The sequence below is a fragment of the Rutidosis leptorrhynchoides genome, chromosome 7, assembly GCF_046630445.1.
Source record: "Rutidosis leptorrhynchoides isolate AG116_Rl617_1_P2 chromosome 7, CSIRO_AGI_Rlap_v1, whole genome shotgun sequence".
NCBI classification, from domain to species: Eukaryota; Viridiplantae; Streptophyta; class Magnoliopsida; order Asterales; family Asteraceae; genus Rutidosis; species Rutidosis leptorrhynchoides.
In genome coordinates, this window is record NC_092339.1 from 351398363 (window position 1) to 351542541 (window position 144179).

Sequence of the window (144179 nt, forward strand, 5' to 3'; positions counted from 1 at the left end):
TCTTGACAAATAAAACAGGAGCTCCCCACGGTGATGTGCTTGGTCGAATGAAACTACGCTCTAAAAGTTCTTGTAATTGGCTTTGCAGCTCTTTCATCTCGCTAGGTGCGAGTCTGTAAGGAGCACGAGCTATTGGTGCAGCTCCTGGTACAAGATCTATTTGAAATTCAACGGATCGATGTGGGGGTAATCCTGGTAATTCTTTCGGAAATACATCGGGAAATTCTTTTGCAATGGGAACATCATTGATGCTCTTTTCTTCAGTTTGTACTTTCTCGACGTGTGCTAGAACAGCGTAGCAACCTTTTCTTATTAGTTTTTGTGCCTTCAAATTACTAATAAGATGTAGCTTCGTGTTGCCCTTTTCTCCGTACACCATTAAGGGTTTTCCTTTTTCTCGTATAATGCGAATTGCATTTTTGTAACAAACGATCTCTGCTTTCACTTCTTTCAACCAGTCCATACCAATTATCACATCAAAACTCCCTAACTCTACTGGTATCAAATCAATCTTAAATGTTTCGCTAACCAGTTTAATTTCTCGATTCCGACATATATTATCTGCTGAAATTAATTTACCATTTGCTAATTCGAGTAAAAATTTACTATCCAAAGGCGTCAATGGACAACTTAATTTAGCACAAAAATCTCTACTCATATAGCTTCTATCCGCACCCGAATCAAATAAAACGTAAGCAGATTTATTGTCAATAAGAAACGTACCCGTAACAAGCTCCGAGTCTTCCTGTGCCTCTGCCGCATTAATATTGAAAACTCTTCCGCGGCCTTGTCCATTCGTGTTCTCCTGGTTCGGGCAATTTCTAATAATGTGGCCCGGTTTTCCACATTTATAACAAACTACATTGGCATAACTTGCTCCGACACTACTTGCTCCGCCATTACTCGTTCCGACACCATTTGTTCCTTTCGTTCTATTAACCCCTGGTCCGAAGACCTCACACTTCGCCGCGCTATGACCATTTCTTTTACACTTGTTGCAAAATTTGGTGCAGAACCCCGAGTGATACTTTTCACACCTTTGGCATAGCTGCTTCTGATTGTTATTGTTGTTGCGGTTATTATTGTTGTTGGGATGATTGTTGTAGTTGTTGTTGTTGTTGTTGTTGTTGTTGTTGTTGTTGTTGTTGTTGTTGTTGTTGTTGTTGTTGTTGTTGTAGTTGGGCCTTTTGTTGTAGTTGCGATTGATGTTGCAATTGTTGGGATAATTGTTGCGATTATTGTTGTAATTGTTGTTGTTGTTGTATTGGTGATTCTTATCACCGTTTTCCTCCCACTTTCTTTTGACTTGCTTCACATTGGCCTCTTCAGCAGTCTGTTCTTTAATTATTTCTTCAATCTGGTTCACTAGTTTGTGAGCCATTCTACATGCCTGTTGTATGGAGGCGGGCTCGTGTGAACTTATATCTTCTTGGATTCTTTCCGGTAATCCTTTCACAAACGCGTCGATCTTCTCTTCCTCATCTTCGAATGCTCCCGGACACAATAGGCACAATTCTGTGAATCGTCTTTCGTACGTGGTAATATCAAATCATTGGGTTCGTAACCCTCTAAGTTCTGTCTTAAGCTTATTGACCTCGGTTCTGGGACGGTACTTCTCGTTCATCAAGTGCTTGAATGCTGACCACGGTAGTGCGTACGCATCGTCTTGTCCCACTTGCTCTAGATAGGTATTCCACCATGTTAATGCAGAACCTGTGAAGGTATGCGTAGCGTACTTTACTTTGTCCTCTTCAGTACACTTACTTATGGCAAACACCGATTCGACCTTCTCGGTCCACCGTTTCAATCCGATCGGTCCTTCGGTTCCATCAAATTCCAAAGGTTTGCAGGAAGTGAATTCTTTGTAGGTGCATCCTACACGATTTCCTGTACTGCTAGATCCAAGGTTATTGTTGGTATGTAGCGCAGCCTGTACTGCGGCTATGTTTGAAGCTAGAAAAGTACGGAATTCCTCTTCATTCATATTCACGGTGTGTCGAGTAGTCGGTGCCATTTCCTTCAAAATAGTCAAATGGAACAAGTTAATCATACTGAATATTAAGAGTAGTTAATAGTATTTCGTAGCATAATATGAACTCATTTATAAAAGCTTTTTCTTCATATTAGCGTTTTATAAGTTTAAATTCGGGTAGTACCTACCCGTTAAGTTCATACATAGTAGCTAATATACAATTCAACTACTACAATTCTATATGAAAAACTGATTATAATAATATTTCGCGTTCAAACTTTTATACAATATTTTACAAACTTACAATACCGCTTATTTTACATAAAGCATGAAATATAGCACACAATAACTTTGATACAAGATAGTTGTGAAGATAATTCTAGCTAGTACACAAGTCGTTCAGCAAAGGCAATAAAGACACGTAATTCATACGTCCAGAAACAAGTCATGCATTCTGGTTTTACTAGGACTACTTCCCATCCTTGGTCTTGTGGAACATAACCGTTATGGCCGTTGATAAGACAGCGTGTTGTAACGTCGTCAAAGGGACGAGGGTTACGTAATGTCCAACAGTCCCGTAACAATCTAAAAACCTCATTTCTTACCCCAATTACCGACTCCGTCACTTGTGGGAACGTTTAGTTTAATAGTTGTAGCCCGATGTTCTTGTTCTCACTTTGGTGAGAAGCGAACATTACTAATCCGTAAGCATAACATGCTTCTTTATGTTGCATGTTAGCCGCTTTTTCTAAATCACGAAGTCCAATATTCGGATATATTGAGTCAAAATAATTTCTTAACCCATTGCGTAAAATAGCATTTGGGTTCCCCGCAATATATGCGTCAAAGTAAACACATCGTAACTTATGGATTTCCCAATGTGATATCCCCCATCTTTCGAACGAAAGCCTTTTATAAACCACGGCATTCTTGGAACGTTCTTCGAATGTCTTACAAACTGATCTCGCCTTAAATAGTTGTTTCGAAGAATTCTGACCGACTCTAGACAAGATTTCATCAATCATGTCTCCGGGTAGGTCTCTTAAAATATTGGGTTGTCTATCCATTTTGTGTTTTTAAACTGTAAAATAGACAAGAGTTAGATTCATAAAAAAAAATACTTATTAATACAAGCAATTTTTACATATATCATAAAGCATAAGCATACTATATTACATATATTACATCACATGAATACAACTATCTTATTCCGACTCGCTTGTTTCTTCTTCTTCGGTTTTGGTTCGTTTTGCCAAGTTTCTAGGGATATATGATGTTCCCCTAATACGAGCCGTTATTTTTCACATTGGTTTAGAAAAACCTGGTGGTTTAGAGGTTCCCGGGTCATTGTTTCAACTTAAGGACTTCGGGGGTTGACGATACATATAAAGTTCATCGGGGTTGGAATTAGATTTCTCTATTTTTATGCCCTTTCCCTTATTATTTTCTTTTGCCTTTTTAAATTCAGTTGGGGTAATTTCTATAACATCATCTGAATTCTCGTCGGAATCCGATTCATCGGAGAATTGATAATCCTCCCAATATTTTTCTTCCTTGGCGGAAACACCATTGAACATAATTAGCCTTGGTCGGTTGGTTGAGGATTTTCTTTTACTTAACCGTTTTATTATTTCCCCCACTGGTTCTATTTCTTCATCCGGTTCCGATTCTTCTTCCGGTTCCGATTCTTCTTCTGGTTCCGACTCTTCTTCCGGTTCCTCTTCGGGAACTTGTGAATCAGTCCACGAATCATTCCAATTTACATTTGACTCTTCATTATTATTAGGTGAGTCAATTGGACTTGTTCTAGAGGTAGACATCTATCACATAATATCAAACGCGTTAAGAGATTAATATATCACATAATATTCACATGTTAAAAATATATAGTTTCCAACAAAATTTGTTAAGCAATCATTTTTTCAAGTAAACACGGTCGAAGTCCAGACTCACTAATGCATCCTAACAAATTCGATAAGACACACTAATGCAAAATTCTGGTTCTCTAAGACCAACGCTCGAATACCAACTGAAATGTCCCGTTCTTATTGATTAAAAACGTTCCATATTAATTGATTTCGTTGCGAGGTTTTGACCTCTATATGAGACGTTTTTCAAAGACTGCATTCATTTTAAAACAAATCATAACCTTTATTTCATCAATAAAGGTTTAAAAAGCTTTACGTAGATTATCAAATAATGATAATCTAAAATATCCTATTTACACACGACCATTACATAATGGTTTACAATACAAATATGTTACAACAAAATAAGTTTCTTGAATGCAGTTTTTACACAATATCATACAAGCATGGACTCCAAATCTCGTCCTTATTTAAGTATGCGACAGCGGAAGCTCTTAATAATCACCTGAGAATAAACATGCTTAAAACGTCAACAAAAATGTTGGTGAGTTATAGGTTTAACCTATATATATCAAATCATAATAATAGACCACAAGATTTCATATTTCAATACACATCCCATACATAGAGATAAAAATCATTCATATGGTGAACACCTGGTAACCGACATTAACAAGATGCATATATAAGAATATCCCCATCATTCCGGGATCCTCCATCGGACATGATATAAATTTCGAAGTACTAAAGCATCCGGTACTTTGGATGGGGCTTGTTGGGCCCGATAGATCTATCTTTAGGATTCGCGTCAATTAGGGTGTCTGTTCCCTAATTCTTAGATTACCAGACTTAATAAAAAGGGGCATATTCAATTTCGATAATTCAACCATAGAATGTAGTTTCACGTACTTGTGTCTATTTTGTAAATCATTTATAAAACCTGCATGTATTCTCATCCCAAAAATATTAGATTTTAAAAGTGGGACTATAACTCACTTTCACAGATTTTTACTTCGTCGAGAAGTAAGACTTGGCCACTGTTGATTCACGAACCTATAACAATATATACATGTATATTAAAGTATGTTCAAAATATATTTACAACACTTTTAATATATTTTGATGTTTTAAGTTTATTAAGTCAGCTGTCCTCGTTAGTAACCTACAACTAGTTGTCCACAGTTAGATGTACAGAAATAAATCGATAAATATTATCTTGAATCAATCCACGACCCAGTGTATACGTATCTCAGTATTGATCACAACTTAAACTATATATATTTTGGAATCAACCTCAACCCTGTATAGCTAACTCCAACATTCACATATAGAGTGTCTATGGTTGTTCCGAAATATATATAGATGTGTCGACATGATAGGTCGAAACATTGTATACGTGTCTATGGTATCTCAAGATTATATAATATAAAATACAAGTTGATTAAGTTATGGTTGGAATAGATTTGTTACCAATTTTCACGTAGCTAAAATGAGAAAAATTATCCAATCTTGTTTTACCCATAACTTCTTCATTTTAAATCCATTTTGAGTGAATCAAATTGCTATGGTTTCATATTGAACTATATTTTATGAATCTAAACAGAAAAATTATAGGTTTATCGTCGGAAAAATAAGTTACAAGTCATTTTTGTAAAGGTAGTCATTTCAGTCGAAAGAACGACGTCTAGATGACCATTTTAGAAAACATACTTCAACTTTGAGTTTAACCATAATTTTTGGATATAGTTTCATGTTCATAATAAAAATCATTTTCTCAGAATAACAACTTTTAAATCAAAGTTTACCATAGTTTTTAATTAACTAGCCCAAAACAGCCCGCGGTGTTACTACGACGGCGTAAATCCGGTTTTACGGTGTTTTCCGTGTTTCCAGGTTTTAAATCATTAAGTTAGCATATCATATAGATATAGAACATGTGTTTAGTTGATTTTAAAAGTCAAGTTAGAAGGATTAACTTTTGTTTGCGAACAAGTTTAGAATTAACTAAACTATGTTCTAGTGATTACAAGTTTAAACCTTCGAATAAGATAGCTTTATATATATGAATCGAATGATGTTATGAACATCATTACTACCTTAAGTTCCTTGGATAAACCTACTGGAAAAGAGAAAAATGGATCTAGCTTCAACGGATCCTTGGATGTCTCGAAGTTCTTGAAGCAGAATCATGACACGAAAACAAGTTCAAGTAAGATCATCACTTGAAATAAGATTGTTATAGTTATAGAAATTGAACCAAAGTTTGAATATGATTATTACCTTATATTAGAATGATAACCTACTGTAAGAAACAAAGATTTCTTGAGGTTGGATGATCACCTTACAAGATTGGAAGTGAGCTAGCAAACTTGAAAGTATTCTTGATTTTATGTAACTAGAACTTGTAGAATATATGAAGAGCACTTAGAACTTGAAGATAGAACTTGAGAGAGATCAATTAGATGAAGAAAATTGAAGAATGAAAGTGTTTGTAGGTGTTTTTGGTCGTTGGTGTATGGATTAGATATAAAGGATATGTAATTTTGTTTTCATGTAAATAAGTCATGAATGATTACTCATATTTTTGTAATTTTATGAGATATTTCATGCTAGTTGCCAAATGATGGTTCCCACATGTGTTAGGTGACTCACATTGGCTGCTAAGAGCTGATCATTGGAGTGTATATACCAATAGTACATACATCTAAAAGCTGTGTATTATACGAGTACGAATACGGGTGCATACGAGTAGAATTGTTGATGAAACTGAACGAGGATGTAATTGTAAGCATTTTTGTTAAGTAGAAGTATTTTGATAAGTGTATTGAAGTCTTTCAAAAGTGTATAAATACATATTAAAACACTACATGTATATACATTTTAACTGAGTCGTTAAGTCATCGTTAGTCGTTACATGTAAGTGTTGTTTTGAAACCTTTAGGTTAACGATCTTGTTAAATGTTGTTAACCCAATGTTTATAATATCAAATGAGATTTTAAATTATTATATTATCATGATATTATCATGTATGAATATCTCTTAATATGATATATATACATTAAATGTCTTTACAACGATAATCGTTACATATATGTCTCGTTTAAAAATTATTAAGTTAGTAGTCTTGTTTTTACATATGTAGTTCATTGTTAATATACTTAATGATATGTTTACTTATCATAGTATCATGTTAACTATATATATATATCCATATATATGTCATCATATAGTTTTTACAAGTTTTAACGTTCGTGAATCACCGGTCAACTTGGGTGGTCAATTGTCTATATGAAACATATTTCAATTAATCAAGTCTTAACAAGTTTGATTGCTTAACATGTTGGAAACATTTAATCATGTAAATATCAATCTCAATTAATATATATAAACATCGAAAAGTTCGGGTCACTACATTTCGCAAACTGCATAAAGATAAAATCATTCTCTCGATACATAACATTCACTTTTCATTGCTTCCATAGCTTGGCTAGGTAACCGACCTTAACATATAATGCGCATAATAATATCCCCAAAACAGAACATCTCGTCTGTATATTAATCATATAAACCTCGAAGTACTAAACACCACGCCCACTAGCTCTTCCATCTAGTAAACATTCTGGGTGGGGGTGTCAAACCCGGTAGCTACCTTTAGGATTCGCGTGAATTAGGGCCATACCCGATTCTAATTCTTAGGTTACCAAGCATAATAATCAGGGGAAAAATATTCATATCAATTGTGGCAATTATCACATTCACATAATTCAATGGTGGCAATTATCACGTCCACATAATTCATTCGAGGAATGTTTTGCTTGTGTCTATCTCGTCAAACATTTATAAAGGCATTTCATGTATTCGCAGTCCAAAATGTATTTCAAAAGCATTTAATAAAGCAGTTGTAAAAGTAGTGCATGTATTCTCAGTCCCAAAAAATGTAAAGAGTAAAAAGGGAATCAAATGAACTCACCCTACGATATTTTATAGTAAAAATATGCATACGACTGTACTGAACAATGCAAGGTTGGCCTCGGATTCACGAACCTATATCATTTATATATATATATATATATATATATATATATATATATATATATATATATATATATATATATATATATATATATATATATATATATATATATATATATATATATATATATATATATATATATTAACACACATAATTGTAATCGAACAAATTTATATATCTGGATTTATTAGTTATATCATTTTTATATTAATAACTTATATATTTCATTATTCAGTTAAATATATTCATTTTATATATAAAAATATTAATATAGTTAAGTTATATATATTAAATATGTTTTTATATGAAGATTATTTGTTTGTGAAATTACATAATTATGATAATACTAATATTAGTAATAATTAGGATACTATATAAAAATAATGATAAAATTGATAATAATAATGTTAATAAAAATAATAATATTAATAATGTTAATATTACTAAGTTGTATTATAATAACTATGATAATAATAATTTTTGTTAATTCCTTTAAATCATAATCTAATTGAAATTTTTAATCCTAATGGTACTAAATTTTAACCTTAGTGATAATACTAACAATAATACCAATAATGATAATGATAGTTTCAATAATAATGATAATGATAGTAATAATAATAATTCTAATAATAATAATAATAATTATAATGATAAGCAAAATGTTAATACTTATTATAATATTAATAATGATATAAATAATAATTCTAATAATAGTAATAATTTTAATTATAATGTTAATTTTAATGTTAATGATAACAACAACAAAAATAATAATAATAATAGTATTAATAATAAAAATAGAATAACTACCTCAAAGGCTTTCTAAAAAGAAAATATTTGTCCCAGCCCAGGCTCAAACCTGAGACCTCTCGATAACCCGAACCATTCCTAAACCACTCCTCCATTCCTGCTTTCCGATTAAACTCGTACCCGTTTATATTTAACCCAAATATCAATCCGTTTTCTTCATCTTCTACAAAAAAACACCCATAACTATTTATCATCATTAAAATACATCTTCATCATAGAATTATGATCATAACCGAAAGCATCATCATAATTCTTATCATCATTCTTTCATTATCATAATCATCTTAGCATCAGAATATCCTAATCATTTTCATTTTATTCTTGTGTAATATTACTATCATCATCCTACATCGTTCATCGTAACCCTTAACATGATCATGATTAACACTCGTTTCATTACTATCTTATTATCGAACGTATCATTTACTTCATGATCATAATCATAATCAGTTCATAATTACATTTATCACTATCATTGTTTATCCATATCGTGTAACTTTCCTATTTTCTTTCCACAATCCATCGATCACCTCTATTATGTTCATCCAATCATGCATGTCTATCACCATCAATGTTTTTAAATGGAATTTGTAGAGTGGCAAACCACTTTCCAAAAGTAACAAACAAATGGCAATTAAATTTGTAAAAAAAAAAAAAAAGATGACTTGTAAAGTCATAATAATAAACACATATGTGCTCCCTCCACTAACTAATGTCTACAATCTAATTTTTTTTAATAATTGAGATGATTTGATTCGAAAGGTAATTTAAGGCAGCGACCATTTTATAGATATATCAGCTGTATCAACGGAAAAAAAATGTTCGCACAGTAGGATAAAAAAAATGGTACGCAGCCGGCGGTTAAACCGTTTGGGAGAGAGATGGAAGTGATAAACAAAAAAAAAGATCGAAGTTGTTGGGTGGCCTGTGGTTTGCTACGGTTCAGGAAAAAAAAAATATATATATATATATATATATATATATATATATATATATATATATATATATATATATATATATATATATATATATATATATATATATATATATATATATATATATCATCGTTATAAGAGAGAGGAGAAGAAGAAACAAGAGTGGGTTTTGAGATTGATAATATGGTTGCGAGGGTGTTCGTGATAGAAAACAGGAACAAGTTTCATTTGTGGTTCGAACCACACACAAAGGTGGTGGTTTGTGGTTTCTTGTTCGATGGTAAATGAAAAATGGTGACGGTTTGTGTTGTGAAGAAGAAGCAGAAATTAAAAGACTCAACAATATGGTTCGATCATGTAGGATGTGGTGGCCTTCATGTTTAGAAAACAAGAATCTTGAAGTGGTTCGGTTTTTAGGTTTGTGTTTGGGTGTTTGATCAGAAAAAGAAAACGAAGGAAAAGAAAAAAAATACTTCATATAATAAGGTAATTAGGGTTGATGGGTGTCGGTATGGTGATGATGGCTAAGGTGAGTTCAAGAAAGAAAATAGAAGAGTGGGATAGATATATAGTGAGAAGTAGAGATAGAGGATGGTGGCGATGGATAATGGTGATGAAGGTTGGTGTTCCGAATCCCTCTGCTATCTATAAGTATCTTATATATATAATATATAATTATATATATATATATATATATATATATATATATATATATATATATATATATATATATATATATATATAAATAATATTCTAATGAAATGGTAAAATGAATGATTGATATAGAAATAGAAATTGATTTCAATTTGATTTCAAGTTGTATTGTAGCTTGATTGGCTCGACAAATATTATTCTGTCAGAAGAAAAATAATAAAAGTGAAATCGACCCCTAACATATTTTGTAATTGTCTGAATTAATGGAATCGATTAGCAGGCGCTTTGAGAGTTCAGATAGTGATGTTCAACGGCATTTGATTCCTTTTTTTGATTATTTTGGCTTTTCATTCTTGGATTGCAGTGGTTAACTTATTATATCAAGTGAATATACAATGGATTCAGTTAGCAAAGATTGATTGATGCTGTCTGATTCAATTCAATCAAGAACAGGAAGGAGAGCAGGAAGGAGAATAGAAAGATGAAACTGATAGCTAACGAATTTTGGATTATGTATGAGAATTGAAGTTGACAGATATACTAATTAGTTTAAACAAATTACACAGAAGGATAATGACTTGAAACAGAATAAGTAATTATCTGTATATAATCGTATTTTTATATATTTATTTGTATATGAAATTTTATATAAATATATAATTGCATATGTATTTATATTCATTTGATTTTCTATATCCGTTAATATATTTGTATATATTTATATCTGTGTCTATAAAGTATATAATCAATATTTATAATAATTCTAATCAATAATAATTGTATTTATAATACTTATTATTAATTATAGAAATAGAATTACTAATAACAATATTAAATATCGAAATACTTATAATGATAATAAAAGTAAATATAATAAAAATATAATGATATTAGTAATAACAATAATGATAATTTCAATGATAATATTAGTAAAAACATTAATAATAATACCAGTTTTATAATATAGATATTAGTAAATGATGATGATAATAATAATAATAATATAATATTAATAATAATAATAATCTAATAATTCATACATATTTGGTTTCATATTTATATCATACTATTATTAATACTGACATTAATATTAACATTTTTATTTTAATACTAAAAGTAATTATAACAACTATATTTTAACTTATACTTAATATTATACATTATTACTTATGTTAAATTTACCAATTATATAATATATTCATTTTATTAGTAATTCAATTATTTTATTCATTACTTTAAATTTTCAATTCAATTTGAATGATTTATTTGTATTATATTTATTTAATTCAATTTATGCCCCTATAATTATATATATATATATATATATATATATATATATATATATATATATATATATATATATATATATATATATGGACATTTAATTACAACAACTGTTCGTGAATCGTAGAAAATAGTCACAAGGTTAAATGAATGAAATGAAACAGTTCAAAATTTTTGAGACTCAACCTAACAGATTTTTCTTATCGTGTCGAAAAAATATTAAATGGTATCGAGAGTATTGTTTAAAATTAGTCGAAATTTTCTGGGTCACTACAGGAAGCTCTTAATAATCACCTGAGAATAAACATGCTTAAAACGTCAACAAAAATGTTGGTGAGTTATAGGTTTAACCTATATATTATCAAATCATAATAATAGACCACAAGATTTCATATTTCAATATACATCCCATACATAGAGATAAAAATCATTCATATGCATATAAGAATATCCCCTATCATTCCGGGAAATCCTTCGAACATGATAAAAACGAATTCGAAGTACTAAAGCATCCGGTACTTTGGATGGGGTTCGTTAGGCCCAATAGATCTATCTTTAGGATTCGTGTCAATTAGTAGATCGGTTTACTAATTCTTAGGTTACCAAGCAAAAGGGGCATATTCGGCTTCGATCATTCACCCATATAATGTAGTTTCAATTACTTCTGTCTATTTCGTAAAACATTTATAAAACTGCATGTATTCTCATCCCAAAATATTATATTTTAAAAGTGGGACTATAACTCACTTTCACAGATTTTTACTTCTTCGGGAAGTAAGACTTGGCCACTGGTCGATTCATGAACCTATAACAAATATGTACATATATATCAAAGTATGTTCAAAATATATTTACAACACTTTTAATACATTTTGATGTTTTAAGTTTATTAAGTCAGCTGTCCTCGTTAGTAACCTACAACTAGTTGTCCATAGTTAGATGTACAGAAATAAATTGATATATATTATCTTGAATCAATCCACGACCCAGTGTATACACATCTCAGGCTAGATCACAACTCAAAGTATATATATTTGGAATCAACCTCAACCCTGTATAGCTAACTCCAACATTACTGCATATAGAGTGTCTATGGTTGTTCCAAATAATATATATAGATGGGTCGATATGTGTCATAACCCGTCCTTAACCATAAGAACGTGTTAGATAACGTATGATTTCATTGCGAGGTATTGACCTCTATATGCGACATTTTTAAAAGAGAAACTGCATATATTATACATTACAAACCATAACCATTATTTTTGTTACAAGCTTTAGACAATAAAAAGATGATTATCGTTTAGCGATAATCTTCGACTTACAAACTTTACATATAATGATAACAACACGATTTCGAGCATATTTTACAACACAAATCCTTGGGTATGCAGTTTTATTTTTGACACAAATATGCGTACGCAAGATCCTGCTCAAATTCAACATAATGCAGCGGAAGCTTTAGTTTTCGGAATGTCCTCTTCTTTGACACGTAGTTGATGATAGCCCGATCTTAGGTCGATTTTCGAATAAACACATGATCCCTGGAGTTGATCAAATAAGTCGTCAATTCTCGGTAGTGGATACCGATTTTTGATAGTTAACTTATTTAATTCACGATAATCTATACACATCCTAAAAGATCCATCTTTCTTTTTAACAAATAGAATCGGAGCTCCCCACGGTGAAGTACTTGGTCGTATGAATCCATGATCCAGTAATTCTTTTAACTGACTCTGAAGTTCTTTTAACTCGGACGGTGCAAGTCTATATGGAGCACGAGCCACTGGTGCGGCTCCTGGTACTAAATCTATTTGAAATTCTACAGATCTAAATGGAGGTAATCCCGGCAACTCTTCCGGAAAAACTTCAGGAAAATCTCTTGCCACAGGCACGTCGTTGATGCACTTCTCTTTTTCTTTCTTTTCGACTTTATTAACATGTGCTAAGATAGCATAGCACCCTTTCTTCAAGCACTTTTGAGCTTTCAAATAACTAATGAGTTTTAGCTTTGAGTTACCCTTCTCTCCATAAATCATCACCGGCATTCTATCCTTACAAGGAATGCGAATTGCCTTCTTGGCACACACAACTTCAGCTCCTACTTTGGACATCCAGTCCATGCCGACTATTACATCAAAACTTCCTAATTCTACGGGTATTAAGTCAATTTTAAATGTTTCTCCGGCTAAATTTATTTTACAATCACGGCAAATTTTATCGGCTTTAATTAGTTTACCATTAGCTAACTCAATCATGTACTTAGCATCTAGAGGTAATGATGAACAATTCAATTTAGCATAAAAGCCTCTACTCACGTAACTTCTATCGGCACCAGTATCAAATATAATAGATGCGGATAAGTTATTAATGGTAAACGTACCCGTAACAAGCTCCGGGTCTTTACACGCCTCTCTAGCATTAATAACAAATGCTCTTCCACGTGCAGATCCATTATTCTTCTCTGGATTCGGACATTGGCTCTTATAGTGACCTTGTTTTCCACACCCATAACAAGTAATGGTAGCCAAAGCAGTTCTATTTGCATTGGTGGCAGGAGTCTTGGTACCATTTGTATTTGTAACGAGAGCCCTACAATCTTCAGCAAGATGACCCTTTCGATTACATTTGTTGCATACCACATTACAGTAGCCAGAGTGATGTTTGTGGCATCGGTTGCATAAAGGATTTTGTCCTTTGTAACCAAAGCTTGAACCACCACCTGCACCTTGTATGGTTTCTTGTTTCTTAAAAGATTGTTGTTGGTTACCTCGATCATAATTTCCATTCCACTTTCTTTTGTTACCTGATACCTTCACATCAGTATTGGATGCTTTCTTATCCATGATGACCTGATCCATTAGCTCGTTTGCCATGGTTATAGCTTCATGAATTGTCTTAGGTTTCGATGCTGTAACGTTTGCCTTGACCTTTTTGGGCAAACCATCTTTGTACATTTCAATCTTCCGTTCTTCGGTTGGAACCAATTCAGGACATAGCAAAACTAATTCCATGAATCGCTGATTGTAGTTGGTGATTTCAGTACCAATAACCTTCAGACTTCGTAACTCATCTTCCAACTTCCTAACCTCGTTCCTTGGACAATATTCATTGATTAACATTGTTTTGAATTCTTCCCACGGAGTATCATAAGCTACATCTCCTCCTACAGCCTTCACATAATTTTTCCACCACGTGAGTGCACTATCTTGTAAAGTGCACGATGCATACTTGGTCATGTCCTTTTCAACACAACCACTGATTTTAAACACAGTCTCCATCTTTTCTATCCACCGGGTTAAATCGATTGGTCCTTCTGTTCCACTGAATGATGAGGGCTTGTAAGCTTGAAAAGTTTTGTAAGTGCACCCTACACGAGGATTTGGGTTAACTGCAGCACCTCTTGCAGCCTCGACCCATAACATTCTATCGTTCACTCGCTGATTGATGAGTTCCTGGATTTCTTGTTCCGTCATTCGATTCAATCGCGCCATTTCCTAATGAAAGAAAATAATTATTCACATGGATTATTATAGATGTAGTGTGTATTTATAGTACATTATAGCTTGTTAATAATATGAACCAGGTATTATTATAAAAGCCTTTTCTTCTTATTAGCGTTTTATAATTATATCTAGGGTAGTACCTACCCGTTAATGTCCATACTTAATAGCTTAGTACAGAATCAATTACTACCATCTAAATAATACTTAACCATGGAAAATTATTGCATTTCACACTTCACTATTTTACATATGCTTATCTTATATCGAACATTAAGCAAACCACACTAATAATATTATACAAAACATTATATGATCCCATGGTTTAATACGGCAGCGCATCGTTTGGTCTATTTTCTAGGACGTTTAGGTTCAAGGAATGGCCTAACGCTTATCCTAGCTGTCTGCCTATATTTTGGCTGTGGGGCTGAAGAACTGGATGCCGGGACAGCACGAATAGGAATAGCGGGAATAGGGGTGGTAGTGTCTAGTGGAGTTGGTGCCACATCATCCTTACTAAACTCGGGATTTGAATTTTCTAATTCATTAGCCTTTCGTTTCTTTCCTAGTTCGAACTCGTCTTTTGTAATTTCCTGTATTTCTTCCTCGGGTTCACTTTCCTCCTCGGGTTCACTTTCCTCCTCGGGTTCACTTTCCTCCTCGGGTTCACTTTCCTCCTCGGGTTCACTTTCCGGGTTCTCTATAGTCGGTTCATCCGGAATTTGTGAGTCTTCCCCAAAGATATTATTTTCGTCATCGGATAGGTTAATGACTGGAACACCATCTGAAGATTCTGGTTCGGAGTCGCTGAATGTGATAACAAGTTTTGAGCCCGACATCTATCATACAATAACTAACCCATTAGTACTACATAATATTTACATATAAATTTTAACCAACAATGATAAGCAATGGTTTTTAAATCAGACCCGGTCAAAGTCCAGACTTACTAATGTATCCTAACAACTTATCGGTTAGACACACTAATGCAAACCTGGTTCGCTAAGACCACCGCTCTGATACCACATGTCATAACCCGTCCTTAACCATAAGAACGTGTTAGATAACGTATGATTTCATTGCGAGGTATTGACCTCTATATGCGACATTTTTAAAAGAGAAACTGCATATATTATACATTACAAACCATAACCATTATTTTTGTTACAAGCTTTAGACAATAAAAAGATGATTATCGTTTAGCGATAATCTTCGACTTACAAACTTTACATATAATGATAACAACACGATTTCGAGCATATTTTACAACACAAATCCTTGGGTATGCAGTTTTATTTTTGACACAAATATGCGTACGCAAGATCCTGCTCAAATTCAACATAATGCAGCGGAAGCTTTAGTAATCACCTGAGAATAGACATGTTTTAAAAGGTCAACATAAAGTTGGTGAGATATAGGTTTAGTGCCGGCAGCAATATATATATATATATATAGACCACAAGATTTTGTATATAAACAGTTTAATAAAAATATTCTAAGTGGTTGAGCACTTGGTAACCATACTTAACATTTAATCACGTCGCATATTCCCTTTAATATGAAATCTTACTACACCGTACCAAGTGTAGTCACAAAACGAAGTACTGTGCAACCGTTGAATACTGGTCGTCCAGTCCGGTTGGGGTTGTCAGGCCCGATAGATCTATCAACAGGATTCGCGTTTACAATACCGCTGTAAATATTAGTTACCAAGCTACAGGGAAGTATGCCAGTGGTACAACTCAACGTAGAATATATTTTTCAGTTACTTGTGTCCATAACGTAAAACATAAAATACATGTATTCTCATCTCGAAATATTTAGAGTTTAAAAGTGGGACTATATACTCACTTTCGTCTTGAAGATATATATATAATTTGACTTGGTCTCCGGTTGATATCACGAACCTATCCATATATAATATATCAATACCTTTTCTTTTTAAACAAACGTCACATATATATACTTGTTATACTTTTAATACTTTGAATAATTCCTTAGTCCGTAGTTAGCAGTTCGTTGTTAGTAATTCAATTTTAATGGTTCATTTTTAGATGTTTAATATACCCGCAATGAAATAAATAAAACCCCATCGTATATGTATTGGTCGAGATTAATCTTGACCCATGGTACCGGTGTTGTCAAATGACGTGTTGCGTACATAAAGTACCGGTGTTGTCAAATGACGTGTTGCGTACAATCATGGGATCTTATGATTAATCTTCTCGTGTTATTTACGGGTGATCCTGAACCATATAAAATTGAATTATAAGTACATATATATAAAATATCATGTTAACTTAAAAAGATGTGATTTATTTAATTTTTTCCCAATTATTTTCGTGGCTAAACTAGTCTTGGATATCCGATTTTGTTTCGGTCATAGTTTCTTCGTTACAACTCCGTTTTCGTTGATTCAACTTGCCATCTCCTTGGATCGAGTCCCTCTTTAAGACTATGAACTGTAAATACCTTAGTTTGTATTCAAAATCACACGGCATAGGTCAAACTTTAGTGAAACTTATGAAGTTAATCATTTTCCATCATGTAAACAACCTCAAATGATTATTTTTCTAAAAATACTTATACTTTGAGTTAAATCATGAAATTTTTATGTGTTATCATATTCATAGTAAAAATTATTTTTCCAGAAAATAAACCTCCAATTCAAAGTTTAAGATGGTTTTTAATTATCCAACCCAAAACAGCCCCCGGTTGCACTCCGACGTCGTAAATTCAGTTTTTAAGGTGTTCTTTGAAAAACCAAGTTATACCTTGTTAAGTTAGCATATAATTAAGATATGTTACAGGTCTTGAAGTATTTTAAAAGTTAAGTTAGAAGGATCTATTTAGTTTGCGAACAAGTTTGAAATCATTCAAACTATGTTCTAGTTTATAAACTCTTATATATATAGCTTTAAATATATGAATTGAAAAAGAGTTGAAGTAGAGTTTTTACCTCAAGTTTAAAATGTAAAGTTGCTGGAAAGAAGTAGTAAAATAAAAGTTGAGAGAGTTCTTGCAAGTGTGTGTGAAAATTGAAAGTAAAATTTGGAAAATGAATGTGTAAAAATGAGTTAGAAATGGTGCTTATTTATAGGCTTGAAAATTTGGTTTTTAGTGAAAATATCTAAGATAAGTTAAAATTTATTATGTCATGAATGACATATTATTCCAATAATTGAAGATTTCTATTGGTATATACCAATAGTAAATACTTCTAGAAGCTGTGTATAGTACCCTAGATATACGTATAGGATTATTGAGGAAACGGAACGAGAATTCAAATATAACTATCTTTTGTAAATATACTTATATTGTTTTATGTATAAAAGCCCTTTAAAAATGATTAAATACATTACTTATACGATATATGTATAAACATTATAAATCATCAGTATTTATGTCAAATAACGTTACGTAGGTTATTGTTTTGAAAACTTAAGTTAGTAGTTTCAAAATATACTTATGACTTTTTGTTATTAATACAAAATGAGATATTAAAACATCCTTAGATCATGTTAAATATGTATGTATAATTATCATATATTGTATAGTTCGTGATATCATCGGTCAAACTAGACGGTCAAACGTTGTGTAAAACTCTTTTCAAAAACATAAGTCTCAACAATTTGGATTGCTTATCATGTTGGTAAGGTTTAATTTATGTAAATATTAATCTCATAAGTATAGAACGATCGGAAAAGTGCGGGTCGTTACAGTATGATATGTCAAAACATTTGCATACGTGTCTATGGTATCCCAAGATTACATAATATATTAGAATACATGTATAATACAATATAAGTTAGCTAGGATATAATTAATATAGATTTGTTACAATATTTTCCGTAGCTACAACAATAAAAAAAATATCCAATCTTGTTTTACCCATAACTTCTTCGTTTTAAATCCGTTTTGAGTGAATCAAATTGCTATGGTTTCATATTAAACTCTATTTTATGAATATAAACAGAAAAAGTATAGGTTTATAGTCGGAAATATAAGTTACAAGTCGTTTTTGTAAGAGGTAGTCATTTAAGTCGAAAGAACCACGTCTTGATGACTATTTTGAAAAACATACTTCCACTATGAGTTTAATCATGATTTTTGTATATAGTTTCATGTTCATAAGAAAAATAATTTTCCCAGAAGAACAACTTTTAAATCAAAGTTTATCATAATTTTTAATTAACTAACCCAAAACAGCCCGCGTTGTTACTACGACGGCGTATGTAATGTTTTACGGTGTTTTTCGTGTTTTCAGGTTTTAAATCATTAAGTTAGCATATCATATAGATATAGAACATGTGTTTAGTTGATTTTAAAATTCAAGTTAGAAGGATTAACTTTTGTTTGCGAACAAGTTTAGAAATTAACTAAACTATGTTCTAGTGATTTCAAGTTTAAACCTTCAAATAAGGTAGTTTTATATATATGAATCGAATGATGTTATGAACATCATTACTACCTAAGATTTTGTGGATAAACCTACTAGAAATGAGAAAAATAGATCTAGCTTCAAAGGATCCTTGGATGGCTTGAAAGTTCTTGAAGCAGAATCATGACACGAAAACAAGTTCAAGTAAGATTTCCACTCGAAATAAGATTGTTATAGTTATAGAAATTGAATCAAAGTTTGAATATGAGTATTACCTTGTATTAGAAAGATATATTACTATAAATAAGAAAGATTTCTTGAGGTTGGATGATCACTTTACAAGATTGAAAGTAAGCTAGCAAACTTGGAAGTATTCTTGATTTTATGAAACTAGAACTTATAGAATTTATGAAGAACACTTAGAACTTGAAGATAGAACATGAGAGAGATCAATTAGATGAAGAAAATTGAAGAATGAAAGTGTTTGTAGATGTTTTTGGTCGTTGGTATATGGATTAGATATAAAGGATGTGTAATTGTGTTTACATGTAAATAAGTCATGAATGATTACTAATATTTTTGCAATTTTATGAGATATTTCATGCTAGTTGCCAAATGATGGTTCCTACATGTGTTAGGTGACTCACATGCCCTACTAAGAGCTGATAATTGGAGTGTATATACCAATAGTACATACATCTAAAAGCTGTGTATTGTACGAGTACGAATACGGGTTCATATGAGTAGAATTGTTGATGAAACTGAATGAGGATGTAATTGTAAGCATTTTTGTTAAGTAGAAGTATTTTAATAAGTGTCTTGAAGTCTTTCAAAAGTGTATGAATACATATTAAAACACTACTTGTATATACATTTTAACTGACTCGTTAAGTCATCGTTAATCGTTACATGTAAATGTTGATTTGAAACCTTTAAGTTAACGATCTTGTTAAATGTTGTTAATCCAATGTTTATTATATCTAATGAGATGTTAAATTATAATATTATCATGATATTAAGATATATTAATATATCTTAATATGATATATATACATTTAAATGTCGTTACAACGATAATCGTTACATATATGTCTCGTTTCGAAATCCTTAAGTTAGTAGCCTTGTTTTTACATATGTAGTTCATTGTTAATATACATAATGACATGTTTACTTATCATTTATCATGATTAAACATAGTGTAACAATATCTTAATATGATTCAAATATAATTAGTAAGACATTGTTATAACGATAATCGTTATATATATCGTTTCGAGTTTCTTAATTCAATAAACTCAATTTTATGTATATAACTCATTGTTAAAATACCTAATGAGATACTTAATTATCATAATATCATGTTAATTATATATATAATCATATATATGTCATCATATAGTTTTTACAAGTTTTAACGTTCGTGAATCACCGGTCAACTTGGGTGGTCAATTGTCTATATTAAACCTATTTCAATTAATCAAGTCTTAACAAGTTTGATTGCTTAACATGTTGAAAACACTTAATCATGTAAATATCAATTTCATTTAATATATATAAACATGGAAAAGTTCGGGTCACTACAGTACCTACCCGTTAAATAAATTTCGTCCCGAAATTTTAAGCAGTTGGAGGTGTTGACGTATCTTCTGGAAATAAGTGCGGGTATTTCTTCTTCATCTGATCTTCTCATTCCCAGGTGAACTCGGGTCCTCTATGAGCATTCCATCAAACCTTAACAATTGGTATCTTGTTTTGTTTAAGCCTTTTAACCTCACGATCCATTATTTCGACGGGTTCTTCGATGAATTGAAGTTTTTCGTTGATTTGGATTTCGTCTAACGGACTAGTGAGATCTTCTTTAGCAAAATATTTCTTCAAATTCGAGACGTGGAAAGTGTTATGTACAGCCGCGAGTTGTTGAGGTAATTCAAGTTGGTAAGCTACTGGTCCGACACGATCAATAATCTTTAATGGTCCAATATACCTTGGATTTAATTTCCCTCATTTACCAAATCGAACAACGCCTTTCCAAGGCGCAACCTTACGCATGACCATCTCTCAAATTTCAAATTCTATATCTTTTCTTTTAATGTCAGCGTAGCTCTTTTGTTGACTTTGGGCTATTTTCAACCGTTGTTGAATTTGGATGATCTTCTCGGTAGTTTCTTGTATTATCTCTGGACCCGTAATCTATCTATCCCCCACTTCACTCCAACAAATCGGAGACCTGCACTTTCTACCATAAAGTGCTTCAAACGGCGCCATCTCAATGCTTGAATGGTAGCTGTTGTTGTAGGAAAATTCTGCTAACGGTAGATGTCGATCCCAACTGTTTTCAAAATCAATAACACATGCTCGTAGCATGTCTTCAAGCGTTTGTATCGTCCTTTCACTCTGCCCATCAGTTTGTGGATGATAGGCAGTACTCATGTCTAGACGAGTTCCTAATGCTTGCTATAATGTCTGCCAGAATCTTGAAATAAATCTGCCATCCCTATCAGAGATAATAGAGATTGGTATTCCATGTCTGGAGATGACTTCCTTTAAATACAGTCGTGCTAACTTCTCCATCTTGTCATCTTCTCTTATTGGTAGGAAGTGTGCTGATTTGGTGAGACGATAAACTATTACCTAAATAGTATCTAAACCACTTGTAGTCCTTGGCAATTTAGTGATGAAATCCATAGTAATGTTTTCCCATTTCCATTCAGGGATTTCGGGTTGTTAAAGTAGACCTGATGGTTTATGATGCTCCGCTTTGACCTTAGAATACGTCAAACATTCTCCTACGTATTTAGCAACATCGGCTTTCATACCTGGCCACCAAAAATGTTTCTTGAGATCCTTGTACATCTTCCCCGTTCCAGGATGTATTGAGTATCTGGTTTTATGAGCTTCTCTAAATACTATTTCTCTCATATCTCCAAATTTTAGTACCCAAATTCTTTCAGCCCTATACCGGGTTCCGTCTTCCCGAATATTAAGATGCTTCTCCGATCCTTTGGGTATTTGTAACGACCCGCACTTTTCCGATCGTTCTATACTTATGAGATTAATATTTACATAAATTAAACCTTACCAACATGATAAGCAATCCAAATTGTTGAGACTTATGTTTTTGAAAAGAGTTTTACACAACGTTTGACCGTCTAGTTTGACCGATGATATCACGAACTATACAATATATGATAATTATACATACATATTTAACATGATCTAAGGATGTTTTAATATCTCATTTTGTATTAATAACAAAAAAGTCATAAGTATATTTTGAAACTACTAACTTAAGTTTTCAAAACAATAACCTACGTAACGTTATTTGACATAAATACTGATGATTTATAATGTTTATACATATATCGTATAAGTAATGTATTTAATCATTTTTAAAGGGCTTTTATACATAAAACAATATAAGTATATTTACAAAAGATAGTTATATTTGAATTCTCGTTCCGTTTCCTCAATAATCCTATACGTATATCTAGGGTACTATACACAGCTTCTAGAAGTATTTACTATTGGTATATACCAATAGAAATCTTCAATTATTGGAATAATATGTCATTCATGACATAATAAATTTTAACTTATCTTATATATTTTCACTAAAAACCAAATTTTCAAGCCTATAAATAAGCACCATTTCTAACTCATTTTTACACATTCATTTTCCAAATTTTACTTCCAATTTTCACACACACTTGCAAGAACTCTCTCAACTTTTATTTTACTACTTATTTCCAGCAACTTTACATTTTAAACTTGAGGTAAAAACTCTACTTCAACTCTTTTTCAATTCATATATTTAAAGCTATATATATAAGAGTTTATAAACTAGAACATAGTTTGAATGATTTCAAACTTGTTCGCAAACTAAATAGATCCTTCTAACTTAATTTTTAAAATACTTCAAGACCTGTAACATATCTTAATTATATGCTAACTTAACAAGGTATAACTTGGTTTTTCAAAGAACACCTTAAAAACTGAATTTACGACGTCGGAGTGCAACCGGGGGCTGTTTTGGGTTGGATAATTAAAAACCATCTTAAACTTTGAATTGGAGGTTTATTTTCTGGAAAAATGATTTTTACTATGAATATGATAACACATAAAAATTTCATGATTTAACTCAAAGTATAAGTATTTTTAGAAAAATAATCATTTGAGGTTGTTTACATGATGGAAAATGATTAACTTCATAAGTTTCACTAAAGTTTGACCTATGCCGTGTGATTTTGAATACAAACTAAGGTATTTACAGTTCATAGTCTTAAAGAGGGACTCGATCCAAGGAGATGGCAAGTTGAATCAACGAAAACGGAGTTGTAACGAAGAAATTATGACCGAAACAAAATCGGATATCCAAGACTAGTTTAGCCACGAAAATAATTGGAAAAAAATTAAATAAATCACATCTTTTTAAGTTAACATGATATTTTATATATATGTACTTATAATTCAATTTTATATGGTTCAGGATCACCCGTAAACAACACGAGAAGATTAATCATAAGATCCCATGATTGTACGCAACACGTCATTTGACAACACCGGTACTTTATGTACGCAACACGTCATTTGACAACACCGGTACCATGGGTCAAGATTAATCTCGACCAATACATATACGTTGGGGTTTTATTTATTTCGTTGGGGGTTTTATTTATTTCATTGCGGGTATATTAAACATCTAAAAAATGAACCATTAAAATTGAATTACTAACAACGAACTGCTAACTACGGACTAAGGAATTATTCAAAGTATTAAAAGTATAACAAGTATATATATGTGACGTTTGTTTAAAAAGAAAAGGTATTGATATATTATATATGGATAGGTTCGTGATATCAACCGGAGACCAAGTCAAATTATATATATATCTTCAAGACGAAAGTGAGTATATAGTCCCACTTTTAAACTCTAAATATTTCGGGATGAGAATACATGTATTTTATGTTTTACGTTATGGACACAAGTAACTGAAAAATATATTCTACGTTGAGTTGTACCACTGGCATACTTCCCTGTAGCTTGGTAACTGTTATTTACAGCGGTATTGTAAACGCGAATCCTGTTGATAAATCTATCGGGCCTGACAACCCCAACCGGACTGGACGACCAGTATTCAACGGTTGCACAGTACTTCGTTTCGTGACTACACTTGGTACGGTGTAGTAAGATTTCATAATAAAGGGAATATGCGACGTGATTAAATGTTAAGTATGGTTACCAAGTACTCAACCACTTAGAATATTTTTATTAAACTGTTTATATACGAAATCTTGTGGTCTATATATATATATATTGTTGCCGGCATTAAACCTATATCTCACCAACTTTATGTTGACCTTTTAAAACATGTCTATTCTCAGGTGATTACTAAAGCTTCCGCTGCATTATGTTGAATTTGAGCAGGATCTTGCGTACGCATATTTGTGTCAAAAATAAAACTGCATACCCAAGGATTTGTGTTGTAAAATATGCTCGAAATCGTGTTGTTATCATTATATGTAAAGTTTGTAAGTCGAAGATTATCGCTAAACGATAATCATCTTTTTATTGTCTAAAGCTTGTAACAAAAATAATGGTTATGGTTTGTAATGTATAATATATGCAGTTTCTCTTTTAAAAATGTCGCATATAGAGGTCAATACCTCGCAATGAAATCATACGTTATCTAACACGTTCTTATGGTTAAGGACGGGTTATGACATGTGGTATCAGAGCGGTGGTCTTAGCGAACCAGGTTTGCATTAGTGTGTCTAACCGATAAGTCGTTAGGATACATTAGTAAGTCTGGACTTTGACCGGGTCTGATTTAAAAACCATTGCTTATCATTGTTGGTTAAAATTTATATGTAAATATTATGTAGTACTAATGGGTTAGTTGTTGTATGATAGATGTCGGGCTCAAAACTTGTTATCACATTCAGCGACTCCGAACCAGAATCTTCAGATGGTGTTCCAGTCATTAACCTATCCGATGACGAAAATAATATCTTTGGGGAAGACTCACAAATTCCGGATGAACCGACTATAGAGAACCCGGAAAGTGAACCCGAGGAGGAAAGTGAACCCGAGGAGGAAAGTGAACCCGAGGAGGAAAGTGAACCCGAGGAGGAAAGCGAACCCGAGGAAGAAATACAGGAAATTACAAAAGATGAGTTCGAACTAGGAAAGAAACGAAAGGCTAATGAATTAGAAAATTCAAATCCCGAGTTTAGTAAGGATGATGTGGCACCAACTCCACTAGACACTACCACCCCTATTCCCGCTATTCCTATTTGTGTTGTCCCGGCATCCAGTTCTTCAGCTCCACAGCCAAAATATAGGCAGACAGCTAGGATAAGCGTTAGGCCATTCCTTGAACCTAAACGTCCTAGAAAATAGACCAAACGATGCGCTGCCGTATTAAACCATGGGATCATATAATGTTTTGTATAATATTATTAGTGTGGTTTGCTTAATGTTCGATATAAGATAAGCATATGTAAAATAGTGAAGTGTGAAATGCAATAATTTTCCATGGTTAAGTATTATTTAGATGGTAGTAATTGATTCTGTACTAAGCTATTAAGTATGGACATTAACGGGTAGGTACTACCCTAGATATAATTATAAAACGCTAATAAGAAGAAAAGGCTTTTATAATAATACCTGGTTCATATTATTAATAAGCTATAATGTACTGTAAATATACACTACATCTATAATATTCCATGTGAATAATTATTTTCTTTTCATTCTTATAGAAGAATATGGCGCGATTGAACCGAATGACGGAACAAGAAATCCAGGAACTCATCAATCAACGAGTGAACGACAGAATGTTATGGGTCGAGGCTGCAAGAGGTGCTGCAGTTAACCCAAATCCTCGTGTGGGGTGCACTTACAAAACTTTTCAAGCTTGCAAGCCCTCATCATTCAGTGGAACAGAAGGACCAATCGGTTTAACCCGGTGGATAGAAAAGATGGAGACTGTGTTTAAAATCAGTGGTTGTGTTGAAAAGGACATGACCAAGTATGCATCGTGCACTTTACAAGATAGTGCACTCACGTGGTGGAAAAATTATGTGAAGGCTGTAGGAGGAGATGTAGCTTATGATACTCCGTGGGAAGAATTCAAAACAATGTTAATCAACGAATATTGTCCAAGGAACGAGGTTAGGAAGTTGGAAGATGAGTTACGAAGTCTGAAGGTTATTGGTACTGAAATCACCAACTACAATCAGCGATTCATGGAATTAGTTTTGCTATGTCCTGAATTGGTTCCAACCGAAGAACGGAAGATTGAAATGTACAAAGATGGTTTGCCCAAAAAGGTCAAGGCAAACGTTACAGCATCGAAACCTAAGACAATTCATGAAGCTATAACCATGGCAAACGAGCTAATGGATCAGGTCATCATGGATAAGAAAGCATCCAATACTGATGTGAAGGTATCAGGTAACAAAAGAAAGTGGAATGGAAATTATGATCGAGGTAACCAACAACAATCTTTTAAGAAACAAGAAACCATACAAGGTGCAGGTAGTGGTTCAAGCTTTGGTTACAAAGGACAAAATCCTTTATGCAACCGATGCCACAAACATCACTCTGGCTACTGTAATGTGGTATGCAACAAATGTAATCGAAAGGGTCATCTTGCTGAAGATTGTAGGGCTCTCGTTACAAATACAAATGGTACCAAGACTCCTGCCACCAATGCAAATAGAACTGCTTTGGCTACCATTACTTGTTATGGGTGTGGAAAACAAGGTCACTATAAGAGCCAGTGTCCGAATCCAGAGAAGAATAATGGATCTGCACGTGGAAGAGCATTTGTTATTAATGCTAGAGAGGCGTGTGAAGACCCGGAGCTTGTTACGGGTACGTTTACCATTAATAACTTATCCGCATCTATTATATTTGATACTGGTGCCGATAGAAGTTACGTGAGTAGAGGCTTTTACGCTAAATTGAATTGTTCATCATTACCTCTAGATGCTAAGTACATGATTGAGTTAGCTAATGGTAAACTAATTAAAGCCGATAAAATTTGCCGTGATTGTAAAATAAATTTAGCCGGAGAAATATTTAAGATTGATTTGATACCCGTAGAATTAGGAAGTTTTGATGTAATAGTCGGCATGGACTGGATGTCCAAAATAGGAGCTGAAGTTGTGTGCGCCAAGAAGGCAATTCGCATTCCTCGTAAGGATAAAATGCCAGTAATGATTTATGGAGAGAAGGGTAAATCAAAGCTAAAACTCATTAGTTATTTGAAAGCTCAAAAGTGCTTGAAGAAAGGGTGCTATGCTATCTTAGCACATGTTAATAAAGTCGAAAAGAAAGAAAAAGAGAAGTGCATCAATGACGTGCCTGTGGCAAGAGATTTTCCTGAAGTATTTCCGGAAGAGTTGCCGGGATTACCTCCATTTAGATCTGTAGAATTTCAAATAGATCTTGTACCAGGAGCTGCACCGGTTGCCCGTGCTCCATATAGACTTGCACCGTCCGAGTTAAAAGAACTTCAGAGTCAGTTAAAAGAATTACTGGATCGTGGATTCATACGACCAAGTACTTCACCGTGGGGAGCTCCAATTTTATTCGTCAAGAAGAAAGACGGATCTTTCCGAATGTGTATAGATTATCGTGAATTAAATAAGTTAACTATCAAGAATCGGTATCCACTACCGAGAATTGACGACTTATTTGATCAACTCCAAGGATCATGTGTGTACTCGAAAATTGACCTAAGATCGGGCTATCATCAATTACGTGTCAAAGAAGAAGATATACCGAAAACTGCTTTTCGGACACGCTACGGTCATTACGAATTTTTGGTCATGCCGTTTGGATTGACGAATGCGCCAGCTGTATTCATGGACCTCATGAATCGAGTTTGTAGTCCATATTTAGATAAGTTTGTTATCGTTTTCATTGATGATATTCTTATCTATTCCAAGAGTGAGCAAGAGCATGAGCAGCATTTAAGGTTGATATTAGAGTTGTTGAGAAAAGAACAGCTATATGCTAAATTTTCTAAATGTGCTTTCTGGTTAAAAGAAGTGCAATTTCTTGGCCACGTTGTTAGTAGCAAAGGAATTCAGGTTGATCCAGCAAAAATTGAAGCCATTGAAAAATGGGAGACTCCTAAGACACCAATGCAGATACGCCAATTTTTGGGTTTAGCCGGTTATTATAGAAGGTTTATTCAAGATTTTTCCCGAATAGCTAAGCCGTTGACAGCGTTAACGCAAAAAGGGAATAAATATGAATGGACTTCTGAGCAGGAGAGTGCATTTCAATTACTGAAGAAGAAGTTAACTACGGCGCCTATTTTATCGTTACCTGAAGGGAACGATGATTTTGAAATATATTGTGACGCTTCGCGACAAGGTTTTGGTTGTGTTCTTATGCAACGAAAGAAAGTTATTGCATACGCATCTCGACAATTGAAGATTCACGAGCGGAATTATACGACACATGATCTAGAACTGGGAGCAGTCGTGTTTGCGTTAAAGATATGGAGACACTACTTATATGGGGTTAAATGCACTGTGTTTACTGATCATAAAAGCCTTCAACATATTTTCGATCAAAAACAGCTGAACATGAGGCAACGTAGGTGGGTCGAGCTGATAAACGACTATGATTGTGAAATTCGTTATCATCCCGGGAAGGCGAACGTGGTGGCCGATGCTCTAAGCAGAAAGGAACGAGAACCAATTCGAGTACGAGCGATGAACATAAAAATTCGCATGAATCTCAACTCACAAATCAAAGAAGTTCAACGAGAAGCACTTACTAAAGAAAATATAGGAAATGAAATAATGAAGAAGTATGAGAAGCAACTCATTATACGGGAAGATGGAATTCGATATTTTGCAAACCGTATTTGGGTACCGAAGTTGGGTGGATTAAGGAAGTTGATATTGAACGAGGCACATAAGACAAGATACTCGATACATCCTGGAGTTGGAAAGATGTATCAAGATCTTAAGACACATTATTGGTGGCCTAACTTAAAGACAGATGTTGCAACATATGTTGGGGAGTGTTTAACTTGTTCCAAGGTCAAGGCAGAACACCAGAAACCATCAGGGTTACTTCAACAACCAGAAATCCCAGAATGGAAATGGGATGGTATTACCATGGATTTCATCACGAAGTTACCAAAGACTGCCTGGGGATACGACACCATTTGGGTGATTGTTGATCGTCTTACCAAATCTGCCCATTTCTTGCCTATAAAGGAAACGGATAGAATGGAGAAACTATTACGATTGTATATAAAGGAAATTGTTTCAAGGCATGGAATACCTATTTCCATTATATCCGATCGTGATAGTAGATTTACCTCAAAGTTCTGGCAATCACTACAGGAGGCACTAGGAACTCGTTTAGATATGAGTACCGCATATCATCCGCAAACCGACGGGCAGAGTGAAAGAACGATTCAGACTCTTGAAGACATGCTCAGGGCATGTGTGATCGATTTTGGAAACGGATGGGATAAGTATCTACCGTTAGCAGAATTTTCGTATAATAATAGTTATCATGCAAGCATTAAAGCTGCACCATTCAAAGCATTGTATGGAAGGAAGTGTAGATCTCCTATCTGTTGGAATGAAGTAGGAGATCGACAATTAACTGGTCCCGAGATCATACACGAAACGACTGAGAAGATAGTACAAATCAAGGAGAGATTGAAAACAGCCCGAAGTCGCCAAAAGAGCTACGCCGATGTCCGAAGGAAACCATTAGAGTTTCAGATTGGGGACATGGTTATGCTAAAGGTGTCACCTTGGAAAGGTGTAATACGTTTCGGTAAAAGAGGTAAACTGAACCCAAGATATGTAGGCCCGTTCAAGATCATCGAACGCATTGGACCGGTAGCTTATCGACTCGAGTTACCGCAACAACTCGCCGGAGTACACAATACCTTTCACGTATCAAACCTTACGAAGTGTCTTGCAAAGGAAGACCTCACCATTCCTCTTGAAGAAATCCATGTCGATGAGAAACTACAATTCATCGAAGAACCAATCGAAATCATGGATCGTGAAGTTAAACAGCTCAAGCAGAGCAACATACCAATCGTTAAGGTTCGTTGGAATGCTCGAAGAGGTCCTGAGTTTACTTGGGAACGAGAGGATCAGATGAAACAAAAGTATCCACACTTGTTTCTCGATGACGCAAAATAGGTACAATTTTAAAATTTCGGGACGAAATTTATTTAACGGGTAGGTACTGTAACGACCCGCACTTTTCCGATCGTTCTATACTTATGAGATTAATATTTACATAAATTAAACCTTACCAACATGATAAGCAATCCAAATTGTTGAGACTTATGTTTTTGAAAAGAGTTTTACACAACGTTTGACCGTCTAGTTTGACCGATGATATCACGAACTATACAATATATGATAATTATACATACATATTTAACATGATCTAAGGATGTTTTAATATCTCATTTTGTATTAATAACAAAAAAGTCATAAGTATATTTTGAAACTACTAACTTAAGTTTTCAAAACAATAACCTACGTAACGTTATTTGACATAAATACTGATGATTTATAATGTTTATACATATATCGTATAAGTAATGTATTTAATCATTTTTAAAGGGCTTTTATACATAAAACAATATAAGTATATTTACAAAAGATAGTTATATTTGAATTCTCGTTCCGTTTCCTCAATAATCCTATACGTATATCTAGGGTACTATACACAGCTTCTAGAAGTATTTACTATTGGTATATACCAATAGAAATCTTCAATTATTGGAATAATATGTCATTCATGACATAATAAATTTTAACTTATCTTATATATTTTCACTAAAAACCAAATTTTCAAGCCTATAAATAAGCACCATTTCTAACTCATTTTTACACATTCATTTTCCAAATTTTACTTCCAATTTTCACACACACTTGCAAGAACTCTCTCAACTTTTATTTTACTACTTATTTCCAGCAACTTTACATTTTAAACTTGAGGTAAAAACTCTACTTCAACTCTTTTTCAATTCATATATTTAAAGCTATATATATAAGAGTTTATAAACTAGAACATAGTTTGAATGATTTCAAACTTGTTCGCAAACTAAATAGATCCTTCTAACTTAATTTTTAAAATACTTCAAGACCTGTAACATATCTTAATTATATGCTAACTTAACAAGGTATAACTTGGTTTTTCAAAGAACACCTTAAAAACTGAATTTACGACGTCGGAGTGCAACCGGGGGCTGTTTTGGGTTGGATAATTAAAAACCATCTTAAACTTTGAATTGGAGGTTTATTTTCTGGAAAAATGATTTTTACTATGAATATGATAACACATAAAAATTTCATGATTTAACTCAAAGTATAAGTATTTTTAGAAAAATAATCATTTGAGGTTGTTTACATGATGGAAAATGATTAACTTCATAAGTTTCACTAAAGTTTGACCTATGCCGTGTGATTTTGAATACAAACTAAGGTATTTACAGTTCATAGTCTTAAAGAGGGACTCGATCCAAGGAGATGGCAAGTTGAATCAACGAAAACGGAGTTGTAACGAAGAAATTATGACCGAAACAAAATCGGATATCCAAGACTAGTTTAGCCACGAAAATAATTGGAAAAAAATTAAATAAATCACATCTTTTTAAGTTAACATGATATTTTATATATATGTACTTATAATTCAATTTTATATGGTTCAGGATCACCCGTAAACAACACGAGAAGATTAATCATAAGATCCCATGATTGTACGCAACACGTCATTTGACAACACCGGTACTTTATGTACGCAACACGTCATTTGACAACACCGGTACCATGGGTCAAGATTAATCTCGACCAATACATATACGTTGGGGTTTTATTTATTTCGTTGGGGGTTTTATTTATTTCATTGCGGGTATATTAAACATCTAAAAAATGAACCATTAAAATTGAATTACTAACAACGAACTGCTAACTACGGACTAAGGAATTATTCAAAGTATTAAAAGTATAACAAGTATATATATGTGACGTTTGTTTAAAAAGAAAAGGTATTGATATATTATATATGGATAGGTTCGTGATATCAACCGGAGACCAAGTCAAATTATATATATATCTTCAAGACGAAAGTGAGTATATAGTCCCACTTTTAAACTCTAAATATTTCGGGATGAGAATACATGTATTTTATGTTTTACGTTATGGACACAAGTAACTGAAAAATATATTCTACGTTGAGTTGTACCACTGGCATACTTCCCTGTAGCTTGGTAACTGTTATTTACAGCGGTATTGTAAACGCGAATCCTGTTGATAAATCTATCGGGCCTGACAACCCCAACCGGACTGGACGACCAGTATTCAACGGTTGCACAGTACTTCGTTTCGTGACTACACTTGGTACGGTGTAGTAAGATTTCATAATAAAGGGAATATGCGACGTGATTAAATGTTAAGTATGGTTACCAAGTGCTCAACCACTTAGAATATTTTTATTAAACTGTTTATATACGAAATCTTGTGGTCTATATATATATATATTGTTGCCGGCATTAAACCTATATCTCACCAACTTTATGTTGACCTTTTAAAACATGTCTATTCTCAGGTGATTACTAAAGCTTCCGCTGCATTATGTTGAATTTGAGCAGGATCTTGCGTACGCATATTTGTGTCAAAAATAAAACTGCATACCCAAGGATTTGTGTTGTAAAATATGCTCGAAATCGTGTTGTTATCATTATATGTAAAGTTTGTAAGTCGAAGATTATCGCTAAACGATAATCATCTTTTTATTGTCTAAAGCTTGTAACAAAAATAATGGTTATGGTTTGTAATGTATAATATATGCAGTTTCTCTTTTAAAAATGTCGCATATAGAGGTCAATACCTCGCAATGAAATCATACGTTATCTAACACGTTCTTATGGTTAAGGACGGGTTATGACAGTATTTCATCCTTTAAGTTTCCCTCTTTTAAAACTCCTTGTTGCGCCTCCTTTATTTGAGTAGTAAGGTTAGTGTGAATCATTATATTCATAGATTTTACACGAATTGGTTCTCTGTCCTTTCTGCTCAAGGCATCGGCTACCACATTTGCCTTCCCTGGGTGGTAACGAATCTCAAAGTCGTAATCATTTAACAATTCAATCCACCTACGCTGCCTCATGTTCAGTTGTTTCTGATTAAATATATGTTGAAGACTTTTGTGATCGGTATATATAATACTTTTGACCCCATATAAGTAGTGCCTCCAAGTCTTTAATGCAAAAACAACCGTGCCTAATTCCAAATTATGCTTCGTATAATTCTGCTCGTGAATCTTCAATTGTCTAGACGCATAAGCAATTACTTTCGTTTATTGCATTAATACACAACCGAGACCTTGCTTTAAGGCATCACAATATATCACAAAATCATCATTCCCTTCAGGTAATGACAATATAGGTGCCGTAGTTAACTTTTTCTTTAACAATTGAAACGCTTTATCTTGTTCATCTTTCCATTCAAATTTCTTCCCTTTATGCGTTAATACAGTCAAGGGTTTTGCTATTCTAGAAAAGTCTTGGATGAACCTTCTGTAGTAACCAGCTAGTCCTAAAAATTAGCGTATGTGTTTTGGAGTTTTTGGGGTTTCCCACTTTTCAACGGTTTTAATCTTTGCTGGATCCACCTGAATACCTTCTTTGTTCACTATATGACCGAGGAATTGAACTTCTTCCAACCAAAATGCACACTTTGAAAGCTTAGCGTACATTTTTTCTTTTCTCAGCAACTCTAGCACTTTTCTCAAATGTTCTTCATGATCTTGATCATTCTTCGAGTAAATAAGTATGTCATCGATGAAAACAATGACAAACTTGTCAAGATATGGCCCACACACTCGGTTCATGAGGTCCATGAACACAGCTGGTGCGTTAGTCAATCCAAACGGCATAACCATAAACTCGTAATGACCGTAACGCGTCCTAAAAGCAGTCTTCGAAATTTCATCCTCTTTCACCCGCATTTGGTGATATCCAGAACGTAAATTGATCTTTAAATAAACTGACGAGCCTTGTAGTTGATCAAATAAGTCATCGATTCTCGGTAATGGGTAACGGTTCTTGATGGTAAGTTTGTTCAACTCTCGGTAGTCGATACACAACCTGAATGTACCATCTTTCTTCTTAACAAACAGAACAGGAGCTCCCATGGTGATGTACTTGGTCGAATGAAACCACGCTCTAAAAGTTCCTGTAACTGACTTTGTAATTCTTTCATTTCGCTGGGTGTGAGTCTGTATGGAGCACGAGCTATTGGTGCAGCTCCTGGTACAAGGTCTATTTGAAATTTAACGGATCGATGTGGGGGTAATGTGACGACCCGGAAATTTTCGACAAAATTTAAACTTTATCTTTATATTATTTTGACACGATTAGCAATGTTTGTTAAGTTAAATCTAATGGATTTTAAACTATGTTTATACATTCATTTAAACCTCGACCAAATTCTAATGATTCACGAACCATTAAATGAACATATATGAATATGTATGCATATGTGCATATGTTATAAATTGAAAATGTCAACAAAGTATTTAAATGTATAATGCTTTATATGAACGTATTTGTTTTAATATGATTATCGATGAAATTAAAAAATATATATTAAATGATTGAATTATCAGAAACATTGAATTATGATTACAAGTCTCTGTTGAGAGGTCCACTATGATTTGAGAAAATCTATTCCTCTTAACGATATTCGGAATAATTTGTAAAGCTATTTATAAATAAAAATAAAAAGTGTCATTTACGAAAGTTAGACAAAAGCTAGTGGAGAATTGGTTTCCATAATATTCTATTAATCTATTTTCAAACGTACAAAAACGTTTTCAGTTTAAAAAGAACTTTATTATTAAAACGTATATAACTTTTATAGATATCTAGAATCACTTTTGACAACTTATTACTTAACCAGTATAATAAATATAACGATATTTATATTTTATTTCATTAAATATATATAACGATTTAAATTAATATTATATATATTTATACGCGTATTATACATACATAGTTTTTATACTTTTACTATACTTTAACTTTACCATTACTTTACTTTTACTTTACTTTAACTTTAATAATTCACTTTAATAATTCATGCTTTAATAATTCACTTTAATAATTCATACTTTAATAATTCACTTTAATAATTCATACTTTAATAATTCACTTTAATAATTCAAAAATCTATTATAAATAGAATTCAATAGGTTTCATTATTTCATAGAAACTTAAAAATATATTTCTCTAAACTCTCTCAATCGATATATATATATATTTGCTCTGTATTATTTCAAGATATTATTAGTATACATAAAATATTACGACGGAGTGATGTCCGAGTGATTTCAAAATTGTTTTTTGAATGAGTCTAAGCTAAGAAAATTATGGGTTATAGCTATGGAGGTGATGGGTGTGGTTCATGGGTATGCTCGTGAGGTCAATCTAGTGTTTATCATCTCCGTTGCGTCTACGTACTTTCCTGCAATATTGAATCTCAATATTGATACGTGAGCACTCATAACTTAACTTTTATATATCAATAGTGTATCCCTGACTAGTGCTCGATTATATAGGATTATGCATGCTTGTACATTCGATATTGTCCTTAGATAGGTTTGTTGAATCCTGAATTAGATACATATGCTACTGAGATAGGGTATATGATATGCATGTCATTAGAAAGCTAGCGAAAAATTAAGAACTTTTCATTTAGATATCGAATGGTTTCGATGAACGAATTAGAAGTTATAGTCAACTGAATTTTAGTATTATTGTTAAAATGATTATTATTACTATCGTCGTTATTATTTTAATAGAAATATCATTGTTATTATAAAATATCATTATTACTATTATGTTAGTATTATCATTTTATCATAATAATATTTTTAGTAAATATAAATATTGTTATTTTTTTATAGAATAATAATAATTATTATTACAAAATAATACAACTTTTACTTATTATTATTATGATCAATATTATTTTATCAAATAAATAGGGGATACAAAGATATTTTTCACCACGCGTAATATAATTACATTAATAATACTTACCACTATAGTTTTACGATATTAAGTGAACTTTATAAATTTTACTACTTAAGATATATAAAAGTATATTTTATCATATATAAACTTTAATATAAATTTTTATTAATAAATGACTTTTATTATTATAAAATCTAATAAATATATTTAAATATATAAAACGACTATAGTTAAGTTATATAATAAACACGTATAAATTTTAGAAGTCATTTTGGGTCAAGTTGACTTTTGTTGACTTTTGCATATTAGTCTCGAGCATTAGGATTGTGGTACACTATGACTTGACCAAAAATTGTTAGACAAATATTGACCAACATATAAATATATATAATTAATATAGGTTCGTGAATCCGAGGCCAACCTTGCACTTGTTAAATGACGTTATATGTATTTTTACTACGAAATACAGTATGGTGAGTTTCATTTGCTCCCTTATATATATATTTTTAGGACTGAGAATATATGCGCTGTTTTTATAAATGTTTTACGAAATAGGCACAAGTACTAAAACTAATTCTACGTGGGTCTAAACCAGAAATATACCCTTAGCTTGGTAACATTAAACTACTTGTCTATGTACGGTAGGCGAAAATCCTAAAGATAGATCTATTGGGCCTGACAAACCCCATCCTGACTAAGGGATGCTTTAGTACTTCGAGGTTATTTTAAACACACCTGATCTGGTGTACTTCAGAGGGTAAAACATGAACGTTAAGGCTTGTTACCGGGTGCCTACAACTTATAGAATACTTTTATACACTTGCGAGTGTACGGATATTTATGGAAACCGAAATCTTGTGGTCTATTACTAATAAAGAAATGATTGATTATGATAAACTAATGAACTCACCAACCTTTTGGTTGACACTTTAAAGCATGTTTATTCTCAGGTATTAAAGAAATCTTCCGCTGTGCATTAGCTTATTTTAAGGATATTACTTGGAGTCATTCATGACATACTTTGAAAGACGTTGCATTCGAGTCGTTGAGTTCAGCAAGATTAATATTAAGTCAATAATAGTTGGATGTAATATGAAATGGTATGCATGCCATCAATTTTTAATGTAAAGAAAGTTTGTCTTTTAAAAACGAATGCAATGTTTGTAAAACGTATCATATAGAGGTCAAATACCTCGCAATGTAATCAACTATTGTGAATCGTTTATAATATATATGAACGGGTCCTTTCAGTTGTTATCAGAGCGGTGGTCTTAGCGACCAGGTCTGCATTAGTGTGTCTAACTGATAGTCGTTAGGATGCATTAGTGAGTCTGGACTTCGACCGTGTCTGCATGTCAAAAGTTTTGCTTATCATTTTTGTCGGAAATTGCTTGCTTATCATTCTTAGTCTAGACACGTCTTACTGCATTGACTGCATGAATAGTGTATAGACAAAATTCATATCTTAGCGTATCTGCTAATCTATATCTTAGCGTATCTGTTACTGTAAACTTTGCATGACATATCCCGTAAATTCCTCCGTAATCTACGAAATATTTTGCGCTATGATATTCTATGTAATTAGAATACCACCCGATAGCCGAAAAATCATTTCATATCGAAAAATCCTTTATTCAATCGAACGAAATGGAATTCATCATTAGTTCAAGTCCCTCGAATTCCGATATGGAATCCCACTTAAGCTCCGAAAGCAGTGTGACCGGAATGGATCAACCAATTAGCCATCATCTATTTTAGATGAATTGGGGATAGGTTCGTAGCCTCCTCAATAATTGGAGACAAGAAGAAGGTGATCCCTTCCATCCACCACATTGCCCTCTTGGCTATGAACCTGAAGCACTTACCGGCGAACCGGTCCGAAACACCATTTTCTCTCTCATTTCCAGAGTATCTCGTCACGATTATATACTACATCAAATTCTAGATTTTATTTATCCGCTCGTCCGAACCGACAATCACCCCGGTGTAATAGAAGAAGTCAATGAGCTTCGCGCTCGAGTAGTGGCTTTAGAGAATATGGTGCAAGGGTTACAAACACCAATAGCAGCACCAGCAGCATAACCAGTACCACCATCAGCAACACCAACTGTACCATCACCACCACCAACAGTAACATCCGCATCCCACACTTCAACATCACAACCTATATCCCACGAGTACCAATGACATACACTCTATTGATACCAAGGAATACCAACAACAAAAAACGATGAAGTATTGATTCATAACTTCATTGGAGAAACATTTTGCGACGATTATGTAGTCTCTAAAGTCTTAGAGATTATCTATTCTAGCCCTAACCATAAATTAGATGAGTGAACCCAAATGATAGAAGGAAGAGTAGAAACCCTGTCAAGAATGATGTGTGGTTTACAAGCTAGACTTGATTTACCAACATCATCAACAGTACCATGAACATCACCAGTATAGTCAGTGCCATCAGCGTTGTCAGAATCAGCAGCACCTATAACATCACAAACTCCGTCAGTTCAAGAATCACCGTGGACATCATTATAAATCAACAACAAGTATGTCATATCAATGAGTTATGAAGTATTAACTCATTTCCACCGAAGGATTTATATGTATATCTTATATATATAAATTTTTAGACCATAATAAATATTATGTGTGAATCTTAACTACTCGGTTAATTCATGTTACTAATATGCAATAATGTACATCCTTCGTCCACAACTTAACCATCATTAACTACAATCTCTGCCCCAATTCAATAAATCCCAATTCATAATAAATCAAATGAATTATTCAAATATAAGTTTGATTTTTCACTTTCATCGTCGATGTACTCGAAACTTTTCAAATAACATTATTCGTACCTTGCAAAATTCACAAGAATTCCACAAACACCAACAAATAACGAAGTATTAATTCATAATTTCAATTTTATTGAATAAATACTCCGTAAAAGTTATGTAATTTCTAAAGTCTTTAGGGATTATTCAGTTCTAGTTTCAACCGTAAATCAAATGAGTTTAATTTAATATTAACTCATTAAATCTATGTTACATCTGAAGAAAATATGCACATATATATTTTCATAATGACTCTAATAAAATTCTGTTGTACAAAATATTAATTGTGGAAAAAATTTTAAACGGGTAGGTAATACCCGAGAGATATATAAATTCACAATTAATATGTTACATTTTTCGAATCTGATTAAGCAAATCATCAACTATACTCCCAAAATCTCACAACAATATACATTCTTGTATAGAAATCAAAACAACCATTCTCACCCAAATTTGATTACGCATTCTGATTTTGACAAATCAAAATCCAAGTCATGATTTAACAGAAGACATCACTCTTAGATACCTACATCTTTCAAAGCTATACTTTGACTTCAAAACTGTGTTAGAACATCATATGTATATTAACGATTACAAACTGTGTTCAAACTCTCCGAAGTTTTCGAAGACACTTCAAATAATGAACAATCGAGATGATGATTCAACCACATATTACCCACATTTATGTACCTAAAAAGCTCTCGAAACCAAAGTCATAGTTCGACGCGTATCCGTGTCAGACCCTTTGGCATTTATTAGCTAAAATGACTTTTCAATTCCTTTTCAAAGTAGATAGTTTTGTCACAGCTCCAGCAAGTCAACTTCAACTTTTCAGTCGGACTAGTCTTATTATAACCTCGATAGATACGTTTCCCTTTCGTCATCGTTACTGGGGACCTTTCATATCTCGCCACCTTAGCAATAAACTTACCAACAACTTCAATTATCTTTGACTTTTCAAAAAATCATTATATTTATTGAAATCACATCATTTACTCATTCGCATCTTGTAACGAGAATTGTCATACGAATCATCGGAAAACAGTAACCAGTATTTTAAAATCTCGCAGCATGTCTACGCCAACAGTTATATGTGTACGTAAAACGTCTATCTCCTGGACTTACATACTTTGAATGTGAAGTTCTGAAAAATATTTTTAACTGCAAACTAGTTCTTGAAATGCTGATGAAGCATCAAAAACTATAAACGATCTTAACAGTAAAAAGTTTGATGACAAAGAATAGTAAGGTGGTAAAGCTGAGAAAAAGAGAAGGTTTGGAACTGGAAAACGGATTGAACAGACTATGAAGGAGGCTGTGGACAAATCACAAAGACTAAATCTGCCTTCAAAGAATCCAAATGATTCAGTGCCTGCTAAAGTCATTAACGAATACCTTACTCTTTATTCTAAACCTTACAGACAAATCTTCATCATCATCCATCAATATTAGAAATTCTAAGATATTATCATATCTTTCATTATAAATATCCGCGATATTTCTGAAGATATTTTCACAACTAATCTTATCTGAAGTCATTTATCTTTTTGCGCTATCAGTGTTACATCATATAAGAAACTATTAGTTTCTATATTCTATAAACTTTCGAGTTTAAATTATGAATGTTTTGAAGTAGTGTTAGGAACTGAAGCATGAGTTTGTATAATATAATGACACTTGATCAACGTGATTATATTACAGTAAGTCTTGCTGAGTTTCTAATGGGACATGACGATTCACAGACCATGCCGTCATCATGTTCCATGTTACACGACTCTTGTATTCTATTTAATCTCTAAAAATATCAAGAATATATTTTCTTGATGATTCGGTCTTTTCAGGGTATTCTGGTAAATTAACAAATCAAGATCGTGCCATTACCATTTTCTTCTTAGAGCATTAACTATGTTCATTCTGAAATTCATATCTGCGAATACTGGACCATTACAAACGTTGCTTAATCGCAAGAAGAAGAAACGAAAGGACAAAACTCCAAAATAGAAATTGGAGTATAAATCGCAGCAAATAGAAGGGAGCATTAACTGTGGATGTCAATGATTATAGAAGACAAAGCAGGGGCTTTGAAATATAAGGGAAGATATAAAACCCAACAACCACCCAAAAATTATAAACCGTATATATCGATGCATATAGCAATATAAAGACACGGAAGAACTAAAAACACTATAAAACCGAGAGTATAGTAGAAGTAAATAGATTCTTCCGGAGGCAGATGAAAAAGAAGAATGACAGATATGAAAGTGAGGAGTATATCGAGAATCAGTACTGGATGAAGCATATTGACAAATACTTTAAAATATGAGTTGAGGGAGAAAGAATAGAAGGTGTGAGTTGTAAGGAAACGAAGGAGGTGGATTTATAGTGAAATACCCGACAGAGAAAACAAGATGGATTATCGTATTAATTCGAAGAGAATCATAATCTCCTTAATCACCGAAGCATCAAATCGAATATAGATTACAAAGATTTTCTTTAAATTCGGAGATCAATTGTGATGACGTCAAAAGATATGACAAATCACTATAATCTTATTTCCTTCATTTACGATAACTTCCCTCATACGCTTCGAGTAATCGAATTATTTTATCCATACTTCTTAGACATGATAAAACTTCATAATCGTCATAATAACATTCTCATTGTTAGCCATAACGACCTCTATCAAATTTCGGGGACGAAATTTCTTTAACGGGTAGGTACTGTGACGACCCGGAAATTTTCGACAAAATTTAAACTTTATCTTTATATTATTTTGACACGATTAGCAATGTTTGTTAAGTTAAATCTCATGGATTTTAAACTATGTTTATACATTCATTTAAACCTCGACCAAATTCTAATGATTCACGAACCATTAAATGAACATATATGAATACGTATGTATATGTGCATATGTTATAAATTGAAAATGTCAACAAAGTATTTAAATGTATAATGCTTTATATGAACGTATTTGTTTCAATATGATTATCGATGAAATTAAAAAATATATATTAAATGATTGAATTATCAGAAACATTGAATTATGATTACAAGTCTCTGTTGAGAGGTCCACTATGATTTGAGAAAATCTATTCCTTTTAACGATATTCGGAATAATTTGTAAATCTATTTATAAATAAAAATAAAAAGTGTCATTTACGAAAGTTAGACAAAAGCTAGTGGAGAATTGGTTTCCATAATATTCTATTAATCTATTTTCAAACGTACAAAAATGTTTTCAGTTTAAAAAGAACTTTATTATTAAAACGTATATAACTTTTATAAATATCTAGAATCACTTTTGACAACTTATTACTTAACCAGTATAATAAATATAACGATATTTATATTTTATTTCATTAAATATATATAACGATTTAAATTAATATTATATATATTTATACGCGTATTATACATACATAGTTTTTATACTTTTACTATACTTTAACTTTACCATTACTTTACTTTTACTTTAATAATTCACTTTAATAATTCATACTTTAATAATTCACCTTAATAATTCATACTTTAATAATTCACTTTAATAATTCATACTTTAATAATTCACTTTAATAATTCAAAAATCTATTATAAATAGAATTCAATAGGTTTCATTATTTCATAGAAACTTAAAAATATATTTCTCTAAACTCTCTCAATCGATATATATATATATATATATATATATATATATATATATATATATATATATATATTTGCTCTGTATTATTTCAAGATATTATTAGTATACATAAAATATTACGACAGAGTGATGTCCGAGTGATTTCAAAATAGTTTTTTGAATGAGTCTAAGCTAAGAAAATTATGGGTTATAGCTATGGAGGTGATGGGTGTGGTTCATGGGTATGCTCGTGAGGTCAATCTAGTATTTATCATCTCCGTTGCGTCTACGTACTTTCCTGCAATATTGAATCTCAATATTGATACGTGAGCACTCATAACTTAACTTTTATATATCAATAGTGTATCCCTGACTAGTGCTCGATTATATAGGATTATGCATGCTTGTACATTCGATATTGTCCTTAGATAGGTTTGTTGAATCCTGAATTAGATACATATGCTACTGACATAGGGTATATGATATGCATGTCATTGGAAAGCTAGCGAAAAATTAAGAACTTTTCATTTAGATATCGAATGTTTTCGATGAACGAATTAGAAGTTATAGTCAACTGAATTTTAGTATTATTGTTAAAATGATTATTATTACTATCGTCGTTATTATTTTAATAGAAATATCATTGTTATTATAAAATATCATTATTACTATTATGTTAGTATTATCATTTTATCATAATAACATTTTTAGTAAATATAAATATTGTTATTTTTTATAGAATAATAATAATTATTATTATAAAATAATACAACTTTTACTTATTATTATTATGATCAATATTATTTTATCAAATAAATAGGGGATACAAAGATATTTTTCACCACGCGTAATATAATTACATTAATAATACTTACCACTATAGTTTTGCGATATTAAGTGAACTTTATAAATTTTACTACTTAAGATATATAAAAGTATATTTTATCATATATAAACGTTAATATAAATTTTTATTAATAAATGACTTTTATTATTATAAAATCTAATAAATATATTTAAATATATAAAACGACTATAGTTAAGTTATATAATAAACACGTATAAATTTTAGAAGTCATTTTGGGTCAAGTTGACTTTTGCATATTAGTCTCGAGCATTAGGATTGTGGTACACTATGACTTGACCAAAAATTGTTAGACAAATATTGACCAACATATAAATATATATAATTAATATAGGTTCGTGAATCCGAGGCCAACCTTGCACTTGTTAAATGACGTTATATGTATTTTTACTACGAAATACAGTATGGTGAGTTTCATTTGCTCCCTTTTATATATATTTTTAGGACTGAGAATACATGCGCTGTTTTTATAAATGTTTTACGAAATAGGCACAAGTACTAAAACTAATTCTACGTGGGTCTAAACCAGAAATATACCCTTAGCTTGGTAACATTAAACTACTTGTCTATGTACGGTAGGCGCGAATCCTAAAGATAGATCTATTGGGCCTGACAAACCCCATCCTGACTAAGGGATGCTTTAGTACTTCGAGGTTATTTTAAACACACCTGATCTGGTGTACTTCAGAGGGTAAAACATGAACGTTAAGGCTTGTTACCGGGTGCCTACAACTTATAGAATACTTTTATACACTTGCGAGTGTACGGATATTTATGGAAACCGAAATCTTGTGGTCTATTACTAATACGGAAATGATTGATTATGATAAACTAATGAACTCACCAACCTTTTGGTTGACACTTTAAAGCATGTTTATTCTCAGGTATTAAAGAAATCTTCCGCTGTGCATTAGCTTATTTTAAGGATATTACTTGGAGTCATTCATGACATACTTTGAAAGACGTTGCATTCGAGTCGTTGAGTTCGGTAAGATTAATATTAAGTCAATAATAGTTGGATGTAATATGAAATGGTATGCATGCCATCAATTTTTAATGTAAAGAAAGTTTGTCTTTTAAAAACGAATGCAATGTTTGTAAAACGTATCATATAGAGGTCAAATACCTCGCGATGTAATCAACTATTGTGAATCGTTTATAATATATATGAACGGGTCCTTTCAGGTAATCCCGGTAATTCTTTCGAAAATACATTGGAAAATTCTTTTGCGACGGGAACATCACTGATGTTCTTTTCTTCAGGTTTAACTTCCTTGATGTGTGCTAGAATGACGTAACAACCTTTTCTTATTAGTTTTTGTGCCTTCAAACTACTAATAAGATTTAACTTCGCGTTGTTCTTTTCTCCGTACACCATTAAAGGTTTTCCTTTTTCACGCATAACGCGAATCGCATTTTTGAAAAAACGACCTCTGCTCTTACCTTCTTCAACCAGTCCATGCCAATTATTATATCAAAACTCCCTAACTAGACTGGTATTAAATCAATCTTAAACGTTTCATCATACCCAGTTTAATTTTTCTATCCCGACATATATTATCTGCTGAAATTAATTTACCATTTGCTAATTCGAGTAAAAATTTATTATCCAAAGGCTTCAATGGGCAACTTAATTTAGCACAAAATTCTCTACTCATATAGCTTCTATCCGCACCCGAATCAAATAAAACATAAGCAGATTTTTCGTCAATAGGAAACGTACCCGTAACAAGCTCCGGGTCTTCCTGTGCTTCTGCCGCATTAATATTGAAAACTCTTCCACGCCCTGCCCATTAGTATTCCCTTGATTCGGGCAATTTCTAATAATGTGGCCTGGTTTTCCACATTTATAACAAACAGCGTTGGTATTACTTGCTCCGACACTATTCATTTCGGCATTACTTGTTCCGACATTATTTGTTCCTTTAGTTCTGTTAAACTTTGGTCCGTAGACCTCACACTTTGTCTTGCTATGACCATTTCTTTTACACCTGTTGCAAAATGTCGTGCAAAACCCCTGATGATTTTCTTCACACCTATGACATGGCTGTTTTTGGTTTTTGTTGCCGTTATTGTTATTGAGGTTGTTGTTGGGATTGTTATTATTGTTGAAATGGTTGTTGTAGTTGTTGTTGTTGTTGTTGGGATGTTTGTTGTAGTTATTGTTAAGATTGCAGTTATTGTTGCGATTGTTGTTGCGGTTGTTGGGATAGTTGTTGCGATTGTGGTTGTAATTGTTGTTGTTGTTGTACTGGTGAATCTTGTCACCGTTTTCCTCCCACTTCCTCTTGAGTTGTTTCATGTTGGCTTCTTCGGCCGCCTGCACTTTAATTCTTCCCTCAATCTGATTTATGAGTTTATGAGACATTCGACTTGCCTTCTATATAGAAGCGGGCTCGTGTGAACTCACATCTTCTTGAATCCTTACTGGTAGCCCATTTACAAATGCGTCGATCTTCTCTTCTTCATCTTCAAATGCTCCCAGACACAATAGGCACATCTCTGTGAATCGTTGTTCATATGTGGTAACGTCGAACCCTTGTGTTAGTTACTCTCTAAGTTCTGCCTTGAGTTTATTGACTTAGTTTCTAGGACGGTACTGCTCGTTCATCAATTGCTTGAATGCCGATCACTGTAGTGCGTAAGCAGCATTTTGTCCTACCTGTTCAAGATAGGTGTTCCACCACGTTAACGCAGTACCTGTGAAGGTATGCCTAGCGTACTTAACTTTGTCCTCTTCAATACACTTACTTATGGCAAACACCGATTCGACTTTCTCTGTCCACCGTTTCAATCCAATTGGTCCTTCGGTTCCATCAAATTCCAAAGGTTTACAGGCAGTGAATTCTTTGTAGGAGCATCCTACACGATTTCTTGCGCCGTTAGCTGCATTGCTAGATTCAGAGTTATTGTTGGTATGTAGCGCAGCCTGTACTATGGCTATGTTCGCAGCAAGAAAGGTACGAAATTCCTCTTCGCTCATATTCATGGTGTGTCGAGTAGTCGGTGCCATTTCCTTCAAAATAGTCAACTGAATCGAGTTAATCATACAGAATATTAAGAGTAGTCAATAGTATTTCGTAGCATAATATGAACTCATTTATAAAAGCTTTTTCTTCATATTAGCGTTTTATAAGTTTAAATTCGGGTACTACCTACCCGTTAAGTTCATACTTAGTAGCTAATATACAATTCAACTACTACAATTCCATATGAAAAACTGATTATAATAATATATCACATACAAATATTCTTCAAACTTACAACTTTGCTATATTACATATAACATGAAATATAGTACACTTTGATACAGGACGGTTTTTTTTTGAAGATAAACCTAGTTAATACGCAAGTTGTTCAGCAAAGGAAATAAAGACACGTAATTCATAAGTTCAGAAACAAGTCATGCATTCTGGTTTTACTAAGACGACTTCCCATCCTTGGTCTTGTGGAAAATAGGCGTTATGACCATTGGCTAGGCAGCATGTTGTAATGTCGTCAAAAGGATGAGGGTTTCGTAATGTCCAACAGCCCCGTAATAATCTAAAAACCTTGTTTCCCACCCCAACTACTGAATCAGTCACTTGTGGAAAGGTTTTATTTAAAAGCTGCAATCCGATGTTCTTTTTCTCACTTTGGTAAGAAGCGAACATCACTAACTCGTAAGCATAACATGCTTCTTTATGTTGCATGTTAGAAGCTCTTTCTAATTCACGAAATCCTATGTTGGGATATGTTGAGTCAAAATAGGTTCTTAACCCGTAGCGTAAAATTGCATTTGGGTTCCCCGCATTTAACGCTTTAAAGAAAACACGGCGTAACTTACGGTCTTCCCAATGTGATATATCCCACCTATCAAAGGAAAGCCTTTTATAAACTAAGGCATGTGACGAACCGGAAATTTCCGACCAAATTTAAACCTAACTTTTATATGTTTTCGACACGATAAGCAGAATTTGTAATGTTGAATCTCAAAAAGTTTGAAACTACATTCATGTAATCAATTACCCTTTGAACGTGTTCGACGATTCACGAACAATTATGTGTATATAGATATGTATATATAATATATAATAACTGAAAACATTAACAAAGTATTTGATATATATGATACTTTACATGAACGTATTTGTTTCGTTATATTTATCAACAGAATTAAGAGATAATATCAAATGATTGAATTATCAGATACATTATGATATGATTACGGGCCAATGTTATGAGGTCCACTGTGATTTAAGAAATCTATTCTTTTTGACAATATTCAGAAAATGGTAAAGTGATCTATAAGTAAGAACGTGGAGTGTAAATAACTTAGGTGTTGGATATCGACAAGTTAAGTAACTCGACATTTTTCATTAAGATGATTTCATACGTTTATTAAACCTTTGGATTTTATCCCATGCTTCACCAACAGACTGTAATTTAAAAACTTGAAACCTATTATGAATATATATAATTCTACTTTTCTAAAATGTTTTATGATATAACGATTTAAATTAATAATAAGTATATTTATACGCGTATTATACGTACATAGTTTTATACTTTTACTATACTTTAACTTTACCTTTACTTTACTTTTACTTTACTTTTACTTTACTTTAACTTTAATAATTCATACTTTAATAATTCACTTTAATAATTCATACTTTAATAATTCACTTTAATAATTCATACTTTAATAATTCACTTTAATAATTCATACTTTAATAATTCACTTTAATAATTCATACTTTAATAATTCACTTTAATAATTCAAAAATCTATTATAAATAGAATTCAATAGGTTTCATTATTTCATAGAAACTTGAAAATATATTTCTCTAAACTCTCTCAATCGAATTACATATATATATTTACTTAGTATTATTTCAAGATATTATTAGTATACATAAAATACTACGACAGAGTTATATTCAGACGATTTCAAAATAAGTTTTCAAACGGGATAGAGTTAAGGAAATTATGGGTTATAGCTATGGAGGTTATGGGTATTGTTCAAGGGTATTGCTCGTGAGGTCAACCTAACGTTTATCATTTTCGTTGCGTCTACGTACTTTCCTGCAATATTGAATCACAATATTGATACGTGAGCATTCATATCTTATCTTTTATATATTAATAGTGTATCCCTGACTAGTGCTCGAGTATATATGATTATGCATGTTTGTATGCTTAGTTTCGTCATTAAATAGTTTATGATAAATCACGAATTTGATACATATGCTACTGAGATAAGGTATATGATATGCATGCCGTTGAAAAGCTAAAGAAAAATTAATAACTTTTCAATTAGAAATCGTGTGGGTTCGATGAACGGATTAAAAGATATGGTCAACTGAATTATTATTAATTTTAATATTATTATTAAAACGATTATTATAATTGTTATCAGTTGATGTTATTACTAAAATTATCTTTATTACTAAAAATTAATATTTTTATTGAAACTATCATTTTATTATTTTTATCATTATTATTATTATCAATATTATTTTATCAAATAAATATGCGTACAAAGATATTTTTACCACACGTAATATAATTACATTAATAATACATACCACTATATTTTTATGATATTAAGTGAATTTTATAAATTTTATTACTTGAGATATATAAACGTATATTTTTATCATATATGAATTTAAATATAAATTTTTATTTATTAATAAATGAATTGTATTATTTAGTATAATAAGATCTGATAAATATATTTAAATATATAAAACGACTATATATAAGTTATATAATAAACATGTATAGATTTTGGAAGTCATTTTGGGTCAAGTTGACTTTTGTTGACTTTTGCATGTCGGTCTCGAGCATTAGGATTGTGATACACTACGACTTGACCTAAATTTTTAGACAGATATTGACCAACATATAAATATATATACTTAATATAGGTTTGTGAATCTGAGACAAACCCTGCACTTGTTCAGTGCCGTCATATACATAATTGCTACGAAATACAGTATTGTGAGTTTCATTTGCTCCCTTTTTAATTGCTTTTGCAATATATATTTTTGGGCTGGGAATACATGCGCTGTTTTATAAATGTTTTACGAAATAGACACAAGTACTAAAACTAATTTTACGTAGGTTTAAACCAGAAATATACCCTTAGCTTGGTAACATTAAGCTACTTGTCTATGTATGGTAGGCGCGAATCCTAAAGATAGATCTATTGGGCCTGAAAAACCCCATCCTGACTATGGGATGCTTTAGTACTTCGAGGTTATATTAAACACACCTGATCTGGTGTACTTCACAGGGTAAAACATGAGCGTTAAGGCTTGTTACCAGGTGCCTACAACTTATAGAATACTTTTATACACTTGCGAGTGTACATATATTTATAAATAGAAATCTTGTGGTCTATTACTATTACGGAAATGATTGATTATGATAAACTAATGAACTCACCAACCTTTTGGTTGACACTTTAAAGCATGTTTATTCTCATGTATTAAAGAAATCTTCCGCTGTGCATTAGCTCATTTTAAGGATATTATTTGGAGTCATTCATGACATACTTTGAAAGACGTTGCATTCGAGTCGTTGAGTTCATCAAGATTAATATTAAGTCAATTATAGTTGGATGTAATATGAAATGGTATGCATGCCGTCAATTTTAGATGTAAAGAAAGTTTGTCTTTTAAAAACGAATGCAATGTTTGTAAAACGTATCATATAGAGGTCAAATACCTCGCGATGTAATCAACTATTGTGAATCGTTTATAATGTATATGAACGGGTCCTTTCAGTTGGTATCAGAGCGGTGGTCTTAGCAAACCAGGTCTTGCATTAGTGTGTCTAACTGATAGTTGTTAAGATGCATTAGAGAGTCTGGACTTCGACCGTGTCTGCATGTCAAAAAGTTTGCTTATCAATTCTAGTCGAAAATCATCTACTTATCATCCTTAGGAAATTACCTGCTTATCATCTTAAGTCTAGACGCATTTTCCTGCATTTATTGCATAATAGTGTATAGACGGATTCTTATCTTAGCACATCTATTACTGTGAACTTTGACTGACATCTTTTCAAAGATTCCTCCGTAATTTATGGGATTTTGGTATTATATATACATATGTAAATTATGTATTGAAGAATACCAAATCTAAATTCTACAATATATTTCATACCAAAAATTCTTTCCCTGATCATACAAGATGGATCCCTCAACCAGTTCGAGTTCCTCGGATTCCGACAGCTATGCCGATATGGATTTTCACATGAGCTCCGAAAGCAGCATGACCGGAATGGATCAACCAATTAGCCATCATCTATTTTGGATGAATTGGGGATGGGTTCGTAATCTACTTAACCATTGGAGATAAGAAGAAGGTGATCCCTTTCATCCACCACATTGCCCTCTTGGCAATGAACCTGAAGCACTTACCGGCGAACCTGTCTGAAACACCATTTTATCTCTCATTTCCAGAGTATCTCGTCATGATTATATACTACATCAAATTCTATATCTTATCTATCCACTCGTCAGAACCGACAACCACCCCGGTGTAATAGAAGAAGTCAACGAGCTTCGCGCTCGGGTAGTGACTTTGGAGAATATGGTGCAAAGGTTACAAACACCAGCAGCAGCACCAGCAGCATAACCAGTACCACCATCAACAACATCAACAGTACCATTACCACCACCAACAACAACCGCATCTCAAACCTCAACTTTACAATCTGTCCCATGAGCATCGACGTCATACACCATGTAGATACCAAGGAATACCACAACGATGAAGTATTGATTCATAACTTCATTAGAGAAACATTCTACGACGATTATGTAATTTCTAAAGTTTAGAAATTATCTATCCTAGCCTTAACGATAAATCAAATGAGTTTAATTTAATATTAACTCATTAAATCTATATTACATCTGAAGAAATATACACATATATATTTCCATAAAGACTGTAATAAAATTCTTTTGTATAAAATATTAATTGTGAATTTTTTTTAACGGGTAGGTAATACCCGAGAGATATATAAATTCACAAGTAATATGTTACATTCTTCGAATCTGATTCAGCAAATCATCCATTATACTCCCTACTTTCACAACAATATACATTCTTTTATAGAAATCAAAACAACCATACTCATTCAAAATCTAATTACATATTCTGATTTTGAAATCTCAGAATTCGATTCAAGATATAACTGAAATCATCACTCTTAGATTTCAACATCTTTCAAAACTATACTTTGACTTCAAAACTGTCCTAGAACCTCATTTCTATTCATGAAACTCACAAAAATATTTGTATCATTCAAAATCTTAGAACATCATATGTATATTAACAATTACAATATGTGTTCAAACACTTCCAAATTCTTAAAGACATACGAGATGATGATCCAACCACACATTACCCACTGTCATGCACCTGAAAAGCTCTCGAAACAAAAGTTTTAGTTTAACACGTATCCGTGTCAGATCCTTTGATATTTATTACCAAATATAATGTTTCAATCTCTTTCCAAAATAGACAGTTTTGTCATAGCTTCTGTTGGGATTTAACAAGTTCATAATATACTTAAACCATTTTAAGAATTAAGAAAGCGGAAGCATGTTAATTACCAATTTTAGACTTGTTAAACTTTAACCAATTAAAGTTAAATCCCAATTAGGATCATGTTGTGAAACATACTTACAAACTACAAGATAGATAAGAGATTATACCTTCTCCAAGCTATGTAGTTGATGATGAAGATGACGATGAAGAATAGAGCTTCAAATGGATGAAACCTCAAGTAGTTATACCCCAAACTTATGCACCAACACCTAGCCTTAGTTAGGATTTATAAACACTTGAATTATACTTGCAAAAACCAAACTTTGAACCCTCTTTTCTTCCCTAAAAGTCACTGCTGGACAGCAGCAGTTGGGAGGAGTTTGGTGCAGTTTTTTTTTAAGTATATTGCATGTATGTTGTTCCAAGAAGTCAAGGAACATGTATATGGATATATGGAAAAGCATGACCAAAGGAATGGCATCTCTAGCATGTGTATGCACAACTCCAAGGCCACTACTAATATTAAATAAAATGGATTTATTTTATAAAATTACATTTTATAAAACTTAATTTATAAAATACATTTTATAAAACTTCCATTTTATTTATTATGTTTACATCATTTATAAAACCTATTTTATAAAATGTAACATAATTAATTAATTATTTAACCTATAAATAATTAAATCCATATCATATAAATTATTCCATGATTCATATAAATATACATCAAGTAATAATTTAAGAAAGCCATTTTCTTAAAGTTCAAGTGTCGCGTATTTAATCAACGATCCAATCGCTAAGATTAAATACATATAAGGTGTCGGTAAGCTTGTTATTGGGTATGACCCGACTTGGATCATAACACATTAGCCACATTAATTTAATATGTCTCTCGGGCATACGAAGAACCTTCAATCTCCCACTTGCACGAGAAACATAAGAAATTAATGCAAGTGATGGATACCACCTAACGACCGTCCATCACCCCCAATATGCTATGACTTTGTGCCATTCAATAACATCATCCCTTTCGAGTTCCCACCTCGAATATGAATAGGTGAATCTTTCATTATTTCCTTTCGTCCTAGATGTCATGTTAAATCCAAGAGATACAGAGTGATCACTCTCTTTTAGATTTAACTTTATCAGGCCTTAGACATCTGACTCTCAACGAATAAGAGGGACAAATTCCATCTTGACTACATATGTCCTAAATATGTACCTTGCATTATACCTGAGCTCTTCCTTGTGAGCTACCATATTTCAGAATAGCGAAGGAAAGAATCAAGGCACAATACTTGGTAAATATCCGAACCCAATATGTATCTCAGGTCAGAGGATACAATGATATTCGCCTTTACTCAAGATTACAAGTGATCAACCACAAAGGCTCTATTTAGTAAGTCTTGAGAGCGGGTCTTCCAATATTTGTGTCCCACAAATATCTATGAACCTTGGTTGCAACCTTGCCCCACAACCTTACACTTGTTCCCACGAATGTGATCGACTATGGAATTTTAGAATAATTACTTATTCATGGATAAAATATGCAAAATAGGAACATGACTCAAAATAAATTAATACCATAATTATATTAATGAGTTTGAACAATTTCGTTCCGTTACAATACTTAAACAGATCATGACCAATCACTAGAATATCGAAGCCCTAATGCACAAACATGTCCAGTATGTTTTGCTCCATGTAAGAGCTTCGTGAGAGGATCCGCTATATTAAGATATGTGTGAACTTTACGAATACATATCTTTCCTTTTTCAACTTCATCCCTTATGTAGTTGAATCTCCGCTCAATGTGACGGGTCTTTTGGTGAGCACGAGGTTCCTTGATTTGAGAAATCGCACCCTCGTTGTCACAAAAGATCTCAAGAGGGTCCTGAATGGAAGGGACTACTCCTAAGTCGTCGATGAATTTCTTCATCCATGCAGCTTCCTGAGCTGCCAATGATGCGGCGATGTACTCCGACTCTGTAGTGGATAAAGCAACAACATCCTATTTTGAACTCTTCCAAGAGACTGCACCTCCATTTAACGTGAAGACATAACCGGATTGTGATCGAGAATCATCTCGATCAGTTTGGAAACTCGCGTCAACGTAACCTTTTACAGCGAGTTCCTCCTCACCAGACCCATATATTAGAAACATATCCTTAGTCCTCCTAAGGTATTTCAATATACTTTTAACGGCAATCCAATGACTATTTCCTGGGTTATTCTGGTATTTGCTTGTCAGGCTAAGAGCGCATGACACATCCGGTCTAGTACATATCATTGCATACATGATTAACCCAATGGCAGACGCATATGGGACTTTCTTCATTCTCTCTTGTTCATCTTTCGTGGTGGGGCACTGAGATGAACTAAGGAGTGTTCCTCTTTGAATAGGTACCAAACCTTTCTTAGAGTTCTCCATCTTGAACCTTTTCAAGATCTTTTCAATGTATGCACTTTGATTCAAACCTATCAGTTTCTTGGATCTATCCCTGTAGATCCCAATCCCCAAAACGTATTGTGCTTCTCCAAGATCCTTAATGGAGAAGCATTTACTTAGCCAAGTTTTAACTCTTTGCATTTCCAGAATATCATTTCCAAATAACAATATATCATCCACATATAGTACAAGGAACATGATAGTGCTCCCACTAGCTTTCTTATATACACAAGCTTCATCACCATTTTTAATGAAGCCAAATTTCACGGCTTCCTCATTAAAACGATGATTCCGCATTCTAGATGCTTGTTTCAATCCGTAGATTGACTTCATTAACTTGCATACCTTTTTAGGATATTTCGGATCAACAAAACCTTCAGGCTGAATCATATAGACATCTTCCACAAGATATCCATTTAGGAAAGCGGTCTTAACATCCATTTGCCATATTTCATAATCATAATGAGCAGCAATGGCAAGTAATATCCTAATAGACTTTAGCATTGCCACAGTCGAAAAAGTTTCATCATAGTCAACCCCTTGAGTTTGAGTGAAACCTTTTGCTACAAGTCTAGCTTTATATGTATCCAAGTTTCCATGTATGTCGGTTTTCATTTTGAAAAGTCATTTACAATCAACTAGCCTTGAGCCAGCAGGTTGTGTAACAAGTTCCCAAACTTGGTTGTCATACATGGATTGCATCTCAGCGTTCATGGCTTCCTGCCATTTATCTTTATCAATCCTTGATAAAGCATCTTGGTAGTTTATTGGTTCATCCAAATCAACCACATAGCAACCATCCATGAGAAACCCATATCTCTCAGGAGGATTACTAATCCTACCAGATCTGCGAACGTCTTGTGTATTTTGATCATCCATCTGATCACTCTCAACATTTTCATGTTGAGTGCTAGTGTCAGCCAATTGTGTATCATCTACTTGATCTTGAACCTCTTCAAGATCTATCTTCCTTTCACTATTTCCTTCCATTAGGAACTTAGTTTCAAGGAATTCAGCCTTTCGAGCAACAAATACATTTTGCTCGGTTGGATCATAGAAATAGTATCCCATATCATCCTTGGGATATCCTATGAAGATACACTTCGTGGATCGAGCATTCAACTTATTAGGGACGTAACGCTTAGGATAAGCTTCACATCCCCATACCTTTAAGTATGATAGAGATGGAGGTTTTCCAAACCACATCTCATGAGGTGTTCGTTCCACTTTCTTGGTTGGGGCCATATTTAAAATACGAGCCGCGGAGCATAGACAATAACCCCAAAATGATAGAGGTAACGAGCTTCTAGCCATCATAGATCGAACCATATCCATTAGGGTTCGGTTCCTCCTTTCGGAAACTCCATTCAGTTGGGGTGTTCCAGGAGGAGTGAGTTGCGAGATAATCCCACAACTTCTAAGATGATCTTGGAAAGCATCGCTTAGGTACTCGCCTCCTCTATCGGTACGAAGTACCTTGATTGTCTTATTGAGTTGATTTTGTACTTCGTTTTGATACTCTTTGAATGCTTCAAAAGTTTCGTCCTTATGTCTTAACAAGTAGACATATCCGAAACGACTGAAGTCATCAATGAAAGTAACGAAGTATCTTTCACCATTCCTAGTTATGGGCTTAAAGGGTCCACATACATCCGAATGTATTAATCCCAATAAGTCCTTAGCCCTTTCATAGGTCCCTTTGAAAGGTGCTTTAGTCATTTTGCCTTGTAAACAAGATTCACATACATCAAATGAGTCTAGTTCATTTGATTTCAAAAGGCCACTCTTTTGAAGTGTATGCATTCGATTCTTGTTTATGTGACCAAGGCGACAATGCCATAAGTAGGAATCACTCAAATCCCTTTTGAGTTTCTTGGTGCTAGTATGGTATATTGAGCTACTAGATGATGTGTCATCATGAACCAATTCATAAATTCCATTTGAAGGCGAAGCCTTAAAATAGAATACATTATCTAAATAAACATGGATATCATCATTAACAAAATTAAGATAAAAACCACATTGTTTTAAACGGGAAACTGAAATAATGTTTCGACATAAATCCGGTGCATACAAAACATTGTTCAAAATAAGTTCCAAACCACTTGGAAGCATTAATACAAAGTCTCCTTGAGCCTTCACTTGCACTTTGGCTCCATTACCCATAAAGAGACTTGATGTTCCCGTTTGCTTGCTACTTCTTTTGAACCCCTGCAAAGAATTGCAAATGTGAGTTCCACATCCAGTGTCTAATACCCATGTATTAGAAGAAGTAATACTAAGCTCTATATATACCATATATATATTACCTGAGGTTTGCCCCGCATCCCTCTTTTCCTTCAACTCCTTAAGGTAGACCGGGCAGTTTCGTTTCCAGTGACCCATTTCACCGCAACCGAAGCACGGGTCTTCCTTGGGGTTTGCTTGTCCGGCAACCTTTTGCTTCTTGTTATTGTTTTTGGTTGGGGTAACCATCCTCCCCTTTCCCTTGCCATGATAGGCGGGTCCTTTCCTCTTAGTCGCCTTTGGCTTAGAGGTGTTATTACCTTTGGACCCACCATCATTGATCATTAGCACGGGTGAAGCCCTCTTACCCATGCTAGTTTCTGCCATCCTAAGCATGCCATGAAGTTCACCAATGGTCTTATCCATCCCATTCATATTGTAATTAATTACAAATTGGTCAAACCTCTTTGACAAGGAGTTTAGGATAAGATCCGTGGCTAGCTCATTAGATATGTTGAGATTAAGACGGTTTGCGCGATCAATGAGGCTTTTCATCTTAAGGACATAAGATGAAACGGATTGGGAGTCGTCCATACGACATGCATGAAGCGCTCGGACCGTTTCAAAGCGCTCGACACGAGCTTGTTGAAGGAACATCTCCTTCAATTGCGTGATCATGTCGTATGCAGTATGATGCTCGAAATCCTTTTAGAGTTGGGGTATCATAGTCCCAAGCATTAGGCAAGCAACTTGCACCGAATCGGCGCAATACTTATCCCAATAAGCCATGCCTTCCGTATCATCCTCGTCGGGTTGATCGGGAATGGGGTCTTCCAACACATACGCCTTATCCTCAAGTTTGAGGACAATCCTAAGATTGCGGAACCAATCCATAAAGTTCGTATGGTTGAGTTTGTCTTTCTCGAGGAGAGACCTTAATGATAGGTTGTTCAAGTTAATAGGTGCGTTTTGCATGTTGTTGTTATTGGCGGCCATCTACAAAATTTAACAAAGTTCATTTAAGTATCGATTTTAAATTTAACAATCAATACCCTTTAAATCCAATTGATATATATATTAAATTTTAGAATCCAACGGTAAACCAAATTTCGGTTAGGTGACCTTTATCCCGTCATTTGATTTAGCTAGGTAGTCATTATATGACAATTGCAATCCTTTTGCAACTTCTAAGTTATGGGATCATGCAATCCTTTTTCATGACATATTATCCCATCAACGCCTATTTGTTCATCATGCTTCGGTGACCCTAAGTTCATGATTTCCAAATCAAGTCGTCCTACTTGTTTAGACATGTAAACTTAACATACAAGTGGTTAGGTGACCTTTATCCCACAAGTGTGCAAAATTTACCTTAATCATATTAGTTTGCTCTTAACGGTTAGGTGACCTTTATCCCATTGTGAGTTCCCTAATATTTTTAAGCGTTGCACAAAAGGATGGCGTTTAACTTGTTTGCCTCGATAATAAGGGATTTTAAGTTTTCATTAATTCTAGTTTGAGAAAACTTTTATGCCATACACCAACATGCATTTAGTGCATGGTTCATTTGAAATCCATTTTCATGTCTATAAACCATTTTATATATATGATCCTAATCATGTTCTTAATAACCTTTTATTAATGTCCTTTTAGCCATTTTTTAATTTAACCAATTAAATTGTCGTTTTGCTTGTTGTTAACTTGTGTGATTAACTTGTAGCATACAACCATACAATCCACAATCATACAATAAACAACCATGCATGAAAAACAAATATGTTCACAATCAAGCCATTTTGGTAGACATTTGTTTAGCCGAAAACAAATGCCACCGGATAAGGGGTTATAACACAAAGTAGGAGATTTCAAATCTCCCACTTAACCTTGCATCCAAATGCTTCTTCATGTGTTCTTCAAGTCTTCATCATTCTTCATCATTTTACAAAATATATCCTAATACATTTTGTCTAAAAATGAAATTACAACCTAATCTATTTTACATACCAAATATAAAATAAATTACATAACCAAATGAATTATTACATGCCAAATGAATAAATATTATTACAAACCAATTGAATAAATATCAATCAACCATGCATGCAAAAAACACAAGGTCAAGGCTTAGATTGTGAACTTTAACTACAGAAGAGATAGGCAATACAGAATCACAAGTGATTGGCAGTACAGAATCACAAGTGATCGGCAGTTCAGAATCACAAGTGATCGGCAGTACAGAATCACAAGTGATCGGCAGTACAGAATCACAAGTGATCGGCAGTACAGAATCACAAGTGATCGGTAGTACAGAATCACAAGTGATCGGCAGTACAGAATCACAAGTGATTGGCAGTACAGAATCACAAGTGATTGACAATACAGAATGCAGAATCACAAGTGATTTTGGCCAAAATGACAAACCACCCAAAACCGAAAATTTTACATTCTACTTCATGCATGTTCATAGAATGCAAAATTATAGTGGGTTTAATAAATCATCTCGAAGCATATTCCATCAACTTCAGCTCTAGATACCATTGTTGGGATTTAACAAGTTCATAATATACTTAAACCATTTTAAGAATTAAGAAAGCGGAAGCATGTTAATTACCAATTTTAGACTTGTTAAACTTTAACCAATTAAAGTTAAATCCCAATTAGGATCAAGTTGTGAAACATACTTACAAACTACAAGATAGATAAGAGATTATACCTTCTCCAAGCTATGTAGTTGATGATGAAGAATAGAGCTTCAAATGGATGAAACCTCAAGTAGTTATACCCCAAACTTATGCACCAACACCTAGCCTTAGTTAGGATTTATAAACACTTGAATTATACTTGCAAAAACCAAACTTTGAACCCTCTTTTCTTCCTAAAAGTCACTGCTGGACAGCAGCAGTTGGGAGGAGTTTGGTGCAGTTTTTTTTTAAGTATATTGCATGTATGTTGTTCCAAGAAGTCAAGGAACATGTATATGGATATATGGAAAAGCATGACCAAAGGAATGGCATCTCTAGCATGTGTATGCACAACTCCAAGGCCACTACTAATATTAAATAAAATGGATTTATTTTATAAAATTACATTTTATAAAACTTAATTTATAAAATACATTTTATAAAACTTCCATTTTATTTATTATGTTTACATCATTTATAAAACCTATTTTATAAAATGTAACATAATTAATTAATTATTTAACCTATAAATAATTAAATCCATATCATATAAATTATTCCATGATTCATATAAATATACATCAAGTAATAATTTAATAAAGCCATTTTCTTAAAGTTCAAGTGTCGCGTATTTAATCAACGATCCAATCGCTAAGATTAAATACATATAAGGTGTCGGTAAGCTTGTTATTGGGTATGACCCGACTTGGATCATAACACATTAGCCACATTAATTTAATATGTCTCTCGGGCATACGAAGAACCTTCAGCTTCAACAAATCACCTTCATTTGTTTATACGAATAAACCTTATTATAACAATTACCCCTTCATCATTGTTACCGGGAACCTTTCATATCTCGCCACATTAGCAGTAAACTTATCAACAACTTCATTAACCTTCGACTTAAGCCTCTCCGAAAAGCCACTGTACTTATTCATTAAAACCCCATCATGTACTCACCTACATCCTGCAACAATAATTGTCACACCAACTACTGGGAATTAGCAATCAGTATTTTGATTTTCGCAACAATTTTACGTCAAAAGTTATATGTATACATATAACGTCTATCTCCTAGACTAACATACTTCGAATGTGAATTTTCTGAAAAACATCCCAAACTATGAACTAGTTCTCCGAAATTGGAAAAATGCTGATGAAGCAGCAAAAACTGTAAACGACTTTAACAGTCAAAAGTTTGATGATAAAGAATAGTATGGTGGTAAAGCTGAGAAAAAGAGAAGGTTTGAAACTGGAAAACAGATTGACCAGACCATGAAGGAGGCTGTGGACAAATCATAAAGACTAAACCTGCCTTCAAAGGATCCAAATGATTCAGTGTCTACTGAAATCGTTAGCAAACACCTTACTTCTTATTCTAAACCTTCACAGACAAATCTTCTTCATCATCCATCTATGTTAAGAATTCTATGATATCGTCGTATCTTTTATTATAAATATCTTCGATATTCCTGAAGATATTTTCACAACTGTTCTTATCCGAAATCTTCTATCTATTCGCAATATCTGCGTTACAACATAAAAAGAAACTGTGTTAGTTTCTAAATTCTGAAGAAAAAAAAATTCGAATTTAAAATAGGAATGTTTTTGAAGTAGTGTTGGGAACTGAAGCATGAGTTAGTATAATATAATGACACTTGATCAATGTGATTATATTACAGTAAGTCATACTGAGTTTCTAATGGAACGTGATGATTCACAGAACATACTGTCATCATGTACTATTTACACGACTCTTACATTCTACCCAATTTCCAAACATATTAAGAACATATCATCTTGATAGCTCTATATTTTCGGATATTCTGGTAATTTGCCAAATCAAGATCGTGCCATTAAGATTTTCTTCTTGGAACATTAACTATGTTCATCCAAAAATTCATATCTACAAATTCTGGACCATTATCCGCTTGACTTAAGGTCGGGAAGAGAAAACGAAAGCATGAAGCTCCGAAATATAATGGAGAATATAAAGCCCGATAACAACCCCGAAATTACAAATCTAGTATATCAATGCGTATAACAATATAAAGACACAGGAGAATGAAAACCACAATAACCCCAAGGTAATGGTAGAAGAAAATAACTTCCTCCGGTGGTAGATGAAAAAGAAGAATGACAGATATGAAAGTTAAGAGTATATCAAAAATCAATACTGGATGAAGCATATTAATGAATGCTTTAAAGTATGAATTGGGGAGAAAGACTAGAAGGTGTGAGCTGTGGAAATAAAGAAACGAAAGGGGTGGATTTATAGTAAAATATCAGACAGAGAAATCGAGACAGATTATCGCATTTAATCAAATAAGATCCTGATTTCCTTAATCGCCCAAGAACCAAATCTTATTGCAAAGATTTTTTTTAAATTCCATGAATTCCAGAAATCAATCATAACTACGTCATCGGTTAAAACGAATATACGTTTACTCATTTCACTCTCTTGCGATAGCTTCACTTATACTCTTCTCGTAATCAAATCGTTTTATCTATATTACTCAATGATGATAAAACTCTATTTATAAACTCATATTCATCATGAAAACATTTTTAAAGTTAGCCATGACGACCTCGATCAAATTTCGGGACGAAATTTCTTTAACGGGTAGGTACTGTGACGACCCGGAAATTTCCGACCAAATTTAAACCTAACTTTTATATGTTTCCGACACGATAAGCAGAATTTGTAATGTTGAATCTCAAAAAGTTTGGAACTACATTCATGTAATCAATTACCCTTTGAACGTGTTCGACGATTCACGAACAATAATGTGTATATAGATATGTATATATAATATATAATAACTGAAAACATTAACAAAGTATTTGATATATATGATACTTTACATGAACGTATTTGTTTCGATATATTTATCAACAGAATTAAGAGATAATATCAAATGATTGAATTATCATATACATTATGATATGATTACGGGCCAATGTTATGAGGTCCACTGTGATTTAAGAAATCTATTCTTTTTGACAATATTCGGAAAATGGTAAAGTGATCTATAAGTAAGAACGTGGAGTGTAAATAACTTAGGTGTTGGATATCGACAAGTTAAGTAACTCGACATTTTTCATTAAGATGATTTCATACGTTTATTAAACCTTTGGACTTTATCCCATGCTTCACTAACAGACTGTAATTTAAAAACTTGAAACCTATTATGAATATATATAATTCTACTTTTCTAAAATGTTTTATGATATAACGATTTAAATTAATATTAAATATATTTATACGCATATCATACGTACATAGTTTTATACTTTTACTATACTTTAACTTTACCTTTACTTTACTTTTACTTTACTTTTACTTTACTTTAACTTTAATAATTCATACTTTAATAATTCACTTTAATAATTTATACTTTAATAATTCACTTTAATAATTCATACTTTAATAATTCACTTTAATAATTCACTTTAATAATTCATACTTTAATAATTCACTTTAATAATTCATACTTTAATAATTCACTTTAATAATTCATACTTTAATAATTCACTTTAATAATTCAAAAATCTATTATAAATAGAATTCAATAGGTTTCATTATTTCATAGAAACTTGAAAATATATTTCTCTAAACTCTCTCAATCGAATTACATATATATATTTACTTAGTATTATTTCAAGATATTATTAGTATACATAAAATACTACGACAGAGTTATATTCAGACGATTTCAAAATAAGTTTTCAAACAGGATAGAGCTAAGGAAATTATGGGTTATAGCTATGGAGGTTATGGGTATTGTTCAAGGGTATTGCTCGTGAGGTCAACCTAACGTTTATCATTTTCGTTGCGTCTACGTACTTTCCTGCAATATTGAATCACAATATTGATACGTGAGCATTCATATCTTATCTTTTATATATTAATAGTGTATCCCTGACTAGTGCTCGAGTATATATGATTATGCATGTTTGTATGCTTAGTTTCGTCGTTAAATAGTTTATGATAAATCACGAATTTGATACATATACTACTGAGATAAGGTATATGATATGCATGACGTTGAAAATCTAAAGAAAAATTAATAACTTTTCAATTAGAAATCGTGTGGGTTCGATGAACGGATTAAAAGATATGGTCAACTGAATTATTATTAATTTTAATATTATTATTAAAACGATTATTATAATTGTTATCAGTTGATGTTATTACTAAAATTATCTTTATTACTAAAATTAATATTTTTATTGAAACTATCATTTTATTATTTTTATCATTATTATTATTATCAATATTATTTTATCAAATAAATATGCGTACAAAGATATTTTTACCACACGTAATATAATTACATTAATAATACATACCACTATATTTTTATGATATTAAGTGAATTTTATAAATTTTATTACTTGAGATATATAAACGTATATTTTTATCATATATGAATTTAAATATAAATTTTTATTTATTAATAAATGAATTGTATTATTTAGTATAATAAGATCTGATAAATATATTTAAATATATAAAACGACTATATATAAGTTATATAATAAACATGTATAGATTTTGGAAGTCATTTTGGGTCAAGTTGACTTTTGTTGACTTTTGCATGTCGGTCTCGAGCATTAGGATTGTGATACACTACGACTTGACCTAAATTTTTAGACAGATATTGACCAACATATAAATATATATACTTGATATAGGTTCGTGAATCTGAGACAAACCCTGCACTTGTTCAGTGCCGTCATATACATAATTGCTACGAAATACAGTATTGTGAGTTTCATTTGCTCCCTTTTTAATTGCTTTTGCAATATATATTTTTGGGCTGAGAATACATGCGCTGTTTTATAAATGTTTTACGAAATAGACACAAGTACTAAAACTAATTTTACGTGGGTTTAAACCAGAAATATACCCTTAGCTTGGTAACATTAAGCTACTTGTCTATGTACGGTAGGCGCGAATCCTAAAGATAGATCTATTGGGCCTGACAAACCCCATCCTGACTATAGGATGCTTTAGTACTTCGAGGTTATATTAAACACACCTGATCTGGTGTACTTCAGAGGGTAAAACATGAGCGTTAAGGCTTGTTACCGGGTGCCTACAACTTATAGAATACTTTTATACACTTGCGAGTGTACATATATTTATAAACAGAAACCTTGTGGTCTATTACTATTACGGAAATGATTGATTATGATAAACTAATGAACTCACCAACCTTTTGGTTGACACTTTAAAGCATGTTTATTCTCAGGTATTAAAGAAATCTTCCGCTATGCATTAGCTCATTTTAAGGATATTATTTGGAGTCATTCATGACATACTTTGAAAGACCTTGCATTCGAGTCATTGAGTTCATCAAGATTAATATTAAGTCAATTATAGTTGGATGTAATATGAAATGGTATGCATGCCGTCAATTTTAGATGTAATAAAAGTTTGTCTTTTAAAAACGAATGCAATGTTTGTAAAATGTATCATATAGAGGTCAAATACCTCACGATGTAATCAACTATTGTGAATCGTTTATAATGTATATGAACGGGTCCTTTCAAGACATTTCTGGAAAGCCTTTCAAATGTTTGACAAGTTAATTTTGCCATAATTAATTGTGCTGATGAATTCTGACTGACTCTAGACAAGATTTCCTCAATCATATCCTCTGGTAGATCTTCTAAAATATTCGGTTGTCTACCCTTAACGTCCATTTTGTTTTTATACTGTAAAATAGACAAGGATTAGATTCGTAAAAGATAATTAACAAACAATACAAGTAATTTTTACATAGAACATAAAAGTACAAGCACACTACAATACATATAATACATAACATGATTACAACCCTCTAATCTGAATCACTGGTTTTTTCTTCTTCGGACTTGGTTCGTTTTCCTAATTTTCTAGGAATATATGGTGTTCCTCTAATACGAGCCGTCATTTTCCACAATGGTTTAGAAAAACCTGGTGGTTTAGAGGTTCCCGGGTCATTGGTACATTTTAGGAAATACGGATGTTGCCGATACATATAAAGTTCATCGGGGTTGGAATCGGGTTTCTCTATTTTTATACCTTTTCCCTTATTATTTTCTTTCGCTTTATTAAATTGGGTCGAGGTAATTTCTATAACATCATCGAAATCCTCATCGGGATCCGATTCATCGAAAAATTGGTAATCTTCCCAATATTTTGCTTCCTCGACGGAAACACCATTGACCATTATTAACTTTGGTCCGTTGGTTGAGGATTTTCTTTTATTTAATCGATTTACTATAGGTATCAATATTTCTTGCTCCGGAACCTCTTCTTCTTCTTCCGGTTCCTCCTCTTCCAGTTCCTCCTCTTCCGGCTCCTCTTCTTCCGGTTCCTCTTCGGGAATTTGTGAATCTTCCCAAAGTATATTCGACTCTTCATTATTATTAGGTGAGTCGATGGAATTTGTACTAGAGTTAGACATCTATCACATAATATCAAACACGTTAAGAGATTAATATATCACATAATATTTACATGTTAATAATATATAGTTTCCAACAAAAAAAAATGTTAAGCAATCGTTTTTGAAGAAAAACACGGTCGAAGTCCAGACTCACTAATGCATCCTAACAAACTCGGTAAGACACACTAATGCAATTTTCTGGTTCTTTAAGACGAACGCTCTGATACCAACTGAAATGTCCCGTTCATATTGATTATAAACGTTCCATATTAATTGATTTCGTTGCGAGGTTTTGACCTCTATATGAGACGTTTTTCAAAGACTGCATTCATTTTTAAAAAAATCATAACCTTTATTTTATCTATAAGGGTTTAAAAAGCATTACATAGATTATCAAATAATGATAATCTAAAATATACCGTTTACACACGACCATTACATAATGGTTTACAATAAGAATATATTACATCAAAAATAAGTTTCTTGAATGCAGTTTTTACATAATATCATACAAGCATGGACTCCAAATCTTGTTCTTATTTTAGTATGCAACAGCGGAAGCTCTTAATAATCACCTGAGAATAAACATGCTTAAAACGTCAACAAAAATGTTGGTGAGTTATAGGTTTAACCTATATATTATGAAATCATAATAATAAACCACAAGATTTCATATTTCAATATACATCCCATACATAGAGATAAAAATCATTCATATGGTGAACACCTGGTAACCGACATTAACAAGATGCATATAAGAATATCCCCTATCATTCCGGGAAATCCTTCGGACATGATAAAAATGAATTCGAAGTACTAAAGCATCCGGTACTTTGGATGGGGTTCGTTAGGCCCAATAGATCTATCTTTAGGATTCTCGTTAATTAGTAGATCGGTTTACTAATTCTTAGGTTACCAAGCAAAAGGGGCATATTTGGCTTCGATCATTCACCCATATAATGTAGTTTCAATTACTTGTGTCAATTTCGTAAAACATTTACAAAACTGCATGTATTCTCATCCCAAAATATTAGATTTTAAAAGTAGGACTATAACTCACTTTCACAGATTTTTACTTCGTCGGGAAGTAAGACTTGGCCACTGGTCGATTCACGAACCTATAACAAATATGTACATATATATCAAAGTATGTTCAAAATATATTTATAATACTTTTAATACATTTTGATGTTTTAAGTTTATTAAGTCAGTTGTCCTCGTTAGTAACCTACAACTAGTTGTCTATAGTTAGATGTACAGAAATAAATTGATATATATTATCTTGAATCAATCCACGACCCAGTGTATACACGTCTCAGGCTGGATCACAACTCAAAATAAATATATTTTTGGAATCAACCTCAACCCTGTATAGCTAACTCCAACATTACTGCATATAGAGTGTCTATGGTTGTTCCAAATAATATATATAGATGGGTCGATATGATATGTCAAAACATTTGCATACGTGTCTATGGTATCCCAAGATTACATAATATATTAGAATACATGTATAATACAATATAAGTTAGCTAGTATATGATTAATACAGATTTGTTACAATATTTTCTGTAGCTACAACAATAAAAAAAATATCCAATCTTGTTTTACCCATAACTTCTTCGTTTTAAATCCGTTTTGAGTGAATCAAATTGCTATGGTTTCATATTAAACTCTATGTTATGAATCTAAACAGAAAAATTATAGGTTTATAGGCGGAAATATAAGTTACAAGTCGTTTTTGTAAGAGGTAGTCATTTCAGTCGAAAGAACGACGTCTTGATGACCATTTTAAAAAACATATACTTCCACTTTGAGTTTAATCACGATTTTTGGATATAGTTTCATGTTCATAAGAAAAATCATTTTTCCAGAAGAACAACTTTTAAATCAAAGTTTATCATGATTTTTAATTAACTAACCAAAAATAGCCCGCGTTGTTACTACGACGGCGTATGTACGGTTTTACGGTGTTTTTCGTGTTTTCGGGTTTTAAATCATTAAGTTAGCATATCATATAGATATAGAACATGTGTTTAGTTGATTTTAAAAGTCAAGTTAGAAGGATTAACTTTTGTTTGCGAACAAGTTTAGAATTAACTAAACTATGTTCTAGTGATTTCAAGTTTAAACCTTCAAATAAGGTAGTTTTATATATATGAATCGAATGATGTTACGAACATTATTACTACCTCAAGTTTTGTGGATAAACCTACTGGAAATGAAAAAAATAAATCTAGCTTCAAAGGATCCTTGGATGGATTGAAAGTTCTTGAAGAAGAATCATGACACGAAAACAAGTTCAAGTAAGATTTCCACTCGAAATAAGATTGTTATAGTTATAGAAATTGAATCAAAGTTTGAATATGAGTATTACCTTATATTAGAAAGATATCTTACTGTAAATAAGAAAGATTTATTGAGGTTGGATGATCACTTTACAAGATTGGAAGTAAGCTAGCAAACTTGGAAGTATTCTTGATTTTATGAAACTAGAACTTATAGAATTTATGAAGAACACTTAGAACTTGAAGATAGAACTTGAGAGAGATCAATTAGATGAAGAAAATTTAAGAATGAAAGTGTTTGTAGGTGTTTTTGGTCGTTGGTATATGGATTAGATATAAAGGATGTGTAATTTTGTTTACATGTAAATAAGTCATGAATGATTACTAATATTTTTCTAATTTTATGAGATATTTCATGCTAGTTGCCAAATTATGGTTCCCACATATGTTAGGTGACTCACATGGGCTGCTAAGAGCTGATCATTGGAGTGTATATACCAATAGTACATACATCTAAAAGCTATGTATTGTACGAGTACGAATAAGGGTGCATACGAGTAAAATTGTTGATGAAACTGAACGAGGATGTAATTGTAAGCATTTTTGTTAAGTAGAAGTATTTTGATAAGTGTCTTGAAGTCTTTCAAAAGTGTATGAATACATATTAAAATACTACATGTATATACATTTTAACTGAGTCGCTAAGTCATCGTTAATCGTTACATGTAAATGTTGATTTGAAACCTTTAAGTTAACGATCTTGTTAAATGTTGTTAACCCAATTTTATTATATGTAATGAGATGTTAAATTATTACATTATCATGATATTATGATATATTAATATATCTTAATATGAATATATATATATATATATATATATATATATATATATATATATATATATATATATATATACATATATATATATATATATATTTAAATGTCGTTACAACGATAATCGTTACATATATGTCTCGTTTCGAAATCCTTAAGTTAGTTGTCTTGTTTTTACATATGTAGTTCATTGGTAATATACATAATGACATGTTTACTTATCATTTATCATGATTAAACATAGTGTAACAATATCTTAATATGATTCAAATATAATTAGTAAGACGTTGTTATAACGATAATCGTTATATATATCGTTTTGAGTTTCTTAATTCAATAAACTCAATTTTATGTATATAACTCATTGTTAAAATACCTAATGAGATACTTACTTATCATAATATCATGTTAATTATATATATAATCATATATATGTCATCATATAGTTTTTACAAGTTTTAACGTTCGTAAATCACCGGTCAACTTGGGTGGTCAATTGTCTACATGAAACATATTTCAATTAATCAATTCTTAACAAGTTTGATTGCTTAACATATTGGAAACACTTAATCATGTAAATATCAATTTCATTTAATATATATAAACATGGAAAAGTTCGGGTCACTACAGATAACGGGTTGGGTCATTACAATTCTGGAGATCACCCTAAAAAGACTCTAACATCAAGACTCCTGAATAGTGTCTTGACATTCGAGGTCGTCAGGATGCCAAAAAAAGACATTTTACTCATTTTTAATGTTCTCTTTGAACATTTTAAATTTATATCTTATTATTAGTTTTGTGTATACATGATTTAGCATGGTATATATCGTTTTAAGGCATGTTATTTCACTCGCAATGTAATTATGTATAACGTGTATAAATTTGAATCTAATGTCATTTTATTTAACACGTTTTTTTAAATCATTAGTAAGCGCCGCCAGATGGAGTACCATTTGACGGCGCATAACCTTCGGTTGCAGATTATGCTAAAATCCTCAAGATCACCCTAAAACGGCCGAACGAGTAAGTCTCTCTGAACGTGCTAGCCATTCGAGGTCATCTAGTTCCGAAAAAGACATCTTTCCTCGCAAAATTGCACCACGCACCAAACATCACCGACAGTTCGTGGTGCTTGGTGTTTTGTGTCTTTGGCCAAAATTTTTGATATATCTATCTTTTGACTCATAGCTCTGGTTTAGTGACCGTTTTTTTTTCAAATCGTATATTTTTTCGGGATCTATCCATTGGCAAAACTGCCCTAGGCGGTTTGTCCCAAATATTTTGTTGATACATTTTACATAAGTCCCTAGACATCTAACTCACGTCCATCGCAGGTACTTTAGTTTGTGGGTTACCATGATCGCTCGATTTTATCCTATCTGTGTTTACATGGGTTTACAGGTACTGCAAGAATAAGATATGGAAGTTTGACTATCTTAGACTTAGTCAGACGCACGAGTGAAGCTTCACTCATACGGCTGACAAGCTCATACGCACGAGTGTGCTGAGCTGAGTCACAAACCTAATTTGTTTTCACTTACACGAGTGAGTGATCACCAGTACGGTTGAGTCTATCCACTCGTACGAGTGAGACATGAGTCGTGCGGTTGACTTATCAGCAGGGGTATATATTGTGTTTATGTTCTTCATTTTAGGTTAAGCATCTCATTACACACAGTCACTCAGATCTGGTAACCTGTCTAATTCTCCCTCTGTTCTTCAAGCCCAAATCCTTGCAAAAGGTGAATAATAGCTCTAGGTGTTAATCTAATCACACAATCATTGTTGTGGTTTGACTAAATTAATCCCAAAAGGAATTTTCATAATCACTAGAGGGTTTGATTCACTATTCCGCCTTTGCGTGAGTTAAATCTGTTGATTTTGAAATTCCTAGTCATGTTTCATCATTGGTATCAGAGCAAGCAGATTTTTGGTGATTAAGAGTTTATTATTTTAGGTTTTTGAGTTTAGAGATTTTTAGATCAAAAAGTTTTCATCTTTACGTGTATAATAGTGATTAGAGAGTGTGTTTATGTTAGTTTAGTGCTAATTCAGCTTGTGGATGAAGAAATTGTTGTTTAACATCATTTTCTAGTGAGTTTGGAGTGATTTGGTTGAACAACCATTCACATGAGTGGGTCACAGGAAGAACACTCACTTGTGCGTCTAAGCTCACTCGTTAATTGATCCGCACGGTTTAGCATAGCCTTATTTAGGTTAAGTGACTACAGTCTAATCACGAGTGATCACACGGTTGACTGTCGACGCGTACGATTGATCACAGTTGATCATTACTCGCACGTTTGAGTTTTGTGTTTGGTTCTTTTACTTGTTAAAGTCATACGTACGACGGAGTAGTGACACGTACGTGTGAAGGTAGAATATCAGTAACTCGCACGGTTGAGTATCTGACTCGCACGGTTGAGTAACTAAATCGCACGGTTTACTTGTGTTTTAAAATTGTTGTCAAGATGTTTAATTCGAACTATTATGCATTGGCTGCACCGTTAGTTTAGAGTATCACGAGTATGACTCAACGATTACTCCTTGCTGAAAGTGAATTCGGGAGTGGTACGAAATGTCCAAGATTGATGAATATGGATAACTACTCTACATGGAAGTCAAGATTTAAGATTTGGTCTGATGGTCAGGAGACGAAGCTTTGGAAGTACATTGAATCCGAATTTCAATGGCCACATTCACCAGTTACGAATGAGTTTTAAACTTTGCATAATATGCCTTCTGAAGAACGTGAAGAGTATAACTTGGAGAAGAAGATGTACTGTAGCTTGACAAGTGCTCTTGATGGTCCGATTTTCCATCAATTTCTCTGTAATGATAATTCGTTCAAAATTTAGGAAGCACTCCGTACTTTTAATAAAGGAAATACAGCTTACAGAGCTAGAAAAGGTTTATAGTTGAAAGCTGACTTTGATCGTTTTCACTGGCAAGTTGTAGAATCTATTATAGATTTGGTCGAAAGATACCGTTATTTGCTAGCTAAATTACACAAGCATGATGTAATCATTGATGAGAAAGATAAAGTGTTATGTCTAGTTGGAGCATTACCGTTAGAATGGAATTGTTTCGTATTAACTATGAAGACCAGTGGAGAACTTTCTACTGCTACAGTGAACTCGTTTATTGCAAGACTTCAGGAAGAAGAATTAGAGTTGCTAAATAAATTTATGAGGTCTAAACAAGTTCAAGACACCAAAATGTATTATCCAAATGGTTATACTCCTGCTAAATCAGCTCATGCACCGTTTCAGACTGCTTTTGCTGCGAACAATCAGAATATGTATGGTTTGAATATCAGCAGTGCAAATACTCAACAACCTTCATATCCACCACAAATTTTAGCATGTTCACTCAACACTCAATCACAGCCTACTTCTAATACTACAGGGTCATCTACACCATCTGCATCAGATGTTTAATCTGCACTTAAGATTGAAAATACAAGGAAAGCTGGGAAAGAAAAGATTAGTAAAGATATAGCTTTACTATCAAGTCTTGTGAATTCTTTTGATAATTATCTTGATAGACGTGTGGGTAACATTCATCTCACAACTGAAGATTATCATCAACTTGATAAGAATGAAGCAGAGAAGATGGATATCATGTGGGGTATGGCAAATCTTGTGAGAAGAGCTAGAGATTACGAAGAGCGAACTGGAAAACCGATCAGTCTGACCAAAGATACAAAACTGGGATTTGATATGAATACTGTTACTTGTTACAACTGTGAAGATTTAGGTCATTTTTCAAGACAGTGTACAAAACAGAAGAAGCAGGGTAATCGCAATCCTTTCATGAATCAGAACTATAATTCTCAGAGTAAAACAACAAAGCGTGAGATTTACATTACTGATAAAGTAAATGAAGCAGAAACAGCTGAGAGTCCTAATAAAGCTTTGGTTATTATTCATGAAGACGATGATGATTGGTCTATCAAATTAAATGTAGATGATCAACAACCTAAAGCTAACATGGCAAAGATCACTGAAATAGAAGAAGACTGTGTCACTGATCAAAGCTTAATTGAAAAGATGATTGCTCGTACTAAAAGAGCTGAAGAATTGTCTCAAACTATTCGGATGGAGAAGGTTCACAAACAGGTTAAAGACAAATTCAAGAAAGCACGTGATTCAGTCCCTCGTACACCTGATTCTGGAAGTGCTTCACCAACATCGTTAGAGGACTACTATTTCAACAGCTAAAAGAATAGATATCGTGATACCTCAGTGTTTGAAGACAGTCTAGAAGCTGATCAAAGTGAAGAAACATTATTTGACACTGACAAGGAACTAGACGAATGGGGTAGAATGATTTTCGTAGAGTTGGAGATGTTAGTTCTTATGGGTGAAGGTTCAGATCTTGAGAGTGTAAATTCAGAATATGATGAATCAGAAAAGAAGTCAGAATCAGAGGATGAAGATAAAGATGATCATACAGGAGTAGATCAAACTGATTTTGAAGCATTGAACAAGCAAGCAGTAGACTTACTAAAGATGTGCTTATCGGGAAGTGATCTTGAGAAAGTTTCTGGGTTGATAAGAGCTAAAGATATTTGGGACAGACTTGAACAGATAAATTTGGGAAAAGATGCTGATACATCAGAGTTTCTTACAGACTCATCAGAATCAGAAGATGAGTTTGATGATGGGAAGAAGACAAACTACTTTGCATTTATGGCTGAGACTTCCTCATCAAATAGCGCTCAACAGGTATCTTCTGAACCATCTTGTGATACACCCATTGAATATGTTAAATGTGCTGAATTTAAAACAACGATAGAAAATTTAACCAAGTCCTATGAGGAGATGCGAGATAAATATCAAGAAAACCTTGTGACCACTAAGTTTGAAAACGAGTTGAAAGAGCAGATCAAAGTTTATAAAAAACAAATTCACGATCTTAAATGTTATAACTTTGATATAAATCAAGCTTTAATTAAATGTGTTGACACAATAAATGAACTGAAGAAAGAAAATGAATGTGTTAAAGCGGATTTAGAAGCTATTTCAATTAAAATGAAATGTTGGGCAATTGCGTCACAATGGAATGCATTAGTGGTGGAAATGAATGACACCAAGGGTTAGGGTATTGGATATAAATCTGCATCTCCACCTTTTCAAAACAAATTTGTTAACGCAAATGTAGTTGACGGTTGACCAGAAGACTGTATTCCACCTAGCTATGAGGATAATGTTGAAAAGAACAAGAAGTGTAGCTCTACTGAGAATGCAACTTCTGAGGACTCCACTGAAAGATCTTTAGATGATGAAGAAGACAAGAAAACTGGTCTAGGAGATAATTCTGAGAAAAGGTGGGTGATAACACCAGATGAACCAATTTGAATTTTGAGAAATCCAAAGTTTACTAATAGAATTGTTCCACCTGTTACACCTAAACCTGTACCTAGAGAAAGAACTAATGATTCTCCTGTGTTTGTAAGAGCACAAGACCCCTCTTCTTCAGACTCTAATAATCAATATCATTTTCGAGGACATAGAGAATTTCGTCAATGTTTTAGTTGTGGTGTTTTTGGACACATTGCTGCTAATTATCCTAGAAGGTATAGATCACCCAGATAGAAGATTGACCTAACATATGATGATCACGAATCATCTTATGCTCATAGAACAGGTTCACCTGTAAATGATGAAGTTCGTACTAAAATATTTACGACAAATGTTGTCTATGGAGATTATAAGACAAAATAACTTCAATAGGTCAATTTCTTCTGTGAAGAGTAAAGTTCCTAAAAAGGATATTGAGGCAAAAGTTGCCGAGTCAAGTGATCAAGGTAGAGCCTTTGAACCAACGGCATGCTCACCTTCACAAAAAGCTAGTCGTCAAAAATACTTTTCTGGAAACAGACCATGAATGAATCGCTCCGAAGCTGAGCAGAATGTGAGACAACAGAAGAGAAATAATGCTCCTACTAAACTGTCTAAGATTATGGTTTCCAATGATGAGATTCCACCTGACTCAAATGGAAAATAGATGAAATTTCAAGCTATGGGTGTTAATGGACAACCTACTGTCGTCCGGGCGTGGGTTCCCATTATCAATTAATTCTCTTAATGTGATATGCAGAGAACCAGGGTACCTGCAAATAACACATGGATAGTGGATAGCGGCGCTTCAAGACATATGACAGGACAGCCATCTCTACTTTCGGCTGTACACCCAATTAAGGATGGTTACGTTGCATTTTCCGGAGATAAAGGAGGTCACATCTCAGCTCAAGGGTTATTGAAAAATGAGAAAGTTAGCTTCAACAAAGTGAATTATTGTCAAGAGCTTGCAAATAATTTGTTGTCGGTTTCTCAAATCTGTGAAAAATCTTTCAAAGTAGCATTTGATGATGAATTCGGCTACATCATGAAACCAGGGTTTGTGATTCCACCTGAAATGGTTTTGATGAAGGCTCCTAGACAAGCTGATTTATACATGTTGGATATGAATGTTGCTACTTTAACTACTGAACATCATCAAGCTTTTGTTTCTAAAGCGACTGGACAAGATTATATTACATGGCACAAACGCATACGTCATTAAAGTTTTCAAAAAATGAATCACCTTATTCACAATAATCTTGTAGAAGGTGTTGATCTTCGATCTTTTCAGATTCCAGGAACATGTGTTCCGTGTAAGAAAGGAAAGCAGAGTAAGAAAGCTCATAAGCTGGTGAAGTAAAATCCAATCTCTACTCCACTTGAATTGTTACATATGGATCTTTTCGGTCCAATTCGTTTTTGAAAGCATTGATGGAAGTAAGTACTGTCTGGTTGTAACTAATGATTATTCAAGATTTTCTTGGGTTATGTTCTTGAAAGATGAGACGACCCGTCCTAATCCATAAGGACGAATACAATAACATATGATTACATTGCGAAGTATTTGACCTCTATATGATACATTTTACAAACATTGCATACGTTTTTAAAAGACAAACTTTTATTACATCGAAAGTTGACAGGCATGCATACCATTACATAATATCCAAACTATAAATGACCTAATATGTCATTTACTTAATAATAATATTTATTGAACTCAACGACTTGAATGCGACATCTTTTGAAATATGTCATGAATGACTCCAAGTAATATCTTTAAAATGAGCAAATTGCACAGCGGAAGGTTTCTTTAATACCTGAGAATAAACATCCTTACAAGTGTTAACCAAAAGGTTGGTGAGTTCATTAGTTTATCATAATCAATCATTTCCATTATTTTAATAGACCACAAGATTTTCATTTCCATTTCTCATAAATATACATCTCATATCAGGCATTTCGCGAACTGCATAGAGATAAAAATCATTCATATGGTGAACACCTGGTAATCGACCTTAACAAGATGCATATAGAATATCCCCATCATTTCGGGACTCCCTTCGGACATGATAAATTCGAAGTACTAAAGCATCCGTAACCTGGATGGGGCTTGTTGGGCTCGATAGATCTATCTTTAGGATTCGCGTCAATTAGGGTGTCTGATCCCTAATTCTTAGATTACCAGACTAAAAAGGGGCATATTCGATTCGATAATCCAACCATAGAATGTAGTTTCGATTACTTGTGTCTATTTCCTAAAACATTTATAAAAGCAGCGCATGTATTCTCAGTCTCAAAAATATATATTGCAAAAGCATTTAAAAAGGGAGCAAATGAAACTCACAATCCTGCATTTCGTAGCAATAATGCAAATGACGACACTGAACAAGTGCAGGGTTGGCCTCGGATTCACGAACCTATATTAAGTATGTATGTATATATATATATGTTGGTCAATATCTGTCTAACAATTTAGGTCAAGTCGTAGTGTATCACAATCCTAATGCTCGAGATTATCATGCAAAAGTCAACAAAAGTCAATTTGACCCTAAAATGTCTTCCAAAATTTATACAGGTTTATTATATAATTTAAATAGTCATTTTATATATATAAATATGTTTATCAGATTTTATTAGAGTAAAAATAATACAAGTCATTTATTAATAATAATTTATATTAAAATTTATATATGATAAAAAATATACTTTTATATATCTTAAGTAAAATAATTTATAAAGTTCATTTAATATCATAAAATTATAGTAGTATGTATTATTAATGTAATTATATTACATGTGCTAAAAATATCTTTGTATCACCTATTTATTTGATAAATAATATTGATAATAATAATAAGTAAAAGTTGTATTATTTTGTAATAATAATAATTATTATTATTATTCTACTAACAATAATAATATTATATATAAAAATAATAATTCAATTTAAAATGATAATTTTTAATAATAATAATACTAAAATGAAAATAATAATAATAATGATATTTTATAACAACAATGATATTTCTATTAAAATGATATTTTTTAATAAAAATGATAGTTTTATTATTAACGATACATTAATAATAATGATAATAATAATTTTCAATAATATAATTTATCTAAATAATATTTATTATATATATAATATATAATTATTATAATAAGAATAGTAATAATAATATTTTATAAAAATAAACCTATCAAAAATGATAATTTTTAATAATAACCGTATAATGATAATGAAAATGATATTTTTATTAGAAATGATAATTTTAACAAAAGTGAATTTTAATATTAATGATACTTTTAATCGTAATAATAATGATAAAAAATAATAATTTAATAGTTTTTATAAAAATGTTAACTTTTAATAATAACTATAGTAATAATAATAACAATAACAATTTTAATGATAATACCTATATTGATAACGATAATGATAATAATAATAATAATCAGATAATAATAACGACGATAATAATAATCATATTAATACTAAAATTAATAATAATTCAGTTGACTATAACTTTTAATCCATTCAACGAAACCACACGATTTCTAAATGAAAAGTTATTAATTTTTTGACAGCTTTCCAACGACATGCATATCATATACCTTATATCAATAATATATGTATTAAATTCATGATTCATCATACACTATTTAACGACAAAATTAAATATACAAGCATGCATAATCAAAAATACTCGAGCACTAGTCAGGGATACGCCATTAATATATAAAAGATAAGATATAAGTGCTCACGTATCAATATTGCAGGAAATTACGTAGACGCAACGGAGATGATAAACACAAGTTTGACTCACGAGCAATACCCTCGAACCATACCCATAATCTCCTTAGCTATAACCCATAATTTCCTTACCTCTATCTCGCTCGAAAAACCCATTTTTAAGTTACTTGAACAGCACGCCGTCGTAGTATTTTATGTACAATTACTAATAATAAAAATACGCTAAAAATATTAAGATTAATATTAATAATCCTAATATTAATAACAATAATATTAATATTAATAATAATATAAATATATATACATACGGAGGAAGTAATATATATGTGAGTGAATGTGTGTATAAACAACTGAATTCGATCGAAATTTATAGAGTTGGCCAGACCAGAGTTGCCATGCGATTGCATGGCCTTCTAAGCCATATCCCATGCGATCACTTGGGATGGTTTCATAGCTATCATGCACTAATTCTAGGCTGCCAACACTCGCATTATTAATATATATATATATATATATATATATATATATATATATATATATATATATATATTAAATTTTTATAATTATATAAATATTATATTAAATTCTCGAGCATAGTTAACTTGTAAAATTAGTTCCGATGATTTGTACATTTACTCTCGACTTATGTCCTGGTTCCGTTTTCTCGAACTCACCTTCGTACGCTTAGAAAACTAGCGTTTTACGTTTCGTGATGTGTACCTTTAACAAAAATATAGACTTAACTTATCAATAACAAAATTATTCGAAGTGTAACATGAATGTTAGAGTGTTTTTGTCATTAGATTTTATAAATCAACGTCTCGTTATATATACATATACATATATATATATATATATATATATATATATATATATATATATATATATATAGTATTATTTTAACTCAAAACGTTTTATAATTAACTTAATATTAAATTTTGTTACATTGAATATATATATATATATATATATATATATATATATATATATATATATATATATATATATATATATATATATATATATATATATTATATTCATTTCGAAATATAAATTTGAAATATTTATTAAACAATATAATATATAGTTTTTTGAAAACTAATTATATTTCAAAGTTTAATATAATTTAAAAATCGTTTCGAAATTATTATTTAGTAATACTCTTACCTTTTTGAAACAATAAAATATATACATATTTATAATACAAGCTTTAATTAAGTTTTAAAAATTCATAAACAAGTTATCTTATACAGTGTTTTAATAATAAAGTACTTTTTATACCGAAAACGTTTTAGTATGTTTGAAACTAAATCAAATAAATAACATAATTTGTTTTTGCAAAGTTAAATATATTTTAGGAATCATTTTGTTAAAAGGTTAAAATAATGGAAATCGTTATATCGTAAAATGTTTTAGAAAATAAGTTTCAGGTTTTTAAATTATCGTTTGATGAAGAAGCGTAGGATAAAGTTCAATAGTTAGATAAACGTATGAAATTATTTTAATGTAAAACGTCAATATCTATTCTAAGTTATCTATATTCCATAACATTAATTTCACATTAAATAATATGAAAGTTAAATAGTTATCTTTGTTGATGCATGTTCTGTAAGTCCCTAGACATCTTGCCTACGTTTGTGATTAGTACTTTAGTTTATGGAATACCATGATCGCTCGTTATTATCCTATCTGTGTTTGTATGTGGTTATAGGTACTGCAGGAATGCGATATGGATGTTTGACTATGTTAGACTTAGTCAGACGTACGGGTGAAGCATCACTCGTACAGCTGACAGTCTCATACGCACGGTTGATGCTGAGCTAAGTAATAATTATAACCTGAATGAGAAGACACGAGTGAGTGATCACCCGTACGACTGATGAAGCCAACTCGTACGTGTGATGGATGACTCGTACGGGTGAGTCAACAGCAGGGGTATATAAAGTCTTATGTTCTTCATTTTAGGTTAAGCCTCTCTCACACACAATCACTCAGATCTGTTTCACCTGATCCGATTCTCTCTCAACCCAAATCACTCCTGGTAGTGAATAATAGCTCTAGGCATTAATCAAATCACAATCCTTGTTTTGGTTTGACTAATTTAATCCCAAAAAGCAACCCATATTCACTTTGATTGGTTTGATTCACTAATTCCGCCTTTGTGTGAATTAAACCTGTTGATCTCGAAGTTCCTAGTCATGTTTCATCATTGGTATCAGAGCATTGGTTGTGATTTCAACATCATCAAGTGATTTTTGGTGATTAATAGGGTTTATTATTTGGTTTTTGAGAAAAAAGTGATTTTAATTAAAAAGGAATCATTTTTACGTGTGTAATTGTAATTAGAGAGTGTGTTTATGTTTGTTTATTGCTAATCCAGCTTTTGGACGAAGAAATTGAGGTTTAACATCAATTTTTAGGGTTTTTGGGTGATTTGAGCTGAACAGAAGTTCACAAGAGTGGGTCAAATTTTTTGATCACACGCACGGTTGACCACACGGTTGATCGTCACTCGTGAACTCACATGCACAGGTTAGCATAACCTTTTGAGGTTAAGTGACTATAGTCTGATCACACGAGTGATCAAACGGTGATTGTGACACGTACGAGTAATCACACGGGTGATTGTCACTCGCACGGTTGTTACTTGTGTTCGGTTTTGTTGGTTAAGTAGTAACATGTACGCTTGAGTCTGTGACACGTACGGTTGATAATTTCGCACGTACGGTTTGAAAGGACCCGTTCATATACATTATAAACGATTCACAATAGTTGATTACATTGCGAGGTATTTGACCTCTATATGATACATTTTACAAACATTGCATTCGTTTTTAAAAGACAATCTTTCTTTACATAAAAAATTTACAGGCATGCATACCATTTCATAATATCCACTATCCAACTATAAATTGATTTAATAATAATCTTTGATGAACTCAATGACTCGAATGCAACGTTCTTCGAAATATGCTATGAAAGACTCCAAGTAATATCTTTAAAATGAGCAAATGCACATCGGAAGATTTCTTTAACACCTGAGAATAAACATGCTTTAAAGTGTCAACCAAAAGGTTGGTGAGTTCATTATTTTATCATAATCATTTATTTCCATCATTTTAATAGACCACAAGAATTTCATTTCCAGTTCTCATAAATATACGTCCCATGCATAGAGACAAAAAAATAATCATTCATATGGTGAACACCTGGTAACCGACATTAACTAGATACATATAAGAATATCCCCTATCATTCCGGGATCCTCCTTCGGACATGATATAATTTCGAAGTACTAAAGCATCCGGTACTTTGGATGGGGTTTGTTAGGCCCAATAGATCTATCTTTAGGATTCGCGTCAATTAGGGTGTCTGTTCCCTAATTCTTAGATTACCAGACTTTAATAAAAAAGGGGCATATTCGATTTCGATAATTCAACCATAGAATGTAGTTTCAATTACTTGTGTCTATTTCGTCAAAAATTTATAAAAGCACATGTATTCTCAGTCCCAAAAATATAAAGGGTAAAAAGGCAAATGAAACTCACCATACTGTATTTTGTAGTAAAAATACATATAACGTCATTGAACAAGTGCAAGGTTGGGCTCGGATTCACGAACCTAAATTAATTATATATATTTATGTGTTGGTCAATATTTGTCTAACAAATTAGGTCAAGTCATAGTGTACCACAATCCTAATGCTCGAGACTAATATGCAAAAGTCAACAAAAGTAAATTTGACTCAAAATAATTTCCAAAATTTTATACATGATTAATATATAGTTTAAATATCGTCGTTTTATATTTTTAAATATTTTTAAAAGATTTATTAGAGTAAATAATATAATTTATTTATTAATAAATAAAATTTTATATTATATTTATATAATAAAATATACTTTTATATATATTAAGTAATAAAATTTATAGGGTTCATTTAATATTATAAAGATAATATGATACGTATTATTAAAGTAAGTTATTACACGTAGTAAAATATGTTTGTATCAAATATTTATTTGATAAAATAATATCTATAATGATAGTAAGTAAAAGTTGTATTATTTTGTAATAATAATTATTATTATAAAACTATCAATATTTATAATTACTAAGATGACATTATGATAAAACGATAATTCTAATTATGATAACTTTAATATTTACGATAATTTTTAATATTATCTTTAAAATAATAATTCTATTTAAAATAATAATAATAATGATATTTTATAGTAACAATGACATTTCTATTAAAATGATAATTTTTGTTAAAATGATAGTTTTAATACTAACGATAATTTTAATAATAATAGTAATGATAAAAATAATAAGAACGATAATTTTATCTAAATCAATATCTTATAATATTTTAATTTCATCATGATACTCTTACCCATTATTTCCTAATCGTTTCGTTTAATAGCTTTTAATCGTCTTTTATATCGTGTTCGTAATAATGATAATAATAGTAATCAAAATAATTAGGTGTTACAAATATTTGTTTTAATTACACTAATATTAATAATGATAGTTACTATAACATTATTAACGATAATACTAATAATTATCTTAATGATAATATAGTAATAATAATAATAATAACAATAACAATAACCATTTTTAAATAATGATATATATATATATATATTAATAATGATAATAATAATAATAATACCAATAATAATAATAATAATAATAATAATAATAATAATAATAATAATAATAATAATAATAATAATAATAATAATAATAATTGGATAATAATAATAATACTAATTATAACTTTAACGATAATAACGATAGTAATAATAAAAAAATAACAATTTTTAATGATAAATCCCTTTATTGATAAAGATAATAATAATAATAATACGATAAAACTAGAACGACGATAATAACGACGATAATAATAATCATTTTTAATAATAATACAAAAATTCGATGGACTATAACTTCAAATCCGTTCATCGAAATCATTCGATATCTAAATGAAAAGTTCTTAATTTTTCGCTAGCTTTCCAACGACATGCATATCTTATACCTTATCTCAGTTGCATATATAACTAATTCAGGATTCAACATAACCTAACTAAAGGCAATATCAAAAGTACAAACATGCATAATCCTATATACTCGAGCACTAGTCAGGGGTACACTATTAGTATGTAAAAGTTAAATTATGAGTACTCACGTATCAATATTGAGATTCAATATTGCAGGAAAGGTACGTAGACGCAACGGAGATGATAAACACTATATTGACCTCACGAGCATACCCATGAACCATACCAATCACCTCCATAGCTATAACCCATAATTTCCTTAATCCAATCCCACTCGAAAAACAATTTTGAAATCACTCGGACAGCACTCTGACGTAATATTTTATGTATACTAATAATATCTTGAAATAATACGGAGTAAATATATATATGTAAATCGATTGAGAGAGTTTAGAGAAAAATATTTTCAAGTTTCTATGAAATAATGAAACCTATTGAATTCTATTTATAATAGATTTTTGAATTATTAAAGTGAATTATTAAAGTATGAATTATTAAAGTGAATTATTAAAGTATGAATTATTAAAGTGAATTATTAAAGTATGAATTATTAAAGTGAATTATTAAAGTATGAATTATTAAAGTGAATTATTAAAGTTAAATTAAAGTAAAAATAAAGTAAAGGTAAAGTTTAAGTATAGTAAAAGTATAAAACTATGTACGTATAATACGCGTATAAATATATATAATATTAATTTAAATCGTTATATATATTTAATAAAATAAAATATAAATATCTTTATCTTTATCATACTGGTTAAGTAATGAGTTGTCAAAAGTGATTCTAGATATTTATAAAAGTTATATACATTTTAATAATAAAGTTCTTTTTAAACTGAAAACGTTTTTGTACGTTTGAAACTAAATCAAATAAATATAATAATTTTGTTTTCCAAAACCAAATATATTTTTAAGAATTATTTTGTTTAAAGGTTAAAATAATGGAAATCATTATATCATAAAATGTTTTAGAAAAGTAGAATCATATATATTCATAATAGGTTTCAAGTTTTTAAATTACAGTGTGTTGGTGAAACATGGGATAAAGTTCAAAGGTTAAATAAACGTATGAAATCATCTTTATGAAAAATGTCGAGTTACATAACTTGTCGATATCCAACATCTAAGTTATTTACACTTCACGTTCTTACTTATAAATCACTTTACCATTTTTCGAATGTTGTCAAAAAGAATAGATTTCTTAAATCACAGTGGACCTCATAACATAGACCCGTAATCATATCATAATGTATCTGATAAATCAATCATTTGATATTATCTTCTAAATCCATCGATAAACATATTGAAACAAATACGTTCATGTAAAGTATTATACATTTAATACTTTATTAATATTCTCAAGTTATAATATATATATACATATATATATACATATTTATTTATATATAACGGTTCGTAAATCGTCGGAATTTGGTCGAGGTTATAATGAATGTATGAACACAATTTTAAATTCTTGAGATTTAACTTAACAAACTTTGCTTATCGTGTCGGAATAATATAAAGATAAAGTTTAAATTTAGTTGGAAATTTCCGGGTTGTCACAGTACCTACCCGTTAAAGAAATTTCGTCCCGAAATTTGAGTGAAAAGGTCGTGAATGATAATAAGTATGTTTTCATGATGCATACAGGCTGAAAATTAGAGTTTTATCATCAGCGAATAATTTGGATAAACAATCCATTTATATGAAGAGTACGAATGAAGCTAACATAGAAGAGTGAAATGAGTAAGTGTAGATTCATCTTATCATTTGACGTAGATATGATTGATATCCAGATTTCAATGGATTTGAAGAAAATCTTTGTAATAAGATTGGATTCTCCGGTAACAAAAGGAATTAGGATCCGCTTTAAATGCGATCGTCCATTTTAATTGTTCTGTCGGAGATTTTCTTATAAATTCACCTCCTTCCTTTTCTTACAACTCACACCTTCTGTTGATGCATTTTATGCAAGTCCCTAGACATCTACCCACGTCCATTGCAGGTACAACAGTTTACAGGCCACCATGATCGTTCGTTATTATCCTATCCGTGTTTGTATGTGGTTACAGCAACTGCAGGAACGAGATTTGGATGTTTGACTATGTTAGACTTAGTCAGACGTCCAAGTGAAGCCTCACTCATACGGCTGATAGGCTCATACGCACGGTTGATGCTGAGCTAAGTCACAATTACAACCTAAATGAGAAGACACGAGTGAGTGATCACCCGTATGGCTGATGAAGCCAACTCGCATGTGTGATGGATGAATCGTACGCGTGAGTCAACAGCAGGGGTATATAAAGTCTTATGTTCTTCATTTTAGGTTAAGCCTCTCATTTGTTACACACACTCAGATCTGGTGAGCTCCTCCGATTCTCTCTCAACCCAAATCACCCAGGTGGTGAATAATAGCTCTAGGTGTTGATCTAATCACACTTGATTTAGTTGTGGTATGACTAAATTAATCCCAAAAAGCTTAACCTATTCACTAGAGGGTTTGATTTACTTATTCCGTCATTGTGTGTGTTAAATCTGTTGATTTCTAAGTTCCTAGTCATGTTTCATCACCTTCTATTCTTTCCCCCTCAACTCATATTTTAAAGTATTCATCAATATGCTCCATCCAGTTCTGATTCTCGATATACTTATAACTTTCATATCGGTCATTCTTCTTTTTCATCTACCGCCGGAAGAATCTATTTACTTCTACTATACTCTTGGGTTTATAGTGTTTCTAGTTCTCCCGTGTCTTTATATTGCTATATGCATTGATATATATATGGTTTATAATTTTTGGTTTGTCGTTGGGCTTTATATCTTCCCTTATATTTCAAAGTCTCTGTTTCTATCTTCAATAATCATTGTCATCCACAGTTAATGCTCTCTTTTATTTGCTGCAATTTATACCCCAATTTCTATTTCGGAGTTTTGTCCTTTCGTTTCTTCTTCTTGCGATTAAGCACCGCTTGTAATGGTCCAGAATTCACAAATATGATTTTCGGAATGAACATTGTTAATGTTCTAGGAAGGAAATTGTGATGGCACGATCTTGACTTGACAAATTACTAGAATACCTTGGAAAAGGCCGAATCATCAAGAAATATTTTCTTGATATTTTAGAGGTTAAATAGAATACAAGAGTCGTATAACATGGCACATGATGATGTTATAATCTGTGGATCATCACGTTCCATTTAGAAACTCAGCATGAATTACTGTAATATAATCACGTTGTTCAAGTGTCATTATATTATACTAACTCATGCTTCAGTTTCCAACACTACTTCAAAAACATTCATATTTTAAACTCAAAGGTTTACAGAGTATAGGAACTAAACAGTTTCCTTTTTGATGTAATACAGATAGCGCAAAGAGATAAATGATTCCAGATAAGAATAGTTATGGAAATATCTTCAGAAATATGGAGGATATTTATAATGAATGATACGATGATATCTTGGAATTTCTAATATCAGAGGATGATGAAGAATATTGTCTGTAAGGGTTTAGTGTCAGGAGCAAGGTATTCGTTAAGGACTTCAGCAGACACTGAATCATTTGGATTCTTTGAAGGCAGGTTCAGTCTTTGTGATTTATCCACAGCCTCCTTCATACTTTGCTCAATCCGTTTTCCAGTTCCAAAACTTCTCTATTTCTGAGCTTTGTTAATACACTAATCTTTATCATCAAACTTTTTACTGCTAAGGTCGTTTACAGTTTTTGTTGCTTCATCAGCATTTCGAGAACTAGTTCGCGGTTCAGAGTGTTTTTTAGAAACTTCACATTCGAAGTATGTAAGCCTTGGAAATAGACGTTATGTATAACTGTTGGAGTCAACATGCTGTGAGATTTCAAAATACTGATTGCTAACTCTCAATGATTCGTATGACAATTCTCGTTACAAGAGGCAGATGAGTAAATGATGAGGTTTCGATAAATATAAAGATTCTTCGGAATGCCCAAGATCAGTGAAGTTGTTGGTAAGTTTATTGCTAATGTGGTGGAATATGAAAGGTTCTCCGGTAACAAAAGGGTAATCACATATATCAAAATTATGATAAGGCTACTTCGAATGAAAAAATCGAAGTTGTCTTGCTGGAGCTGTGATATAATTTGCTACTTTGCAAAGGAATTGCAAGGTTATTTTTGCTAATAAATGCCAAAAGATCCGACACAGATATGTGTTGAATTATGACTTTGGTTTTGAGAGCTTTTTAAGTACATAACTGTGGGTAATATGTGGTTGGATCATCATCTCGATTGCTCATTATTTGAAGTGTCTTCAGAGATTTTTGAAGGGTTTGAACATAGATTGTAATCGTTTGTATACATTTGATGTTCTAACACACTTTTGAAGTCAAAGTATAGCTTTGAAAGATGTAGGAATCTAAAAGTAATGGTACCGGTTATATCTCGAATTGAATTCTGAGATTTTAAAATCAGAATACGTAATTGGGTTTGAATGAGTATGGTTGTTTTGATTTCTATGAAAGAATGTATATTATTGTGAAAGTAGGAAGTATAATTGATAATTTGCTTAATCTGATTCGAAGAATGTAACATATTAATTGTGAATTTATATATATCTCTCGGGTATTACCTACCCGTTAAAAAATTTTCACAATTAATATTTTGTACATAAGAATTTTATTACAGTCTTTATGAAAATATATATGTATATATTCTCCTCAGATGTAACATAGATTTTAATGAGTTAATACTAAATTAAACTCATTCGATTTACGGTTGGAACTAGAATTGAATAATTCCTTGAAGGTTTAGAGGTTACATAAGTATTTCTTCAATAATATTGAAATTATGAATCAATACTTCGTTATTTGTTGAGATGTGATGTTGGTTTTCGTTAAATTCTTGTGAACTTCGCAAAGTACGAATGATGTTATCTGAAAAGTTTCGGTTACATCAATGATGAAGTGTAAAATCAAATATATACTTGATTTATTAGGAATTGGAATTTGTTGAATTGAGACAGAGATTGTAGTTAACGATGGTTAAGTTGCAGGCGAGGGACGTACATTATTGCATATTTGTAATATGAATTAACCGAGTAGTTAAGATTCACACACAATAGCTTAGCACGGAAAGATTTATTTTTTTATTTCAAAATATATATATATATATATATAAAATATATATATAATTTCTTCAGAGGGAATTAGTTAATTCTTCATAACTTGTTGATACAATATACACGTTATTGATTCGTAATGATGTCCACAGTGATTCTTGAACTGACGGAGTTTGTGATGTTATAGGTGTTGTTGATTCTGGTGTTGACTGTACTGACGATGCTGGTGACGTTGACGGTACTGTTGATGCTGTTGGTAAAACAATTTTAACTTGTTAATCACACACCATTTTTGTCAGGGTTTCTACTCTTCCTTCTATCATTTTGGTTCGCTTAACTGATTTATGGTTAGGGCTAGATTAGATAATCTCTAAGACTTTAGAGATTATATAATCGCTGCGGAATGTTTCTCCAATGAAGTTATGAATTAATACTTCATCAGTTATTGTCGTTGGTACTCCATGGTATCTATGGTGCGTATGACGTTGATGCTCGTGGGACAGATTGTGAAGTTGAGGTTTACAACGCGGTTGTGGTTGGAGGTGGTAATGGTACTGTTGGCGTTGATGATGGTGGTACTGGTTATGCTGCTGGTGCTGCTGCTGGTGTTTGTAATCTCTGCACCATATTCTCCAAAGCCACTACCCGAGCGCGAAGTTCGTTGACTTCTTCTATTATTCCAGGATGATTGTCGGTTGGAACGAGCGGATAAATAAAATCTAGAATTTGATGTAGTATATAATCATGACTTGATACCCTGGAAATGAGAGAGAAAATGGTGTCTCGAACAGGTTCGCCGGTAAGTGCTTCAGGTTCTTCGCCAAGAGGGCAATGTGGTGGATGGAAAGGATCGCCTTCTTTTTGTTTCCAATGATTGAGGAGGCTACGAACCCATCCCCAATTCATCCAGAATAGGTGATGACTGATTGGTTGATCCATTCCGGTCACACTGCTTTCGGAGCTTGAGTGAGATTCCATTTCGGAATCCGAGTGACTTGAACTGATGACAAATTCCATTTCGTACGATTGGATAAAGGATTTTCGATATAAAAATGATTTTTCGGCTATTGGGTGGTATTCTATTTACATAGGATATCTATATATAGAGATCAAAAGATTTCATAGATTACGGAGGAATTTGCGGGGTATGTCAGGTAAAGTTTAACGTAACAGATACGATAAGATATGATTTAGCAGATACGCTAAGATATGAAGTTTGTCTATACACTACTCATGCAATTAATGTAGCAAGACGTGTCTAGACTAATAATGATAAGCAGGTAATTTCCTATGGATGATAAGCAGATGATTTCCGACTAGAAATGATAAGCAAAACTTTTGACATGCAGACACGGTCGAAGTCCATGATCACTAATGCATCCTAACGACTTATCAGTTAGACACACTAATGCAGAACTGGTTCGCTAAGACCACCGCTCTGATACCAGCTGAAAGGACCCGTTCATATACATTATAAACGATTCACAATAGTTGATTACATTGCGAGGTATTTGACCTCTATATGATACATTTTACAAACATTGCATTCGTTTTTAAAAGACAATCTTTCTTTACATCAAAAATTGACAGGCATGCATACCATTTCATAATATCCACTATCCAACTATAAATTGATTTAATAATAATCTTTGATGAACTCAATGACTCGAATGCAACGTTATTCGAAATATGCTATGAAAGACTCCAAGTAATATCTTTAAAATGAGCAAATGCACATCGGAAGATTTCTTTAACACCTGAGAATAAACATGTTTTAAAGTGTCAACCAAAAGGTTGGTGAGTTCATTAGTTTTTCATAATCATTTATTTCCATCATTTTAATAGACCACAAGAATTTCATTTCCAGTTCTCATAAATATACGTCCCATGCATAGAGACAAAAAATAATCATTCATATGGTGAACACCTGGTAACCGACATTAACTAGATACATATAAGAATATCCCCTATCATTTCGGGATCCTCCTTCGGACATGATATAATTTCGAAGTACTAAAGCATCCGGTACTTTGGATGGGGTTTGTTAGGCCCAATAGATCTATCTTTAGGATTCGCGTCAATTAGGGTGTCTGTTCCCTAATTCTTAGATTACCAGACTTTAATAAAAAGGGGCATATTCGATTTCGATAATTCAACCATAGAATGTAGCTTCAATTACTTGTGTCTATTTCGTCAAACATTTATAAAAGCGCATGTATTCTCAGTCCCAAAAATATAAAGGGTAAAAAGGCAAATGAAACTCACCATACTGTATTTCGTAGTAAAAATACATATAACGTCATTGAACAAGTGCAAGGTTGGCCTCGGATTCACGAACCTAAATTAATTATATATATTTATGTGTTGGTCAATATTTGTCTAACAAATTAGGTCAAGTCATAGTGTACCACAATCCTAATGCTCGAGACTAATATGCAAAAGTCAACAAAAGTAAATTTGACTCAAAATAATTTCCAAAATTTTATACATGATTAATATATAGTTTAAATATCGTCGTTTTATATTTTTAAATATTTTTAAAAGATTTATTAGAGTAAATAATATAATTTATTTATTAATAAATAAAATTTTATATTATATTTATATAATAAAATATACTTTTATATATATTAAGTAATAAAATTTATAGGGTTCATTTAATATTATAAAGATAATATGATACGTATTATTAAAGTAAGTTATTACACGTAGTAAAATATGTTTGTATCAAATATTTATTTGATAAAATAATATCTATAATGATAGTAAGTAAAAGTTGTATTATTTTGTAATAATAATTATTATTATAAAAATTTCAATATTTATAATTACTAAGATGACATTATGATAAAACGATAATTCTAATTATGATAACTTTAATATTTACGATAATTTTTAATATTATCTTTAAAATAATAATTCTATTTAAAATAATAATAATAATGATATTTTATAGTAACAATGACATTTCTATTAAAATGATAATTTTTGTTAAAATGATAGTTTTAATACTAACGATAATTTTAATAATAATAGTAATGATAAAAATAATAAGAACGATAATTTTATCTAAATCAATATCTTATAATATTTTAATTTCATCATGATACTCTTACCCATTATTTCCTAATCGTTTCATTTAATAGCTTTTAATCGTCTTTTATATCGTGTTCGTAATAATGATAATAATAGTAATCAAAATAATTAGGTGTTACAAATATTTGTTTTAATTACACTAATATTAATAATGATAGTTACTATAACATTATTAACGATAATACTAATAATTATCTTAATGATAATATAGTAATAATAATAATAACAATAACAATAACCATTTTTAAATAATGATATATATATTAATAATGATAATAATAATAATAATACCAATAATAATAATAATAATAATAATAATAATAATAATAATAATAATAATAATAATAATAATAATAATAATAATTGGATAATAATAATAATACTAATTATAACTTTAACGATAATAACGATAGTAATAATAAAAAAATAACAATTTTTAATGATAAATCCCTTTATTGATAAAGATAATAATAATAATAATAAGATAAAACTAGAACGACGATAATAACGACGATAATAATAATCATTTTTAATAATAATACAAAAATTCGATGGACTATAACTTCAAATCCGTTCATCGAAATCATTCGATATCTAAATGAAAAGTTCTTAATTTTTCGCTAGCTTTCCAACGACATGCATATCTTATACCTTATCTCAGTTGCATATATAACTAATTCAGGATTCAACATAACCTAACTAAAGGCAATATCAAAAGTACAAACATGCATAATCCTATATACTCGAGCACTAGTCAGGGGTACACTATTAGTATGTAAAAGTTAAATTATGAGTACTCACGTATCAATATTGAGATTCAATATTGCAGGAAAGGTACGTAGACGCAACGGAGATGATAAACACTATATTGACCTTACGAGCATACCCATGAACCATACCAATCACCTCCATAGCTATAACCCATAATTTCCTTAATCCAATCCCACTCGAAAAACAATTTCGAAATCACTCGGACAGCACTCTGACGTAATATTTTATGTATACTAATAATATCTTGAAATAATACGGAGTAAATATATATATGTAAATCGATTGAGAGAGTTTAGAGAAAAATATTTTCAAGTTTCTATGAAATAATGAAACCTATTGAATTCTATTTATAATAGATTTTTGAATTATTAAAATGAATTATTAAAGTATGAATTATTAAAGTGAATTATTAAAGTATGAATTATTAAAGTGAATTATTAAAGTATGAATTATTAAAGTGAATTATTAAAGTTAAATTAAAGTAAAAATAAAGTAAAGGTAAAGTTTAAGTATAGTAAAAGTATAAAACTATGTACGTATAATACGCGTATAAATATATATAATATTAATTTAAATCGTTATATATATTTAATAAAATAAAATATAAATATCTTTATCTTTATCATACTGGTTAAGTAATTAGTTGTCAAAAGTGGTTCTAGATATTTATAAAAGTTATATACGTTTTAATAATAAAGTTCTTTTTAAACTGAAAACGTTTTTGTACGTTTGAAACTAAATCAAATAAATATAATAATTTTGTTTTCCAAAACCAAATATATTTTTAAGAATCATTTTGTTTAAAGGTTAAAATAATGGAAATCATTATATCATAAAATGTTTTAGAAAAGTAGAATCATATATATTCATAATAGGTTTCAAGTTTTTAAATTACAGTTTGTTAGTGAAGCATGGGATAAAGTTCAAAGGTTAAAAAAATGTATGAAATCATCTTAATGAAAAATGTCGAGTTACATAACTTGTCGATATCCAACATCTAAGTTATTTACACTTCACGTTCTTACTTATAAATCACTTTACCATTTTTCGAATGTTGTCAAAAAGAATAGATTTCTTAAATCACAGTGGACCTCATAACATAGACCCGTAATCATATCATAATGTATCTGATAAATCAATCATTTGATATTATCTTCTAATTCCATCGATAAACATATTGAAACAAATACGTTCATGTAAAGTATTATACGTTTAATACTTTATTAATATTCTCAAGTTATAATATATATATACATATTTATTTATATATAACGGTTCGTGAATCGTCGGAATTTGGTCGAGGTTATAATGAATGTATGAACACAATTTAAAATTCTTGAGATTTAACTTAACATACTTTGCTTATCGTGTCGGAATAATATAAAGATAAAGTTTAAATTTAGTTGGAAATTTCCGGGTTGTCACACGGTTGATACTATCACACGTACGGTTGATAACCTGAACCGCACGGTTTACCCTTTGGTAAAGTTTTCAAGATGTTTAATTCAAATGATTACGCGTTGGCCGCACCGTTAGTTCAGAGCATTACGAATATGACTCAATGATTACTCCTTGCTGAGAGTGAATCAAGAAGTGGTACGAAATGTCCGAGGTTACTGAATATGGATAATTATTCTACTTGAAAGTCGAGGTTTAAGATTTGGTCTGATGGTCTGAACACGAAGCTTTGGAAGTACATTGAAACCGAAATTCAATGACCACGTTCACCAGTTACGAATGAGTTGTATACATTACACAACATGCCTTTTGAAGAACGTGTGGAGTATAACTTGGAGAAAAAGATGTATTGTAATTTGACGAGTGCTCTTGATGGTCCGATTTTCCATCAATTTCTGTGTCATGATAATTCATTCAAGATACGGGAAGCACTTCGTACTTTCAATGAAGGAAATTCATCTTACAGAACTAGAAAAGGTTTAGAGCTGAAAGCTGAGTTTGATCATTTTCACTGGCAAGTTGGAGAGTCTATTACAGAATTGGTTGAAAGATATCGTCATTTGCTAGCTGAAATACATAAGCATGATGTAACTATTGAAGAGAAAGACAAAGTGACATGTCTAGCTGGAGCATAACCGTTAGAATGGAATGGTTTTGTATTAACTATGAAAACTAGTGGAGAATTAGCTACTGCTACAGTGAACTCGTTTATCGCAAGACTTTAGGAATAAGAACTAGAGTTGTTAAACAAAGTCAAGAGGTCTAAACAAGTTCAAGACACCAAAATGTACTGTCCAAATGGTTACACACCGCCTAAGTCGGCTCATGCACCATTTCAAACAGCCTTTGCTACGAACAATCAGAATATGTATAGTTTGAATGTTAGCAGTGCACCTATTCAACAAACTTCGTATCCACCACAAGTTTCACCATGTTCACTCAACAATCAATCACAGCCTACTTCGAATACTACTGAGTCATCTACGCCGACTGCATCAGATGTTCTTTCTGCACTTAAGATCGAAAACATGAGGAAAGCTGGGAAAGAAAAGATTAGTGAATATATAGCTTTGCTGTCAAGCCTTGTTAATTCTTATGATAGTTATCTTGATGGTCGCGTAGGTAATATTCATCTAACAACTGAAGATTATCATCAACTTGATAAGAACGAAGCCAAGAAGATGGATATTATGTGGGGTATGGAAAATCTTGTGAGACGTGCTAGAGATTATGAAGAGCGAACTGGGAAACAGATCAGTCTGACCAAAGATACAAAACTGGGTTTTGATATGAATACTGTTACTTGCTTCAACTATGGAGAATTAGGTCATTTTTCAAGGCAGTGTTCAAAACAAAAGAAGCAGGGTAATCGTAATCCGTTCAAGAATCATAATTATACTTCTCAGAGTCATTCAACTAAACGTGAGATCTACAATACTGATAAAGTGAATGAAGCTGATGCAGCTGAAAGTCCGAACAAAACTTTGGTTGTTATTCATGGAGACGATGATGATTGGTCTATGAAGTTAAATGTGGCTGACCAACAACCTAAAGCCAACATGGCAAAGATCACCGAAGTAGAAGAAGACTGTGTCACTTGTCAAAACATAATTGAGAAGCTGACTGCTCGTGCTGAAAGAGCTGAAGAATTGTCAAGAACCATTCGAAGAGAGAAGGTTCAGAAGCAAGTTGTGAGCAAATTCAAAAAGGCATGTGATTCGGTTCCTCGTACACCTGAAGCTGGAAGTGTTTCACCGACATCATCAGAGGACTACTACTTCAACACTTGGAAGGATAAGTATGGTGATACCTCAGTGTTTGAAGACAGTCTAGAAGCAGATCATAGTGAAGAAACATCGGTTGATGCTGATAAGGAATTAGACGAATTGGGTAGAATGATTGATGTTGAATTGGAGATGTTAGTTCTTTTGGGTGAAGGTTCAGATCTCGAGACTGTAAATTCAGAAATTGATGATTCAGATAAGACGTCAGAATCAGAGATTGAAGATAAACCTGATCATACTGGGGTAGATCAAACTAATTTTGAAGCATTGAACAAGCAAGCAGTAGACTTATTGAAGATGTGCTTATCAGCTAGTGATCTTGAAAAGGTTTCTGGTTTGACAAGAGCTAAGGATATATGGGATAGACTTGAGCAGATACATTTGGGTAAAGATGCTGATACTTCAGAGTTTCTTACAGACTCGTCAGAATCAGAAGATGAGCTCGATGATGGGAAGAAGACAGATTTCTTTGCATTTATGGCTAAGACTTCCTCATCAAATAATGCTCAACAGGTATCTTCTGATCCATCTACTATTATTGAATGTGTTAAATGTGCTGAATCTAAGGTAACAATAGATAATTTAACTAAGGCATATGCGAAGATGAAAGAAAAATGGCATGCTGACCATGTGACCACTAAGGTTGAAAATGAGTTTAAAGAACAAATTAAAGTTTATAAAAAACAACTTCACGATCTTAAATGTTATAGCTTTGATATAAATCAAGCTTTAGTTAAACATGTTGACACAATAAACGAATTGAAGAAAGAAAATGAATGTGTTAAAGCTGATTTAGAAGCTATGTCAATTAAGATGAAATGTTGGGCAAGTGCGTCACAATGAAATGCATTGATGGTGAAATTAAATGACACCAAGGGAAAGGGTATTGGATTAAAGGCTGTATCTCCACCGTTTCAGAACAAATATTTTAATGCAAATATTGTTGATGGACGACCAGAAGACTGTATTCCAACTAGTTATGAGGACTATGTTGAGAAGAACAAAAAGTGTAGCTCAACTGAGAATGCACCTTCTGATGATACCACAGAAGGATATTTAGATCATGAGGAAGATAAGAAAACTGGTCTTGGAGATAAGTCGGAGAAAAGGAAGGTGATAACACCTGATGAGCCAATTCGGATTATGAAAAATCCAAAGTTTGCTAATAGAGTGGTTCCACCGGTTACACCTAAACCTGTATCTAAACCTGTTCCTAGAAAGAGATCAAACGATTCTCCTGAGTTTGCAAAAACACAAGATCCCTCTTCCTCTAACTCTAATAATCAATATCAATCAAGAGGATATATAGAATTTCGATAATGTTTTAGTTGTGGTGTGTTTGGACACATTGCTACTAACTGTCCTACAAGGTATAGAACACCAAGACGTAAGATTGACCTCACATATGATGATCACCGATCACATCATGCTCACAGAACAGGTTCACCTGTTCGTGATGAAGTTCGCACTAGAAGACATACGACAAATGTTGTCTATGGAGACTATAAGAGAAAGAACTTCAATAGGTCAATTTCCCCTGTGAAGATTAAGGTTCCTAAGAAGGATACCGAGGCAAGAGTTTCCGAATCAAGTGATCGAGGTAAAGCCTATGAATTTAAGGCACGATCACCTTCGCAAAAAGCTAGTCGTAGGAAATACTTTTCCGGTACCAGACCACGAGTAAATCGCTCTGAAGATGAGCAAAATGTGAAAAACCAGAAGAGCAATGTTGCTTCTTCTAAACTGTCTAAGTTTATGGTTTCAGACGATGAGGTTCCACCTGACTCAAATGGGAAATGGATGGAAGTTCAAGCTATGGGTGTTAATGGACAACCTACTGCCGTCCGGGCGTGGGTTCCCATTATCAATTAATTCTTTTAATGTGATATGCAGGGAACCAGGCTACCTGCAAACAACACCTGGATAGTGGATAGCAACGCTTCGAGACATATGAATGGACAGCTATCTTTTCTCTCGGATGTACACCCAATTAAGGGAAGTTATGTTGCATTTGCTGGAGATAAAGGAGGTCACATTTCAGCTCAAGGTTTATTGAAGAATGATAAAGTTAGTTTCGACAAATTAAACTACTGTCAAGAGCTTACAAACAATTTGTTATCGGTTTCACAAATCTATGAAAAATCCTTCAAAGTAGCATTTGATGATGAATTCAGCTACATTTTGAAACCACAGTTTGTGATTCCTCCAGAAATTATTTTGATGAAGGCTACTAGACAAGCTGATTTATACATGCTAGATATGGATGTTGCTACTTCAACTGTTAAACATCATCAAGCTTTTGTTTCTAAAGCGGTTGAACAAGATTCTATTACATGGCACAAACGCATGGGTCATTTAAGTTTTCGGAAGATGAACCATCTGGTTCACAAAAATCTTGTAGAAGGTGTTGATCTTCTTCAGATTCCAGGAACATGTGTTCCATGTAAGAAGGGTAAGCAGAGCAAGAAAGCTCATAAGTTGGTGAAGTACAATCCTATCTCTGCTCCACTTGAATTGTTACATATGGATCTTTTCGGTCCAATCCATTTTGAAAGCATTATTGGAAGTAAGTATTGTCTGGTGGTAACTGATGATTATTTAAGTTTCTCTTGGGTAATGTTCTTAAAAGAGAAGTCCGATACGTTTCAGAACTTGAAAGTGCTAATCAATCGATTAGAGACAGGTTTTAATTTGAAAGTCAGAAAGATTCGTTGCGACAACGGTACAGAATTCAAGAATCAGTTTCTTGCAGGTTTTTGTATTGAAAAAGGTATCAATATGCAATTCAGTTCTGCATACGCTCCACAGATGAATGGTGTTGCTGAAAGAAAGAATAGGGTTCTGATTAAGACTGCTAGAACTATGCTAGCTGATTCATCTTTACCTGTTCATTTTTGGAGTGAAGCTGTTGCAAATGATTGTTACACTATGAATCGGGTATTAACTGTTAAACAACTGGGTAAAACATGCCATGAGTTATTGCATGGGAGAAAACCATCATTGAAGCATCTAGAACCATTTGGTGCCCCGTGTACCATTTTGATGAGAAAACCAGGAAGTAAGTTTGATTCGAAAGTGGTTACTAGAGTATTTCTCGGTTATAGTTCTCCTAACAAGCGAGTTTTCAACAATGAGACGAGATGTGTTGAAGAATGGTCTGAAGTTGATGTCCAACGGAATTACACAAAGACTGCTACCAAAAGTCATCCTTGGATCTACACCTATGATGAGCTGATTGATTCATTTAATCTTGCTCCAGATCATACGGAGAATGAAGTAGAGTTACAAATGCTGTTTGATTTACAGAATGAGCCAGAAGTGTCTGCCCCTACTTCAACTGTAGTGACCCGAACTTTTCCATGTTTATATATATTAATTGAGATTGATATTTACATGATTAAATGTTTCCAACATGTTAAGCAATCAAACTTGTTAAGACTTGATTAATTGAAATATGTTTCATATAGACAATTGACTACCCAAGTTGACCGGTGATTCACGAACGTTAAAACTTGTAAAAACTATATGATGACATATATATGGATATATATATAGTTAACATGATACTATGATAAGTAAACATATCATTAATTATATTAACAATGAACTACATATGTAAAAACAAGACTACTAACTTAATGATTTTTAAACGAGACATATATGTAACGATTATCGTTGTAAAGACATTTAATGTATATATATCACATTAATAGATATTCATACATGATAATATCATGATAATATAATAATTTAAAATCTCATTTGATATTATAAACATTGGGTTAACAACATTTAACAAGATCGTTAACCTAAAGGTTTCAAAACAACACTTACATGTAACGACTAACGATGACTTAACGACTCAGTTAAAATGTATATACATGTAGTGTTTTAATATGTATTTATACACTTTTGAAAGACTTCAATACACTTATCAAAATACTTCTACTTAACAAAAATGCTTACAATTACATCCTCGTTCAGTTTCATCAACAATTCTACTTGTATGCACCCGTATTCGTACTCGTACAATACACAGCTTTTAGATGTATGTACTATTGGTATATACACTCCAATGATCAGCTCTTAGCAGTCCATGTGAGTCACCTAACACATGTGGGAACCATCATTTGGCAACTAGCATGAAATATCTCATAAAATTACAAAAATATGAGTAATCATTCATGACTTATTTACATGAAAACAAAATTACATATCCTTTATATCTAATCCATACACCAACGACCAAAAACACCTACAAACACTTTCATTCTTCAAGTTTCTTCATCTAATTGATCTCTCTCAAGTTCTATCTTCAAGTTCTAAGTGTTCTTCATAAATTCCAAAAGTTCTAGTTTCATAAAATCAAGAATACTTTCAAGTTTGCTAGCTCACTTCCAATCTTGTAAGGTGATCATCCAACCTCAAGAAATCTTTGTTTCTTACAGTAGGTTATCATTCTAATACAAGGTAATAATCATATTCAAACTTTGGTTCAATTTCTATAACTATAACAATCTTATTTCAAGTGATGATCTTACTTGAACTTGTTTTCGTGTCATGATTCTGCTTCAAGAACTTCGAGCCATCCAAGGATCCATTGAAGCTAGATCCATTTTTCTCTTTTCCAGTAGGTTTATCCAAGGAACTTAAGGTAGTAATGATGTTCATAATGAAATGTCCCGTTCTTATTGACTAAAAACGTTCCATATTAATTGATTTCGTTGCGAGGTTTTGACCTCTATATGAGACGTTTTTCAAAGACTGCATTCATTTTTAAAACAAACCATAACCTTTATTTCATAGATAAAGGTTTTAAAAAGCTTTACGTAGATTATCAAATAATGATAATCTAAAATATCCTGTTTACACACGACCATTACATAATGGTTTACAATACAAATATGTTACAACAAAATAAGTTTCTTGAATGCAGTTTTTACACAATATCATACAAGCATGGACTCCAAATCTCGTCCTTATTTAAGTATGCGACAGCGGAAGCTCTTAATAATCACCTGAGAATAAACATGCTTAAAACGTCAACAAAAATGTTGGTGAGTTATAGGTTTAACCTATATATATCAAATCATAATAATAGACCACAAGATTTCATATTTCAATACACATCCCATACATAGAGATAAAAATCATTCATATGGTGAACACCTGGTAACCGACATTAACAAGATGCATATATAAGAATATCCCCATCATTCCGGGACACCCTTCGGATATGATATAAATTTCGAAGTACTAAAGCATCCGGTACTTTGGATAGGGTTTGTTAAGCCCAATAGATCTATCTTTAGGATTCGCGTCAATTAGGGTGTCTGTTCCCTAATTCTTAGATTACCAGACTTAATAAAAAGGGGCATATTCGATTTCGATAATTCAACCATAGAATGTAGTTTCACGTACTTGTGTCTATTTTGTAAATCATTTATAAAACCTGCATGTATTCTCATCCCAAAAATATTAGATTTTAAAAGTGGGACTATAACTCACTTTCACAGATTTTTACTTCGTCGGGAAGTAAGACTTGGCCACTGGTTGATTCATGAACCTATAACAATATATACATATATATCAAAGTATGTTCAAAATATATTTATAACACTTTTAATATATTTTGATGTTTTAAGTTTATTAAGTCAGCTGTCCTCGTTAGTAACCTACAACTAGTTGTCCACAGTTAGATGTACAGAAATAAATCGATAAATATTATCTTGAATCAATCCACGACCCAGTGTATACGTATCTCAGTATTGATCACAACTCAAACTATATATATTTTGGAATCAACCTCAATCCTGTATAGCTAACTCCAACATTCACATATAGAGTGTCTATGGTTGTTCCGAAATATATATAGATGTGTCGACATGATAGGTCGAAACATTGTATACGTGTCTATGGTATCTCAAGATTACATAATATACAATACAAGTTGATTAAATTATGGTTGGAATAGATTTGTTACCAATTTTCACGTAGTTAAAATGAGAAAAATTATCCAATCTTGTTTTACCCATAACTTCTTCATTTTAAATCCGTTTTGAGTGAATCAAATTGCTATGGTTTCATATTGAACTCTATTTTATGAATATAAACAGAAAAGTATAGGTTTATAGTCGAAAAAATAAGTTACAAGTCGTTTTTGTAAAGTTAGTCATTTCAGTCGAAAGAACGACGTCTAGATGACCATTTTAGAAAACATACTTCCACTTTGAGTTTAACCATAATTTTTGGATATAGTTTCATGTTCATAATAAAAATTATTTTCCCAGAATAACAACTTTTAAATCAAAGTTTATCATAGTTTTTAATTAACTAACCCAAAACAGCCCGCGGTGTTACTACGACGGCGTAAATCCGGTTTTACGGTGTTTTTCGTGTTTCCAGGTTTTAAATCATTAAGTTAGAATATCATATAGATATAGAACATGTGTTTAGTTGATTTTAAAAGTCAAGTTAGAAGGATTAACTTTTATTTGCGAACAAGTTTAGAATTAACTAAACTATGTTCTAGTGATTACAAGTTTAAACCTTCGAATAAGATAGCTTTATATGTATGAATCGAATGATGTTATGAACATCATTACTACCTTAAGTTCCTTAGATAAACCTACTGGAAAAGAGAAAAGTGGATCTAGCTTCAATGGATCCTTGGATGGCTCGAAGTTCTTGAAGCAGAATCATGACACGAAAACAAGTTCAAGTAAGATCATCACTTGAAATAAGATTGTTATAGTTATAGAAATTGAACCAAAGTTTGAATATGATTATTACCTTGTATTAGAATGATAACCTACTGTAAGAAACAAAGATTTCTTGAGGTTGGATGATCACCTTACAAGATTGGAAGTGAGCTAGCAAACTTGAAAGTATTCTTGATTTTATGAAACTAGAACTTTTGGAATTTATGAAGAACACTTAGAACTTGAAGATAGAACTTGAGAGAGATCAATTAGATGAAGAAAATTGAAGAATGAAAGTGTTTGTAGGTGTTTTTGGTCGTTGGTGTATGGATTAGATATAAAGGATATGTAATTTTGTTTTCATGTAAATAAGTCATGAATGATTACTCATATTTTTGTAATTTTATGAGATATTTCATGCTAGTTGCCAAATGATGGTTCCCACATGTGTTAGGTGACTCACAAGGGCTGCTAAGAGCTGATCATTGGAGTGTATATACCAATAGTACATACATCTAAAAGCTGTGTATTGTACGAGTACGAATACGGGTGCATACGAGTAGAATTGTTGCTGAAACTGAACGAGGATGTAATTGTAAGCATTTTTGTTAAGTAGAAGTATTTTGATAAGTGTCTTGAAGTCTTTCAAAAGTGTATGAATACATATTAAAACACTACATGTATATACATTTTAACTGAGTCGTTAAGTCATCGTTAGTCGTTACATGTAAATGTTGTTTTGAAACCTTTAGGTTAACGATCTTGTTGAATGTTGTCAACCCATTGTTTATTATAACAAATGAGATGTTAAATTATTATATTATCATGATATTATGATTTATAATATATCTTAGTATGATGTATATACAGTTAAATGTCGTTACAACGATAATCATTACATATATGTCTCGTTCCGAAATCATTAAGTTAGTAGCCTTATTTTTACATATGTATTTCATTGTTAATACACTTAATAATATATTTACTTATCATTTAACATAATTAACCAAGTGTATCAATATCTTAATATGATTCATATGTACCTAGTAAGACGTTGTTATAACGATAATCGTTATATATATCGTTTTCGAGTTTCTTAAATTAATAGTCTCATTTTTATGTATATAACTCATTGTTAAAATACCTAATGAGATACATACTTATAATAAAAACATGTTAACTATATATATAACCATATATATGTCATCGTATAGTTTTTATAAGTTTTAACGTTCGTGAATCACCGGTCAACTTGGGTGGTCAATTGTCTATATGAAACATATTTCAATTAATCAAGTCTTAACAAGTTTGATTGCTTAACATGTTGGAAACATTTAATCATGTAAATATCAATCTTAATTAATTTATATAAACATGGAAAAGTTCGGGTCACTACAGTACCTACCCGTTAAATAAATTTCGTCCCGAAATTTTAAGCTGTTGAAGGTGTTGACGAATCTTCTGGAAATAGATGCGGGTATTTCTTCTTCATCTGATCTTCACACTCCCAGGTGAACTCGGGTCCTCTACGAGCATTCCATCGAACCTTAACAATTGGTATCTTGTTTTGCTTAAGTCTTTTAACCTCACGATCCATTATTTCGACGGGTTCTTCGATGAATTGAAGTTTTTCGTTGATTTGGATTTCATCTAACGGAATAGTGAGATCTTCTTTAGCAAAACATTTCTTCAAATTCGAGACATGGAAAGTGTTATGTACAGCCGCGAGTTGTTGAGGTAACTCAAGTCGGTAAGCTACTGGTCCGACACGATCAATAATCTTGAATGGTCCAATATACCTTGGATTTAATTTCCCTCGTTTACCAAATCGAACAACGCCTTTCCAAGGTGCAACTTTAAGCATGACCATCTCTCCAATTTCAAATTCTATATCTTTTCTTTTAATGTCAGCGTAGCTCTTTTGTCGACTTTGGGCGGTTTTCAACCGTTGTTGAATTTGGATGATCTTCTCGGTAGTTTCTTGTATAATCTCCGGACCCGTAATCTGTCTATCCCCCACTTCACTCCAACAAATCGGGGACCTGCACTTTCTACCATAAAGTGCTTCAAACGGCGCCATCTCAATGCTTGAATGGTAGCTGTTGTTGTAGGAAAATTCTGCTAACGGTAGATGTTGATCCCAACTGTTTCCGAAATCAATAACACATGCTCGTAGCATGTCTTCAAGCGTTTGTATTGTCCTTTCGCTCTGCCCATCAGTTTGTGGATGATAGGCAGTACTCATATCTAGACGAGTTCCTAATGCTTGCCGTAATGTCTGCCAGAATCTTGAAATAAATCTGCCATCCCTATCAGAGATAATAGAGATTGGTATTCCATGTCTGGAGACGACTTCCTTCAAATACAGTCGTGCTAACTTCTCCATCTTGTCATCTTCTCTTATTGGTAGGAAGTGTGCTGATTTGGTGAGACGATCAACTATTACCCAAATAGTATCAAAACTACTTGCAGTCCTTGGCAATTTAGTGATGAAATCCATTGTAATGTTTTCCCATTTCCATTCCGGGATTTCGGGTTGTTGAAGTAGACCTGATGGTTTCTGATGCTCAGCTTTGACCTTAGAACACGTCAAACATTCTCCTACGTATTTAGCAACATCGGCTTTCATACCCGGCCACCAAAAATGTTTCTTGAGATCCTTGTACATCTTCCCCGTTCCAGGATGTATTGAGTATCTGGTTTTATGAGCTTCTCTAAGTACCATTTCTCTCATATCTCCAAATTTTGGTACCCAAATCCTTTCAGCCCTATACCGGGTTCCGTCTTCCCGAATATTAAGATGCTTCTCCGATCCTTTGGGTATTTCATCCTTTAAATTTCCCTCTTTTAAAACTCCTTGTTGCGCCTCCTTTATTTGAGTAGTAAGGTTATTATGAATCATTATATTCATAGATTTTACTCGAATGGGTTCTCTGTCCTTCCTGCTCAAGGCATCGGCTACCACATTTGCCTTCCCCGGGTGGTAACGAATCTCAAAGTCGTAATCATTCAATAATTCAATCCACCTACGCTGCCTCATATTCAGTTGTTTCTGATTAAATATGTGTTGAAGACTTTTGTGGTCGGTATATATAATACTTTTGACCCCATATAAGTAGTGCCTCCAAGTCTTTAATGCAAAAACAACTACGCCTAATTCCAAATCATGCGTCGTATAATTTTGTTCGTGAATCTTCAATTGTCTAGACGCATAAGCAATCACCTTCGTTCGTTGCATTAATACACAACCGAGACCTTGCTTTGATGCGTCACAATAAATCACAAAATCATCATTCCCTTCAGGCAATGACAATATAGGTGCCGTAGTTAGCTTTTTCTTCAATAACTGAAACGCTTTCTCTTGTTCATCATTCCATTCAAATTTCTTCCCTTTATGCATTAATGCAGTCAAGGGTTTTGCTATTCTGGAAAAGTCTTGGATGAACCTTCTGTAGTAACCAGCTAGTCCTAAAAACTGGGGTATGTGTTTCGGAGTTTTCGGGGTTTCCCACTTTTCAACAGTTTCTATCTTTGCCGGATCCACCTTAATACCTTCTTTGTTCACTATGTGACCGAGGAATTGAACTTCTTCCAACCAAAATGCACACTTTGAAAACTTAGCGTACAATTCTTCCTTCCTCAATACTTCTAACACCTTTCTCAAATGTTCACCGTGTTCTTGGTCATTCTTTGAGTAAATAAGTATGTCATCAATGAAAACAATGACAAACTTGTCAAGGTATGGTCCACACACTCGGTTCATAAGGTCCATGAACACAGCTGGTGCATTAGTTAAACCAAACGGCATGACCATAAACTCGTAATGACCGTAACGTGTTCTGAAAGCAGTCTTTGGAATATCATCTTCTTTCACCCGCATTTGATGATACCCGGAACGTAAGTCAATCTTTGAATAAACAGACGAGCCTTGTAGTTGATCAAATAAGTCATCGATTCTCGGTAGTGGGTAGCGGTTCTTGATGGTAAGTTTGTTCAACTCTCGGTAGTCGATACACAACCTGAATGTACCATCTTTCTTCTTGACAAACAAAACAGGAGCTCCCCACGGTGATGTGCTTGGTCGAATGAAACCACGCTCTAAAAGTTCTTGTAATTGGCTTTGTAGTTCTTTCATCTCGCTGGGTGCGAGTCTGTAAGGAGCACGAGCTATTGGTGCAGCTCCTGGTACAAGATCTATTTGAAATTCAACGGATCGATGTGGGGGTAATCCCGGTAATTCTTTCGGAAATACATCAGGAAATTCTTTTGCGACGGGAACATCATTGATGCTCTTTTCTTCAGTTTGTACTTTCTCGACGTGTGCTAGAACAGCATAGCAACCTTTTCTTATTAGTTTTTGTGCCTTCAAATTACTAATAAGATGTAGCTTCGTGTTGCCCTTTTCTCCGTACACCATTAAGGGTTTCCCTTTTTCTCGTATAATGCGAATTGCATTTTTGTAACAAACGATCTCCGCTTTCACTTCTTTCAACCAGTCCATACCGATTATCACATCAAAACTCCCTAACTCTACTGGTATCAAATCAATCTTAAATGTTTCGCTAACCAGTTTAATTTCTCGATTCCGACATATATTATCTGCTGATATTAATTTACCATTTGCTAATTCGAGTAAAAATTTACTATCCAAAGGCGTCAATGGACAACTTAATTTAGCACAAAAATCTCTACTCATATAGCTTCTATCCGCACCCGAATCAAATAAAACGTAAGCAGATTTATTGTCAATAAGAAACGTACCCGTAACAAGCTCCGGGTCTTCCTGTGCCTCTGCCGCATTAATATTAAAAACTCTTCCACGGCCTTGTCCATTCGTGTTCTCCTGGTTCGGGCAATTTCTAATAATGTGGCCCGGTTTTCCACATTTATAACAAACTACATTGGCATAACTTGCTCCGACACTACTTGCTCCGCCATTACTCGTTCCGACACCATTTGTTCCTTTCGTTCTATTAACCCCTGGTCCGTAGACCTCACACTTCGCCGCGCTATGACCATTTCTTTTACACTTGTTGCAAAATTTGGTGCAGAACCCCGAGTGATTCTTTTCACACCTTTGGCATAGCTGCTTCTGATTGTTGTTGTTGTTGTTGCGGTTATTATTGTTGTTGGGATGATTGTTGTAGTTGCTGTTGTTGTTGTTGTTGTTGTTGGGCCGTTTGTTGTAGTTGCGATTGATGTTGCGATTGTTGGGATAATTGTTGCGATTATTGTTGTAATTGCTGTTGCTGTTGTATTGGTGATTCTTATCACCGTTTTCCTCCCACTTTCTTTTGACTTGCTTCACATTGGCCTCTTCAGCAGTCTGTTCTTTAATTCTTTCTTCAATTTGGTTTACGAGTTTGTGAGCCATTCTACATGCCTGTTGTATGGAGGCGGGCTCGTGTGAACTTATATCTTCTTGGATTCTTTCCGGTAATCCTTTCACAAACGCGTCGATCTTCTCTTCCTCATCTTCGAATGCTCCCGGACACAATAGGCACAATTCTGTGAATCGTCTTTCGTACGTGGTAATATCAAATCCTTGGGTTCGTAACCCTCTAAGTTCTGTCTTGAGCTTATTGACCTCGGTTCTGGGACGGTACTTCTCGTTCATCAAGTGCTTGAATGCTGACCACGGTAGTGCGTACGCATCGTCTTGTCCCACTTGCTCTAGATAGGTATTCCACCATGTTAACGCAGAACCTGTGAAGGTATGCGTAGCGTACTTTACTTTGTCCTCTTCAGTACACTTACTTATGGCAAACACCGATTCGACCTTCTCGGTCCACCGTTTCAATCCGATCGGTCCTTCGGTTCCATCAAATTCCAAAGGTTTGCAGGCAGTAAATTCTTTGTAGGTGCATCCTACACGATTTCCTGTACTGCTAGATCCAAGGTTATTGTTGGTATGTAGCGCAGCCTGTACTGCGGCTATGTTTGAAGCTAGAAAAGTACGGAATTCCTCTTCATTCATATTCACGGTGTGTCGAGTAGTCGGTGCCATTTCCTTCAAAATAGTTAAATGGAACAAGTTAATCATACAGAATATTAAGAGTAGTTAATAGTATTTCGTAGCATAATATGAACTCATTTATAAAAGCTTTTTCTTCATATTAGCGTTTTATAAGTTTAAATTCGGGTAGTACCTACCCGTTAAGTTCATACTTAGTAGCTAATATACAATTCAACTACTACAATTCTATATGAAAAACTGATTATAATAATATTTCGCGTTCAAACTTTTATACAATATTTTACAAACTTACAATACCGCTTATTTTACATAAAGCATGAAATATAGCACACAATAACTTTGATACAAGATAGTTGTGAAGATAATTCTAGCTAGTACACAAGTCGTTCAGCAAAGGCAATAAAGACACGTAATTCATACGTCCAGAAACAAGTCATGCATTCTGGTTTTACTAGGACTACTTCCCATCCTTGGTCTTGTGCAACATAACCGTTATGGCCGTTGATAAGACAGCGTGTTGTAGCGTCATCAAAGGGACGAGGGTTACGTAATGTCCAACAGTCCCGTAATAATCTAAAAACCTCATTTCTTACCCCAATTACCGACTCCGTCACTTGTGGAAACGTTTTGTTTAATAGTTGTAGCCCGATGTTCTTGTTCTCACTTTGGTGAGAAGCGAACATTACTAATCCGTAAGCATAACATGCTTCTTTATGTTGCATGTTAGCCGCTTTTTCTAAATCACGAAGTCCAATATTCGGATATATTGAGTCAAAATAATTTCTTAACCCGTTGCGTAAAATAGCATTTGGGTTCCCCGCAATATATGCGTCAAAGTAAACACATCGTAACTTATGGGTTTCCCAATGTGATATCCCCCATCTTTCAAACGAAAGTCTCTTATAAACCAAGACATTCTTGGAACGTTCTTCGAATGTCTTACAAACTGATCTCGCCTTAAATAGTTGTGCCGAGGAATTCTGGCCGACTCTAGACAAGATTTCATCAATCGTGTCTCCGGGTAGGTCTCTTAAAATATTGGGTTGTCTATCCATTTTGTGTTTTTAAACTGTAAAATAGACAAGAGTTAGATTCATAAAAAAAATACTTATTAATACAAGCAATTTTTACATATATCATAAAGCATACGAACACTATATTACATATATTACACCACACGAATACAACTATCTTATTCCGAGTCGCTCGTTTCTTCTTCTTCGGTTTTGGTTCATTTTGCCAAGTTTCTAGGGATATATGATGTTCCCCTAATACGAGCCGTCGTGATCCACATTGGTTTAGAAAAACCTGGTGGTTTAGAGGTTCCCGGGTCATTGTTACAACTTAAGGACTTCGGGGGTTGACGATACATATAAAGTTCATCGGGGTTGGAATTAGATTTCTCTATTTTTATGCCTTTTCCCTTATTATTTTCTTTTGCCTTTTTAAATTCAGTTGGGGTAATTTCTATAACATCATCGGAATTCTCGTCGGAATCCGATTCATCGGAGAATTGGTAATCCTCCCAATATTTTGCTTCCTTGGCGGAAACACCATTGACCATAATTAACCTTGGTCGGTTGGTTGAGGATTTTCTTTTACTTAACCGTTTTATTATTTCCCCCACCGGTTCTATTTCTTCATCCGGTTCCGATTCTTCTTCCGGTTCCGATTCTTCTTCCGGTTCCGACTCTTCTTCCGGTTCCTCTTCGGGAACTTGTGAATCAGTCCACAAATCATTCCAATTTACATTTGACTCTTCATTATTATTAGGTGAGTCAATGGGACTTGTTCTAGAGGTAGACATCTATCACATAATATCAAACGCGTTAAGAGATTAATATATCACATAATATTCACATGTTAAAAATATATAGTTTTCAACAAAATTTGTTAAGCAATCATTTTTCAAGTAAACACGGTCGAAGTCCAGACTCACTAATGCATCCTAACAAACTCGATAAGACACACTAATGCAAAATTCTGGTTCTCTAAGACCAACGCTCTGATACCAACTGAAATGTCCCGTTCTTATTGACTAAAAACGTTCCATATTAATTGATTTCGTTGCGAGGTTTTGACCTCTATATGAGACGTTTTTCAAAGACTGCATTCATTTTTAAAACAAACCATAACCTTTATTTCATAGATAAAGGTTTTAAAAAGCTTTACGTAGATTATCAAATAATGATAATCTAAAATATCCTGTTTACACACGACCATTACATAATGGTTTACAATACAAATATGTTACAACAAAATAAGTTTCTTGAATGCAGTTTTTACACAATATCATACAAGCATGGACTCCAAATCTCGTCCTTATTTAAGTATGCGACAGCGGAAGCTCTTAATAATCACCTGAGAATAAACATGCTTAAAACGTCAACAAAAATGTTGGTGAGTTATAGGTTTAACCTATATATATCAAATCATAATAATAGACCACAAGATTTCATATTTCAATACACATCCCATACATAGAGATAAAAATCATTCATATGGTGAACACCTGGTAACCGACATTAACAAGATGCATATATAAGAATATCCCCATCATTCCGGGACACCCTTCGGATATGATATAAATTTCGAAGTACTAAAGCATCCGGTACTTTGGATGGGGTTTGTTAAGCCCAATAGATCTATCTTTAGGATTCGCGTCAATTAGGGTGTCTGTTCCCTAATTCTTAGATTACCAGACTTAATAAAAAGGGGCATATTCGATTTCGATAATTCAACCATAGAATGTAGTTTCACGTACTTGTGTCTATTTTGTAAATCATTTAGAAAACCTGCATGTATTCTCATCCCAAAAATATTAGATTTTAAAAGTGGGACTATAACTCACTTTCACAGATTTTTACTTCGTCGGGAAGTAAGACTTGGCCACTGGTTGATTCACGAACCTATAACAATATATACATATATATCAAAGTATGTTCAAAATATATTTATAACACTTTTAATATATTTTGATGTTTTAAGTTTATTAAGTCAGCTGTCCTCGTTAGTAACCTACAACTAGTTGTCCACAGTTAGATGTACAGAAATAAATCGATAAATATTATCTTGAATCAATCCACGACCCAGTGTATACGTATCTCAGTATTGATCACAACTCAAACTATATATATTTTGGAATCAACCTCAATCCTGTATAGCTAACTCCAACATTCATATATAGAGTGTCTATGGTTGTTCCGAAATATATATAGATGTGTCGACATGATAGGTCGAAACATTGTATACGTGTCTATGGTATCTCAAGATTACATAATATACAATACAAGTTGATTAAGTTATGGTTGGAATAGATTTGTTACCAATTTTCACGTAGCTAAAATGAGAAAAATTATCCAATCTTGTTTTACCCATAACTTCTTCATTTTAAATCCGTTTTGAGTGAATCAAATTGCTATGGTTTCATATTGAACTCTATTTTATGAATATAAACAGAAAAGTATAGGTTTATAGTCGGAAAAATAAGTTACAAGTCGTTTTTGTAAAGTTAGTCATTTCAGTCGAAAGAACGACGTCTAGATGACCATTTTAGAAAACATACTTCCACTTTGAGTTTAACCATAATTTTTGGATATAGTTTCATGTTCATAATAAAAATCATTTTCCCAGAATAACAACTTTTAAATCAAAGTTTATCATAGTTTTTAATTAACTAACCCAAAACAGCCCGCGGTGTTACTACGACGGCGTAAATCCGGTTTTACGGTGTTTTTCGTGTTTCCAGGTTTTAAATCATTAAGTTAGCATATCATATAGATATAGAACATGTGTTTAGTTGATTTTAAAAGTCAAGTTAGAAGGATTAACTTTTATTTGCGAACAAGTTTAGAATTAACTAAACTATGTTCTAGTGATTACAAGTTTAAACCTTCGAATAAGATAGCTTTATATGTATGAATCGAATGATGTTATGAACATCATTACTACCTTAAGTTCCTTAGATAAACCTACTGGAAAAGAGAAAAGTGGATCTAGCTTCAATGGATCCTTGGATGGCTCGAAGTTCTTGAAGCAGAATCATGACACGAAAACAAGTTCAAGTAAGATCATCACTTGAAATAAGATTGTTATAGTTATAGAAATTGAACCAAAGTTTGAATATGATTATTACCTTGTATTAGAATGATAACCTACTGTAAGAAACAAAGATTTCTTGAGGTTGGATGATCACCTTACAAGATTGGAAGTGAGCTAGCAAACTTGAAAGTATTCTTGATTTTATGAAACTAGAACTTTTGGAATTTATGAAGAACACTTAGAACTTGAAGATAGAACTTGAGAGAGATCAATTAGATGAAGAAAATTGAAGAATGAAAGTGTTTGTAGGTGTTTTTGGTCGTTGGTGTATGGATTAGATATAAAGGATATGTAATTTTGTTTTCATGTAAATAAGTCATGAATGATTACTCATATTTTTGTAATTTTATGAGATATTTCATGCTAGTTGCCAAATGATGGTTCCCACATGTGTTAGGTGACTCACAAGGGCTGCTAAGAGCTGATCATTGGAGTGTATATACCAATAGTACATACATCTAAAAGCTGTGTATTGTACGAGTACGAATACGGGTGCATACGAGTAGAATTGTTGCTGAAACTGAACGAGGATGTAATTGTAAGCATTTTTGTTAAGTAGAAGTATTTTGATAAGTGTCTTGAAGTCTTTCAAAAGTGTATGAATACATATTAAAACACTACATGTATATACATTTTAACTGAGTCGTTAAGTCATCGTTAGTCGTTACATGTAAATGTTGTTTTGAAACCTTTAGGTTAACGATCTTGTTGAATGTTGTTAACCCATTGTTTATTATAACAAATGAGATGTTAAATTATTATATTATCATGATATTATGATATATAATATATCTTAGTATGATGTATATACAGTTAAATGTCGTTACAACGATAATCGTTACATATATGTCTCGTTCCGAAATCATTAAGTTAGTAGCCTTATTTTTACATATGTATTTCATTGTTAATACACTTAATAATATATTTACTTATCATTTAACATAATTAACCAAGTGTATCAATATCTTAATATGATTCATATGTACCTAGTAAGACGTTGTTATAACGATAATCGTTATATATATCGTTTTCGAGTTTCTTAAATTAATAGTCTCATTTTTATGTATATAACTCATTGTTAAAATACCTAATGAGATACATACTTATAATAAAAACATGTTAACTATATATATAACCATATATATGTCATCGTATAGTTTTTATAAGTTTTAACGTTCGTGAATCACCGGTCAACTTGGGTGGTCAATTGTCTATATGAAACATATTTCAATTAATCAAGTCTTAACAAGTTTGATTGCTTAACATGTTGGAAACATTTAATCATGTAAATATCAATCTTAATTAATTTATATAAACATGGAAAAGTTCGGGTCACTACACATAACATCATTCGATTCATACATATAAAGCTATCTTATTCGAAGGTTTAAACTTGTAATCACTAGAACATAGTTTAGTTAATTCTAAACTTGTTCGCAAACAAAAGTTATTCTTTCTAACTTGACTTTTAAAATCAACTAAACACATGTTCTATATCTATATGATATGCTAACTTAATGATTTAAAACCTGGAAACACGAAAAAACACCGTAAAACCGGATTTACGCCGTCGTAGTAACACCGCGGGCTGTTTTGGGTTAGTTAATTAAAAACTATGATAAACTTTGATTTAAAAGTTGTTATTCAGAGAAAATGATTTTTATTATGAACATGAAACTATATCCAAAAATTATGGTTAAACTCAAAGTGGAAGTATGTTTTCTAAAATGGTCATCTAGACGTCGTTCTTTCGACTGAAATGACTACCTTTACAAAAACGATTTGTAACTTATTTTTCTGACTATAAACCTATACTTTTCTGTTTAGATTCATAAAATAGAGTTCAATATGAAACCATAGCAATTTGATTCACTCAAAACGGATTTAAAATGAAGAAGTTATGGGTAAAACAAGATTGGATAATTTTTCTCATTTTAGCTACGTGAAAATTGGTAACAAATCTATTCCAACCATAACTTAATCAACTTGTATTGTATATTATGTAATCTTGAGATACCATAGACACGTATACAATGTTTCGACCTATCATGTCGACACATCTATATATATTTCGGAACAACCATAGACACTCTATATGTGAATGTTGGAGTTAGCTATACAGGGTTGAGGTTGATTCCAAAATATATATAGTTTGAGTTGTGATCAATACTGAGATACATATACACTGAGTCGTGGATTAATTCAAGATAATATTTATTGATTTATTTCTGTACATCTAACTGTGGACAACTAGTTGTAGGTTACTAACGAGGACAGCTGACTTAATAAACTTAAAACATCAAAATATATTAAAAGTGTTGTAAATATATTTTGAACATACTTTGATATATATGTATATATTGTTATAGGTTCGTGAATCAACCGGTGGCCAAGTCTTACTTCCCGACGAAGTAAAAATCTGTGAAAGTGAGTTATAGTCCCACTTTTAAAATCTAATATTTTTGGGATGAGAATACATGCAGGTTTTATAAATGGTTTACAAAATAGACACAAGTACGTGAAACTACATTCTATGGTTGAATTATCGAAATCGAATATGCCCCTTTTTATTAAGTCTGGTAATCTAAGAATTAGGGAACAGACACCCTAATTGACGCGAATCCTAAAGATAGATCTATTGGGCCTAACAAACCCCATCCAAAGTACCGGATGCTTTAGTACTTCGAAATTTATATCATATCCGAAGGGTGTCCCGGAATGATGGGGATATTCGTATATATGCATCATGTTAATGTCGGTTACCAGGTGTTCACCATATGAATGATTTTTATCTCTATGTATGGGATGTGTATTGAAATATGAAATCTTGTGGTCTATTATTATGATTTGATATATATAGGTTAAACCTATAACTCACCAACATTTTTGTTGACGTTTTAAGCATGTTTATTCTTAGGTGATTATTAAGAGCTTCCGCTGTCGCATAGTTAAATAAGGACGAGATTTGGAGTCCATGCTTGTATGGTATTGTGTAAAAACTACATTCAAGAAACTTATTTTGTTGTAACATATTTGTATTGTAAACCATTATGTAATGGTCGTGTGTAAACAGGATATTTTAGATTATCATTATTTGATAATCTACGTAAAGCTTTTTAAAACCTTTATCTATGAAATAAAGGTTATGGTTTGTTTTAAAAATGAATGCAGTCTTTGAAAAACGTCTCATATAGAGGTCAAAACCTCGCAACGAAATCAATTAATATGGAACGTTTTTAATCAATAAGAACGGGACATTTCAGTTGGTATCCGAGCGTTGGTCTTAGAGAACCAGAAAATTTGCATTAGTGTGTCTTATCGAGTTTGTTAGGATGCATTAGTGATTCTGGACTTCGACCGTGTTTTCTTTAAAAATGATTGCTTAACATTTTTGTTGGAAACTATATATTTTTAACATATGAATATTATGTGATATATTAATCTCTTAACGTGTTTGATATTATGTGATAGATGTCTACCTCTAGAACAAGTCCCATTGACTCACCTAATAATAATGAAGAGTCAAATGTAAATTGGAATGATTCATGGACTGATTCACAAGTTCCCGAAGAGGAACCGGAAGAAGAGTCGGAACCGGAAGAAGAATCGGAACCGGACGAAGAATCGGAACCGGAAGAAGAATCGGAACCGGTGGGGGAAATAATAAAACGTTTAAGTAAAAGAGAATCCTCAACCAACCGACCAAGGTTAATTATGGTCAATGGTGTTTCCGCCAAGGAAGCAAAATATTGGGAGGATTACCAATTCTCCGATGAATCGGATTTCGACGAGAATTCCAATGATGTTATAGAAATTACCCCAACTGAATTTAAAAAGGCATAAGAAAATAATAAGGGAAAGGGCATAAAAATAGAGAAATCTAATTCCAACCCCGATGAACTTTATATGTATCGTCAACCCCCGAAGTTCTTAAGTTGTAACAATGACCCGGGAACCTCTAAACCACCAGGTTTTTCTAAACCAATGTGGACAACGACGGCTCGTATTAGGGGAACATCATATATCCCTAGAAACTTAGCAAAACGAACCAAAACCGAAGAAGAAGAAACGAGCGAGTCGGAATAAGATAGTTGTATTCGTGTGGTGTAATATATGTAATATAGTGTTCTTATGCTTTATGATATATGTAAAAATTGCTTGTATTAATAAGTATTTTTTTATGAATCTAACTCTTGTCTATTTTACAGTTTAAAAACACAAAATGGATAGACAACCCAATATTTTAAGAGACCTACCCGGAGACATGATTGATGAAATCTTGTCTAGAGTCAGCCAGAATTCCTCGGCACAACTATTTAAGGCGAGATCAGTTTGTAAGACATTCGAAGAACGTTCCAAGAATGTCTTGGTTTATAAGAGACTTTCGTTTGAAAGATGGGGGATATCACATTGGGAAACCCATAAGTTACGATGTGTTTACTTTGACGCATATATTGCTGGGAACCCAAATGCTATTTTACGCAACGGGTTAAGAAATTATTTTGACTCAATATATCTGAATATTGGACTTCGTGATTTAGAAAAAGCGGCTAGCATGCAACATAAAGAAGCATGTTATGCCTACGGATTAGTAATGTTCGCTTCTCACCAAAGTGAGAATAAGAACATCGGGCTACAACTATTAAACAAAACGTTTCCACAAGTGACGGAGTCGGTAATTGGGGTAAGAAATGAGGTTTTTAGATTATTACGGGACTGTTGGACATTACGTAACCCTTGTCCCTTTGACGACGTTACAACACGCTGTCTTATCAACGGCCATAACGGTTATGTTGCACAAGACCAAGGATGGGAAGTAGTCCTAGTAAAACCAGAATGCATGACTTGTTTCTGGACGTATGAATTACGTGTCTTTATTGCCTTTGCTGAACGACTTGTGTACTAGCTAGAATTATCTTCACAACTATCTTGTATCAAAGTTATTGTGTGCTATATTTCATGCTTTATGTAAAATAAGCGGTATTGTAAGTTTGTAAAATATTGTATAAAAGTTTGAACGCGAAATATTATTATAATCAGTTTTTCATATAGAATTGTAGTAGTTGAATTGTATATTAGCTACTAAGTATGAACTTAACGGGTAGGTACTACCCGAATTTAAACTTATAAAACGCTAATATGAAGAAAAAGCTTTTATAAATGAGTTCATATTATGCTACGAAATACTATTAACTACTCTTAATATTCTGTATGATTAACTTGTTCCATTTGACTATTTTGAAGGAAATGGCACCGACTACTCGACACACCGTGAATATGAATGAAGAGGAATTCCGTACTTTTCTAGCTTCAAACATAGCCGCAGTACAGGCTGCGCTACATACCAACAATAACCTTGGATCTAGCAGTACAGGAAATCGTGTAGGATGCACCTACAAAGAATTCATTGCCTGCAAACCTTTGGAATTTGATGGAACCGAAGGACCGATCGGATTGAAACGGTGGACCGAGAAGGTCGAATCGGTGTTTGCCATAAGTAAGTGTACTGAAGAGGACAAAGTGAAGTACGCTACGCATACCTTCACAGGTTCTGCGTTAACATGGTGGAATACCTATCTAGAGCAAGTGGGACAAGACGATGCGTACGCACTACCGTGGTCAGCATTCAAGCACTTGATGAACGAGAAGTACCGTCCCAGAACCGAGGTCAATAAGCTCAAGACGGAACTTAGAGGGTTACGAACCCAAGGATTTGATATTACCACGTACGAAAGACGATTAACAGAATTGTGCCTATTGTGTCCGGGAGCATTCGAAGATGAGGAAGAGAAGATCGACGCATTTGTGAAAGGATTACCGGAAAGAATCCAAGAAGATATAAGTTCACATGAGCCCGCCTCTATACAACAGGCATGTAGAATGGCTCACAAACTAGTGAACCAGATTGAAGAAAGAATTAAAGAACAGACTGCTGAAGAGGCCAATGTGAAGCAAGTCAAAAGAAAGTGGGAGGAAAACGGTGATAAGAATCACCAATACAACAACAACAGCAATTACAACAATAATCGCAACAATTATCCCAACAATCGCAACATCAATCGCAACTACAACAAATGGCCCAACAATAACAACAACAACAACAGCAACAGCAACTACAACAATCATCCCAACAACAATAATAACCGCAACAACAACAACAATCAGAAGCAGCTATGCCAAAGGTGTGAAAAGTATCACTCGGGGTTCTGCACCAAATTTTGCAACAAGTGTAAAAGAAATGGTCATAGCGCGGCGAAGTGTGAGGTCTACGGACCAGGGGTTAATAGAACGAAAGGAACAAATGGTGTCGGAACGAGTAATGGCGGAGCAAGTAGTGTCGGAGCAAGTTATGCCAATGTAGTTTGTTATAAATGTGGAAAACCGGGCCACATTATTAGAAATTGCCCGAACCAGGAGAACACGAATGGACAAGGCCGCGGAAGAGTTTTCAATATTAATGCGGCAGAGGCACAGGAAGACCCGGAGCTTGTTACGGGTACGTTTCTTATTGACAATAAATCTGCTTACGTTTTATTTGATTCGGGTGCGGATAGAAGCTATATGAGTAGAGATTTTTGTGCTAAATTAAGTTGTCCATTGACGCCTTTGGATAGTAAATTTTTACTCGAATTAGCAAATGGTAAATTAATTTCAGCAGATAATATATGTCGGAATCGAGAAATTAAACTGGTTAGCGAAACATTTAAGATTGATTTGATACCAGTAGAGTTAGGGAGTTTTGATGTGATAATCGGTATGGACTGGTTGAAAGAAGTGAAAGCAGAGATCGTTTGTTACAAAAATGCAATTCGCATTATACGAGAAAAAGGAAAACCCTTAATGGTGTACGGAGAAAAGGGCAACACGAAGCTACATCTTATTAGTAATTTGAAGGCACAAAAACTAATAAGAAAAGGTTGCTATGCTGTTCTAGCACACGTCGAGAAATTACAAACTGAAGAAAAGAGCATCAATGATGTTCCCATTGCAAAAGAATTTCCCGATGTATTTCCGAAAGAATTACCGGGATTACCCCCACATCGATCCGTTGAATTTCAAATAGATCTTGTACCAGGAGCTGCACCAATAGCTCGTGCTCCTTACAGACTCGCTCCCAGCGAGATGAAAGAACTGCAAAGCCAATTACAAGAACTTTTAGAGCGTGGTTTCATTCGACCAAGCACATCACCATGGGGAGCTCCTATTTTGTTTGTCAAGAAGAAAGATGGTACATTCAGGTTGTGTATCGACTACCGAGAGTTGAACAAACTTACCATCAAGAACCGCTACCCACTACGAAAATCGATGACTTATTTAATCAACTACAAGGCTCGTCTGTTTATTCAAAGATTGACTTACGTTCCGGGTATCATCAAATGCGGGTGAAAGAAGATGATATTCCAAAGACTGCTTTCAGAACACGTTACGGTCATTATGAGTTTATGGTCATTCTGTTTGGTTTAACTAATGCACCAGCTGTGTTCATGGACCTTATGAACCGAGTGTGTGGACCATACCTTGACAAGTTTGTCATTGTTTTCATTGATGACATACTTATTTACTCAAAGAATGACCAAGAACACGGTGAACATTTGAGAAAGGTGTTAGAAGTATTGAGGAAGGAAGAATTGTACGCTAAGTTTTCAAAGTGTGCATTTTGGTTGGAAGAAGTTCAATTCCTCGGTCACATAGTGAACAAAGAAGGTATTAAGGTAGATCCGGCAAAGATAGAAACTGTTGAAAAGTGGGAAACCCTGAAAACTCCGAAACACATACGCCAGTTTTTAGGACTAGCTGGTTACTACAGAAGGTTCATCCAAGACTTTTCCAGAATAGCAAAACCCTTGACTGCATTAACGCATAAAGGGAAGAAATTTGAATGGAATGATGAACAAGAGAAAGCGTTTCAGTTATTGAAGAAAAAGCTAACTACGGCACCTATATTGTCATTGCCTGAAGGGAATGATGATTTTGTGATTTATTGTGATGCATCAAAGTAAGGTCTCGGTTGTGTATTAATGCAACGAACGAAGGTGATTGCTTATGCGTCTAGACAATTGAAGATTCACGAACAAAATTATACGACGCATGATTTGGAATTAGGCACGGTTGTTTTTGCATTAAAGACTTGGAGGCACTACTTATATGGGGTCAAAAGTATTATATATACCGACCACAAAAGTCTTCAACACATATTTAACCAGAAACAACTGAATATGAGGCAGCGTAGGTGGATTGAATTATTGAATGATTACGACTTTGAGATTCGTTACCACCCGGGGAAGGCAAATGTGGTAGCCGATGCCTTGAGCAGGAAGGACAGAGAACCCATTCGAGTAAAATCTATGAATATAATGATTCATAATAACCTTACTACTCAAATAAAGGAGGCGCAACAAGGAGTTTTAAAAGAGGGAAATTTAAAGGATGAAATACCCAAAGGATCGGAGACGCATCTTAATATTCGGGAAGACGGAACCCGGTATAGGGCTGAAAGGATTTGGGTACCAAAATTTGGAGATATGAGAGAAATGGTACTTAGAGAAGCTCATAAAACCAGATACTCAATACATCCTGGAACGGGAAAGATGTACAAGGATCTCAGGAAATATTTTGTCTGGCCGGGTATGAAAGCCGATGTTGCTAAATACGTAGGAGAATGTTTGACGTGTTCTAAGGTCAAAGCTGAGCATCAGAAACCATCAGGTCTACTTCAACAACCCGAAATCCCAGAATGGAAATGGGAAAACATTACCATGGATTTCATCACTAAATTGCCAAGGACTGCAAGTGGTTTTGATACTATTTGGGTAATAGTTGATCGTCTCACCAAATCAGCACACTTCTTGCCAATAAGAGAAGATGACAAGATGGAGAAGTTAGCACGACTGTATTTGAAGGAAGTCATATCCAGACATGGAATACCAATCTCTATTATCTCTGATAGGGATGGCAGATTTATTTCAAGATTCTGGCAGACATTACAGCAAGCATTAGGAACTCGTCTAGACATGAGTACTGCCTATCATCCACAAACTGATGGGCAGAGCGAAAGGACGATACAAACGCTTGAAGACATGCTACGAGCATGTGTTATTGATTTCGGAAACAGTTGGGATCGACATCTACCGTTAGCAGAATTTTCCTACAACAACAGCTACCATTCAAGCATTGAGATGGCGCCGTTTGAAGCACTTTATGGTAGAAAGTGCAGGTCTCCGATTTGTTGGAGTGAAGTGGGGGATAGACAGATTACGGGTCCGGAGATTATACAAGAAACTACCGAGAAGATCATCCAAATTCAACAACGGTTGAAAACCGCCCAAAGTCGACAAAAGAGCTACGCTGACATTAAAAGAAAAGATATAGAATTTGAAATTGGAGAGATGGTCATGCTTAAAGTTGCACCTTGGAAAGGCGTTGTTCGATTTGGTAAACGAGGGAAATTAAATCCAAGGTATATTGGACCATTCAAGATTATTGATCGTGTCGGACCAGTAGCTTACCGACTTGAGTTACCTCAACAACTCGCGGCTGTACATAACACTTTCCACGTCTCGAATTTGAAGAAATGTTTTGCTAAAGAAGATCTCACTATTCCGTTAGATGAAATCCAAATCAACGAAAAACTTCAATTCATCGAAGAACCCGTCGAAATAATGGATCGTGAGGTTAAAAGACTTAAGCAAAACAAGATACCAATTGTTAAGGTTCGATAGAATGCTCGTAGAGGACCCGAGTTCACCTGGGAGCATGAAGATCAGATGAAGAAGAAATACCCGCATCTATTTCCAGAAGATTCGTCAACACCTTCAACAGCTTAAAATTTCGGGACGAAATTTATTTAACGGGTAGGTACTGTAGTGACCCGAACTTTTCCATGTTTATATATATTAATTGAGATTGATATTTACATGATTAAATGTTTCCAACATGTTAAGCAATCAAACTTGTTAAGACTTGATTAATTGAAATATGTTTCATATAGACAATTGACCACCCAAGTTGACTGGTGATTCACGAACGTTAAAACTTGTAAAAACTATATGATGACATATATATGGATATATATATAGTTAACATGATACTATGATAAGTAAACATATCATTAAGTATATTAACAATGAACTACATATGTAAAAACAAGACTACTAACTTAATGATTTTTAAACGAGACATATATGTAATGATTATCGTTGTAAAGACATTTAATGTATATATATCACATTAAGAGATATTCATACATGATAATATCATGATAATATAATAATTTAAAATCTAATTTGATATTATAAACATTGGGTTAACAACATTTAACAAGATCGTTAACCTAAAGGTTTCAAAACAACACTTACATGTAACGACTAACGATGACTTAACGACTCAGTTAAAATGTATATACATGTAGTGTTTTAATATGTATTTATACACTTTTGAAAGACTTCAATACACTTATCAAAATACTTCTACTTAACAAAAATGCTTACAATTACATCCTCGTTCAGTTTCATCAACAATTCTACTCGTATGCACCCGTATTCGTACTCGTACAATACACAGCTTTTAGATGTATGTACTATTGGTATATACACTCCAATGATTAGCTCTTAGCAGTCCATGTGAGTCACCTAACACATGTGGGAACCATCATTTGGCAACTAGTATGAAATATCTCATAAAATTACAAAAATATGAGTAATCATTCATGACTTATTTACATGAAAACAAAATTACATATCCTTTATATCTAATCCATACACCAACGACCAAAAACACCTACAAACACTTTCATTCTTCAATTTTCTTCATCTAATTGATCTCTCTCAAGTTCTATCTTCAAGTTCTAAGTGTTCTTCATAAATTCCAAAAGTTCTAGTTTCATAAAATCAAGAATACTTTCAAGTTTGCTAGCTCACTTCCAATCTTGTAAGGTGATCATCCAACCTCAAGAAATCTTTGTTTCTTATAGTAGGTTATCATTCTAATACAAGGTAATAATCATATTCAAACTTTGGTTCAATTTCTATAACTATAACAATCTTATTTCAAGTGATGATCTTACTTGAACTTGTTTTCGTGTCATGATTCTGCTTCAAGAACTTCGAGCCATCCAAGGATCCATTGAAGCTAGATCCATTTTTCTATTTTCCAGTAGGTTTATCCAAGGAACTTAAGGTAGTAATGATGTTCATAACATCATTCGATTCATACATATAAAGCTATCTTATTCGAAGGTTTAAACTTGTAATCACTAGAACATAGTTTAGTTAATTCTAAACTTGTTCGCAAACAAAAGTTAATCCTTCTAACTTGACTTTTAAAATCAACTAAACACATGTTCTATATCTATATGATATGCTAACTTAATGATTTAAAACCTGGAAACACGAAAAAACACCGTAAAACCGGATTTACGCCGTCGTAGTAACACCGCGGGCTGTTTTGGGTTAGTTAATTAAAAACTATGATAAACTTTGATTTAAAAGTTGTTATTCAGAGAAAATGATTTTTATTATGAACATGAAACTATATCCAAAAATTATGCTTAAACTCAAAGTGGAAGTATGTTTTCTAAAATGGTCATCTAGACGTCGTTCTTTCGACTGAAATGACTACCTTTACAAAAACGACTTGTAACTTATTTTTCCGACTATAAACCTATACTTTTCTGTTTAGATTCATAAAATAGAGTTCAATATGAAACCATAGCAATTTGATTCACTCAAAACGGATTTAAAATGAAGAAGTTATGGGTAAAACAAGATTGGATAATTTTTCTCATTTTAGCTACGTGAAAATTGGTAACAAATCTATTCCAACCATAACTTAATCAACTTGTATTGTATATTATGTAATCTTGAGATACCATAGACACGTATACAATGTTTCGACCTATCATGTCGACACATCTATATATATTTCGGAACAACCATAGACACTCTATATGTGAATGTTGGAGTTAGCTATACAGGGTTGAGGTTGATTCCAAAATATATATAGTTTGAGTTGTGATCAATACTGAGATACGTATACACTGAGTCGTGGATTAATTCAAGATAATATTTATCGATTTATTTCTGTACATCTAACTGTGGACAACTAGTTGTAGGTTACTAACGAGGACAGCTGACTTAATAAACTTAAAACATCAAAATATATTAAAAGTGTTGTAAATATATTTTGAACATACTTTGATATATATGTATATATTGTTATAGGTTCGTGAATCAACCGGTGGCCAAGTCTTACTTCCCAACGAAGTAAAAATCTGTGAAAGTGAGTTATAGTCCCACTTTTAAAATCTAATATTTTTGGGATGAGAATACATGCAGGTTTTATAAATGGTTTACAAAATAGACACAAGTACGTGAAACTACATTCTATGGTTGAATTATTGAAATCGAATATGCCCCTTTTTATTAAGTCTGGTAATCTAAGAATTAGGGAACAGACACCCTAATTGACGCGAATCCTAAAGATAGATCTATTAGGCCTAACAAACCCCATCCAAAGTACCGGATACTTTAGTACTTCGAAATTTATATCATATCCGAAGGGTGTCCCGGAATGATGGGGATATTCTTATATATGCATCTTGTTAATGTCGGTTACCAGGTGTTCACCATATGAATGATTTTTATCTCTATGTATGGGATGTGTATTGAAATATGAAATCTTGTAGTCTATTATTATGATTTGATATATATAGGTTAAACCTATAACTCACCAACATTTTTGTTGACGTTTTAAGCATGTTTATTCTCAGGTGATTATTAAGAGCTTCCGCTGTCGCATAGTTAAATAAGGACGAGATTTGGAGTCCATGCTTGTATGGTATTGTGTAAAAACTGCATTCAAGAAACTTATTTTGTTGTAACATATTTGTATTGTAAACCATTATGTAATGGTCGTGTGTAAACAGGATATTTTAGATTATCATTATTTGATAATCTACGTAAAGCTTTTTAAAACCTTTATCTATGAAATAAAGGTTATGGTTTGTTTTAAAAATGAATGCAGTCTTTGAAAAACGTCTCATATAGAGGTCAAAACCTCGCAACGAAATCAATTAATATGGAACGTTTTTAATCAATAAGAACGGGACATTTCATCAACTCCATTACCTACTGTTGTTGAACCAGCACAAGATTCAGATCAAGATGTTGATCCAGTGTACGATACCTGCGGATCTAAATTTTCAAGTGACAATTCTGATAATCCTGAAGATAGAGATACCACAAATCTACATCGAGAAATATCTGTTCCCGCATACCCAGTTCCCAAAACTACAGCTGCTCATCCTAGAGAAAATATAATTGGGGATCCGAATGCATGTGTTAGAACAAGAAGACAAGTTCAGTTTGATGGTCAAATTGATTCTCATATGACAGCCGCTGCTGCATATTATGAGTACTCATGTCATATTTCTAGAATAGAGCCAAAGACAACAAAAGAAGCTTTGAAGCATGTTGATTGGGTAATGGCTATGCAAGAAGAAATTCAGCAATTCCATCGTCTAGATATTTGGAAGTTAGTTACTAAGCCGCATGGTGCGAAAGTAATCGACCTCAAATGCGTTTGGAAGTGCAAATTCGACGAAGATGGCAATGTTACCCGTAACAAAGCAAGATTAGTTGCTAAAGGTTATCAGCAAGATCCTGAATTTGATTACGATGAAGTTTTTGCTCCTGTTGCCAGATTGGAAGCGATTCACATTTTCTTGACTTTCGCGTCTTTTATGAAGTTTAAAGTTTATCAAATGGATGTTAAGAGTGCATTTCTTTATGCAAGCTAAATGAAAGAGTATATGTCAGTCAACCTCCGGGTTTTGAAGATCATCTTCATCCTGACAAAGTTTACCGATTACGTCGAGCCCTTTATGGTTTACATCAAGCTCCTAGAGCTTGGTACGGACGGTTATCGAGTTATTTGATTGAAAAAGGATATCAAATGGGCACGGTAGACTGTACTCTGTTCACAAAAATTCAAGATGACGACATTATTTTAGTCCAGATTTATGTTGACGATATTATCTTCGGTGCTACTAAGCAGGAACTCGTTGATGAGTTCGAACAGGTGATGAAGGACGAGTTCGAAATGAGTAAACTGGGTCTCTTACACTACTTTCTTGGTTTACAAGTCGAACAGACTAGTAATGGTATTTTTCTTCATGAAGCAAAGTATGTAAAGGATATACTGGAACATTTCGGTATGACTCAAGAACGTCCTGTGTCAACTCCATTAGCTGTTAATCATGGTATTTCGCTAGAGTGCGAAGGAGAGCCTATTGATCCTACATATTATCGAGCAATCATCGGATCGCTCAAGTATCTCACTGCGTCTAGGACATATATTATGTTCGCAACATGTCTGTATGCTCGTTATCAAGTTAATCCGAATACAGTTTATCTTACAGCTATCAAAAGAATTCTACGTTATCTGTTGCATTCGCCAAATCTAGGCATCTGGTATTCGAACGATGAGAAGTTTGATCTTGTAGCTTATAGCGATTCAGATTATGCTGGTTGCAAAATCAACAACAAGTCTACATCAGGAGGATGTCAATTTCTAGGTGAAAGGCTGGTGACCTGGTAATGCAAGAAACAAACTGCAGTTGCTCTTTCCACGTGTGAAGCTGAATATATAGCTGCTGCTAGTTGTTGTTCGCAAGTTGTTTGGATCCAACAACAACTTCGCGATTACGGGCTAAAAATCTCTTTCTCTCCTCTTTATATTGATAATACTGCTGCTATAGCAATTACTAAGAATCATGTGCAACATTCTAAGACTAAACACATAGGTGTTAAATATCATTTTCTTAGGGATTACAATGAGAAAAAGATTATTGAGGTTAAGAGAATAGGTACTAAGGACCAAAGGGCTGACCTATTCACTAAGGCTTTTGATAAACCTAGGTTCTTACTCCTACTAGAGATGAATGGCATTGTTGATCGAGACAAAGTAATTTCGGATGTTGTGTGTGAGGGTTAGTCAAGCTTTTAGACTTTGCATGTAGGATGCATGACATGTAGATTTTTGGTTGTTAATTATCTGTACTGCATATTATTTTTTTGCTTTCTGTTTGCATTCCTTTGCATGATTTATCTCATGTTTGCATGCTAGTCTGTAGTTATTTTCTGTTTGGTTAAAATGCTAAAACACAAAAAGATTTTATATTTCAGCATTTTAGGGGGAGTATATGTTATCAGCAGAAAATACCTAAAAAGTGAAAAATGCCTCACCAGAAAATCTTAAAAAGTTGAAAAATCCAAAAATAAGCTTGTTTTGATTAATATGTTGGAGATGAAGAAATTACTGTACTGAGAATTGATATATTTGATTAGTAAGGACTGATTTGAACGTTTATGTTTATCTGTTGTGCGATGTACTGATAGATGTGACTTATGAATTCTTGGTATTAGACAATCATAATAAGAATAATGATCATCTAAGATTCGGAAGTCATGGACGATCTGTAGCGTTTGAAGGTAATCACCTAATTATCTCCGAAACTGTATGAAATGATAGTTGTTGAGGAACTCAACAGTCGGTTGAGGGTATCCCCTATCATAATTGATAATCGTTAGAAAAAGTTGGTGTTGGATGTCACCAAGCAATATTTAACGTTGCTCTACCAATTCAGCTTCACAGCTATGAATGGGACATTCAATAGATCATTTAAGGGGTTGAGGATTATCTGTTTGGCTGGTGCATACCACGTTGTCATGGGCCTGAGACTTAATAATCGAAACTAAACCCTGAAAATATCAGAGAAAATTAGTTTATGTCAAAAGTAAGTGTCCCTTCTCGCTTAAGGTTGAAAAGTATAATTCCTTATTGCGGACCGTTCAAGCATTTAAGGGAGAACACCTTCGAGTGATCTGAGCACACAACAAAGAAACATGAGTTCATGCATAAAAATGAAAAATCCATTCATGATAGCGTTCAAAATCAATATATCAAAAGACAGTGATATGCTGAAAAAGTAAAATATAAAGAAAATCAAAGTAAAAAATAATTGGCGTATCAAGATGGCAAAGTCCTGAACGTATGAAGAATGCTGATTCATGATGTTCTCATAAAGAATTTAGATCATTCTTAGTGTGACGTCCCCACACAGCTTGAATTGTTTAATCACGACCTTCACACTAAACTATCAAGATTCTTGTCGTCTGCGATATAGAGTTATATCCATTAAGAATGTAAGTCGGAAAGATAGTTACCTAGATATACTCTAATTAAATATATATATATATATATATATATATATATATATATATATATATATATATATATATATATATATATATATATATATATATATATGAAAGTTTAACTTTCGATTCCCTTTTCCATGATAACTTAAACATAAAGAAGTTAAGGGCCTCGAGATTTATTTCATGTGACGACTGGTCATCAGGCAAGTCTGCTTTAACTGTAGACCAATCCCCGCGGTAAATAGTGCGCCTATTCGGATAATCCAATATACTCTGAGATCAGTCGAGCCAACTAGATTGAAGATTGTCAACACATTGGTAGAAGCCAAAGACTGACAGGGTTATTCAAAATGCCGTGAGAACCATCCTGTTCAATTTGAATGAAGTACATGGAAAGAGATAACGGAAAGTTACTTGTAATGAATTGACAACCTAATAAAAATGCACAATCATAAGTGATGGAAGAATCAAGGATTAATGAACTTAGCATGATCTCAAAAATCATTGCTTTATAGTATTCAAGTAATTAATGCCAACATGATTGTCGAAGTGTCAGGAATGAATATGTTCATGTTTAATGAGGATTGATATCAGTAATTACATGATAATAGACATAGACTGGATAATTAGGAATGAATGACAGAAATTGATTCAATATGTCAGTTCTGTTCCATTTTTAAAATAGTTAATCATATTGCTCACAAAAAGAATGTGGATTTGTATGTCTTATATATCTGTACTGTTATTTTGTTTGCATTGAATACTATAAAACAACAAAAAGATTTTGGTTTACATGTTACTGAATTTCATGAAAGAATGTCTTTCATTTGCATAATTTTAGTTGCATGACATTTTACATCAGAAAATCCATAAAGATTTTATCATTTCATTGTTTTCTGGTAATCCTCAGAATGCATAACGTCATCTGAAAGAACCTTGTTGAGATCAAGATATTTTTGGCCACCAAATCCATAAGATTGAAGTTTTTAGAGCTTGTGATTATTTGAAGGACTTTAATGATTTAAGGTTATTAGTGAACTCAAGATGACATTACACTGTAGGATTTACTCTTGGAACATAGAATGTTTAGAGTAATAACCATGTTTGGGTTAGGATTTTTGATCTGCCTGAGTGTTAATGGTCATTTCTTGAAGGTTTAGTGATTTTCGACTCAAGTTGAAAGTGCTTGTTAGATCTAAGATTGCCGAACAAGTCGAAATCCTAAGGTTGTAAAATTTTGAAGTTTTGAAATTGCCTAAGTGCTCACACACACGCTTGATGTGTGAACCGTACGATTGACCACACGTTTGAGGTTAACCGTACGGATGACCCTGATCAAACTTGTCCTAAGACAATTGGGTCACACGCACGTGTGATTTAGGTGAGACACGCGTTTAATGGTGGATCGTGTGATCAACCGCACGGTTGATCACGACAGTAAAATAGGGGTGATGAGCTCAGCAGCTCACACTTGTGTACCCAACTCATTTTCTCTCTCTAAATTCGATCATCACCGATCAAGCATTCCTTTGCAACGAACGTTAAGCATCTTTAGACGAATCCAGTGCCACCTATTAGGTATGATTTCATCGAGTTTAGTTACCTTAATTTTTTGTTTTAATGAGTCGAAACCCTAAGGGTTCTTAACTCGAATTTCATGAAATTGAAGGTTGTTTTGATGTGTGTCTGTAATTGTTTTGTGTTTAACGGAACCTTATGATGCTATCGTGATGTAAATCGGTCCATAAAATGCACAATTATGTGATCTTGATGATTTGAAAAAGGCATTTAATACGGTTTCATCAGACATGCACGAGTGACGTCACTCGCACGCGTGAGACATGACTCGCACGAGTCAGTGCACGGTTGATGATCAACCGTGTGGACCTTTGAGCTCACTAATTTGTCTTGAATTTATTGATCACTCGTTTGCAAGAGCTGACACGTGTGATCACACGCACGAGTCACCACACAGTTGATTCACTCGCTTATGTTTTAATGCATCACCCGTGTACCCTGTCTGAAACCATATTACTGCTCAAACGTGTCAACAGTGACACGAGTGACTATATCACTCGCACGGTTGATCTCTCAGTCGCACGTGTGACACTGTCACTTGCACGTTTCATTCTGTTTAACATATTTATGACACATTGATGCAAATGCTTTAATGCTTTATGTTGATTGATTTATATATCTAACATCTCTGTTAACGTTTCAGTTTTGGTTTAGATATCATCAGATGGCAGAACAACAAGTAAACGTTTCGGTTGTTAACGTTGAAGGACAGGGGGAGCAACAAGTTAATCCACAAGCTAATCCTCAAGCTAATCCAGTCATCCCACCTGCTCAACAAGAGATTCCGTTAGAAATGGGAAAACTGAATAATGAAGTCGCTCTTTATGATACTACTCTTGAAAGAGGTTCTCACTTTAAGGAGATTATCGAGTTTCTTAAGAGATCAAGGATACACACTGCTATTTCTACTGAATGCACTGCATACTACAGTCATCAGAGAGAGTTCTGGAGAAATGATGTGTTGGATGTTTATGAAGATAAGCTTGTCAGTAAGATTCAAGGTCATGATATTACTGTTTCTAAGGATGTGATTAGAAGGATTTTGGGTTTCAATGACGAGAACTGCTTCCATATGACTATCAGTAGAGAACGAATCCATCGTTGTTTCAGAACATGTCCTTATTCTGGTTACCTTGTTGGCAAATCTGAGTTGGTGAAGACATGTTTGCCACCACAATTTAGATATCTTGCTCATGTGATCATGCATTGCTTGAGTGGATGCAAATCGGGCTTTGATAAGTTGAATGAGAAAGTGCAGAGTATGTTTGTGGCACTTGTTCTCAAGGCTCCATACGATTTTTCGGGTTTTGTTTTCTACTATTTCAAGGCAAACCATTTCAGTTCTACTCAAAGATACCTGATCTATGCTCGTTTTATTTAATTAATCATTAATGACGCTGCACCAGATCTACCTAAGCTTGAAGAGGATATTATCCACCTGAAGCCGATGAATCTGATTACTTTCTGCAGAATGGAAGAGACAAGGATTGCTGATTTAAAGCCTGACTTTAATAGAAAGCTCATTTGTCATCTTGTCAAGGAGAACTATTGATGCTCAGCTGGTAATGCATGGAGAAAGACTCTGACTACGAAGTTTCTGATAAAGAAGGTGAGGGTGATAATCAACGAGCTACTGTTGAAGCTCAAGGAGGAGGTAATGTTGATGATGAGATTATCGAGGGTGATGATGAAACAACTGCGGAGGATACTAGTTTGATTCAAAGGAAGTGGAAAGGAAAGGATCCTATGACCACAGAGCAACTGAAAAAAAAGGAGAAAAGAACGAAGTATTCTTATGATTCACCTCAGAGATCATCACAGGGAGGTTCAAAACAACAGGCTCAGAGGAAACCATCCGGGTTTATGAAGGATGCAAGAGCTGTTGTTACCTCACCAAAACCTACCACAACAACACCTCAGGTCACGTCAGATGAATACAAGACACAGCATGATCTACTGTTATCGTTGATCACAAAAATAACCAATCTGGAGAATCAAGCTACTGAGGAGAAGAAGATCAGTAATGCTAAGATCGATTCATTGGTGGAAGAGAATAAGAAGTTATTTGATAGACTGGATCGTCAGAAGGAAAGAACAGATAAGTTGAAGAAGAAGTTTTTGGCGATTAAGAGTGCGAACAGGGAGAAGATGAAGAAGTTGAATGAAAAGATTGAACAGCTTACCTCTGGTAAAATAAAGTTGATTAAGGAGAGAGAAGAAGAGTATTCTTCTGATTTGGGTGAAGGTGATGAGAGAGACGATGAAGAAGATGCTGGAACTGGAGGACCCTCATTTGATATATTGTTAGTGATACCTATTCGAAGTTTTAATGAATATGGTGAGGTCTTTACTGCTTAATATTATATGAATTATTCAAATCTTTTTAATGATGCAAAAAAGGGGGACATTCTACCAAGTGAGTTTCCTTTGGAACAGCTTGCTGCTCTGGCATATGACAGTGAAAACAATACGGAGAATGCAGAGTCAGTTGAAGCTGAAAACAAGGCTCCACAAGAAGAGTCATTGTCAAGTATCCCTCCCGACTTAAGTGATTTTGATAATTTGTTTGCTGATGAGAAGAGTGAAGATTCTGTTGGTAAAGATAGTTTGAAAGAGGATGTGATTATCGAGTCTGAGGATGAATTTGTGACAGAATCTGATGATGAAGAAGAAGAAGAAGAAGTTGAGATTGTTATGCCTTCGCTTGAGCCATACTCGCATCCGTTACTCAACACCTTAAGTGACTTCTTCAATCTGAGTTATGAGGAGAAAAGAAAGAACTTAATTGAATTAGAAAAGGTGAGGAAGGTATACAAAGAACAAGTGAAAGAAGTGGATGTTATGTTAGAAAGGAACAAGAAGATCCGACTTGAGAAACTGCTCGTTGAGAAAGAAAGAAAAGAAACTGAATTGAAAGATAAGAAACTCCGAGCCGAACAAGCTAAAGCCGAGACATGGAATGAGATTAATGAATGGTTCAAACGTGATAGGGTTAAAGTGAATAGAAATGTTAAGGAAGACGAAGATCGTCAAAGTTGGTGGAGACATAACGTTGTTAACCCTGATCAAGTAGATAAGCCAGAACTCGAGCTGCAGTTTGTCAGTTTCTATGAGAAAGGTAAAAGAACCAAGAAGTACTCCAAGGGTAAAATTTTGAGTTTGGGCTATTTCAAGGAGATCAATTGTTTTGCGATCAAGAGGGAAGGCGGAGTAGATTATATGGCACGTCCAAGTCACTTCAAAACACTACCGTATTTCAAGATCATGCAACTTGCTAAGTTGAAGATGTTGAACGCTGAAGATTGTGACCTTTCCAGGTTGTTTCAGAGAAAACTCAGGTATGAGTATAAAACAGGGAAATGGGACATCTTTAAGTCAACGGCCGCTAGGTTTTCCATACACCCAACAAAGAAAATTTCTAAAGGATGACCTATCCGTGTTGTTAAGTTTCGTCCAGCTAAGTATATGAAACAATCTCCCTTGATGCCATTACCCAAGGATATTTGTAAGAACTTCAGATGGTGGTTCTATGATGAGTTGTCGGAAGAAGCAGTGATCTTGACTGCAATTGAGAAAGATGATGGAAGCATACAATTCGACAATGTGAGGATTCTAGATCCTATGTGGCTGAGGAACTTGTCAAGATTTGATGTGGAGACTCTTCACCGCCATAACATTACATTCAGAGATAATCGAAAGGAGGAAGCTATGAGATATCAACGTTTGATCGATGTCCTCTATGCATACTTCAACAGAGATAGGGATGCTCAAAGCTCAAACCAAGTTCAAGCCAGCTGATGTGTGTCGAATACTGTGATGCTAGTTAGTAATTTTGTTTGTTTTTGTTTTTGATGATGATGTATTTTGGAGAGAGAGAGAATCTGGATATGTAATTGATATTAGACTGATGCTACTTTTGGACTTATGTGTATTTCACGAACGTTTACTTTATTGTAATCGATGTTCTAGATCCTAGGGGGAGTTGTTGATGCATGTTCTGTAAGTCCCTAGACATCTTGCCTACATTTGTGATTAGTACTTCAATTTTATGGGATAACATGATCGCTCGCTATTATCCTATCTGTGTTTGTATGTGGTTACAAGTACTGCAGGAACGCGATACGGATGTTTGACTATGTTAGACTTAGTCAGACGTACGAGTGAAGCATCACTCGTACGGCTGACAGGCTCATACGTACGGTTGATGCTGAGCTAAGTCATAATTATAACCTGAATGAGAAGACACGAGTGAGTGATCACCCGTACGGCTGATGAAGCCAACTCGTACGTGTGATGTATGACTCGTACGGGTGAGTCAACAGCAGGGGTATATAAAGTCTTATGTTCTTCATTTTAGGTTAAGCCTCTCTCACACACAATCACTCAGATCTGGTTCACCTGACCCGATTCTCTCTCAACCCAAATCACTCCTGGTAGTGAATAATAACTCTAGGCATTAATCTAATCACAATCCTTGTTGTGGTTTGACTAATTTAATCCCAAAAAGCTACCCATATTCACTTTGATTGGTTTGATTCACTAATTCCGCCTTTGTGTGAATTAAACCTGTTGATCTTGAAGTTCCTAGTCATGTTTCATCAATCTTATCAAAAGTCATGAGGCAATTATTGTAAAGCATGTATTGGGGATCAAAAAGAAATTTCCACTAATTTGTCTAATCCTCTATAATTGGCACATCTGTTCTTACTTGTAAATCACTTTACCATTTTTCAAATATTGTTAAAATGGAAAGATTTCTCACATCAACATGGACCTCAGAACAAAGACTCGCAATCAAACTCATCATGTATCTGATAATTCAATCATTTGATATTATCATTTAATCCTATCGATAAATATATTAAACATATATTGAAACAATTATGTTCATGAAAAGTATTATACATTTAATACGTTGTTAACATTTTCAATTAATATATATATATATATATATATATATATATATATATATATGATCATATATGCACATCCAGTTATATATATATATATATATATATATATATATATATATATATATATATATATATATATATATATATATATATATATATATATATATTGTTCGTGAATCATCGAGCACGGTCAAAAGGTAATTGGTTACATGAATGTAGTTCCAATATTTTTTTTTTAGATTCAACATTACAGACTTGGCTTATCATGTCAGAAATATATAAAGATCAAGTTTAAATTTGGTCAGAAATTTCCGGGTTGTCACAGTACCTACCCGTTAAAGAAATTTCGTCCCGAAATTTGATCGAGGTCGTCATGGCTAACAATAAGAATGTTATTATGACGAATATGAGTTGATACATAGGATTTTATCATGATTGAGAAATATGGATAAAATAATTCGATTACTTGAAGCGTATAAGTGAAGCTATCGTAAAAGACTGAAATTAGAAAATAGTGATTTGTCTTATCTTTTGACGTCATCACGGTTGATCTCCGGAGTAAAGAAAATCTTTGTAATCCATACAAGATTTGATTCTTCGATGATTAAAGAAATTATGATCCTCTTCGATTTAATGCGATAATCTGTCTCTATTTCTTTGTCGGATATTTCACTATAAATTCACTCCTTTGGTTTCCTTATTTTCACAGCTCACACCTTCTAGTCTTTCTTATTCATATTTCTAAAAAATTGTGGAAATGCTTCATCCAGTTCTGATTCTTGATATACTCCTAACTTTCATATCTGTCATTCTTCTTTTTCATCTATCACCGGAGGATTTTATTTACTTTTACTATTACCTTGGGGTTATAGTGTTTTTAATTCTCCCGTGTCTTTACATTGCAATACGTATTGATATACACGGTTTGTAATTTATGTGTTGTTGTCAGCTTTATATTTTTCTTTTTAAGAGTTCCATGCTTTTGTCTTCTCTTCCCGACTTCGAGTCAAGCGAATAATGGTCCAAAATTCATAGATATGAAATTTGGAATGAACATAACTAATGTTCTGAGAAAGAAATTGTGATAGCTCGATCTGACTTGTCAAATTATCAGAAGTCACGAGAAAAGATAGAACTATCAGGAAGATATGTTCTCGATATGTTTGGAGATTAGGTAGAATGTAAGAGTCGTGTAACATAGCACATGATGACGTTATGATCTGTGAATTGTCATGTCCCATTAGAAACTCAGCATGACTTACTGTAATATAATCACGTTGATCAAGTGTCATTATATTATACTAACTCATGCTTCAGTTCCCAACACTACTTCAAAAACATTCATATTTTAAACTCGAAGGTTTCAGAATTTAGAAACTAAATTAGTTTCTTTTATGAGGTAACACAGATAGCGCGAAGAGGTAAATGTTTTCGGATAACAATAGTTATGAAGATATCTTCAGAAACATCGAAGATATTTATAATGAAATATATGATGATATCTTAGAATATCTAAGATCAGAGGATGATGAAGAATATTGTCCGCAAGAGTTTAGAGTCAGGAGCAAGGTATTCATTAATGACTTCAGCAGACACTGAATCATTTGGATTCTTTGAAGGCAGGTTTAGTCTTTGTGATTTTTCCACAGCCTCCTTCATAGTTTGCTCAATCCGTTTTCCAGTTCAAAACCTTTTCTTTTTCTGAGCTTTTCCAACACCTTATTCTTTATTATCAAACTCTCGACTGTTAAGGTTGTTTACAGTTTTTACTGCTTCATCAGCATTTTTCCAAAATTAGGAGAACTAGTTCGCAGTTTAGGTTGTTTTTCAGAAACTTCACATTCGAAGTATGCAAGTCTAGGAGATAGACGTTATATGTATATATAACTGTTGGCGTAGAATTACTACGAAATTCGAGAATAATGATTCAAGCTTTTTGGTATGGCAACTACCATTACAAGATGCAGATGAGTACATGATAGGGTTTCAATGAATAAGTATAGTGGTTTTTCGGAGAGGCTTAAGTCAAAGGGTAATGAAGTTGTTGATACATTTACTGTTAATATGGTGGAATGTAAAAGGTTCCCCGGTAATGATGATGAAGGTGTAATCATTATAATAAGGCTTATTCTAATGAAAAATTGAAGTTGATTTGCTGGAGCTGTGACAAAACTGCCTACTTTGAAAAGGGATTGCAAAGTTATTTTTGGTAATAAATGCCAAAGGATCTAACACAGATACGTGTTAAACTTTTACTTAGTTTCTGAGAGTTTTCCATGTGCATGATTATTGCCTAAATCTTTCTTTTTGTAGATAACGCGTGATTGGTTCATCGTCCCGGATGGTTCATTAATTGAGAGGTTTTCAAGAATCACAAAAGGTTTGAACGCAGATTGTAATCGTCAATATACATATGATGTTCTAGAATTTCTAACGACATGAATATTTCTCTAAGTTTTTTTTTTTTTTGAATAGAAGTGATGTTCTAGCTCAGTTTTGAAGTCAAAGTACGGCTTCAAAAGATGTAGGGATCTAAGAGTGATGCCTTCTATTAAATTTTGACTTGGATTTTGATTTGTTAAAATCAGAATATGTAATCAAATTTGGATGAGAATGGCTGTTTTAACTTCTATGAAATTATATGTATCATTGTGAAGGTAGTGAGTATGGTTGATGATTGCTGAATCAAAATCGAATAATGTAACATATTAATTGTGAATTTATATATCTCTCAGGATTACCTACCAATTAAAAAAATTTCACAAGTAATGTTTTGTACCAGAGAATTTTTATTACAGTCTTTATGAAAATATATGTATATTTTCTTCAGGTGTAATACATATTTAATGATTTAGTATTAAATTAAACTCATTTGATTTTCGGATGGAACTAGAAACGAATAATCTTTAAAACTTTAGAAATTACGTAATCTTCGTGGATTATTTCTTCAACGTAAATGAAATTATGAATCAATACTTCATTATTCATTTTTATTGATATTTACTCGGTGAATGATGTTGGTGCTCGTGGAATTCTTGTAAACTTCGCAAGATATGAATGATGTTTTCTAGAAAGTTTCGAGTACAGTGAAAATGAAAGTGTAATATCAAACATGTATTTGAATAGTACACTTGGTTTATTATGACATGGAATTTATTGAATTGAAATACAGATTGTAGTTAACTATGGTTAAATCTTTAAGGGAAGATGTACATCATAGCGTATTAGTAATATGAATTAACCAAGTAGTAATTACTAGTTAAAATTCATACGTAATAACTTAGTACGAAAAGATCTATTGCGGTTTCCAAACTCATATAAATTCTTCAGAGTAAATGAGTTAATACTTCGTAACTCGTTGATACAATATATCCGTTGATGACTGTGGTGTCGATATCGTTGATGTTTATGGAACGGGTGTAGCTTGTGGTGCTACAGGTGTTGCTGGTGTTGGTGATACTGATGGTGATGTTGCCGATACTGTTGATATTGTTGGTATAACAAGTCTAGTTTGTAAATTGTTTACTATTCCGGTCAGGGTTTCATTTCATCATTTCTATTCGCCCACTCATCTGGTTTACATTTAGAACTAGAATATATAATTTCTAAAACTTTTAGAGACCACATATTCTCTGCAGACTATTTCTTCGATGAAGTTATAAATCAATTGATGTGTGCGAGGCGTACTAGAAAATAGTGTATATTTTACTAGGAAAAACTATTAAATATGATACAATTTTACACAAGATATTTATTTATTATTAGAATGGATATACTTAAACCTTGCTACAAAACTTATAGGCAGTGTACCTAATCGTACAGTAGTGCAGTTTTTATTAAGTCCGGTTCGTTCCACAGGGAAATCTTTTAAACAAAGCTTAATGCTATATGTAATGACCCGGAATTTTCTGACCAAATTATACTTATGAGATTAATATTTACATAAATTAAACCATACCAACATGATAAGCAATTCAAATTGTTGAGACTTGTGTTTTTGAAAAGAGTTTTACACAACGTTTGATCGTCCAATATGACCGATGATATCACGAACTATATAACATATGATAATTATACGTTTGTGTATATATATGTATTTATATATATTTAACATGATCTAAGGATGGTTTAACATCTCATTGTGTACTAATAACAATGAGTTATAAGTATATTTTGAAACTACTAACTTAAGTTTTCAAAACGATAACTATACGTAACATTCTTTGATATATATACTTATAATCTATAATGCTTATACATGTATCGTATATATAATGTATTTAATCACTTTTTAAGGACTTAAATATATAAAACAATATAAGTATATTCATAAAAGATAGCTATATTTGAATTCTCGTTCCGTTTCCTCAAGATTTCTATACATATATCTAGGGTATATGTACCCGTATCATACCCAGCTTCTATACGTATTTACTATTGGTATATACACATAAAATCAACATCCTAATCAACATTATTACTGCCCTAGATATGAGGTAACTAGAATTTGTCAAGTAGTATGAATTATTAGTAAGAAAACAAAATTAGGAATCCTTTTCTTTCTTTATAAACTAAAAACGTTTTTATAAATGAACACCATTTCTTCACTCCATTTTCTCATATCTACACCCTCATTTCTCTCTCAAAATACTCCTAACTTCATACTTGATCATCTCCAAGCATTTTCCCCATCATTTAGCTTCAATTACAAGCGTTAAACACCATAAGAAAACTCTTTCAAGAACATATCAAAATAACCACCCATTTGAAGAAGTTTACTTCCAACCTTTTGATCTAACTCCACAACTCTTTGATTCCAAAATTATTTCTTATCTTTTGTAGTAACTTTGTCCAAGTAACTTGAGGTAGTAACCTTGTTCATAATCTTTTTCAATTCATATTCATATAGCTATTTTTTTTGTGGTATAAAATTTTAACAACAAGAACATAGTTTGAATGATTTCAAGCTTGTTCGCAAACTAAATAGATCCTTCTAACTTGACTTTTAAAACACTTCAAGACCTGTAATATATCATAATGATATGCTAACCTAACAAAATATAACTTGGTTTTACAAAGAACATCTTAAAAATTGAATCTACGTCGTCGGAGTGCAACCGGGGGCTGTTTTGGGTTGGATAATTAAAAACCATCTTGAACTTTGAATTGGAAGTTCATGTTCTAGAAAAATGATATTTCTTATGAATATGTTAACACATAAAAATTTCATGGTTTAACTCAAAGTGTAAGTATTTTTAGAAAAATGATCATTAAATGTTGTTTTTATGATGGAAAATGATCACTTTCATAAGTTTCACCAAAGTTTGACCTATAACCTATGATTTCAAATACAAACTAAGGTATTTTCAGTTCATATTCTTAAAATTTGACTCGATCCAAGGAAGTGGCAAGTTGAACCAACAAAAACGGAGTTGTAATGAAGAAACTACAACTAAAACAAGATTTGGTATCCGAAGCTAGTTTAGCTACGAAAATATTTGGAGAAAAAGTAAATTAATCATATCTTTTCTAAATTAATATGATATTTTATATATAATTACTTATAATTTGATTTTATATATTTCAGGACCACCCGTAAACAACACGAGAAGATTAATCATAAGACCTCATGATTGTACGCAACATGTCATTTGACAACACAGTACTTTATGTACGCAACACGTCATTTGACAACATGGTACCATGGGTCGAGATTAATTCTGATCAATACGAATACGATGGGGTCTTTATTTATTTTATTTAAGCAACTAATTGTGGACCACTAACATCGGACCGCTAACTACGGACTAAGAAAATATTAAAAGTATTAAAAGTATATATATATATATATATATATATATATATATATATATATATATATATATATATATATATATGTAACGATTACTTAAAAAGAAAATATGTTGATATATTATATATATGGTTAGGTTCGTGATATCTATCGGAGACCAAGTCGAATTAAATACCTTCAAGGCAAAAGTGAGTTTCATTTGCTCCCTTTTTAATTGCTTTTGCAATATATATTTTTGGGCTGAGAATACATGCGCTGCTTTTATAAATGTTTACAAAATAGACACAAGTACTTAAAAATATATTCTACGTTGAGTTGTACCACTGACATATTTCCCTGTAGCTTGGTAACTATTATTTACATGGGTATTGTAAACGCGAATCCTGTTGATAGATCTATCGGGCCTGACAACCCCAACCGGACTGGACGACCAGTATTCAACGGTTGCACAGTACTTCGTTTTGGTGACTACACTTGGTACGGTGTAGTGAGATTTCATAATAAAGGGAATATGCGACGTTGATTAAATGTTAAGTATGGTTACCAAGTGCTCAACCACTTAGAATGCTTTACATACACTTGCGAGTGTATTATGTGTATGATTATGAAATCTTGTGGTCTATTAACATATTGAAATGATTGTTATGATAAACCTATGAACTCACCAACCTTTTGGTTGACACTTTAAAGTATGTTTATTCTCAGGTACGAATTAAGTCTTCCGCTGTGCATTTGCTCAATATAAGGACATTACTTGGAGCCGATCATCGCAATGGGACCAAATGTTGATGACTTCGTCCAGGTGGATTAGGACGGGTCCTTTCAGTTGGTATCAGAGCGATGGTCGTAGCAAACCAGGTCTTGCATTAGTGTGTCTAACTAGTAGTTGTTAGGATGCATTAATGAGTCTGGACTTCGACCGTGTCTACATGTCAAAAGTTTTGCTTATCATTTTTCGTCGGAAATCATCTGCTTATCATCCTTAGGAAATTACCTGCTTATCATTCATAAGTCTAGACACGTTTTACTGCATTTACTGCATTGATAATGTATAGACGAATTCTTATCTTAGCATATCTGTTATTGCGAACTTTGACTGATATCTTTTCAAAGATTCTCCGTAATTTACGGGATTTTGGTATTATATATACATATGTAAATTATGTATTGAAGAGTACCAAATCTAACTCCTATAATCTATTCCATACCAAAAATTCATTTTCCCCATTATACAAGATGGATTCCGCATCTAGTTCGAATTCTTCAGATTCCGACAGTTATGCCGATATGGATTTCCATTCGGGCTCCGAAAGCAGCGTCACCGGAATGGATCAACCAATTTCCCATCATCTATTCTGGATGAATTGGGGATGGGTTCGTAATATACTAAATCACTGGAGACAAGAAGAAGGTGATCCATTCCATCCACCAAATTGCCCTCTTGGCGATGAACCTGAAGCACTTACCGGCGAACCTATTCGAAACACCATTTTCTCTCTCATTTTTAGAGTATCTCGTCACGATTATATACTATCCCATATTACAAATCTTATTCATTCGCTCGCTCCAACCGCCAATCATCCCGATGTACTAGCAGAAGTTAACGAACTTCGCGCTCGCGTGACGGCTTTGGAGAACATGGTGCGAAGGTTGCAAACACCAGCAGTAGCACCAGCAGCATAATCAGCACCACCATCAATAACATCAACAATACCATCATCACCACTAACAAACAACATCCGCATCACACGTCTCGACATCATAATCTATCCCACAAACATCAACATCATACGCACCATAGATACCAAGGAGTACCAACAATAATAAACGATGAAGTATTGATCCATAACTTCATTGATATTCTGCGAAGAATATGTGGTTTCAAAAAGTTTTAGAGATTTCTTATTCTAGCTCAAACCGAAAAGCAAATGAGATTAATATCATATTAACTCATTAAATTCATGATTTCATCTGAAGAAAATATATATGTATATATGTTTTCATAAAGATTTTAATTAAAAGTTCTTTTGTACAAAATATTAATGGTGAAATTTTTTTTTAACTGGTAGGTAATACCCGAGGAATAATTAGATTTCATCTTAATAAGTTACATTGTACATTCGTCGAAGCTGATTCAACAGTCATTTACTATCCTACTTACAACCACTGATATACGTATCCGTTCACCGCAGAATAACCATTTTCATTCAATTTCATATTTGGATTTTGACTTCCCAGAATCCAACAAGTGGCATATGAAGAAAACATATGACAAAATAAAATCTGTTAGAAACAAACAAATTAACTATGAAAAATTTTGTTAAGAATCCACGCTAACTGTTCCAGCTAACTGTTCATAGCTAACTGATTACATTTTATTTATCGCAGTTTATTTATCGCAATTTAATTATCGCACTTTTATTTATCGTCATTTAATTTCTGTAATTATTTTACGCACTTTAAATATCGGGACACGTATACAATGTTTTGACATATCATATCGACGCATCTATATATATTATTTGGAATCACCATAGACGCTCTATATGCAGTAATGATCGAGTTCTCTATACAGGGTTGAGGATGATTCTACAATAATATATATAGTTTGAGTTGTGATCGAGTCTGAGAGGTATACGGGTCACGACACGTATTAATTAATTCGTATATTATATATTAAACTATATATGAATTATTGGACTGTTACTGTGGACTATCGACTGTGGACTAATGACATTGGACAATTAAAATGAATTAAAATATTGATTATAACATATGAAACTAAACATTTCTTCAAGATTGCCACTTGATTTCATCTTAAACCTCATTGTATCTCGATGATTACAATCAGCGTTCAAATCTATCATGATTCTTAAAAACACCTCAATTGAGAGGATAAACCAACCGCACTTCATCTACGGAAGAAAAGATTGATGCATATAGTTATGCACCTGAAAAACCCTCGAAAACTGAGTAAACGTTTGACACGTATCTGTTCTAGTTCCTTTGACATTGTTATTACCGAAGATCATTTTGCAATCCCTTTCCAAAGTATCTAATTCTGTCACAGCTCTAGCAAGTCAACTCCGACTTTTCATCCGAAACAACTTTATTATAATCACGATATATATGCGTACTCTTTATTGTTACTGGGGAACCTTTTATATTCCACATTATTACCATCAGCGATTAATCATTCTAAAAAC